The following is a 140,389-nucleotide window of genomic DNA, read 5'->3' on the forward strand; positions in this document are numbered from 1 at the left end:
TTGAGAGGGAATAAAAGCCAGAGAAGGCTGAATCCCAGCAGCCTTCCTTCTGCATCTCGCTTCTATACATGTCTGTTGTTTTATTCATTGCTCTAACTCTTTGCAGCTTCAGTTCTAATTTTCAAACCCTCAAAGTGTTTCTGCTTTAGCACTCTCCTTCAGGCAACAAGATACAGTGTTGTGTGTCTCCCACCAAGCACCAAGGCCCCCAAAAGCCTTGGGTGCTCCCCTAAGCAGCATCTTGCGCTGCTACACTCCTGGGCTAGACTTCTGTGGGAAAAACAGATCCTGTGTGCATTCTCCTCTTGTGACCCAGGGATGGAGGACACCCCAGCTCCAATATTTGGATTGGCAGCAGCTTTTCAAGGTCTCAGGCAAAGGTATGTTGTTATAGGGCTGATGATCGCTTTCCTTAACTCCATCTGCAGGATTCCCACAGAGCTGCAAACATCCCAGCCTGGTTTCCTTTTCATTCTGGGGCTATGCAAGTTCATTGCCCAAAGGTTTCCTTTTTCTCAAATGGGAATATCCACCTTCAACATGCACTGTGGCTATTTTCAAGGAAGTCACTGAGAGAGGTAGCCAGGACATGCTCCCTGAGCACAAGCTTTTCCTTGTTGCCAACTTGCAGTCACCAATGGAACTGCAGTGCTCCTTTTGCGCTGCAGTGAATAGAGTTTGTTTTGGGGATTCAAGACTGAGCCTCCCCCTGGCCCTTTCTGTTGTGGTCTCTTGTCGCTGGGCTTGCACACCTCAACAAAGACACACTCATAGCAGTCACTACTTGTGCTCACTGAGCTGCTGTCCAGCTCTCCTTAAAGCAGCTGATTTTTCTACACTTAGGCAACTTGACAATTTCAGCATGGGCAAAATACAGGAGGGAAATGGACAGGTGATGATATCATGTCAAGTCCCTCTACCCATAAAGAGTGAATGAACAAAGCATGACAATCCCACAAAGCATTACGTCTGGAAGTGCCCACCCATGGACTCCAGCATGGTACCACCACTGTCATTCTCTGTCTTCAAAACTGTCTCCAAAATCCACTTTCCTTGCTGTGTTTCCTCCCCTCTTTTTCCTTTGCTCATGGGTTCTGGGAGGTCATCTAGTCCAACCCCCTGCACAATGCAGGCAACTGCTTTAGCATCCCTGACAAGTGTTTATCCCGACTCTGCTTGAAAACCTCCAGCAAGAGACAGTCCACAATTGAAAAAGGCAGACTGTTCTAGTACCGAACAGTGTTCACTGTTAGAAAATGTTTCCTCCTGCCCAACTTCAGTTTACTTCCCTGTAGTTTCATCCCACTGGTTCTGGTCTTACCCTTGGGAGCCACACAGGGCAAGTCCTCCCATTTTTCTGTGCAACAGCCTGCCAGACCATTGAAGAAGACTATCATATCCCCCTTAGGACCCAATCCTAACAGGTTGTGGTGCTTTTGTAACTCATGTTCCGGTGCCGCAGCAACCTTCCCAGCATTGTAAAATGCAACATGCGGTTGTGCTCAACTGGGCTACTGCTGAAAACCACCAATGGGTGATGGGAGCTGCATGACAGAAATCTTCAAAGATGCTCTGGAACTGGTAAATTGGTATGAGGGGGTAGGCACTGGGTTGGCAGAACCGGGCAGGGAGGGGGATGATTGGGGCAGGGGTGGAGTGGAGAAGGGGGTATCAAGGGCGGTAAGAAGGCAGGAAAGGTTCTGCCACTATCCTATCCCCCTTCCAGGCCTTAATCCACATACCCAGGTCTACTCAAAGTTGCGCCAACCAAAAACCAGTGCAGTTCTAAGTAGACCTATTGAAGGAGTGGAGGTTTATCCCGAGGAAGCCTCTGGAACTACCCCCTCCCAGCAGGATACAACACACACTCCTCTAGCAAGACAGCATCAGGGGATTTAGTTAGGACTGGACTGCTAGTTTTTTCTTTTCCAGGCAAAACATACGCAGCTCCTTTAACCATTTCTCATGCAACTGGGTTTCCAGACCCTGCACCGTCTTACAGTGAAATCCTATGCATGTATACTTAGAAGTAAGTCCCACAGTGTTCAAAGGGGCTGATTCCCAGCAAGGTGCATATAGGATTACAGCTGTAGTTGCCTTCCTATAAACTGCTCCACTTGATCAAAGACTTTCTTAATATATGATGCCCAGAACTGGATGCAGTTTTCCAAGTAAGTTCTGACGAGTGCAGAACAGGGTGGAATTGTGACATCTCTTGACCAGGATTCTGTGCCTCTCTGAATGCAGCCCGTCATTGCATTGTCACCTCCCTCAGAGCCAAAAGTTTTGATTGCAGGCACCTTGGGGCAAGGACTCTGTCAAGAGCTATGCGTATTGATGGTGCTAAATCAATAACTGGCTGTATACATAAATATATGCTGGTTAGTCCATTTCACACCTGAGGTCAGGTAGCATTTCTTAATTCCCACACTCTTCACAGATTGACAGCTCAGGGGCTTCCCTGGGAAGGTGGCTGTCAAGAGCTGCTGCAATCTTGAGGCAAAATCCTGAGGAGTGGGAGAACAGGCAGGTGTGTCTGTGCCACTATCAGCGTTTTGGCACAGATTGTGGAAGGAATGAGTCAGAAAGGTGTCTATCACTATTCTTTCCATTGGAACGGAATCAGGCTCCGTGCAGAACCATGCCCATTGGTGATGACATACTCCTGGGCTGTATCTCCTGAAATATAAGGCTGTTGGACAGGAGCACTGGTTTTGGACAGAGACACGCTCAACAATGATCGGGGTCCTCTTGGCTGTTCTGGCATTGGCCTCTGGGGGTACGGTTTAGATGTATGATAAGTAAAGAACGTGCCTTTGTGTATTATGGAATTTATTATCCAGGATATGGGGATGGTCATAGAACATTTTTAAAAGATTAGACAAATTTATGGAAGAAGCGAGACCAGTCGATGATTAGCGAACATGTGCAGATGTTATGTGAGTGTCTGAGACCCAGGGGTAAATAACATGGGTGGTCTCAGGGGCAACTCTCTGCCCCCCTCTTACAATCCTAGACCTTTGATCTGATTCAGCAAAGCAACCTGTGTGTTTGCATTAATGGCCAAGGTAGTTCGGTAGTTCAGTTCATTCTGATTGATGCCGGGTTAAGAGTATGGAATATGCAGGCTCAAATCAGATGTGTCATTAATTCCGTCTCTGTTCCTGTGTCCTGCTCGAGTGAGTACCTATCTGGTTGTCCTGTTTCATGTGCTTTTATTTTTCTTTATTCTCATGCATGATCTGTTCCCTGCTATTTGGCAGGACAAACGTGCCTTCACTGCTTTAGACCAGGGGTGCCCAAACCCCGGCCCTGGGGCCACATGCGGCCCTCGAGGCTTCTCAATGCGGCCCTCAGGGAGCCCCCAGTTTCCAATGAGCCTCTGGCCCTCCGGAGATCTGCTGGAGCCCGCACTGGCCCGAAGCAACTGCTCTCAGCATGAGGACGACAGTTTGACCTCTCATGTGAGCTGTGGGATGAGTTCTCCCTCCACTGCTTGCTGTTTCATGTCTGTGATGCATCAGAGACAGCAAAGGAAAGTTCATCCTTGCTTTGTGCAAGGCCTTTTATAGGCATTGAGCTATTGCAAGACCTTCATTCATTCATATAAGTTCATCTTTAATATATTCATTTATGTAAACTTATGCAAATTTACTCAAATTTTAAATGTAAATTAATTCTTTTTTTCCCTCCGGCCCCCCGACACAGTGTCAGAGAGATGATGTGGCCCTCCAGCCAAAAACTTTGGACACCCCTGCTTTAGACAATTGCAACCCCCATCATTTCAGTCGTCTCTGTACTTAAATGCTGATGTAACTCATAGCTGACCATTGATTCAGGATTGGAGAGCTAGCAAGGAACTTGAGACTAAATGCAAAGTGACTGAAATATCATGCATTTAATGAATGAATGAATGAAAGAGAACCACTTTTACAGGGTGAAAAATGAAACTGAGACAGAGAAACAAATATGCTTGTAATGTCACATCTGGTTTGGCCTGAGACACAAGCTGCAAAAGGACAGAAACCAGCAGTTCCTATATAATACATACAAATTATCTTTGTATGCATCAATTTTTATTGCTCTAGTGTTTTACTAGTACGTTGTTACCAGTCTTGAACACTTAGTGGAAAGGCAAGATATAAATTCTAATAAATAAATAAAGGACACCATATCTACAAAAAACTTGATCATTTATTGTTTTTTCCACTGAGCATCTGCTATTTCATCTTGTTTTGACCGCTCTGCATATCCAACTCACTGAGACTCTAAAAAAAAACCCCCCAAAAACCTGTTCCTTTTAACCCTGCCTCCACCACTTGATTCTAGTGACATACAGTGCCCACCAGTCATCAAAGACCATTAACAGCTGGAAAAGGTCCTTGGGAGAGGGTGCCATTTTGTGTAGCCAAGGAGCATGCCTGCTTGCCTGCAAAAATATATCTGTGGTCACATGTAGGAAACCAAGCATGTGGCTCACTCTACGGCCATTGGTCTGCTATGAAGACTCCTAAAACAATGTGCTCCTTGCAGCTTTCAGTTGTGGGGTCCCAGTCTATGCCCCCGCAGTATCCAGAGTTGTTGGAGGAGAGGATGCCAAACCTAACAGCTGGCCCTGGCAGGTAAGTGGCTTTCTTACTACTGCTCTCAGATGAATGGTCTGCTTCCCCAGCACAGGCACGAGTTCTCTGTTTTGTCTTGCTAGCTGAGAGCCCAACCCTATGCATGTCTACTCAGAATTAAGTCCCACTATAGTCAGTGGGGCCTACTCCCATTTAAGTGTGGATAGGATTGCAGTCTTGAGTCCTTTAGCTTAGGGAGGGGAACCTGGTTTCTCATACTGACAATTTTCAAACGTCTAATGTCACCCGCTGCGCGCATGCAACATATTGGGGTTTAAAATGAGCGAGCGAGCCTAGACAATTTTAGCACCTTGGCAGTGTGCCACGGGATGAAAAAGGTTGAAAATGGCTGCTGTAGGCACACAGCATGTGGCTTGCATCTCCTTTCCAGGCCTCCCTCCAGTACTCTTCCAGTGGCAGTTGGCGTCACACGTGTGGAGGGACCCTTATCGCAACCAACTGGGTCATGACGGCCGCTCACTGCATCAGGTAGGTCCTGCCTGGGCCACAAACAAAATGCTGCTGTGGCAGTTCTGTCCCCCTCTAGAACTCTCTTCTTCTAAGACAGGACAATAGATGGCACAAGAGCTTCCAGTCATTGCCAAGCCAATATTTCTTTCCCATACACTGCTGTAGCCATAGAATGTTTTGGAGTCACAGTGAACTCACCTTCTCCCTTGGACCCCTTTTGTTTCTGTTGCATCTGGGCATGCACCTCTCAGCAAAGATGAAACAGTACACAGAGCTATGTGGACTGGAGCAAATTTGGTGCTTAATTGCTGCGATTGCAGGAGCTTGGATGGCAATGCAGATGATTTGCCTGCAGAAACCTGTGTGTGGATTGCACTGCCTGCCTGGTCACCCTCTGCTTTCTCCCTTTCTCCAGTTCTTCTCGAACCTATCGTGTGTACCTCGGCAAGAACAACCTCGCAGTCAGTGAGTCGGGATCAGTAGCTATTGCGCCAGAGAAGATCATCGTTCATCCCAAGTGGGACTCCAGCAGGGTTTCCAATGGGTAATGTGAGAGCTCCTTCTTGAGCAAAATACGAGAAACTAAAGTGGCCAACTGACCAGGCAGGGAAGCCTCTTTATAAAACTCTAGGCTACATATCAGAAATGTCTGGATGAAAGTTCACAACATTCTGAGCAAATGTCAGGTGCATGCTGAGTGCGCATGCCTGAGCTTTGTGCCCTATACACGGGCACGAGCAATCGAGTTGTTGATTCAGACTCAACACGCAGTTTCCAAAGCCGGTGCGTGCAGGGCTGACCTGTCCATGAGGCCGATTGAGACAGGTGCTTCAGACTTGGCAAAGGTGGTCACCTCTTCTGCCCACCCACTTCTGCTATGCCTCCGCTTGGAGCAGAAGAGAACATGCACAGAAGACATCGAGCCCACCGCTCTTCCTCTGCCAAATGTGACAACTGCATCCACTTCTCCTCCTCTCCCCAAGAGAGGGACAGTGATGCTGGTAAACCAGGCAGCTAGCACACAGCTCTTCACTTTTCCGATCGGTCTTTCTTCTCTCCCTGTTAAACCAGGAACGACATTGCACTGATCAAACTTTCCACGCACGTCACTCTGAGCGACAAGATTCAGCCCGCGTGTCTCCCACCAGCCAACAGCATCTTGGCAAACAACTTTGCTTGTTATGTAACAGGCTGGGGAAGGCTGATCAGTAAGTATGCTTTGCTGATTTCTCGTGGCGATTCTGGCAGCTGGCCCATTCATGAGACTGATGCAATCACTTCTGGCCATGGATTAGTGGAGACGTAGGAGGGAAGCCTGCCTCCACTCCCATTTCATACATTTGAAAAAGGAGTTGGGAACAGAGCAGAAGAGGAAGTGTGGAGTAGAAGAGAGTGGAAGGCATTCCAAGCATTCTCCATTTACTTCCCCCCCCTCCACACTTCCTCTTTCACTTCCTTTTCAAGTCCAGGGAGTGGAGGAAGGAACAGCAGCGGTCGAAGCACCAGCAGGTTATGGGACATCACATTCGGGGCACCATCTGTCAAGCTGGGAAGGCTCAAGCCAGCCTTGCTCTTGAACCCAAATCTTAGGCTGAAAACCAGAAAGTGGTAACCCAACAAGCTGCTGCACAAATGTTCTCTTTGTGGGAGGGGATGTTGATTATTGGTACTGAAAAGTTTTCCACTTTTCCTGTAACTGCACCATGAAACAGCTGACAATCACTCAATTCATAGACTCTGGTCCTTCTGCTGTCACCAGAAGTCTCTTTTAAGAGGTTTTGAGACAGAGGACCCAAGGACTCAGCTCTGTTTCTAGTGCAAAAATGGCCTGCCAGTGGATTTGGTTATCATGGCTCCCATTACGGGTCCACACCTCTGAGCCCAGAAGGGGGAGGTGTCATGTCCAGGGCCCACCCAATACCATCCACTGTGTCAAGAATAAAGTCTTTAGTCAAACATTCAGACAAGGCAGGCGTCCTTAATCAAGAACTGAAAGGTCAAAATTCTCTCACTCTCAAGGCTCCCTTGTTGGTTCTGTTCCATCATAAGCCCTCTTGCTTTTGGTACTTCCCAGCCAATGGTCCTTTGCCAGATATCCTGCAGCAAGGCCGTCTCCTCGTGGTGAATCACGCCACCTGCTCCCAGTCTTCTTGGTGGGGCAGCACCGTGAAAACCAACATGGTCTGTGCGGGTGGAGATGGTGTAATTTCCAGCTGCAATGTAAGTACCAGCAGGCTTAAGCGTGAAAGAAGTCCAATTTTACAAGTGGACTAAGTGATGCTAAGGAAACAGATGCACAGTGAATAATTTATAACCTGATCTTGTTCACCACAAGGTGTGGCAATGGCCACTGTGATGACTGTGCACCTCTTGCTCTCCCCTTCGGTTTCCCTTAAGGAAAGTCTCAATGCAAGATTCAGCACTGCTTTGAAATCAGCAGCAATGCAGAAAGGCCTCCTGGCCAGGCAGAGGGATGGTTTGGGCACTGTGTGTTTTCATTATGTGAGCAGGTTTCTCAAAAGCATCTAGAGGACCACTGTGAGAAGCAGTTTACCAAATTAAAGGGATCCTCACTCTGATGCTGCAGGGCTTCTCTTTTGTTCTATTTGTAGCCCAATCCCATCCTGCACTGGAACAGGCAGGCTAGCTGGCCTGTGCTGTGTCCAGCACAGAGTTGAGGCTGACTGCAATACAATCCGGGTCAAGGGGAATCAACTCCCCTTCTCCTGGGTAACATGGCAGCAGACCAAATGGGAAGAGGTAGGGCAGATTTGAGCAGCCCGGCACTAAGGCTGGGCTGCCCAAGAAGTGGGGGTGGTGGTGTTAGAATTCGGCATAAGTTCTAGTTCCTGACTCCACCCCCCCTTCTGGGCCCAGCCCACCCCACCCATAAACCCACATGCCCCCTGCCCTCCCTCCCCCTGCTCTGGAACGCCCCTGCAATGTCTCTCCACATCCTCCCCAGGCCCCCCATGCTGTCAGCCCACCACTGGCACATACTTACCCTCCACTGGTATTACTGGGGCCGCATTCAGCCTTCAGAGGCTGTCGCAAGTCCCCTGCCCCAGCCTCTTGACTCACCCTATGGCCCTTTTGCAACATGGGGAGGCCAGTGCAGGGGACATGCAACAGCCTCGGGTGCTCTTTGGATTGCTCCCACAGCTTTTCAAAATTCTGTCCCATCAACAGTAAAACATCGAAACCAATTTGAAATGTAAAGTGCTTTCTACAAGGGAGTGTTTTGTACCCAATTTATTTTGAGAAATGACTTGTACAGTAAAAATGGAGGCCAAAATCCTTTTCTCCCAGCAGATGATCATCAGAGATACACTGCATCAGGAGTGGAATTAATACACCTGCATTAATTCCACTACCAAACCTAATTCCCATTGATCATGCTCTCCCATGCCATACATTTGTCTGATCCTGCTTTAAAGTCATCTGCAGCCATGACAACTTGTGGCACAGGGGAATATGGCTTTCTTGAAGACAGTACAGCAGCAGCACCACTTTCGCTGGGTGCTATCACTGCCATCCAAACTGAGGGGTCAGGGGTTAGTTTGGCCAGGGCTTGCTTAGTGACATTGTTGAAACACAATCTTGGTGTAGGAGGATTTCCTGGTCAAACCAGCCAGACTTAAATCCCTGAGTATCCTGGTCGTCCCCCATTCATCACAGTCAAAAAAATTTCCAGTACTTGGGTATCCAGGGGCATTTCCTTCCAAAGCAAAATCAAATTCTGTTTGATTGCTTACAGGGGGACTCGGGTGGTCCACTCAACTGCAAAGTTAACGGCAAGTGGGAGGTTCATGGCGTGGTCAGCTTTGGCTCCTCTCTTGGCTGCAACTACTACCGCAAGCCTTCCGTTTTCACTCGGGTCTCCGCTTTCAACGACTGGATTGCTCAGGTATGCAATACATCTTGTGCCACCTGGACAGTGCTTGCTACTTAAAATGGATGAGGCACAAGAGCATACTTATAGATACCAAATCTTTGGAAGGGCAGAAGAGATGGGAAGAGCTCTCCTTTTCAGCAGGTGCTTCTGAAATTCTCATCCAACATTGGCTTTGAATTCTGAAGTTTAAAAATATCTGCTATGTTTCTAAAGAAGAATGGATTACAAACATCCATGGCCCCGAAACTAATCTGTTTTGTGAGCGAGATGAAATCTGACATCTTCACCACCTTTTCTTTCTTCTTTCTCTGTAGACGATGGCAACGTATTAATTGAAGATGTACCCAAAACACTGAGAAGCTGCTCTTGACATTACCTGAATAGAATCAGTTTGTGAAACTGTAAACAAGAATTGTAAATAAAGCAGCCAGGAATTATCCCAGGAATTATTCAGAGGCATTGTGCTGTCTCTTCACTGGTTCACTAGACTGGAGAACTAGCAACTTCTTGTAAAGAAACCAAAAGGTGAAATTACCAAGATGTGGAATTCTGCACTTTTCAGATTCTATTCATTTCCACCCTTGAGCAGATTGGAAGAACCCATATAGGTCCTGCTATAAAGTTTAAAGAAATAACCACAAGACAGAATATGTGTAAATATGAGAAGATTTAATATTACAAAACATCAATAGAAAATAGGCAAAACACATTCCCCCTCTCCAACAAAACACTGGATTTTTAATTTTTTTTTTTTAATGCAGATGCCTGTCTACACTGGAAAACTTATGCAGGATTAATTATTATGGCTTCCTGGACCTGGTTTTGCACACTGTAGTTTTAGGAAGGAGGAGATGGGCACCTCTAAGGTGTGATGTAGGCACTCTTGCCCTTTTTATAATTCCTTAAGGCAGAAGAGGTGGCAGAGAAAGAAAGGTCTGAAAATGAAATCAGATTCAAATTGCTTTAAATATGTAGTACCAATGAAATCCCAGCAATGTAATAAAGAACACTGGGACTGAAACTTGAGAGTCTACAGACCATTTCTCATGAAGGGATGCTTAAGCTGCTGGTGGACAGCGAGAGGCAGAGAGCAGGTACCAGCTGCAGAGAAACTCTCAGGCACCATTTTTGGGATTGATGTGAGACTTTTCCATGTACCCCAAGATAGCACAGATTAGGAAACTTGCACTTCAAGAATTCCAGTGGAGGAAGAGAGGAGTCTCGTCAAGTGGGGTGGGTGGATTTTGTTACTGTGACAAGACAGCAAATTCATCTGATCCACTTAGGTAGCATCCCAAACTCTGGACATCTTTGTCAGATCCATCCCTGCATCCAAGCCGAGCCCTCCGAGGTCAGGTGTTCATTTGGCAACAAAGAAGAAGCGCTTACGGAGAAAGTTAAAGCAGCCTGGCATCTGCTTGTACTTCCCTTTGGTAGAAACAGTGTATGACACCTGTGGGGGGGGGCAGAAAAGACCGTGCCATGAAGCTGTGCTCTCACACACAGACAGTGGATGCATCTTGCACCTGGCCAACTACTTTTTGTAAATAAGCTCAACTGATGTAATGCAACTGCCACTTGCCACTGGGGGTTTCGCTCTGGTTGTCAGATGGCCACCTTCCTGGCACTGTCTGGTTGTTGGAGTGACCTCCAGATCACTCCCCTCTTAGAAGGCCCACAACGTATTAAAAGTATAATAAGACACTATAGAAATAAATTCAATAATTAACTGATAACCCTCCTAATCCCTACATCAACCAGCATACAGCACCAGAAAAGATCCCAGGAGATGAAGAAGGTGCCACAATTAGTCAGTCAACAAATACCTGAACTCAAGCCATTCAAGGGCTTTAAAGTCAAAGCCCACACCTTGAAATAGACCAGCAACAAGTGCGGTGAGCAACAATGAGCAGGTAGGACTAGGAGAGACACTTCCCTGCCTGAAGCCCTGGAAAGCCACTGCCAGTCAGTGCAGGCAATTTTGAGTTGGATCAAGGATCAGACTCAGCAGAAGGGAGCTTCCTAAGCAACATGAGGGCTCTGAGCTTGGGTATGAAGTAGGAAAAAGCAGGACAGTGCAAGATACAACCAGGAAATGAGCCTGCCAATGATCCCTTGAGGCACTGGGAAGGTGTGTGGGGTGTGTGCGATAGAGACAAAGTTTACCCTCAGCAGCATGTTCTGCAGGTCTTCAGAATGGGCATGCTTCTCCAGCACCTGGTCCAGGGTTTCGACATACCAGGAGCCACTCTCCTTATCCCTCCAGGACACAAAACCTAAGATGAAGAAAAGGCTCTGAGAAAGCAGCCAGGCCTGTGCAGATTGCTACAAATCAAGCAAGAGCCCAGGAAACCTCAGAATGGGACACAAAGATGAGTTGTCCAAGAACTTCAGCCCTCATGTTGCAATAAAAGCATCCGATGGCTCTCCTGGCTGGAAATGACTGCTTGACAGATCTGACTGCGGACATTTCCGAAGCCAAAAAAGATCGGCCCAAGACAGCTCACTAATGTTGCCCCCACCCTGATCTGGAGGGGGTCAGAACAGAAGAGGGAGAAGAGAGAATGCCCTCTCACCCACATTTCTGCTTCATTCTCCTCTTCCTGCTTCATCCTGCTTCACCCCTCTTCCTTTTCAAAATCAGGAAGCGGGAGGAGGAGCTGCGAAAGCGTGTGGATGGAGAACGGAGCCTACTCCCAACCTGCTGCCTGAACCCAACCAGAATAAGATTTCCAGGGGATGCTAGGGGCTTCAGTACCCTGCAGAGTTTCCATGTCCCTAGTGTGATGGACCACGTGTGGGTTAGTTTTGAACCTGAGAGCGGCTGTCAATCCAAAGAATTGCTTCCCCAGCAGAAGCGGTGTGGCTGGGTCACCTCCTCACCCTGCTGTTGCTCACCTGGAAAAGTTGAATATGACACCAAGATGTCGCTAGGGGTGGGCAAGCTGGCGACAGCATCTGTCTCATCTGAGGTGCCCCCTGCAGTCTGGAAGGGAGTTGCATCCGGCTCTAGAGTACTTCCAGAAGGTTTACCAGTAGAAGAATCAGAATCCACTTCAAACCCCCGGTCCTTTTGCTCTACAAAAGCAAACACACACACTCAAATGTATGCATGAACCACAAAAGCAGCACAACTGCACCTTTCTTGTTGCTGGAAGATGAGAGGACTCGGGTAAATTTATCCTCTAATTTCCTTTTCCTCCTCCCACAGTGCAAGAGCTCATTTATCCTTAAATCACAGCATGGCCCATTCCAGTCGAACTCTAATCCCTGCTCCTGAACACTTTCAAGCATTTATCATTAATCCAACATACTTCCAAGGAAATGTATTGGGAATTTTAGCTCTGTCAGCATTAAAATAAGCGTGGTTGTCTGAGAAGGGGCGGGGGTCATTCAGAGACCAAAACACACTTCATACTCTCAAAAGGAAAGTGAATTTGCAAGTGTGCAAGTCTTCTGCTGTAGCTTTGTCACTTGCAAATAAATGCTTATCAAGGTACTTGAAAACTTAACGAAGTCAGCAAAGTGAGCTTTTGGTTCATTCCTAAACATCAATATTTTTAATTGAAGAAAGAAATGCATTTACAAAAGATAGCAGGAGAGAAGGCAACAAGAATGACAGCAATAGATACAAGTTAGTGTTTTTACAGGGCATGTGATTGTCATTCCAAAACATCAAGAATAAAGCAGACAATATATTTATTGTTTGTTTTTCTTTTCAACATATATAATTTGTTAAATTTTATCATTGAAAAAAGTGATTCAGACCCTAAACATCTTAAACGCACATTTTCTTAATTTGCACAATGTACACGTACTGCTGAATTCAGCTTTGTTCCAGACAAGAATATATAAGGACGAGGTACACAAAATACTGGCTTTGGGGGTAGGGGGGGCCTGGAGCTTTATGGGGCCATGCTCACCTCCTCCACAAGCCTGAATGAAGAAGAGCTTGGGTTTCCCCCTTAGGCTAGGGCAGTGGTATCCATTGAAGTAGCTGACAATTCTTTCCACTGGAATGGGCCTCCCGTCTGTTCCGTAGATTCCACCAGGGAACTGGATGTGGCTGTTCTATAAGAAGAAAGGCAGCAATGCCACTCAAGTGACAGTGGGTGTCAAGAGGCAAAGGGTTCTTCTGCCAACACTATCCTTCTTCTATATTGTCCTCCAGTGCTGTCTAGGAGGGTCAGTCAGGAGAGGGGAACACTCTGCCCTCTGCTCTCCAGACTTCCTGCTGTGGAAGCTAGGGAACAGGTTGGAGGGTGTTGGAAGGAGAGGTAGGAGAAGGTAGCATCCCCAGCAAGTGGAAAGGCAGATGCCACCATACGTCCTCTCGGTGAGCGCAATCCCAGGAGTGCACTGTTGGGAATGCCTGAATTCATGTTTAAATCATGAATACAACATTTTGGTAGAGGATGAAGGTTCCACAATTAATCAGTCAACAAATTTTTAAGCATGTTTCACTATCTGTAATACAATTTCATCAAACTGCCAGTTTAGAAAAGAGGCATTCCCTCCTTGCATGAGACAAAGAGAGAGGAGGGAATGTCTCTTCTAAGACTGTACCTGCTGCAGTCCATGCGTATAAGGAGGGCGCATTTTCTTGAGCACACTGGGATTTCTCCCATGCAACTATATGCAGAGTACATTGATGAATCAACTAAAGAGGTCTTCACCACACAGCAGCCCTGTTAGTGATATGTCAGTCACATACTTAACGGTTCACAGAATGATAGGATCAAGAGAGACGGGTCCCTGCCCCAAGGAATTCCCAATCTCAGTAGGAAAAAATGAAGCCACAGATCCATGTACCTGACAGCCATGGGAAAGAATAACCACTAGGCAGCAGTCCAAGGAGGTGTGATCCCGCCTTGCCAGGCTCTGCAACTCCCGGATAATTTCCTACAGACATTTGTAAAGATCTTGGGTTATAAAACATCCTCCTTAAGACCCGTCACCCCTTCATTCTTACTCAACCAACCCCAAATGTCAGCAACATGTGACTGAAAGAAACAAACACTTGAAGCCTGCTTCACCCTCCTCGACCTGTCCAACTCCTGTCTGTTTATGTAGGAAGGAGCTGTGGGGTTGAGATTCTCACCACAATGCGTCATTCCTCTGGGAATTCTCAATCACAAGCGAGATCTCCAAGGTATAGAAAACTGGACCAAATACAGTTGGCTTCCTCAAGAGGAAAAAGTGACCAGAAGATTGGACACATGCACAGCTTTGGGGGATGCTTAGACAATCACTGTGTACAATTCTCCCATCCAAATTCCCCCCAGAATTTGGATTGGGGTAGGGGTTGAGACTCTCAACCCCTACCCCAATCCAAATGCTGCCATTTGAATAATGGCACACATACATGCAGAGATTTGCTGCCTTGGGAAAACTTATTCTTATCTGTGCAGAAGGGAGATTTCAGGTGCTGGTATTGCTGGGCAGGTGCAATGAGCCCAGGGACCCCCAACTGCTCCCTCTCATGTTGCTGTGCTGCTCCGAATCGGCCAAAACCTCCTGGCACTATCGTCACTCCAGGAGGAGTGACAATTTTAAGACAAATATTTTGAACATTTTTAAAAACTGAAAAATGGAATGTAAACTTTCCCACCTAACTACAAAATGTATACGAGGGTGCACATTTACTCAGAAATAAATCCCACTGTGTGCAACAGGACTTACTCCCAAGTATATTTGCATAACATTGCAGCCTTAATATAACATGAGCCATATGCTATCTTCACAGGCCATCTTTGGGAAAGACAATGGGCTAAATGAGTAGATGTGCCCTTAGGCACATTTATCAATTTGCCACCAGCCGAGCCTGATGCTTCTCAACAACAGTCCTTTGAAAAATTTTTCAAAGGCAGTGTCTGAGTGTTCCAGCTGATGATATCAACAGCTCTTGCTGCAGGAGACATCCCAGAGCTCCACTCCACTACCTAACCTCTGACTATACCCCAGTGCAGCTGCAGGTCCTGCAAGGTCACAGGTCAGCTCCATATTCCAGGATGCATTTCTCTGACTAACCTCAGCCTTAAGATCTCTCCGAGTCAAGACTTCAAAGTGCAACGATCTGAAGCGCCTCTCCAGTCTCTTGCAATCTATGTCGGACCCAGTGCGGGTAGACAGGCCCGAGTTTTTGCTGAACATCACATTGTTGATGATCAGGCAGCAACCGCATGGGTCTGTTTTCATGGTATAAACCTGTCAATCCGTGAAAAAAAAATCAGATTTAAACAAGTCTGCTTATTAAGAAAACCCAAAAAGAGAGAAAACCAATGACCAGAATTTAAATTATGCAATTCATTCAACTAGGTTCAGGTTGGAAAAGGGAGAAAACACAACTGAAAGAGAAAATGAGAAACAGGAAATGACACAATTATGGTATGGATAGAGTAAATGGAGATTTAAATGGAGTAAATGGAGTAAATGGAGTTTTTCACATTTTTTGAACCACCCTTCTTCTAAGGAGCTCAGCATGGTGTACATGGTTCCTTCCCTTCACAACAACCCTGTGAGACAGGCGACAGTGACTGGTCCAAGGGCACCCAGGAAGCCTTGTGGTTGAGCAGGGATTTGAACCTGGATTTTAGACCTGAATCGCAGGTCTAAGTCCCACACCAGGACGACGACACCATTTTTCCCCCCTTGGGACATCCAATAAAACTGAGGTTTGGGGCAGACAAAAGGAACTTGCTCATCACATCAACACACAACAACTTTAGGGAATCCTCCAGATGTGGTGACGGCCACTAGCTTAGATTAGAAAAATTCAGGGAGGAGGAAGAGGTCTAGTACTGACTTGAAGCCTTGATGGCTAAATGGAACCTCCATGGTCAGAGTACACCTCTGAATTAGAGGTCACAACCGGTGCTTAGAAGGGCTGTTGTCTTCAGATCCTACTTGCACTGTTCCTGTAGACATGCTCCTGGCCACTGTGGGAGGCAGGATGCTAGCCTTAATTTGACCTAATCTAGCAGGACTGTACTTAGATTACAAACATGCCAGTAAGACCTGAGTTATTTAAGGTCAGTTTGACAAGGTGGGGCATGCGAAGAATAAGTGGCTTTCATATATTTAACAGCATAATCAAAAGTAAATCCCGTGAGACTGAGGCTGAAATCCTATACACACTTTCTTGGGGTAAGTGTGAACACAGGGAACTGAACACAGTGAGACTTACTTCTGAGTTCAATTGCCTAGGATTACACTGTCACTTCTGACAAAGTGTGCATAGGATTGCAGTGGGGGAAAACTGATTGATGAAGCCCCAGAATTTCAAGCATGGCACACTGGTTTGGGTGTGAACTCAGGGATGCGTATTAAGACAACAAACTTACCATTTCTGGGTCCCTCTGAGATGCTTCCTCACCAGAGCCTAGAAAACAATGTGAGAAGCAAAAAGGAGGTGCCAGTTCAGGCACAGTGTTTAATTCAATGGAGTTAAGACTCCAATTCTGTGACATGCAGAGGGGTATCAATCCATCTCCACCAAGCATGCATGTTTTTATCATCTTACTGTTTCCTGCTGCCTCTTGTTATAAGATACTTTAAGCATTTTTAATGGAAAGGCAGGGCACATATTTTAAAGAGGGCAATCCTATCCACAAAGCTGACTCACATCAGGTGGGAGATGTGCAGATTTCTTACCCCGAGTGGCGACAACATCATGGGCTGGTCCTGAGAATCTCTCATTCACCACTTGGGCTGGAGGAGGCAAATATTCAGAAGTCCCAACACCTGTAAGAATAAAAGGCCGCTATTTTTCAGCAAGATTTCTGAAACCTCCAGTTTGTGAAGCCAAGACCCCACATGCACTGCTGGGTGCCTAACTCAGGCGCTGGGGCTCAGTACTCAAGGATGCATTACCCTCTGTCAAGTACAATTTGTTATGTAATGCGTTACTATTGCCAAACCAATAGTATTTTTGACAAATGCAGGATCAAATTAGGTTAGGTACCCTGATTGCTACTCATTAACAAAACAAACATCAAATGTCAACCCACACATACATTATTGGGCATTTTGTTTGCAAGTATGGTTAGCAGCCTTCAGTCTCGAAAGACTATGGTATAAGCCTACAGCACCCAGTATTCCCAGGCGGTCTCCCATCCAAGTACTAACCAGGCCTGACCCTGCTTAGCTTCCGATATCAGACAAGATCGGGCATGTGCAGGGTAACAGTTTGCAAGTATATGCAATGCTCATCAAAGAACTGACACATTACTACTCTAAAACATTAAAACTGGACCCCGACATTCCAATTTGTTGGACATATTTTGACTGCAAAGGTTGAAAAATGGCAGACACTCTTGCTCTTCCCTTTTCAATTTTAGCATTTTTGGATGATCCAACTGACTGCCTCATTCCCCTTGTTGCCTAGGTGGTCCCTTCCAGATCACCTGATCATGCCACCTCTCTCAAACCCCTCCTGAAACCCCATTTTGGTCTCCTTCCTTTAGTACTACCATAACCAAGCCTAAGTACATGTCAATGAATTGATTGGTTGGACTTCTTTATACCTCACTCAGGACCCCAAAATATCCAATTTTCCAGTGCCGCAGTGCTTATGGCGTATGCACTGCATCTTGTGGTGGGGCAGCAGTCACAGAGGCCTCCTTAACGCATGGGAACATTTGTTCTCTTACCCCAGGGCTGCATTGTGGTTGCACCGGTGCTGGAAAGTTGGACAGGATTGGGCTGTCAAATGTTAAAAAATATCAATGCATTTTTCAGGACTGACATAACAAACACCTGGACAAGTTTAAAAAAATCAGCAAATCAAAAATGGATAATAGCAGAAAAAACCATTTCAACCCAAAGAACTAAAAGCCGTCTGAAACAGAAGTCTCTGAGGGCTTTCACAATTCACTTAATGTGTTGAAAAGCTTACTTGATCTCTTTCGGGAGAGAGCTGTACAAATGTTACATATTCCTTCCCTGTTGGCTGTAGCTTCCACCATACGCCCCTACCTCTGTCTGTCTACCCAGCATTGAAATCCAGATTGGAAACGCCTTAGATTTGGACCAAAGACTCAGACCCTGAGACAGTATATTAGACCAGTGTAGTCACAGTGATAGCACTATATTATAAATCAGTGGTTTTCAACGTTTTTCATCTCAACAAATACTGACAGGGTGCAAAAATGGTCAAGGCACATCATTCGCTTTTTGATAAGTGATAAGAAGCACCATGCTGCTGGTGGGGGACTCACATCCCCCAATGACCCTACTAATAAATGACCCTCCTCCAAATTCCAGCAGCACACCTGCAAACCATTCATGGCACATCAAAGTACCCTGGCACACTGCTTGAAAATTGCTGTTATAGATGCTTGCAGACAATATGCCCAGTCATTTAATGCAGGGATTCTCAAACTGTGGGTTGTTACCCAGTTTCAGGTGGGTCCTGAGTTGGGCCCTCCCACCTGCCCTTGCATCTGGTCAGCTCCACACTGGAGCCCTCTAGATGCAATTGGAGGCAGCCCTGGGTCTCTGCAGGCCTCCAGAAGCAGCCAGAAAGTCACTTCCGGTTTACTTCTGGGTTCATGAACCAGAAGCAACTTATTGCCAGAGAAGGAAGTAGACTACAGCATCCTCCTTGGCCAAAGAACAGGTGGGTCGTGACGGGGAGAACTTTGAGAACCCCTGATTTAATGTATTAGGGCTCAATCCTATCCAGTTTTCCAGCACCGGTGCAGCTGTGCCAATGGGGCATGCACGACATCCTGTGATAGGGAGGTAGTCACAGAGGCCTCCTTAAGGTATGGGAACATTTGTTCCCTTACCTTGGTATTGTATTGCCGCTGCACCGGTGCTGGAAAATTGGATACGATTGGGCCCTTAGATGTTTGGGCCTTTGCGTTTTCCCCTCTTTTTTGTACAACAGTTTCAAAATTTCAAGTACATTTTTTCTTCCATATGCGTGCATACTCCATATAAGAGGAAGTGAAAACCAGGATGTCCAAAGATCACATGGAAAAAGACCTTCATTGAAGATCTAATGGTCATCAACCCATCATGGGATCAAGCCAAGGCTGCTGCAATTGACTGAGTATGATGGAAAGCGCCTACTGCCCAAAGTGCCAAATGGCGTGGGAGGATCTATGTGCACAGGTGAGCCTGAGGGGTCTTGCAAGATCTGCGCATAGCCCAACCAGTACATACCTGGGTTGCGCTGTCCAGGATGCACATGGACTTCCACTGGTCTTATGTCAGCTGGATGCAACTGTGGCTGATCACAGCCCCCATGCAGCAATGCTGCCAGGTCGTTCTGTCCAGTTTCTTGGAGGCACCAAATGAAAGCAGGGAATGCTCGTTTTCCTCGGGTCTGCAGGTCTGTGACCAGCTGTCTAGCCTGGTCTCTCCGAGTCCCTGCTCTCTGGAGACAACAAACAAACAAAACTATTCCTTTTTGGGCTCTCTCGAAAGCGCAGGGGGAAAGCAAGATTCCTCATGCCTTTGTGTTTTAAAATCCAAGCACACACATATTGGGGAAGAAAGTGAGAAAAAGGTGAATTAACAATGGCATATCTAGAGTAGTCTTCAGAGTAGCCTCACCCAGAACAAACAGCCATCGTCTTCAGCTGAGGAGCTGGCCACACCTATATTTCACAGTGGTTCACAGTCACTTTCATTGGTAGCACTAATTTGAGTTCCTTGCCCCAATCACCATCACTGAGAACTGCACTGTCCTCTTGCTTGACACCATACACTGGGACCAGCGGCATCTCTTCTCTTTCAGCCACTGCTTGGTACCTTGCCTCACTGGTACACGGAGGGCCAGTCAAGCCCTCCTGGCACCTGCAGCAGCAAACCAAATGCCACCTGGTTTTACTTGGTGGGACATGGGCCTCCAACCACCCCTCACCGGTTCCCTGAATTTGAAATGGAAGAAGGAACAAAACTGAAGTGTGAAGGAGTCCTCCGCATTCCTTCTGTTTGCTGGATTTGAATTCAGAAAATGGGAACAGAGTGGGAGAGGCAGGAGGGACATGAAAAGAGGGCATTTAGCACACTGCCTCCAGTACAAGGAGTCGGACTCTTTCCTGCTGTCGTGTCATGGTCCTTGGCACTGCCTGCAGATTTGCTCGGTTGGATTCACCTGCTTTCACAAAGGCTGGGTATAAATATATAGTATTGAGCAACATAAGAAAAGTTTGCAGCAACCCTATTCCTCATCCTCCAGGGACCTGGGGAAGGGGTTTGTTACTGGCAGTGCTTTTAAGAAGCCAATATTTTTCAAGGGGACTTTAACCAAGTAGATACTTCACATCTGCCTCTCTAGGAGACTGAGAAGTTTGCCTAGGGACACCATGTCTAGGGCTGGCCCTCACCTTTCCGAAGAGCTACCTGAGAAGAGCATGTAGCTCACTTTGCATTATTAAGGCTACAATCCTCTGCAGGGTTGCCATGGGAGTAATTCCGACTGGTGGGACCTACTTGTAAACACAGAGCTTAACAACACTCTAATATACCTTTCATATTTACAGAACTATTTTAAATCCTTAAAATTTTTTTTGATACATTTTGTTTTGAACCTACTTCTAAGAGTTTTGGGATGAAAGGAACCAGATCTTCTAAGGAGTCTCTAAAGCAGAAATAAGAGATGAAGAAATTTAAAGTTTGCTATTATCATAGCCTGAATGGGATGAGGTCCACACATGTGTGTGTTTGTGTGTGAGATCACTAGGGGCCCCATAGTAAGGGAACAAATGTTCCCATACCTTAAGGAGGCATCTGTGACTGCCGTCCCACCACAAGATGCAGTGCATGCCCCATTGGCACAGCTGCACCTGCACAGGAAATTGTAAAGGATTAAGCCCTAAGGCTGCAATTCTAGCCACACTTACCTGGGAATAAGACCCACTGGCAACGCTAAGGGGGTGCAGGAGGTGGGGGCCGCACCAGGTGACGCGCCGGGGGGGTGACGTGCCCTGGAGGGAGGACGCACTAACTTCGCGGCTTCAGGAGCTACCCCATCATGCCATACGCCGTTGGATGCGGAATGTCCAGCGGAGTGCAATGTAAAAAACAGAATTGAAATAGCTCCTTTCCTTCAAAGGTTATGGCCAAAAAACCAGAAGACAAAAATGAATGGATCCCTTTGGAAAGTGAGCTGTATCGTGCATTTACTCGTGAGTAGGCAAACTTGCCTTAGTGCATTAAAAGGGCAGGTGGAGAGGAATCCAAAAACACAAGAATGGTCCCGATCCAATGAATGCAGCTCCCAAAAACACAAAAAGGAGAAGGAGGTCCCTGCCTCTCTCCCAGTTGAACCTCTCTCCTATTGAACCGGAAACGAAGCCACGTGGCCGCATTTACTCCCGAGTAGGCATACTTGCCATAGTCCATTGGAAAGGGCAGGCTGAGAGGACTCCAAGGACATCAGAATGGTAATGATCCAATGAATGCAGCCCCCAAAAACACAAAAGGGAGAAGGTCCCTCCCTCCCAGCCCTAAGGAAAGCGAAGCAGCTTAATGGTCATGTTTGCTTGCGAGTAGGCAGACGTGCCTTGGCTGCTGGTCAGGCCAGGCAAAGGAGAATGTGAGGACACCAGGATGGTCCCAATTCAATGGAGCTGGAGCACAAATGCTGTCAGCTGACAGAGCCTTGTTGACAGAGGTATTCCCTTAAATGCACTATAATATAGATCGTCCGATACAATTGTAGAGCATAAATTATGGCTAAACTAATGATGCTATGCCAACAATAGCGGCATTTTTGAAATCCTTGCAACAAAATCAGTAAAGAAACATCAAAATATGTAGATAAATATGAAATTGTTCAAATTTTGCTATCCAATTTTATTTTCAATGCCCTTACAGTGATTAGAAGTGCCAGCTTAGAAGGGAGGCATTCCCTCCTGCATGAGAGAGAGAGAGAGAGAGAGAGAGAGAGAGAGAGGAGGGAATGCCTCTTTTAAGATGGTGCCTGCTGCAGCCCATGCATGTGAGAAGGCAGCATTTTCTTCAGGGGATTTGGGTTTGCACACAACTATGTGGAAAGTACATTGATGAATTAAAGAAGTCTTCCCCACATGACAGCCCTGTCACTGACATGGTGTTGGTCACGTATGTGATAGTTCACAGAATGATATAATCAAGAGAGGCGGGACCCTGCCCCAAAGAATTCTCAATCTCAGTGGAAAAATAAAGCCACAGATCCATGCTCCTGACAGCCATGGGAAAGAATGGCCACTAGGCAGCAGTTCAGCAAGCTAAGACATAAGAGATAAGAACAGCCTCACTGGATCAGGCCATAGGCCCATCTAGTCCAGCTTCCTGTATCTCACAGCGGCCCACCAAATGCCCCAGGGAGCACATCAGACAACAGACACAACCTGCTTCCCAGTGCCCTCCCCTGCACCTGGCATTCTGACATAGCCCATTTCTAAAATCAGGAGGTTGCACATACACATCATGGCTTATGACCCGTAATGGATTTTTCCTCCAGAAACTTGTCCAATCCCCTTGGCACCTGTCCAGACCAGATGCCATCACCACATCCTGTGGCAAGGAGTTCCACAGACCAACAACACGCTGAGTAAAGAAGTATTTTCTTTTGTCTGTTCTAACTCTCCCAACACTCAATTTTAGCGGATGTCCCCTGGTTCTGGTGTTATGTGAGAGTGTAAAGAGCATCTCCCTATCCACTCAGTCCATCCCCTGCATAATTTTGTATGTCTCAATCAAGTCCCCCCTCAGGCGTCTCTTTTCTAGGCTGAAGAGCCCCAAAAGCCGTAGCCTTCCCTCATAAGGAAGGTGCCCCAGCCGAGTAATCATCCTAGTTGCTCTCTTTTCCACCTTTTCCATTTCCACTATGCCTTTTTTGAGATGCGGCGACTAGAACTGGACACAATACTCCAGGTGTGGCCTTACCATCTATTTATAAGGGTCTTGTAAGACCCTTCGACTATAATGGGATTGACTTTTGAGTAGACGTGGCTAGGATGAGCCCAATCCTAGGCATGTCTACTCAGAAGTAAATCCCACTGTAGTGAATGGGTCTTGCTCCCAGGTAAGCATGGAGAGGATCGCAGCCTTAGTTCCTGCACTTTGCCAACAGGAGAGGGCAGCCCCATCCAGAACAAAGCCCCACCTGGATCTCCTCGGTCATGTCCTGGCTGAAGATTCCCTGCTGCACCAGCAGATCCCAGAGTGGCTCCACTCGCATCTCCTGCACCAGGCGCAGCCGGTTGCGCTGCAACACCCGCCGCTGCTCCTCCTCCATCGCCCCACCAGGGCAAGGTAGGAGCAGGGAACACCCCCAGCGCTGCTTCTTCCGGGCTCAGAGAGAGAGACGCCCCCTTGGGCCCCGCCTCTGACGTCACAGCCCATAAAAGGGCATCTGGGCAATCTTTTCCAGGGAGCCAGTCCTATGGGGGCTGGGGATAAGAATAGGCCCTCAGTTTGGCTGTACTTGTTGTAAGAGGCGACTAAACAGCCACCGGGTAGATGGGACTCGTCAGCCTGGGAAGGCAGCTCATCTGAGAGAAGGAAAACTCTGATCCCAAACCTCCACTGCCTTGTGGCTACATCCAGTTATGGAAAAGGCTTCAGGAGTCAACCTCGAGGCAAAATCCGGAGCCGGAGTCCCTGAGGCAGTTCATGGCTGAACACAGTCACGTTCTGGCAACTCCTGTGACGCCGCTGGAACCAACATATTGGCCTCTGCCTTTCCATTGGACCATTTCAGCGACGTGGAGAGGGGGGATTTGCTGCATGGGTAACAGCCTATCCTCCATACCTACTTTACCCAGGCTTCGCGCACTGGACAGGACACTTTGTTCCAGAACCACCATTCAGAGCGTGACACCATAGTCTTCTGAGACTGAAGGATGCCAACAACAAGTCCTATTGAGCACAAGGGACTTGACTTCTGAGCAGACTTGCCTAGGATTGCGCTCTCAGAGCCCAATCCTATGCATGTCTACTCAGAAGTAAGTTCCATTAGAGTCAATGGTACTTACTCCCAGGAAAGTGTGGATAGGATGGGGCTGTCAGTCTTTCCCATCTGCAGTACAGGGACAATAATCCCTATGGAGCTCCCAAGCTTTTCAAAAAGACAACAGCCAAACAAAAACTTGGTACTGACTGACAGCCCAAGCCTAGGCATGTCTACTCAGAAGTAAGTCACATTTTAGTCAATGGGGCTTACTCCCAGGGAAGTGTGGATAGGATGGCAGCCCTAGAGCCCAATTCTATGCATGTCTACTCAGAAGTAAGTCACATATTATAGTCAATGGGACTTACTCTCAGGGAAGTGTGGATAGGATGGCAGCCCTAGAGCCCAATCCTATTCATAACTACTCAGAAGTAAGTCACATTATAATCAATGGGGCTTACTCTCAAGGATGTGTGGGTAGCATGGCCGTCTAAGTGCTTCTTAGCATGTCAAACTTGCTCATAAATTCTAGCCCAGTAGTTTCATGCTGAAGGCTCCTTTAGAATTATTTTGCAGAATAATGATGACTTCTAGGTCAGGCTGACCAAAAGAAAAAGTGTGTGACTTGACTTGGGGGGATTGCTGTCCCCCCTGCTTGGGGGTATGTGAGGAGATTCAGGGCCCAGTCCTATCCAAGTTTCCAGCACTGATGTGGCCATGCCAATGAGGCATCCACTGCAGTGGTGGGGTGGTCACAGAGGCCTCCTCAAGGTAAGGGAATGTTTGTTCCTTCACCTAGGGGCTGCACTGTTGCTGGAAATCTGGATAGGACTGGGCCCTGAGGCATCTTGTGGGCCCCTGTGAGATGCAAGAGGCTGGACTAGATGGACCCTTGGCCTGATCCAGCTCTTGGGGCTCTTCTTATACATTCCTGCTAAACATTCTGGCGCTAACTCTTAGTCTTGTGTTGTTATGCATGTGTCATTAGTCTGTGGAACTCCTTGCCACAGGATGTAGCGATGACTTCATGTGTGCTCCCCGAGGTGTCTGGCGGGCCCCTGTGAGATGCAGGAGGCTGCACTAGATGGGCCCTTGGCCTGATCCAGCCCTTGGGGCTCTCCTTATGAAATCAAGCTGCCCCGATCAGCTTGCCTAGGGTGGCCTTTTCAGTCCATGCGCATGAAGTAACTGCAGGGTCTTCCTTTTATACCCCCCTCCACTTCCTCCATGAATCCCTCTGGAGACTGTAAGCTCCTTGGGGCAGAGCCCTGCCCGCCATCCTTGAGCCACCAGAGACTAATCCAGGACACTATTGGGGTGGAAGGGGTGTGTGAGCCTTCTGGGCGAGGAGGGCTGCACACACCAGTCCAGGGCACAGGGGTCTTGGTGCTCCCTCAGGCACCTGGGGGGCCTTTGTGGGATGCAGAAGGCTGCACTGGATGCACTGCCCTTTGACCTGAACCAGCAGGGCTCTTCTGATGCACCAACCCAGAAGCACTCATTGAGTGTGATTCTTGTTGTTGGCATCCTTCAGTCTCGGAAGACCATGGTGTCACGCTCTGAATGGTGGTTTTGGAACAGAGTGTCCTCTCCAGTGCGCGAAGCCTGTTCGTTCCACCACCCGCAGCTCGGATTGAACCCCCTTTTCGAAACTACCTTCGAGTCGGCTCAGGTACCGCGCATGCGCAAACCGCCTCCTGAGGTGGCCAGCCCCTTTTTTCCCACAAGGCACCGCGGGCCGAGGAGCCGCTCTGGCCCGGCAGAAGCGTGAGCTCTATGGTTTCCCCCCACCCCGCGACGGGAGGTGGGATCTCGAGTCGGAGCGGAAGTAATCGTTCGCTGCGCCGTCTCTATGGTGACGGTGGGCAGAGGCGGGGCTGCTGAGCCGGAAGTGGGGACCGGGGAGACAGGAGCCGAGGGTGGGTATTGCGGCTCCCCCCTCCCTAACAGCCCCCCCTTAGGTGCCCCCTCCTTCCCCATGGCGTGGGGGGAGCGTTGTGTGAGAGACCCCATGAGTCACGTGACTGGGGAGTGACACCTACCCCCCGCCCTGCTTCTCCTGTGTGGGTTGAGAGAGGGGGTGAAGTGGGGGAGGGGGGTGAAGTCCTGTGAGGGAGGGGCTATGGGGTCCCTGGGGGAGGGGCAATACGGAGGTGACAGCTCAGGAGAGGAGGGTGGGAAGGGGCTTCCTGGGTGGGGGTTACTGGAAGGGGAGGGGCTTCCTGGGTGGGGGTGACAGGTTGTGCGGTCCTTGTCTGCATGCATGTGCAAGCGTGTGCATATGTGTGCGTGTTCACGCCAGGGACCCAAGCACCCACAACCCACAGCGGTGGCGCTTCTCGAAGGACTCCAGCGGGGAGGCTCTGCCTCACCCGCCTCCCCACCCACCACAGGTCACTGGTTCACACTCATGTGCCTGTGGAGCTCTGTGCTGGGCAGTGCACAGGCGCCCCTCGCGACAGAGAGGACTCGCCACTGTGGTAATTGAGTGGAACCTCCATGGGCAGGGGCAGTCTACCTCTGAGAGCCAGGTAGGTGGCAGGGAACAGCTGCTGATGCCTTCATGCCTTGCCTGATCATGGAAACAAATGGCCAACCACCATCACACCATCACAAGCCTGCTGCTGGCTGAGGAGGAGGATTAGTGTTCTTATTAGGGCACAGTCCTAACCAACTTTCCAGCACTGACGTAAGGTCAATGCAACTCTAAGGTGGGAACAAACATTGCCTGACCTTGAGGAGCCCTTCTTGACTGCCCCCCCAACTGCACATGCTCCACTGGCACAGCTGGAAAATTGGTTAGGATTGTGCCGTTAGTGTTGTTATTAGTGGTTTTCTGTGCCACTTTTCTGCCCATGGCGGCCCTTCAGGACGTCTTGTGGTAAAAACAAAGTACAGAAGTGAAATGACTTGAAAATGAAATGACTAAAAACCGCAGTAGAAGGTTTGTTTGTGTTTATGTTCCTGTGTTGTTCACTCTGTGGTCTCAACAACAAAACAGTCAGTTTAAGGGCTCAATCCCTATCCAACTTTCAGCACCAGTACAGCCGCAATGCAGCACCAAATGTTCCTATACCTCGAGGAGGTCTCTGTGACTACCTCCCCACCACAGGATGCGGTGTTGCACCAGCACTGGGAAATTGGATAGGATTTGACCCTAAGTTGGGCAGCTGGGGAGGGGGGTGGCGAGGAACAGCTTTGTGGTTGAAATATTATCTAAGGCGTTCATGGCCGGTGCTATTAGTGTTGTGTTAAGAAGTGTTTGGGCTTGTTGGCCATGGTCTATGAAGATTTTCGCCTAACATTTCGCTCACAACTGTGGTGGGCATTTTCAGAGGTTTAGAGGTGAGAACCACAGGCTGTTTGTCTCAGAGCAACGGACAATAACTGTCCACTTGTTCTTGTTCACTGTGTGTTCCTTAAAGGAATATACACTTTCTTGGTTTGTGGTTGTGTATGATCCTGATGTATTGATCGGTCTGATACTGCAAAGCAATTCTTCTGTGCTTATGCGATCTGCTGCTATTGGTGCATTGTATTTCTGTGGCATGAAAGTAAAAAAAATGCTGCATGTTTTTAAAAAAAGGTTTGGCAAATGTTGTGGAGGATGGAATTCTTAAATCTGATGAGAGATGTAGATAGGCCTTTCATGTACAGAGGAGATATGCCTCTAAGTATCAAATCCTATGGATAAACAATAAGGGAAGTTAGTATCTTCTTTGTGCCATGCTTGTGGGCTTATCTGAGGAATCTGGCCGGCTGCTATTGGGGAGATCAGATGCTGGGCTTTATGGGCCTCTCTCACATTTGGCTCTGCAATTCTTATGGATAAGAAACTGGATTTTTATGTGCAATTTCATATTTCTTTACCTTGATTCTATGCCCAGGATTTTTGACAATAAAAACAAGTGTAAGAGGTCATAATAAAAATACCTATTAATTTTCATAACTAAAAGTAATGCTGAAATGCAGATGTTAGTACCTGAATTGTAGTATTTCAAAAAATTAAAATAAAGAGGCAAAGCTAAGCTGTGGTAGTTTCAAGCCCACCCACACCCCCGTCCCCCGAAATGCGTGTGTATAACTTGGAGAGAACATTTGAGGCTCCCAGAGCAGGTAGAGCCTTCTTCCTACCAGTAGATCAGTCGTTCCCTATACTTTTTCACTTTTGTACCCCTTAGCAGCCCATTTCCGTAAATTGTACCCCAATATGAGCAAAATGTTTGTAATTTATATACAGGTTGAGATTCATTATTCGCGTGGGTTCCATTCCAAGCACTCATGTGGATGGCAAAAAACGCACTATAGCAAATCAATTTAAAAAATAAAGTTTCTTTGCTCAGGTGATTTAAAAACAACCTTGCTGACCTTTGTGATGTAAGTTAAGAGTCATTAAGAAGACAATCCATCAGTCCGTTCTCCTCCAAGAGCTTAGAAAGGCGCTTCACTCAGTCCTTCCCTTCACTAATGCAAAGTGATCACCTTTCTTTCACATACTGGGGGGGAGGGGGGTCGCCTGGAGAGAAAAGTATTGCTGGATTGTCGGCCAGCTGCCCCCCCCCCTCTTATTAAGGAGGCTATTAAGGACTGTTCAGTTTTTTAAACTGATTTTAAAGGGATGCATTTTTCCCCTTCTGCAGGGATCAGCACATTCAATTTCATTTGCAGGGGCCATTCATGTTGAGTCAAATCTGTGTATAAAAAATCTGTATATAAATAGGCTGGACCTGTAGTTGCTATTATTTGAAATTTGTGTTTTCAACTACTGATCCATATCTGATAATATACAAATGGATGTCCAGAAACTAATTGCTGGGACTTTCACAGCCAGCTAGATGTCTTCCTTCCTGTCTTGCTAGCCCAACAATGCATTCTAATACCTGCCTGCCTTTTCCCACCGTTATACAATTCTTTTCAAGTAACCCTGAAGGTCCTGGCAAGTACCCCTGGGGGTACACGTATCCCAGGTTGGGAACCATTGCACTAAATGATTTAGATCAGCAACTTCCTATCTTTCTCATCTCACAGCACACTGATGAAATGCTGGGAGGGATTTAGTTATTTGATTTTTTTTTCTGTAACTGCTTTGTGAACTTTTTTTTGTTGAAAAGCTGTATATTAATACTGTTGTTAATAATAATAATAAAATTGTCAAGATGCACATCAGTTTTTTTGCTGTTTGACAAGGCACACCATGTTGGTGGAAGGTTCACATCCTCTAACAGCCCTACTAATAAATGATACTCCGCCAAACTCCCACAGCACACCTTCATTCATGGCACACCAATGTGCTGCAGCACACTGGTCGAAAAGCACCGGGGGCTTATTATTTGGCAATACGTAGCCCTTTTTCAGTGATTGTTAGGGCAGTGTACAGTTAAGGAAACTAAAATATCCATAAATTATAGCAGTTACAATTAAACAAGCTAACAAAATCCAGAGAGCAAGCAGTAGAATAGCATTTTAACTACGAAAACTTTGCTTGGAGAGATTTGTCATCTTGTTTCCAAAGGCCAGTCTTTTGGTTCATCATAGGGCCCTCGAGGACTTGTGTTAGCTTTGTGGAAGTGACTGTTCCCTAGTTTGAGTGGGATGATAGGGCAAGTGGGGAAGTGCTGCTGCTGTGTTAATGATTTTGCTTCGTGCGTGTGTGGGGATCTTTTTTGAAGATACGCCTTTCTGATCCTCTTGTAAGTCCAGCACCAGATTAGTACCCCAATCTACAAATGCTTCCATGCAGCAGCAGGCTGTGTACAAGGCTCTCTGGAACAGATGTTTGGTGCAGGGTTGGAGGCCCCAGAAGGTAGCTTAAGTTTAAAGTGAAAGGTGAGAGTTGCACATAAGAAGATTTGAGTTGAGTTGGCATCCTTCAGTCTCAGAAGACTACGGTATCGCGCTCTGAATGGTGGTTCTGGAACAGAGTGTCCTCTCCAGAGCACGAAGCCTGGGTAAAGTAGGTATGGAGGATAGGCTGTTACCCATGCAGCAAATCACCCCTCTCCACATCGCTGAAATGGTCCAATGGAAAGGCAGAGGCCAATACGGTTGGTTCCAGCGGCGTCGCAGGAGTTGCCAGAACGTGACTGTGTTCAGCCATGAACTGCCTCAGGGACTCCGGCTCCGGATTTTGCCTCGAGGTTGACTCCTGAAGCCTTTCCCATAACTGGATGTAGCCACAAGGCAGTGGAGGTTTGGGATCAGAGTTTTTCTTCTCTCAGATGAGCTGCCTTCCCAGGCTGACGAGTCCCGTCTACCTGGTGGCTGTTTAGTCGCCTCTTACGACAGGTACAGCCAAACTGAGGGCCTATTCTTATCCCCCAGCCCCCAGGGGTAAGATCTGAGTATGGGTTTCAGATCATGCTATTCACCAGACAACTGGCAAGATAAGAGAAAGAAAACAATCCTTTTTCTACAAGGCCCCTTGTGCTTTGTGTCAGGGTAGCGTAGTAGCGACTATACTATTAGACTTACACAGGAGAGCCCTGGGTTCAAATCCCTGCTCAGCCATTAGGCTTACCTGGTGCCTTGGGGCCAGTCATTCAGTAACCAGAGCAGAACAACATTTGAGGAGGAAGATGTACCCTATACCCTGAGCACCCTAGAAAAAAATGTTCTTTGATGTTTTTTTCCTTATAGTGAGAAGAGATAATTTGCCACTATTTTTTTGAAAATTAATTTTAAAATACTGTAATTCAGATGTATGTAGAGTAAAGCTTTCTGAGCTTCTGAATTGTATCTGAATTGCATTGCAGATTCAGGTTTGAAATCTGACAGACTATCCATGTGTATGCACCCCCTCCCCCAGCTCGTGCTTAATTTGGAAGATGCTGAGGTGAATTTCTTGTTTCTTCTCATGTCAGGGACTGATTTGTTATATTTTGTTTAATTAACTCCATTCTGAAAGTCAATTTGTTTTAAAGCTTGTTTTCTGAAGAATCTGGAGAAGTTCCTTGGAAAATTTCAGTGGAAAAGTAAGCAACAGCAGACATTATCTGTGTCTGAAAATGTATTGATTTCATTACGGTGGTAATTTTTATTAAACCAGTGTATTTGGAACAGTCTTTATTTTTCAACAGAAAAATATAGGCTGTCTCACATCACATATTTTTTCTGTTGAAGGTTTTCTATATCTAAAACTATCCATTTTTTTAGATTTGGAAAATGTTCAAGAGAAAAATATAGGCTGCTGCACATCACTGATTTGTTGATGCACTTGTAGAGGTGCCGTGCTCTCCTCATCTACTACTTGGGTAATTATTTTATTTAATGCTGGAAATGATGATACATCCAAGCTTCTGGCTAGAAGCCCTATTTAGCTTGCTTATAGTTTCAAGGAAGACATGATCTGGACCCCTCCAAACAATTGTATGGTAGGACCAAAGCAGCTTTGGTTGCATGATAGCAGTGTTCCTGGGGATTGTGGGTAAAGAAGAGAGGGGGAAAAAAGGAAAGCAGTTGGTCAGCTTGTGAGTGAGGGAAGTCTGTGACCACTGAGCAAGGGTGAAGCAACCAGACACTGACCTGAGACTTCTGTACCCCCAGTCCTCATTTTCCTCCTTTGTGTTTTGTACCTGTAAAAACTTTTCAATACAGGTTCTCCACAGGAAGTGAAATGGAAATGAAAAGATTAAGTGTGTCCCTGGTGGTGGTCCTGTTCCTTGTCCTGGTCCTGCAGATCTTATCTGCTGTCGATTTTGACCCTTATCGGATTCTGGGAGTCAGCCGGACAGCCAGCCAAGCAGACATCAAGAAAGCGTATAAGAAGCTTGCCCGGGAATGGTAAGTGAATCAAGGCAGAACTTGAAAGTGTGTGGTTCAATTATCTAGGTACTGGCCAACTGTTGTCTGCTAGGCCTCCCAGTTGTTTATTGCCAAGTCATGTGCAGCTGTAGATGCCAGGTGAAGCTTTGCTGACATCCCCTTTTGTGTCATTTTAGCCTCTGTTGTCAGTGCAGTACCAGTGTTGCACTGTTGCTGACAGCCTTGTGCGATCAGGCTTCTGACTTGGTTTTGTTTTATTTGCATTCCAGGCATCCTGACAAAAACAAGGACCCAGGAGCAGAGGATAAGTTCATACAAATCAGCAAGGCTTATGAGGTATTAAGCCTTCTTTCCAAACTATGTTTGAGGATTTGTGTTTTGAAGTTGGGAAGATTCCTGTTCAGGAAGAGAGGAACAGATGAGAGGGCAGGAGAATTCAGGCTCGTTCTCTGTTTCGTGGGTCCTCGTTGGGTTTATCCCCTTTTCCTGTACAAATAAAAGAAGTGGGAGGAGGCGGAGCTTGAGAGGCAATTGCCCACTACCAACCTGGTGCCTGAGGCAGACCGCCTCAGTTGGCTGCATGGATCGGCCAGCCCTGCTGGTTCATTTACTTACCTTATGACTAGATATCCTTTTTACTGTCACAACCCTTTAGAGTCTTTAAATACTTCCAACTAGTGAGAATCTGGGAGATGCAGAGTGAGGAACATTGAGCCATTTGGAAGGGGAACTCTGAAGTAGCCCTTGGGTTGATCCCCACTTCTCCAGTTTCTTCCAACTTGTTCCTGAAATGATTGCATTCCATGTTTGTTTGAGATCTAGTCCCAAAACTGTCCCTTACTTTTTACTGAGAGTGTGTCAGATTGCAGCCTAAGGACCAAACTCGATAAAGTGGCAGGAGATTTGTTATTTGGCAAGAGATTCAAGATTCCTGGGTTTTCTTTTTCTTTTTAAGTTAAAAGCAGCTATGCAAGTGACAGTGGGTGCAGAGGCTGACCAGGGGAGTGGGTGGTTAAACCTTTCCTCCAACATCACTTAACTAATCTTCACCATTTCTCAGAACTGTTATTTGCCCCACAGGGGATAAACAGGTGGGAAGTTTCTGCTGTGCTGGAAGTAACAGCCCTCAAAGACCGTTAGAGTTTTCGTGATGATTGCTATTTATTGGTGGGCCTTGGAAAATTGTTATTTATAAAGCACCTGAAATCAACTGGAGCTGCACAAATGTTAAAACCCTTCCTGTGGGCTTATGAAGGAGAGAGGGGAGGAGGACCAATTGGGAAAAGCCAGGAGGAACAAATGTGTTCTAAGGAGGCATTTGACTGTAATAATAGAGAAAGAAACTTAGACATCAGGTAGAGTAGCATTCCTGTGTAGAGCAGTTACAACAGAATTTTTTCATAATGCATAAGAAGAGCCCTGCGGGATCAGGCCCAAGGTAAACATCTAGTTTGTCATCTTGTTTCCCATGGTGGACAAATAGATGCCTCTGTGAGGCCCTTAAGCAGGGCACGAAGGCAATAAGTTCAGATATTGTACCTGAATGTTTGAAAGCTATACAGGCAATGTTCCAACTAAGTTGCATGTGCTGCTGAAATTGGAGTTCCACACAGCTTGAGTCAGGGTGCTCTGGAGCTTGGCAATGACATTACCAAGCACTCTGGAGCTCTCCCCCCCCCCCCCCCCGCAGCCTCTCCACAGCTCCACATGCTCCTTGTAAAAATTACAAAGAACTTTGTATACTGGTAGTTTAGATGTTTTTCTGCAGTTTTTTTTAAATAAAAGATGCAATAGGATTTATTGTGGAGGGTCTAGCATAGAACCCTCCTCTTGTTATGACCTTAAAAAATGAAAATGAGTCAGAAAGAGTAGAAATATGCTTCTGGGTGACCCTGGCCCCATCCAGAGTCTTTACTGACATTGTAAGGGATTAAAAGTTTCCTGTTTGCCTTGAAACAGATCCTTTCCAATGAGGAAAAGAGGCTAAATTTTGATCGGTACGGCGACGTGGGTGAAAACCAAGGTTATCCTCAACAGCAGCCACATCAGCACCGCCCGTTTCACCACTTCCATGAAAGCTTTTATTTCGACGAGTCCTTCTTTCACTTCCCCTTTAACTCCGATCGTCGAGACTCCTCTGACGAGAAGTACTTGTTGCACTTCTCTCACTATGTCCAAGAGATTGTGCCTGATAGTTTCAAAAAGCCCTACCTCATTAAAATCACTTCAGACTGGTGCTTCAGCTGTATCCACATTGAGCCTGTATGGAAGGAGGTGGTTCAGGAGCTCGAAGGGCTGGGTAAGCACTGCAAGAGTGGTGTTGACTTAATTGCAGGGCTTGGGGCAGGAATCAATACACTGATTATCATACTGTCCTCTAAAACTGAGCTTCCATTTTGATAAGTTTTGAACCGAAATAGGGCCACCCAGAATGAGGTAGGCACTGTTTAGGAATACAAAAGTATATTGGCTTGTAAATTAAAAAGGAAAAAAATATATATTTACCCATAGCCCAGCAAGGAACTATGAGCTTCCAGGACCTGTAGAATGTTGGGGGCAGTTCAATTGCAGAATGTTGAGGAAGTCACTTGGGATTAAAAAAAAGGGAAATTAAGGGAGGTAAGAGAGAAGGGATTGCCTTGCACCCATTTCCTAACAGCTTACAGTAGAATTGTAGTAACCCTACAAGGGACCTTCAGGCATGGACTCCAACCCCCAGTCAGTGAAGCCTGTCCACAATTACAGCACCCCTAATAGATAGCTGTCCAAACTCTTCTTAAAGTCCTCCAACGACGGAGAGTCTTCCACCTTCTGAGGCAGACTGCTCCACTGCTGAACACTTTGTACCATCAGGAAGTGTTTAATCAAAATCTCTCTCGCTGTAATTTAAATCCCTATGTCCTGGTCCTACCTTCCAGAGCAACTGAAAACAAATCTGCTTCAACTTCTGCATGCCAGTTATTTTTAGATGGCTAACATGCCTCCTCTTTACTTTGTTCTCCAAACTAAGCATGCTCAAGTTGTTCAGCCTCTCCTCATTGGAGATGGTCTCTACCCCCCTCACCACCAGGCAGCCCAATCCTAACCTGTGCTGGAACAGGCAGGCCAACTGTCCTGTGTTGTATCCACAGCAGGTTAGGAAGTGGCTGTGGTGCACCTTGGAGTAAGGGGATTTTTATCCCCTTGCCCTGTGTTGTGTGCAAGCCACCCCTATGGGGCTACTCAGATCTGTGCCAGCACAAATCTGAGCAGCCCAGTGTAAAACTGGGCTGGTCAGGAGGGGGGTTAGGATCCAGGCCAGACCCATCCCCTTCCCAGGCCTGGATGACTTGGAAAGTCCGCCCGTTAGGACTCATTTTCTAGTCGAGTTAAAGGGGCCGCAGTCCTGTGACTCATCAAGCCACAATGAATTTGCCCATCTCTCCTGCATACATTGCAGCTATGGTTAAGCCTCTTTCCTAAGGCCTCTGGATTCCATAATCTTGTTGCAACCTTCTGATTTTTGAGACTCCCTGAAGTTGTGTTACAGCTTAGAAAAGAGGTTCAGATTTAGCTTTGTCCTTCATTTGTGGTCTTGTTTTCCTCCTTCAGGCGTGGGAATTGGTGTTGTTCATGCTGGGTACGAGAGGCGTCTGGCACACCACCTTGGAGCGCACAGCACTCCATCCATTCTGGGACTCATCAATGGAAAAATAACCTTTTTCCACAATGCAGTGGTTCGGGAAAATCTGCGGCAGTTTGTTGAGAGCCTTCTTCCAGGGAACCTTGTCGAGAAGGTAAGGAGCACCTCTTGCTTGTTCTGAAGTGCTTTGCTAATTTGATGGCTTTTGAATGTTTGGGAATTGCTCGGTTCTCCCTTCTCGTCCCTTTTTATCCTCACAGTAACTCGTTAAGGTTGTGGCTAACCCAGATGGCCTCCCCAGGAGCTTCCTGGCTTAAAAAAAAAATCTAAATGCCAGGGTTCTGGAATGTTTACCTTAATTTGCATGAAGTGTTAGGAACCCTGTGCTTGGGGCTGAACAACATATTATTGTGGGAGATCTGTGGCTGCTGTTCTGACTCTGTGTGTTTAAATGCAGACTGTGGGGTTGAGTGCTCAAAAAACAAATTCTGATCAGAAATGTACCATGGGGCAAAGGGTCATTTACCCTTCTCCTGCCCCCCCCCTTCTCTCACACACATTCACAGCTTGGCCAGCTGGTAGCTTAGATCAGGAAAATGGCTTGGGAGAAAGTGTTCATTGCCATCAGGTCATGTGCCCCTTTTAGGATATCAGTGGCAGCTCCCTCCCCATTCCAGTGCTGCATTTAGTAAAAAGCAAAAGCTGGATCTTCCAGAGTATTATGTCATTTTTGTGTCACTTTTGAAATGTCTGTTTAGCTGTCCAAAGCAGCCAGCCTATTTCGCTTAAGCCATTTCTGCCCAATGTTTCATATATGCAACAGGGATCAAATGTGTACATTTGTGGGCTGGGCATAAATGGGTTATTGTCTTAAGACTGATATTCCTTTTTTATGTTGAAGATTACAGATAAAAACTATGTCCGATTCCTGTCAAACTGGAAAAAAGAGAATAAGCCCCACGTTCTCCTGTTTGATCACATGCCCCTTGTGCCACTGTTGTACAAGGTAAAGTGTCTCTTCTTTGTCTCTTCTCTGTCAGTAAGAAAAATGCTGACACCTTTAGTTGGGAGGAAGCATCTGTCTTTGGGCCTCCTCTCTGCAGCCCTCGGAGTGGGCAAGATGTTCCAAAGCACTTTTGGGGGGCTTCCACACTTGTGGGCAGGGCCTTAGCTTAGTGGTAAGATGCCTAATTTGCATGCAGAAGGTTCTGGGTTAAATCCCCAGCAGCATCTCCAGTTATAAAGATCTGGAAGCTAAGGTCTCTGAAGAGCCACCCTAATGGACTAGATTGGGTTGTTGAACATGAGGCTTCTCATCCAACCCACATGAAATTGGTGTGTTCCAACAACACCCTTTCAGCAACACATGCTGAGGCTCTGGGAGGGAGCGATGGAAGGAAGCCTCAGAAGGAATGCTGCTTAGAAAAGGGCAGACCGAGAGGGATGAGAATGGGAGATGATGTTGCAGCACTCAGAGAGCCCAACTATCACATGCTTCCTTCCATTGAGGCATCACTTTGTGGACCACCTCTCAGCTGCTGAGTTGTGAAGTGACGCCTTGGCAGATGTGGCCCTGGTGAAAGGGTGGCCCATATGGGAATTGGGCTCTCTCATATCTTGAAAATACGATCAGAATTTGCATATGTTCCTTTCTGTCATTTGCAGCTAGTTCCTTTTGCATGAGTTCCTACATGAGAAAAAGTGGTTTTCTTGCTTAATGATATCACTTCCTGTTTAATAATGTAACTTCTAGCCCTCAGCAGTTGCCATGAATGTCATTTGGTGCACGATATGAAAGGAGTTTGAAACTCCTGGGCTAGATGGATCCATGTGTTCTTAGTGTGAACAGAGAAACTCCGAGGCAGAATTGAGCTTGTTTCCCAATTGATAGGTAGTATCTTGGTGGCAGTGGGGGAGGGGAGAGGAGAGGAGAGGAGAGGGGTAGACCCCATGCAACAGAAGAGGGAGGCAATCTGTGTCTGGGAAGCAGAAGCAAAGCTGGCTTGGTGAAAATGGGACCAGGGGAGGGTTTTAGGGTGATACCAAATGGGAGTGGAAGATGGAATTGAAGAAGCCCCCTTGGGTATCCTTCGGGGAGAAAGGCAGTATACAAATCGAATAAACAATAATAAGTGGGTTTTGGTTGTGGCTTGAAGTAGATGACCTGAAGAGTCACATTGGAGTGCTAAGGGGACAAGCTAATTTGCATCCTGTAATTGTCTGTGATTTGCATATCACTCCTTCAGAGTTGAGAGTGTCAGCCCACATCCCACCTTAGCTTTTCTCTCAAGAACTGCATGCAACTGGCAGGTGCAACTCCTCACATTCCACCTGTTTGTCCTTGGGCAGGGCTGACTGAAGCCTGAGTGCAAAGCGCACTGCCCTAGTATTAAGACAGTTCTGTGGTGCCTGACTCTCTCTCTCTCTCTCTCTCTCTCTCTTGCCTTCCCTTCCCTTCCAGCTGACCGCTTTTGCATATAGAGATTATTTGTCTTTTGGATATGTGTTTGTTGGACTCCGTGGGACCGAAGAACTGTCCAGCCAGTATAACATCAATGTCTACACACCCACCATGATGGTGTTCAAAGAGCACATTGATAAGCCTGCTGATGTCATCCAGGTATGGCTCTGTGTCTGTCGCCTGTGGCTGCAGTGGAGGCTGAGCTTAATAAGTGTAGTAGTAGTACTACTACCCACTGGGTAGATGGGGCTCATCAGCCTGGGAAGGCAGCTCATCTGAGAGAAGGAAAACTCTGATCCCAAACCTCCACTGCCTTGTGGCTACATCCAGTTATGGAAAAGGCTTCAGGAGTCAACCTTGAGGCAAAATCCGGAGCCGGAGTCCCTGAGGCAGTTCATGGCTGAACACAGTCACGTTCTGGCAACTCCTGCGACGCCGCTGGAACCAGTCGTATTGGCCTCTGCCTTTCCATTGGACCATTTCAGTGACGTGGAGAGGGGGGATTTGCTGCATGGGTAACAGCCTATCCTCCATACCTACTTTACCCAGGCTTTGCACACTGGAGAGGACACTGTTCCAGAACCACCATTCAGAGCGTGACACCATAGTCTTCTGAGACTGAAGGATGCCAACAACAACAGTAGTAGTAGTAGTAGTAGTAATAGAAATGGGGCTTAAATGGCCCTTTGCAGAGTAAAGTGAGCCTTACTCCCAATAAGTTGTTCCACTGATTTATATTAATGTTTCATTTATGTTACTGATTAAATAGTGCCTAGTGCTGTATTTAGAATGGAAAAGTAGGGCCTCGCCTGGAAGTCTGTGAGCCTGGAAGACAAGTGAGGAAGGGAAGGCTTCTACAAAGAGGTCTCTCTCTTCAAGAGACCCCACTTTTAAGTGGAGAACAACTGTCCCAGTTTGCATCTCTGCACAGTATCTTTTCTTGCTTGAGCTTCCTTTTATATTCAGGACTGAGAACCATTTGGTTTTGTTTATCTTGCTACTTCAAAGTAGTTTAACAGTTTTGTTGAAAAGTACAATATAAATATTTTAGATAAAGCCTGGGCCTTTTCAATGCCTGAGAAAAAGGATTGACAGCCCTCCCTTCAGGCTCAGCTGATGTTTTCCACTCTCCTTCCAGGCCCGGGGCATGAAAAAGCAACTTATTGATGACTTCCTCTCCCAGAACAAGTTCCTCATGGCCTCCAGACTCACCAGCCAGAAGCTTTTTCAGGAGCTGTGCCCTGCCAAGAAGTCTCACCGGCAGCGCAAGTGAGCCGTGCAGTAGTTCTTTTCTGTTGTGCTGTTTGCCTTCTTCTGCAACACTTGACTTGTAGGAATTAGTTCTGATCAAATGGAAGTGCTCCCCTTACTTAACAGCCCAGTTGCAGGGCCTAGTTTTTTTCATTGTCAGTTCAAGAAATCCTTTGGGGGGATTGATTATGGGTCTCAGGACTGAGACTGAGAGGCATCAGGCCCATGCTGTCCATGAGGTTAACTGAGGTGGCTGCTGCCAGTGGTTGATTGGCAAGGGCATTTGCCTTGGTCTGTGCACCTGCCTCTTCTGCTCCTCCTCCACTGTGGTGAATGGAGGGAAAGACCAGAAAATAGAAAAACCACCTTCTGTCATTCCTCCAGTCACATCTCTGAGCGTGATCTTCCCAAATATGTAAGCTGTAATTCTCTTTCCTTGTGGCATTCCAGGTACTGTGTGGTTTTGATTACCATTGAAGGCGACAAGTTTGCAGAGGAATACGAAGCCTTTGTGGCCTTTGCTCTGGCCAACACGAGAGACGCCCTGAGATTTGTGCACATCTACAGCAACCGTCAGTGGGAGTTCACACAAATGTTGCAGACGGATGACGAGCGATTTCGGGGGAAGCCAGCAGTGAGTGTTCTGGCCAAACTGAGTCTTGTTGGCTCTCATTTTTAAAATGCGTAGTCACCTCACCCCATGTTTTCTGGGTAGGTAGCAGCAGTTTCCTCAGCCATTACTGTACCAGATAGAGAAATCCTGTAGGCAAGGCCAATGAGTCTCCTGTTGCAGATGGTGCCTGCACGTGTATGGTTACCAGGGAGAGAAGAGTCCAAGAGCTGGTTTGGAATGTGTTCTAGAGAGGGTGACAAGCCCAAGATACCATCTCATCTTCTTGGTCATGTGACTCTGGATTCCTGCAGCTTGAAGTTTCAGGCATGGGAATCTGTGAGCAGCCTCTGAACCTGAGTAACCATCAGACCTGCTGATGTTCCCCTTTGATTTGCAGCGTCTGTTAAAGAATTTACCCATGGCCACTTGGGCAAACCTTCCCTTTCACTCTTGTGCAGGTGACCATCTTGGAGAGGCGCAACAATGCCGGGCGAATTGCCTACAAATCCCTGGAAGATCCCTGGAGTGGCAGCTTCGAAGACAACTTCATCCTTCTGGATCTTTTGGACCAGCTAAGGACAAACCCTGGTCTTCTCTCCTCTGATGCCGTCCTGCCAGACTTGAATGATGAACTTGCTCCCGTAAGCATGGTTGCTGGTGTGTGTATGTGGTCGGGGGTGGGCTCTTTGTGTTCAGCATCAAACATTTCCAGCATTTGCAACCATGAATAGTAGACTCCCAACTCGGTCTGAAGTACATTAACCCAGAAGTTGCTGGGCAGACCTTAATTTGCATAATTAAGATTCATGGACAACAACTTTTGTTGATCAGGGCTGTCCATCGGTAAGGGGCAGCTGCAGATGAGGGGGCACCACCTGTTTCCATCTCTCCACTCGCCTCTGATAGCCTCTGTTGATAATCTCATTTTACAGGGGGACAACTAGCTATAGTGCAGGGTACTTGCTCCATTCCATCTAATGAATCCACAGTTGGGGTGAAATTAGAGCCAGAGTTTCCTGAAACTGGGTGCAGCTACCTCTGTGTTGCCCACATCAACTCCTTGAGGGCAGCTACTCAGTCCTAGTTCCTTCCATCCTGTACGCCAAGGCATTTTTTGCAGCCAAGAGCACGGAGAGAGAGAGTTGCTTTGCTGCTGGGTCTTCATGGCTGTAATCCTGTCCTTTCTCTTCTGGCACAATTGCAGGTATTCTTCCTTCGATGGATCTATTCTGCCATGGACTATATCTCGGACTGCTGGGACAGCCTCTTCCATAGCAATTGGTGCGAATCCTGTCATCAGAATGACTCTGAGTGATATTCTTCAATTGGGTATTTTGCACATTGGGTATAAAAGCCAGAAATGGTCCCTAATATTTAAGTGGCTTGCGCTATGTCCTTCTGTGCAGGTTAGAATAGAGTCCTCTGCAGAATAAAGGCAAGCATGTTTTACCTGGAGAAATCTCCGAAGTTAAGTATGTCAGAATTGCCTTGCCGGATCAGACCAAGGCGCCAGCATTTTCTTTCCAAACCATTCAGTTTTGGTTTTGTAACATTGACCATGTCTCAGGAAATGTATTTGAGGCAAAAGCAGAGGTTCTTTGGACGGTGGGAGAAATTGGCTGGTTGGTGTGGAGTCATACGAACTAGGATTGAGAGGATTCCTCCCAGTCCTTTGTTCTAGTTCACCCTGACCTTCTTTCCGCTCCTCCTGAATTCTGCTGCAACTAGAATGTCTATAATTTCAGAGTTGGCACATGTGCGCTTTGCAATAGTTTTCAGTTCCTCTGCTTCTCTTCTCTCCCCCCCCCCCATTACAATGTCCATGCTGCTTCCCTGCTATCAAACAGTATTTGCTACTAAAGAGTATTTCGCAGACCCTGCTTTTGTAAGCATACCTCCACTTGCTTCTCGTTTCCTCTGCTGGAATCCAGAAACGTTTGAGTTAGGGATGAGCCAGCTCAGGTCCCTCCTTGCTGTCGGCCAGGAAAAGATAGAGATCAGATAGTATGATGACGTCCTTATAGCCGAGAGAGAAAACAGCTTCCCAGCCAGAAGTGCGCGTTCTCTGTCTTTCTTCAGCCATTCAGAGGAGAGCCCACCATCTGCTTACTGAGAAAGCAAGGGAAAAGGTTGGTGGTTCCATCACCCTGGTAAAATAAGATAAGGAACTATGTAGGTAGAAAATGTGCAGGCATTTAATGTTGTTTTTGGTGTTTGTCTTCATGTTGGGGCACAATCCTAGAATGCAGATGGGCTGATGCAAGTCCCTTGTGCTGGCCTGGGAGTGTTGCAAAAGTGCCATAAAGCACTTTTGTGTCACTTGTTGGGGAGATAGGCCAGCACATGGATGTGCGCTGGCCTCCCCGTGCTGCCCCAGGCCCCAGGGAGAGGGTGAGTTGTGTCGGGAGAGGGTGAGTTGTGTTGGCTGAGCTCAGCCGTCGCAGGGGTCTGGGGGGGAGTGGAGGAAGCAGGAGGAAGGCATTCCTAGGCAGCGGGAGGGCAGGTGTTCCAGAGGGCAGACGGACGGAGAGCAGCAGGCAGGGCCAGGATACGACAGTTATATCAGATCCTAGCCCCATTTCCGCGTGGCACAGAGCGGCCTCCGGCTGCTCCATTCTGCTAGGTTCTGCGCCATCTTGTTAGGTGGCGCAGATCTGAGCAGATCCATTGGGGCCGCTGCAGCACGACACAGAGTAAGGGGAAAGGCTTCCCCTTGCCTCAGGCTGTGCTGCTTTTGGCCCCAAACTTGCTCTGGATGCAGCGCAGGGCTATTGCCCTGCCTGCATCCAGCGCGAGTTAGGATTGCGCCCTTAGAAGCTTACATTGAATTTCACCGCAGCAGCCATGAGTTAAAACTTTTGTGTGACATTCTGCAGTGTCTCAGTGCCATCTGCTGGCAGCCAGTATTACTGCAGGTTAATTAAAATCATTTTACTGCCATAATGAATTCTCCATACTCTTTTTTTTCTTCCTTCTTGTTCATTTTGTTATCCCCTGTATCTTTTATGAGAGTTTTAATGAATCTTTTACAGCTTAACTTTAAGTCTGCTTGTTCCCTAGTACAGGAAGTCTTGTCTTCTCACTCTGCAGGCATTACTGCGAGAGTGATCTTGATAGAGACCCCTGAAGTTCAGTATTGTTCTGGGGGGGGGGGGGGTTGCTCAGAGAGAGCCTTTGGTTAACTGCTGCCACCAGCACAGGGAGAAGAAGGGAGCAAGCATGTTAACTGCTAGGTGCTATTACCCTGGATCAGTGTGTGGTTGCTGACAGCCCCTCCTTCAACCCTGATAGCAATCTTGATGTTATTACGTCAAGATTCTTTTTGTGAAGTGTTCATTGACTTGCACTTGTGTTCTTGTGCATTGGTAAACACCACACATAAAGAATCATAAAGATAAAACCATATGTGCACACCAAGCCTTCTTTTTTGTTTTTGTTTTGTTTTTTCAGTGCAGATGTATACATTAGTGATGTAGGGGTGTAGGTTTGAAACATGCAAATTAATCAAGGGAAATCAGGCAGGCCTAGCCCCCCCACTCTCCTCCTCAGCTCCTTCTCCATCCTGTTCCCCTCTTCCTTTTTGAATCCAGGGAAGAGGAGGAGCAGTGGTGGCAAGCGAATGAAGGCAGGAGTGCCCTTCCCCCCAGTTCACTGCCTGAATCAGCTTCGCGGATGGGCCACCCCCAAAAGGCAGTGAGTTCTAGCTTGGCACTGACCTTCAGGTGTGACTTCTCTTTGCAGGCGGGAAATGATGCCCCTCTTATCCCTGATTTTCTCAGCCCTCTTCATCCTCTTTGGTACTGTTATTGTTCAGGCTTTTAGGTAAGTAGCTCCTAGATATTCACATTCTGTTTTGCATTTTCACTCCTGATCAGCAACCTAATATGATGATGATGTTTTAACTGCTGTTTTTCAGTGATTCAGGCGATGAGAGAGATTCACCTCCTGCTAAGAAAGATGACAATCCACCAAAGAGCGAGAAGAATGACACTGGCTTCACGAAAGACAACAGGTTCTTCTGAATCATTCCTTCTGCAGTTGTTGGGTCATAACTTTAGCCCACTGCCCTCTGGGGTCTTCTGGGCAGAGCCACGGTCTAGGCAGGCATCAGGCACATGCATCATGGGATGCCTCAGTCAGAGATCCAGTAGTAGTCTGCCTTGAACCCAGCTCTTCATGGTCTTCCCAGCCTCTGCTCCCAGAGGGTTGGACTCCCTGGCACTGGAAATGTGCCCAGGGTTGAACCCTGGATTGTGTTTGTCCATGGTGTACAACCAATTGAGGCAAGGGCTTTGGAAGGTCAGCAACTGTGGCTTTGCCTAAAGGTGTTTAAATCCTTTTCACCCCAACATGCCTGGCAACAGAGCAGCTAATGGCCTTAAGTCACATTAGGGAGAAACTGAAGCTGGTTTGGGAGCACCACTGGACTGAATGCAATGTAGATACCTAGGAGAGAAATGGGGTTAAAGCAAAAAATCCTGGCCAGCTTCTGCAGGAGAAAGCGACTGAATTGCAAAATAATGGACTGTAGGAAGGTGGGAATGTCCTTGGTTTCAGGACTGTTCTGAAGCCCACAAATAGTCCTTGGATGTGTACTAGAAAGTTACAGGTCTTTGTTTGCTGCCATTTTACTGCTGCCCCTTCTGGTGGCTCTCATCCCTGACCTTTGGACCTCTTCTCCCCCCCCCCCTCCAAAAATGACTGTCCCTGGTTCTTTCAGGATTCCTAAGAAGGGCTTTGTGGAGGTGACGGAACTAACAGATATCACCTACATGAGCAACCTGGTGCGCCTAAGGCCTGGACACATGAATGTGGTGCTGATCCTTTCAAACCCCACCAAAACAATCCTGCTTCAGAAATTTGCTCTGGAGGTCTACACTTTCACCTGGTGGGTATGGGGAGTTTCTCTGCCAGTGGTGACTTCTGGTGGTTTGTCCTGCTGCAGAAAAGTAATAATTGTTGTCTTTCAGCATATGGAAGAAGAGTGTCTTGCCTGGTGGGATACTGAACTCACAGAGTTGCATTTCACACTCCTTACTCCACTAGCAGATGCCTGACTCCTTGGCCACTCCACAGAATTGCTCTCCATATGCTGTTGTTGTTTTGTTTTTTTTCCTGGGCAATCTGCTTATAGTCTTGAGTTGGCATCACAACCTCTGTTGATCTCAAAATAGGAAACTAAGCAGAAATACTGATGTGAAGAAACTCAAAGGCAAAAGCAGTTGGTTGTTAATAATGAAATCCTATAACCATTGAAAGGAAAAACAGCTAGAAGAGAGCAAACTGCTGCAATAACGAGACCTCAGTAGAAATCATATGATGGACTTGTCAGCTTGTGCTCCCCCCCCCCCAAGTTCTTCCAGCCAACCATTACTTCCCCTCAAGAAGTGAGCAGTAATGGAACCTGGTGCACGTTCCACAGCTGTGGTGCCATAATGAAAAAGGCTATGCATTATGTACTACCCGTCGTAACTCAAACGAGAGGGGTACGTGGCTTCCAGTGCCACCTGAGTACCTGGGGAGATAGGTGGTCATTGAGGAATCCCAGCCACAGACTTTAAAGGTCAAAAATGACCCTCTGAATTGGAAATGTATTTGTTGCCAGCAGAGGTGGAACAAGACTGGAGTTGAATACTCTGTTTAGTGAGTTCCAGTTAGTGTTTTGGAAACCAGTTGGAACTTCCAGCATTCTTCCAAGGCAACTTCAGGTAGAGGGCAGTGCAGGAGTCTCATGGGGGTGTTGCTACAGCAAGAATGGCAGTGGCTGATCATCTTGAAGTGCTGCTTTGCCCCAAGACAAAATCCAGCTCCTGGGAGAGAAGCAGCTGGTATTGCAGGTGTGGAATGCTCCTTTGAGTATGGAGTCAGGCTCCCTTTCCAGCTCCTTGCCCTTCTGTGGCTGGTAAAAGTGTTGGAAGTCCCTGGGTATGGCGGCTACTCTATTTTCATTTGCTGTGGATCAGAATCCAGTCGCTTTGGGAAAGGGCTACCTCTCAGCGGTAGAGTCCTTGCTTGACCTGCAGAAAGTCGAGCTTCCATGCTTGGCACCCACAGGTAGGGCAGGGAAATAAGACCCATTCTTCCTGGAACCCTAGACCCAGTGCCAAGTGGCATGGACCATACAAACCAGGTGAACCTGTTGTGTGTGGCTTCTAGTGTGGCTCCTATAGGTCGCCTTCGCAGGCCAAATGCAGGAAACTGGGGAAGTTCATGTGGGTATTCTCTGCCTTCAGAACAAATCCCTGCATTAAATTAACCGGGGTCCTTATTTCTGGACTGCAACATACAAGTTTTGGAGCCCCATAATGCTCACCTCTGACACAAGGCCAGCAGTACCATTTCCAAATGCTTCTTTGCCAACTCAGATTTTTATCCAAACCTGGGAAGAATTCCACTCCTTCTCCCCATTTTAACCTGGCTGCTGCTCTGGCAAAGGTAGAAAGTGGTATGGAGGGGCATCTCTGTCATAGGTGCCTGACATGCTCTAACACAGTGTGCTAGGCATGTAGATGTGAAGAACGTAGTTTTTCCAAGAGTGGCTGGGTGGTGAGGGGTGGGGGAGAGTAGGGATTGGTTCCAACAGGGTATGTTTGTGATTTAAGGGATTGGACGCCAGTTGGAGATGCAATGGGCTCTGAATCGACTTGGATTAACAGCCAGTCTTCATCCAGCAGATCTGGTCTAAACCTGGGGGCAGTTCCCCATTATTATTCTGGATGAGGAGAGATGCTAAATGGACCCTTTTATTCTGTTCCCCCCAGGAGCAACTGCCTCCACTTCTCCTTCCTAAACCTGGACAAACACCGTGAGTGGCTTGAGTATGTGCTGGAGTTTGCACAGGACGTTGCCCCCATCCCAAACCAGTACGACAAGCACTTTCTGGAGCGTGACTACACAGGCTATGTCTTGGCCCTGAACGGCCACAAAAAATACTTCTGTCTCTTCAAGCCTCACAAATTGGAGGATGGCGAGGACATCCTGGGGGGATCCTGTGAGGATTCAGACCTGGGAGAGGCCCGAGGGAAGACCTCCTGCAGCCCGCAGGTCCGGTTGGTGAAAAGCAAACTCAACAATCTGTCCTTGTGGATGGAGCGACTCTCAGAAGGCTCCTTAAAAAGGTTTTATATCCCCTCGTGGCCTGCACTAGACTGAACCAAGGGCTTGGAGATAGAATCGATGGCTGCAGACTCTGAAAGAGGACAACCGCAAGCATCTCTCTCCTGGGACCTTGCATCGTGTCAGATAGGCGGTAGCTTTCTAGATAAATTCTCCTAGGCCCAGTGAACTTAGAAGCATCTTTCCCACATATTTGACCTAGGAGCGATGGAAAATGCACTGATATTGACTCTTGTACCAAATGGTTTGAATGTTCAGAAGCTGTACAATCGGAGATGGATTGTAGCTGTTGCCCCCTCGCCCCCAGCCTCTTGCTTTCCCAACTTGCTCCAGTTCTGCCTCTGGAGTTTCTTTGCTGCTGATGAGGACCTTGGGCCTTTCCGCTGTGGGAACTCTTGTATACCAATCTTTTTAAACAACAACGGATGGTTTTGTGTTTGGCTTAAATGCAGTTTAGGCCACTCTGCCTTCTTCCCATGCATGTTACAGGGCAAAGCGCTCTCTGCAACTTTGGGAGTCCTTGGTTTTGTCCCTGCAGTAAGCAGTCTAGGATGTATCTCCCTTTTGTACCACATGCGTGATGGAATGGGCAAGGGGGAGAGCTATTAAACCTTTTGTGCACCCTCCCTGGTAGAGCCATTGAGGGGGAGGAGGGGCGGTTCAACCAAACCAAAACTGTCCTATGAAATGGTGAGCTGTTTAAACTGTAGGTTCCTTCCAATGCCTTCCTGCTGCTTGCGGCCTGATTTTTCTTTTTGAAGATATATATTTTAGAGCCATATCCTCCAGCCATGCCCATAGGCTGTAGATATATCAAGTGCTTTGAGCCAAGAACCATGTGAAAGGCGACTGAATTGTGAGACACCCTCCAGGCATCTCTGCTTGAAGCAGCCACAGTACATCTTAGAGCAGTCATTAAGGGTGTTTCTTTGTATCAAGGAACTTAAATTGTCTCTTAATGATTGTATCTCCCAAGTTTAGGGTGGGGTTAAGTTGCTTTCAATACTACTGTATCACCCAGTTGTCTGTTATACTTGAGTTTCCTTTGGGCAAATCTCTCTCTCTCTCTCTCTCTCTCTCTCTCTCTCTCTCTCTCTCTCTGTCTCTCTCTGTTAAGTTGTTAGTTTCAGCCTCTCTGAAACTGGTCTCTATTCTGATGTTTGTTTACACAGTTGCAAGGCTGCCTCTCCACTGTCCCCTTACCTCTCTGTTCCCTTGCAAAGCTCACTATTCAGTATGATCCAAAAATGTCTCTGGTTGGCTTTATACTTTCAGCTGATCTATATGTAATATCCAGGCTGAGGTTGTGGAATTCTTGATTGTTGTGCTTCAGACTGTGGTGTGTGCATCCCTTAGGTAGCAACCTGGTACATTATATGGGAGATTCAAGGCCAGCCCAGCACCTACTGATGCCTAAGACAGCCAAGTTAAATGCTGCCCCCATACCTGGTAGCACTCAACCAGCCACCTCACCACCTCTTACTCCCTGGATTTGAAAAGGAGGAGGAGGAGAATGGAGCAGAAGAGGAATTGTGGTGGAGACAAGAGTCTGGCGCTCTAGCCCACTCCCCTTCTCTCTTCCACACTTCCTGTCTTCCTTTTCAAATCCAGGGAGTAGGAGGGAGAGAAGTAGTGAAGGTAGGCAAATAGTGTAGGTGACTCCTCTGCCCCTCTCCTGAAGTGCTATGCTCAAGGTTGTGAATATGACACCCCGCACTTTGGTCTGAAGCAGTGCAATTCAGGATTTGACTATTTCTCATGTATAGAAGTGCTCTTGGCAATATACTGTCCAGTACCCTCTGAATAGTGCAATGGGGGATGGTTTATGTATACAGTGTGGTTGTACATATAACACACAGCTCTCAGTTGCTCTGCAGTTGGTTAAGTTGTACCAGCCATCTCTGCAGACCTGGTTTGTGTCCTTGGCCTTTTCAGATGTGACTTGCTTGGAGCTCCCTTTGATTGGAAGCCAGCTGTGATATGCTGGTCAGTGGGTGATCCTCACTTTACAGAGCAGGGTGGTCAGTTCCTGTGCAAGACATCTGTGCTGTGGCCATTTTGTTACTAGATCCTTTGGGGTCACTTTTTGACCAAGTGCTCCAGAGCAGCTGTCTGTGACAGCATCAAGCCTCTGCATGTGTGAGTCAGGCAGACCCCATTAGAACTGTCCCAAATTTAAAGCAAGGGGTCTTGAATGAAGCTGAGCCTCAGGGAAGCATTTTGAAGCATGGTGGTATGGTGCAAGCAATACCCAGCCATTTGGGTCCATAAGGATCCCCTTGAATGCAATAAGAGAAGGCCCAGATAAGGGAGCGATGACTGAGCCAGCTCAGCACACCGGAGCAGAGCAAAGCTGGCCCTGTTGTTGCCTTGTAGCCTTTGGGCAAATGGACTCGTGTGCCTCAGCAAAGTGGTTTGAAAGCAGGTAGACTGTGCTCACAGAGCCATTGGCACTCCTTAATTATGTGGTTTTGGGGATAAATGGCACTGCCATAATGATGAGATACTGCCAGGTTCTAGTCATATTGAAAGTTTCAGCTGTCCTTGGTTGTAAAAGGGACACAATACGCTTCGTGTCACCCTCCAGCTAGGGGAACCTTCAGGACTGGAGGGAAGCATTCAGGCAGAGGCTTGAAAAACCAGTGTGGAAAATGCACTTGCATATCTTGCGAAGGTTCAGTCCTGAAGCTAGAGTGCAATTCTGTGACCAGGCTGGGGTCTTTCTGCCATTCCTGTCTGGGGTGCTGAATACAGAGGGCCAGAATGTCCTGGGAACAGCAGCTGGGGCATCCAAGATGGAGGGTGGTCTCTGGTGGCACTGCTCCTCGTGGAGGGGCGGGGTTGGTGCGTCATCTCACTTTTGCCACACAGCTTTTGTTGTGGAAGAAGCAGGTGCTTCGTCTCATAGGTATCCCTAAAGTAGAAGAAAATGGGTATTGAAGAATGTCCACACTAGGCCCCTGATTTAATATGTAGAGTCATCTGTGGAGTGGAAGTGAGCACTCCAGCCCTTCCGGCATGCAAACAGGTGCCTCCGGAAGCAGTGCACACGCTGGGCCTGCTTTCCTTTTGCCAAAAGATGTGTCCTTCCTCCTCATTCAGGGGTCCGTTAATTCCCCTGATGGAGATTTCCTGTCCCGACCTTCAGCAGAAAGGGAACACACCTGCTGCCTGTGAGCCTCCTTATTTAGACTCCCAGATCCCGAAGCTCGACCTCTTTAAAGGGGTTTTTAGTGCTGTGTCTGATTCCTCACCCGTGGTTCATTTCTTCCCCTTGGACCTCCATTGTGGTGTTCCCAGCAGTCCCCTCGTGGTGGCCGTCTTGTCTTTCTGTGTTCTAGAAGACATTTGTCAGGAAGTAGCACTAATACTAATCCAACCCAGGTGGGGGATTGGGTTGAAACGGAGGCTGAATATTTTGCACTTTTGATACTTGGGGGCAGGGCGGGGGGGGGAGAATAAATAATTTATTGGGCAAATTGTCTTAACTTTTTTTTGTATTTGTGATTTTGGGTTGGATTTTTTTGTTTGTTTTATTTTGTTTTGCTTGGACTCTTCCAGATTCGCAGTTGAAATAAACTATTTTAATGTGTGATCAGCAGGTGGTTTGGTGTTTTGAAATGAGTCTCTGTTGATGTAGCATGTGGGGCTTGGTGGAACCCCCACATTGCTGCTGCTGCTGCTTTCCGATTTCCAGATACCCTCAAAGTCACATTCAGCCGCTCTCTACACAGTCATGCATTGAAAAGCCATCAACTGCCTTCCTGGATGTTTTACTCTCCTCCCCCCCCCCCCCCCCACACACACCAGCTTCACACAACTCATAATTCATTTATGGAATTCACTGCCACAAGATACAGTGATGGTCAAGAGATGACCATCAATGGTTATTAGCCAGGGTAGCAAAATAGGCCCAGCTCCTACATGAGGCTGGCTGAGATGGTTGCCTCAGGCAGTGGAGCAGGAGACACCTACCTTCCATTTGCTCCTGCTGTATGAATGGGGAAAGCAGGAGGGTAACAGAGTAGAAGAGGCAAGCATCTGGCTTGCTTTTGTAGTGTTCATTTGCTTTATCCTTGAGCAGAACACACTAACTTAGTGTGATCTGATGCATGTCTACACAGCAGTGAGCCCCATGAGAATGTAGGATTGCAGCCTTAGCAAGTAAAAGGAACAAGACAAGTGCCTAATGTTTAACTCTTTAATGGTCATGTTGCTACAGTTCTTTCACAACAACTAAGATCCTGAATCAGCACCTCCATCCAGCTAGTTCCATTTGTCCAACTGGGCTTAGTAGCATTTCTCCAACACCACTGAGAAGAGTTTCAAAAGTTGTCTGCAGCATGCAAAGAGGGGAGTGGAAGCCTGCTGTTTGCAAAGAAAGGGCAACGCTTACTCCAGGGTTCAACTGGAGACACTAGCCTCTTGCTCTGCTCCTGACACTTCCTCTTCTGCTCCTTCAGGAAACTGCCTTCTCTTGAGTCAGACTGCTGGTCCAACAAGCTCAATATCATCTACTCTTACTAGCAGTGACTCTCCAGGGTTTCAGAGAAGGGCTTTTCCTCTCTCCAATTTTCCAGATTCATGGAGTTGAAGTGGCAGAGGTGACATCTTGTGTGTTGTAGGGAGACACACACACACACACACACGCATCTGGCACACTGCTTTGGATGTTGTGTCTGGCTGACCCCATATCCATAAGTCAGAGGTTGTACATCTCTGAACACCTGATACTGGGGACAAAAACACAAGAGAGGGCTACTGCTTTCATTTGGTGGCTTCCCTAAAACCTCTGTTTAGGAAGTGGGATGCTGAACTGGATCCAACAGATCTCTAGCTATGTTCTTAACCAGTGCTCTGAATAAATTTAGACAACATAAGCAAGCTAATTGCTTTGTCTGCAAAATACGTCATTCTTGGTTGAGGACTGGGCCTTACGTACGGAGCAACTGTGTCCATGCTTGATGCTAGATTTATCTTCTGTTCCCCCCTCCCCTCTTGATATGGCCCCCGGTGGCACTCCACTCAAACCTGCTCTGGTTTCGAAGCTCTCAGACAGCTGCTGTGGATTTTTCTCTGCAGTAATGAAAACTAGCAACTTCTGTTTCTACAAATTGAGATTTCAGATCTGTGGTGCAATGAGAGGCCTCTGCGATCGTCTGCGTGAAACAAACTTCACTAGAATGGCTTAGGTTGTCTTTACTCGAGGGAGAACGCACAGCATTTCAAACAGCAGGTTTGCTCCTAGCAGAGCTGTGTTACCTGTTGGCAAAAGGAGTGAAAACATCCTATAAACGACCAATAAACTGATGAGTGTATTTGCCTCGCTGTTAATAGACGCATGTTTGAAAATACCAATCTCTCCAGCTTTGGTTTAAGCAGGCACCGGCAATGAGTTGGTTCGGTGCAAGACCTAGCCATTGGGAGGGTGAGAGCTGGGAGAGTGCGGAGCTTGGAAAACCTGGGTTCAGATCTCATTCAGTCATTGTCAATGTTACAGCTTGTAAAAAAAAAAAAAAGAGGGCCCAAAGTAACTTGCTCCTTGGGACTGCTTTCTAACTGTGTAAGGCTTTTCAGCCCAGAATGGATCTAGTATGGACGCTTCCTAATGTCTCATCCAGATGCTCCTCGGATTTCAGAATTACTGGCTCTTACTTCCAAATAGGAACAAATTTATTAAGAATTGTCCATTGTTTCAAGTTTGTACGGAGCTCTGAGTGTGTGTGGTTTGTTTCAGTCTCATGGCTGGTGTCTGTACAGGTAAGACACATCCACTTCTTACACAAAGATCAGGCTCGAGCTTTAAGGTACATTTTTGTGTGGTGTTTTGCCAGTGTGCAGGAGTATGTGTGCATTAATAAAGCACTGCAGAAAAAGAACCTTAATGTCTGGTTAGTAAAACACTGCAAAGAAACCATCTTGATTAAGGGGGTGTGGGATACATCATAGCTTGAAATTCCAGAACAATAAGACTCATAGGTCTAAGCAAAGACTCCCAATCATTTGTGAAACAAGCACCCTCTGAGTTTGCTCAACTGGTGAATAGCTACTGCATTGTCCATGTACCCACCTGAAGCATCATATATCGGAGCCACTTCAACAAGGTCACCTCCAACAATATTAAGTCCTTGGCAGCCCCGAATGATCTCCAAAGCCTGTGAGAGAGCAAGAAAGGGCAAGTGGGAACCTCCAGCATTCTCCTACTGGCTTAAATGAGTAGAAGGAATATTTATTTTCCAGGAAATTTTTCCACCTTGGTGACTCGAATGGCCTGGAGATGATGCAAACACTGGGGAGCAAAAATGACCAATGGCGTTGCATGGGTTATCAGATCATAAGAATAGCCAATGAGATGCTTTCAAGAAGGCCCCAGAGCCTTCCCTAGCAGTGGTATTGAGGGGCATCTTGCCTCTAAATATGAGACTCCATTTTACCAACATAGTTAATAACCGCCATGGAGACTTAACTTTGCAAATAAGCCTAGAGCTGTTACCTCCTCTTGCAGCAGTGAGTTCCATAAGTTAGCCGCATATGGTGTGAAGCAGGTTGGGGTTTTGTTGTTTTTTTTCTGTCCTGAATCTATTACTAGTCACTTTCACTGAATGATGCTGAGGTGGAGAGGAGGAAAAGGTTTCTGGGTCTCCTCTTCCATGCCATGCATAATTCTAACAACTTCTATTGTTTCTCCATTCAGTTATCTGGATTCGAAACTACACAGCCCCCAGTGCTTGAGTCTTTTTTTTCACAGAGAAGGGGGCTGCAAACCTTTGTGCATTTTGATTGTTCTTTTCCATAGCTGGGCAATGAGCCTGGCAAGGTGGTCTCACCGTGCCACAATCCAAGGTCAATCAACTCTTACAAGCACTGTAGCAAATGCTTGGTTCCAACGTCCTACACCCATACAATTTGTTTACTTTGCATGCGTCTTACCTGAGCTGGGGTGAGGCCAGCGATCTCGGGTGTGCCAGTGCCAGGGGCGTAGGCAGGATCAATTCCGTCAATATCAAAGCTGATATAAATAGGCTTCTCCCCCATCTGCTTTCTCACCTCTGCCATCAAAGGGACCAGGGACTTCAGCCAGCAATCTTCTGCTAGGACCACTCGGAAACCCTGTTGGAATGGGAAACCGAAAGCCTAGGTTTTTGAACGGGGAATCCCAGGAATCCCCTGATTAGTACAGCCATCTCCCAGACCAGTCTGAGACCTCCCTGCACGCGCCAAATGGGTGTACCCTTTGTGTAGCACTTCCTAGGACAAATGGTGCTCTCCCTTACTGGCACACCAGCTGCCTCTCCCAATCCTTGGAATTGAAAAGGAAGTGGGGATTGTAAAGAAGAGGAAGTGTGGAGGAGATGAGAACTGTGGTACATCTAGTATGTACACAGTTCTCATCTCCTCTTGCCCACCCTCTTCTGTGCTTTCCCCGATGTTTCCCTCTTCCTTTTTGAAGTGGGAAGTGTAGTTCTGGAGGTCAGTGGACAGACCAGGGCATGTGCTCCCCTGAGATAACCACCTCATTTGGCCTCAAGAATAAGCCGGCTCAGTATACATCCCCTCATTATATTTCTTTTCTTTTTAAGCTTATTTCCTCAGCTCACCTTTTGCAGTGTCTGAGCCCGAGTACGAAATACCTTGCCTTGGACATCTATTCTGCTCCCACCCTGTCCTTTAAAATCGATAAATACAATCAAAGGCTGAATATACCTTTCTCTGGTTTTATTTTCCTTAAGAGTCTCATGCAATTTTTGTGTCTGCTTCAGTTGGAAGCAGGGACTTGTGTATTTTGGCTTTCTTTACATTTTAAAATAGCAAGATTCTAATCTTTATGGCTGTAAATAAAGGCCTAAAAGTGGTAGGCAGCACTTAATGAAATCTCAGAAGCCAGTGAGGGAGCTGAATGAGGCCTCCTGTAGGTGGGGCTCCAGTGCCCCATAGCTAAACAAAATCAGGGCAAAAGAGGCATACAAAATAAATAAGCCACTGTTCAGATTTCCACTGCTGAATTCAATGGCACCAAAATTGGGCTGTTTGGATGCAGAATTGTAGCATTTGTGCAAAATTGGATCCTGTTTATTTATTTTTCACATTTTTATACCACCCTTCCTCCAAGGAGCTCAGGGGGTGTACATAGTCCCTCCTCTCCTTTTGGCCTCAACAATCTTGTGAGGTAGGTGAGGCTGAGAGATTCTCAGCCAAGGTAACCAACATTCTAGTCCAGTGATTTTCAACCTTTTTTTTAATCTCAAGGCACACTAACAAGGCACTAAAATTGACAAGGCACACCGCACTGATAGCAGGGGTTCACATCTCCCAGTGTCCCTACTAACAAATGATCCTCCCCAAAACTCCCGCGGCACACCTGCAGACCACCCATGGCACACCAGTGTGCCACAGCACAGTGGTTGAAAATGGCTGTTCTAGTCCAAGGTAACCCAGGAAATTTCATGGCTGAGTGGGGATCTAAGTACAGCTCCTGAACCACAGTACAGATTACTACAGAACCGTCTTTGTGCAGCCCTGGTGACTTGAGACACACAACAGTGAACAAATATTAATAAGGTTATTTAAGTGGTTTTACCTGGTCCCGGCAGTACTCGTAAGGGCCTAGAGAGTAGGAGGAGCCTCGGATTCCAATCTGAACGACCCGCTTGCAGTCCAGGAGCCCCTCCTCCACACAGCGCCGGAACGGGGTCCCATGATAGATTTTCTCCCCCAATGCTTGATCTCCTGTGTCCGTGTGAGCATCCACGTGCACTAGTCCCAGGGGGCCGTATCTGATTGAGAAAGAGGAGAGGCCACATGCACCAACTGTGCAATCTGTGATTAGGCTCAAAGTCCTTTAATTTCTCAAGTAACATGCCACAGAAGTGTGGTTGAGAGGGGTGGAGAGTTGAGTGCAGTGCCAGGACGTCTGTAGTTAGAAGGGGGCAGTAGGAGAGTGCTTTATTCAAAGGATCTTAACTGAAGAATCAGGCACAGCAGGAGGAAAACTGAGACATTTGTATAAGGGCATAAATGCCAGTCTGTCTATCCCCAGACACTGATGGATAGGAGAGGACGTATGGAATGGGTAGCTAAGAGGGTGGATAGAAGGACGAGACTGGATCAGAGAGGCAAGTGAGGGCTTGCTTCCTGCAATTCACAGGATGAGAACCTCCAGGAGACACAGGTTAGGGAAGAGGGACTGACTTCTGAGTAAGCATATGTACAATAATCTACCTTTTGTATATTATAAATATACAATTTTGTAAATACTAATATTTATTTGGGATTTTTTTTGTTCCAACCTCTCAATTTTTGTACATTTTTTTCATTGCAATCTGTTCCAAGAGTTTAGGATGAAATAGCTTTGTCTTTTAATGTCCTTTAATAGCTTTGTCTATTAATGTCTTTTAATACAGCAATGGGGGTGGGGAGGTGGGAATAGATTAGGACCAGGAAGGGGGCTGTATCGGTGGCCACAGCACACATCAATTTCCTAACCCCCTTCCCAGCCTCGATCCCCCAACCTGGGTCCATGTGGACTTGTAGAGCATGCACATTTCTGACTAGACCTAGTGGGCTGGCAAGGGCTTACTCCAGGGTAAGGGAACAAATTTTCCCATGCCTTGAGGAGGCCTCCAGAGGCCAAAACCCCCCCACAGGATACAGTGGATGCCACGCTGGCACAGCTGTATCAGATTGGGCTGTCATGTAGCTAGAAAAGTATTGGTGGTCAGCCACCTATCACAGAAACTGTCTCAGCTGCCTGTGCTAAGCAGGGGTTGGACTAGATGACCTCAAATACCCCTCCAAATGTTCTACAATGCATACTGTGGCTTTGAAAGTGTGTTCTGGGGAACTCCGGGCTTCACTGGAAACGTATTTTGTTCCTCATCTTGAATTGAAGGAAGCATCGCTGCTGGTCTTTGAATGTGGCTTGGAGGCAGGATTAAACCCTATTCAGTGTGGTTTAATGTTAAACTTATTAACTTTGGTAACCAAGCGCCGAGCTGCCGGACCCCTAGTCCTTGGCGCAAACTGCTTGCTGTCACAGGCTTTTCCTGTCCAGACTCACTTTTCTGCAATGGCCTGCAGGATGGGGTACGTTATCGTGTGATCTCCACCTACAAGGACAGAAAGGCAAGACAATACAACAGTAAGGGAGTACACTAGTTTGTCTTTCATCCAGCAAGTAGATGGTGGTTTGAATAACGATGGCTACAATCCTAGACACACTTTCCTGGCCCAAGGGCTACGCGGTACCTCCAGTTTCAGGGTCAGTCTGCCTCCCAACATCAATCGCAGGGGAGCAAGGGAGAGAGAGGGGTCTGCCTTTCTCTCCCGCTTGTGGCCTTCCCAGGTGGCAGTTGGCAGGCCACTGTGGGGAAACAGGATGCTGAGCTAGATGGACCCTCTTGGGCCTGATCCAGCGGGGCTCTTCTTATGTTCTTTAAGTTTCCCGGCAGTGGCTTTTCTTCCTCACCTCTAGTCAATGGCTCTTCCTCCCAAGGTCCCCTACCTTATTGCAGGGAACTCTTATGTACAGGGGAGGGTGGAAAAAGGTGGTGCCACGAGACAGCTGCAACATCACTGTCTCCTCTCCACACCCCCACCCACATTCAGCTTGGAGTTGAGCATGTCCATACTTTTAGCCCAAGTTCCCCAAAGTCCCAGCTGTCAGGGCCACATCACTCAGCCTTGGTCTTATGGCAGGTTCAGAGCAAGTCATTGACAGAACAGCCATTGGCAGTCCATCCTCATTACACGTACTCTGGTTCCCGCAGATTTGCTAATTGGCAGGGAACAAGACTGTGACCTACATCATGCCATCCGCCGCCTGTTCTCAGCTATCCATGGCCATTCTGAAGCTATCCACAGCCATCCTGCAGCTCTTCCTTGTGGTTATTTTGCAGTGGCCATTTTGAAGCCATGAGCAGCCATTTAAATAAAGCCCCTGCAGCCATTCTGAAGTCAACCACATCATTCTGAAGCTATCAGCTGCTGCCACTCCTGATCAGTTTAGCTACCTCTCCCCCAACCCCACTGGTCCCACAGAATCAATGATTCAGTATCTGCTGATTTGATATCTGCTGAGTTTCCCAGGAACCTAAAATGTACTCAGCTGGATGCAGCCGATGAGCTGCAGTTTGGACACCTTCAGCCCCCCATTCTTCTTGTCCACACTCCATCCTCTGTTCCATCCCCATCTTCCTTCTCAAATCCAGGGGGGCGAGGGGCAAGCAGGCAGATGAATGGAGGCAAGCCCTCCCCCCCCCCCGTTATCCTCATGGAGGCTGACCCTGCAGGCAACCTCCTCTGCCCTGCACACAGCCATCTTAGATTGCCCGTCTGCACCTTACCCAGAGTCAGGGGCGTGCAGCCCTCGGCCACGATCCTTTGGAAGGCTTCTCGGATTTGCCGACAGCTGTCCTTCAGATTATACAGGTTGACGTTCACATCACCGATGTCGGCGACCACAAGGGAACTATAAGGATCGGCACCTGTACTTGGGTTATACCTTCTCACCATCGCAGACTCGGCCCGAATGTGGCGAGGACCAAACCTGAAAGAGAGAGCCTGTGGGACACCCGATTCTTGGATACATCTGGGATGAATGCCCTGTGTGTGTGTGTGTGTCCCAATTCTTTGCCTTTTTTCTGTTTTTGGACACTGTTTACGGCACAATTGCAAACCTCCTGGGCCGGTGCAAGGGACTTGTCCCAGCGCCGGCGCTGTTAGGATTGTGCCCTAAGGCTGCAATCCTAGTATACACCGTTACCTGGGAGTATGTTTCATAATACTAGTAGGGCTTAATTTGAAGTAGACATGCCTAGGAGTTTACTGGAAGCTACCAAACCTACACGGAAGCAAATAAACAAGGAAAAGGTCGAAGGTTGAGTCTGCTTAGCCCCATCCCATAATAAAGGTTTTACCATTTAACTGTTACTGGCCATGATACTACAAATACTGTACAAGACAGTCAGTTGGCCGCACTGAAGTGGCTTCCTTTTCAAGATATTCCAAGTGTAGTGTTTTATATTATATAGGATGCTTGTGGCTGATAGAGATTTTAGAGGGTTAACTTATCTTCTCTAGTTTAAGAAAAATAACTGAAATTGGAGCCAAGAGAATGACTGTTGTTCCTCTCAAAAACAGGATAGGAGAGTCATTATATCAAAGTGACCTAAAGAGATCATGATTGGCAGAACATGTAGATCATAACTTTCCCAAAGGGAAAATTCCAGGATCTTGTATAACCCTTGGTGTGGGCCAGGAACATTCTGAGATGCAGGGCAGAATGACCTCCTAATTAGAGCTGGGACCATGCACCAAACCTGTCATAATATGCCCAATAAGGAGGTGGAAATGACATACAGTGTCACATGGGTAACTTGTTTATCTCACATTATTTAATGTTATTTTCTGGGTGTGGTTCTTTGAGAAACAAGAACAGAAATGAAGAGTGAACATTTGTATCCAAACTGAATCAATTGGCTTGTGTGTAACTTACTATTGTAGAAATAAAGCCTCCAAACCCTTTTAAAAGGTCTGTGACTGTTTGGCATTGCGTTAGTGAAAAGAATCTGAAAATCTTTCCAACATGGCTTGACTGTTCTTCGTGTCTCATAGACTTTGCTGTATTTTCTATACATGTATTTTATATTTAATGCCATATTTAGCACATGGCAATGCCAAATGGCCAGTGCCCCAATGGCACCAAGTCCCAATCCAGAATGAGAACATACTGGCCAAATCCTCTTCCGAGTAACAGAAGACACACCATGTTTTACTGCACCAAAAGGCTGAAATAATTTAGTCTGCAAAGTACCATCAGTAAAACAATCCACAGTTACAAAGTCTAACAAGAGTGAAATTGAGAATAATCTCCATGTCCAAAGATTAATATTTCAAAGTAGCTCTTGAGTGGAACGTCACCTCTTCTTCATGCTCTCAGATGAGAGAGGGCTCTTCCAACCTGGCATGATGCCTGCCACACGCTTAGGAGCAATGCCTCTATCTGTGTCTTCGTTTGGCCTCGGTGCCCCCACTTCTGGATCACACACTCCATCCCGCACCAAGCTCCACCGCTCCTTCTCCTCTTCCCAGATTTGCAAAGAGGAAAATGGAGAGAATGAGAGGGTAGAGTGGTGAGTTAGAGCTTCACAGACACTCTAGCCCTCTGCTCTCCTCTCCTTTCTGCTCCATTTTCCTCTTTGAATCCAGGGATGAGGAGCAGAAGAGGCCAGGAAATACCCCTGCAAACAGTGCAAACGTACCTAGAGGGGACAGGGGGTGAACTGCACCAGGTGACATCCTTGGGGGGTGATACCACACCCATGTGATACTATCATGTGGCAGTTGCAATCATCATGTAGTGATAATCAGCTCCCAGATTTCTCAGTCTTAGAGATGGCCACCAAAATGACAGACTGCTGCTTTTGCTCTCCTCCCTCTTCAGCTCTGTCCCACTCCTCCTTTTCCAATCCAATGGGGGAAGCACAGCGGAAGGAATTGAGTGGATGGAAGTGGGAACCCAGGCCAATCCGCTGCCTCAGCTGAATGGATGGTCTGGCCCTGTTTGGATAGGTGTTTCAGAAACATCCCTGGCCCCTGCAGAGATCCTCCAAAGACTACTGCTTCATTTCAATGCTTAGATTCTCAGCTGAGCCTGGGTCTCCCAATCTGTCTAGTCTTCATCCTAATTAAACTCCCCCCCCCCCACTTACCTGGCACCAGGACGGTTGGAGGTCCCCGTGTCAAGAGGAACCCCAACAAAGGCAGCATCTAGACCTTCTGCTGTGGCCTGGATGGGAAGCCTGAACATAGTACAAACCCCAACTGGCCTGGCCACAAACTCCGCACTGGGTGGGGTGTTGAAGCTGGTGTTGGAGAAGAAGCGGCAAGGAGTACATCTCCCAGAGCAGAAACCTTGTAAGAAAGAGCCATGCTGAGCCCTGGGTGGGAAGCCAAGGCAGGCCGAGGCAGCTGCAGTTGGAACCTGGTGGCTAGCATTGCTGTGGCTGAGCTGAGTGCAAAGCCTGCCTGCAGGGGCTCTTCCAGAGAACAGAGGCATGCCGAGGGAGAGGCTGTTTCTGCAAGCCATTGCCCAAAATAGGGGTTTGCACCCAAAGAAACGGAGGCTCTCCATTCTGCAAGCCCAAAACGCTGTGCACTGCAACTCCCTCTGGGCTATTTTAAGGCACGGTCTGTCTGCAGGGAAACACCCTGCCTGCTGGTCCTGCCCCCACCTCCCCTGGCAGGATCAAAGGGCAGAGTGAATACACAAACACCTTCAGGAACCCTCCAGAGCTAAGAATTCACACTTTCAACACAGAAGCACTGTGTGTGTGCCTTTTATGATTTTGCAACCATCTGCCACAGGGGCTGCTCCCTGCAGCCCTGCAAGCAGTCATGGTTGCTGGCCCGAACACGCAGCCCTTCTAGGCTGGCAGTTTGCTCTATTGTCCCTGAGCTGGGGGGGGGGGGGAGTGCAGCAATGTTGGTCACAGTAAAGAAAGGTTTGGGAGGATACCTTGGCCACGTTGGATCAGATGAGTATCCTGCTTCCCGCACTGGTCAGCCAATGAGCAAGCCTACAAACTAGGCAACAAGCTGATAGCTGCCCCTGCTGTTGACCCCACTCCAGCAACTCCGGAGATCCCATTTCACCCTCACAGCTGTTCATGAACCTATTCTCCTCCATCACTTTGTCTAACCCTCCTTGAAAGCCAGTGGCCAGAATCATACCTTGTGGCAGAAAGTTCTGGACTTGAGCATTATCTGAAGCGGCTCTTTGTTTTGGGCAGGAGGTCTGGTCTACAGGGTAGAGCCTCCGTCTGCCTGAAGATAACATCCACAAGGTCACCAGTTCGAGGCCACCGGCACCGTGCGACCTTGAAGCAGCTGGCAAGCTGCAGCTGAGCTATTCCATCTGCTCCAAGCGTGGGAGGATGGAGGCCAGAATGTGAAGCCAGATCGGAATGAAACACCTGAATGTTGTGGTTCTTGAAAGAAAGAACCTTCTTTCAAATTGTAAAAATCCCTATTTAATAAGGGATTTATTTAATCCTTAATTAAATCCCTTATTAAATTAATTTAATTAATTTATTTAATTTACATAAGCCTGCCTATGTAAACCTTGACTTCCGACGGGCGGACTTCCCTCAAATGAGGAGGCTGGTTAGGAGGAGGTTGAAAGGGAGGGTAAAAAGAGTCCAGTCTCTCCAGAGTGCTTGGAGTCTGTTTAAAACAACAGTAATAGAGGCCCAGCAGAGGTGTATACCGCAAAGAAAGAAGGGTTCCACTAAATCCAGGAGAGTGCCCGCATGGCTAACCAGCCAAGTTAGAGAGGCTGTGAAGGGCAAGGAAGCTTCCTTCCGTAAATGGAAGTCTTGCCCTAATGAAGAGAATAAAAAGGAACATAAACTGTGGCAAAAGAAATGTAAGAAGGTGATAGGGGAGGCCAAGCGAGACTATGAGGAACGCATGGCCAGCAACATTAAGGGGAATAATAAAAGCTTCTTCAAATATGTTAGAAGCAGGAAACCCGCCAGAGAAGCGGTTGGCCCTCTGGATGGTGAGGGAGGGAAAGGGGAGATAAAAGGAGACTTAGAGATGGCAGAGAAATTAAATGAGTTCTTTGCATCTGTCTTCACGGCAGAAGACCTCGGGCAGATACCGCTGCCCGAACGGCCCCTCCTAACCGAGGAGTTAAGTCAGATAGAGGTTAAAAGAGAAGATGTTTCAGACCTCATTGATAAATTAAAGATCAATAAGTCACCGGGCCCTGATGGCATACACCCAAGGGTTATTAAGGAATTGAAGAATGAAGTTGCAGATCTCTTGACTAAGGTATGCAACTTGTCCCTCAAAACAGCCACGGTACCAGAAGATTGGAGGATAGCAAATGTCACGCCTATTTTTAAAAAGGGAAAGAGGGGGGACCCGGGAAACTATAGGCCGGTCAGCCTAACATCCATACCGGGTAAGATGGTGGAATGCCTCATCAAAGATAGGATCTCAAAACACATAGACGAACAGGCCTTGCTGAGGGAGAGTCAGCATGGCTTCTGTAAGGGTAAGTCTTGCCTCACGAACCTTATAGAATTCTTTGAAAAGGTCAACAGGCATGTGGATGCGGGAGAACCCGTGGACATTATATATCTGGACTTTCAGAAGGCGTTTGACACGGTCCCTCACCAAAGGCTACTGAAAAAACTCCACAGTCAGGGAATTAGAGGACAGGTCCTCTCGTGGATTGAGAACTGGTTGGAGGCCAGGAAGCAGAGAGTGGGTGTCAATGGGCAATTTTCACAATGGAGAGAGGTGAAAAGCGGTGTGCCCCAAGGATCTGTCCTGGGACCGGTGCTTTTCAACCTCTTCATAAATGACCTGGAGACAGGGTTGAGCAGTGAAGTGGCTAAGTTTGCAGACGACACCAAACTTTTCCGAGTGGTAAAGACCAGAAGTGATTGTGAGGAGCTCCAGAAGGATCTCTCCAGACTGGCAGAATGGGCAGCAAAATGGCAGATGCGCTTCAATGTCAGTAAGTGTAAAGTCATGCACATTGGGGCAAAAAATCAAAACTTTAGATATAGGCTGATGGGTTCTGAGCTGTCTGTGACAGATCAGGAGAGAGATCTTGGGGTGGTGGTGGACAGGTCGATGAAAGTGTCGACCCAATGTGCGGCGGCAGTGAAGAAGGCCAATTCTATGCTTGGGATCATTAGGAAGGGTATTGAGAACAAAACGGCTAATATTATAATGCCGTTGTACAAATCGATGGTAAGGCCACACCTGGAGTATTGTGTCCAGTTCTGGTCGCCACATCTCAAAAAAGACATAGTGGAAATGGAAAAGGTGCAAAAGAGAGCGACTAAGCTGATTACGGGGCTGGGGCACCTTCCTTATGAGGAAAGGCTACGGCGTTTGGGCCTCTTCAGCCTAGAAAAGAGACGCTTGAGGGGGGACATGATTGAGACATACAAAATTATGCAGGGGATGGACAGAGTGGATAGGGAGATGCTCTTTACACTCTCACATAATACCAGAACCAGGGGACATCCACTAAAATTGAGTGTTGGGCGGGTTAGGACAGACAAAAGAAAATATTTCTTTACTCAGCGCGTGGTCAGTCTGTGGAACTCCTTGCCACAGGATGTGGTGCTGGCGTCTAGCCTAGACGCCTTTAAAAGGGGATTGGACGAGTTTCTGGAGGAAAAATCCATTATGGGGTACAAGCCATGATGTGTATGCGCAACCTCCTGATTTTAGGAATGGGTTAAGTCAGAATGCCAGATGTAGGGGAGAGCACCAGGACGAGGTCTCTTGTTATCTGGTGTGCTCCCTGGGGCATTTGGTGGGCCGCTGTGAGATACAGGAAGCTGGACTAGATGGGCCTATGGCCTGATCCAGTGGGGCTGTTCTTATGTTCTTATGTTCTTAAACCGCCTTGAATAAAGTCTTGAATAAAGACCAAGAAAGGCAGTATATAAATACCTGTTATTACGAGTTTATTGCTACGCTTATTGCTTATTATTATCGTATTATTGCTACGCTCCTGGAAAGTCTGGCCTGCTCTCCACCTAAGTGGTGGAAAACTGCAGCTCCCATCACCATTAACACTGCAAGCGTCTCAGTCTCTGCCCCATTGTTAGAACATAAGAACATAAGAACAGCCCCACTGGATCAGGCCATAGGCCCATCTAGTCCAGCTTCCTGTATCTCACAGCGGCCCACCAAATGCCCCAGGGAGCACACCAGATAACAAGAGACCTCATCCTGGTGCTCTCCCCTACATCTGGCATTCTGACTTAACCCATTTCTAAAATCAGGAGGTTGCGCATACACATCATGGCTTGTACCCCATAATGGATTTTTCCTCCAGAAACTCGTCCAATCCCCTTTTAAAGGCGTCTAGGCTAGACGCCAGCACCACATCCTGTGGCAAGGAGTTCCACAGACCAACCACGCGCTGAGTAAAGAAATATTTTCTTTTGTCTGTCCTAACCCGCCCAACACTCAATTTTAGTGGATGTCCCCTGGTTCTGGTATTATGTGAGAGTGTAAAGAGCATCTCCCTATCCACTCTGTCCATCCCCTGCATAATTTTGTATGTCTCAATCATGTCCCCCCTCAAGCATCTCTTTTCTAGGCTGAAGAGGCCCAAACGCCGTAGCCTTTCCTCATAAGGAAGGTGCCCCAGCCCCGTAATCATCTTAGTCGCTCTCTTTTGCACCTTTTCCATTTCCACTATGTCTTTTTTGAGATGCGGCGACCAGAACTGGACACAATACTCCAGGTGTGGCCTTACCATCGATTTGTACAACGGCATTATAATACTAACCGTTTTGTTCTCAATACCCTTCCTAATGATCCCAAGCATAGAATTGGCCTTCTTCACTGCCACCACATATTGGGTCGACACTTTCATCGACCTGTCCACCACCACCCCAAGATCTCTCTCCTGATCTGTCACAGACATCTCAGAACCCATCAGCCTATATCTAAAGTTTTGATTTTTTGCCCCAATGTGCATGACTTTACACTTACTGACATTGAAGCGCATCTGCCATTTTGCTGCCCATTCTGGAGAGATCCTTCTGGAGCTCCTCACAATCACTTCTGGTCTTTACCACTCGGAAAAGTTTGGTGTCGTCTGCAAACTTTGCCACTTCACTGCTCAAACCTGTCTCCAGGTCATTTATGAAGAGGTTAAAAAGCACCGGTCCCAGGACAGATCCTTGGGGCACACCGCTTTTCACCTCTCTCCATTGTGAAAATTGCCCATTGACACCCACTCTCTGCTTCCTGGCCTCCAACCAGTTCTCAATCCACGAGAGGACCTGTCCTCTAATTCCCTGACTGTGGAGTTTTTTCAGTAGCCTTTGGTGAGGGACTGTGTCAAACGCCTTCTGAAAGTCCAGATATATAATGTCCACGGGTTCTCCTGCATCCGCATGCCTGTTGACCTTTTCAAAGAATTCTATAAGGTTTGTGAGGCAAGACTTAAGCCATGCTGACTCTCCCTCAGCAAGGCCTGTTCGTCCTTGTTGGCGAAACATGGCTGTCGTACCCTCCTGCAGGGCTGTAGCCCTTGCACAAACAGCACCACTAGTTCTGAAGGGGCGTTGTGATAATCTCAAAGGTGGCTCTCAACCTCAGAAGCTGCCTTCCAATGAATCTGACCCTTGGTCCTTCTGGCTCAGGATTTCTGCAATGACTGGCAACAGCTCTCTGGCATTATAGGCAGAGAAGGGTCTCTGCTGACATGGAGCTAATCTATGGCTGGCTTTATTTGCATTTTCCTGGACAATCAGGAGAGGAAATATCCCTGTTGACATTGAAGGATGGTGGACTACTGTTTAACCAAGACCAGCTAGACAAAGGCTGTCTATACTCTGTGCTAAAACAAACCATCTAAACTGTGGATGAGTAAACTTAATCAAAACCATTCCCTTGTCTGTGTCCTTTAGCTGGTCATCGGAAGGGGCAGAGCACTGAAACCTGCCCTAATCTGCTAGAAATTCTTCATAGTGAATTCATTTTCCAACCTACTTTGTTAACCTTAAAGGTTCTTTAAAAATGAAAGGGAGGTTTCAGAAGCAGAATTATGTGGTCAGTAGTAAAATCTACAATTGAAACAGCCTTCTGAACTCTCGGAGAGCCCCTGGCCCCAACACACGTATGCACACACATATGTGCACTCAACTTGTGAGGGGTAATGCTCCCTTCAGCATGCCCCAGAATCTGCCCTCCCGCAATGCCATAATGGTACCAAGTCACAGTCCAGAATGAGAACACACAGGCCAAATCCTCTTCAGAGTGACAGAACACACACCAAGTTTTATTGCACCAAAAGGCTGAAATAGTTAACTTTGCAAAGTACTGTCAATAAAACAATTCACAGCTACAAAGTCTAACAAAAGTGAAACTGGAAATACTCTCCACGTCCAAAGACTAATATTTCAAAGTAGCTCTTGAGTGGAACGTCACCTCTTCTTCATGATCTCAGATGAGAGAGGGCTCTTTCAACCTGGCATGATGCCTGCCACACGCTTAGGAGCAACGCCTCTGCCTGTGTCTTTCTCTGGCCTCTTCTCGTCTTCCCAGTGCCATTTCAAGACCACCCAGCACCTGACACAGTGTACAGAATGCCTCCATTCATCCTCCTTACCTAGTGGTTGGTGCACCAACCTCCACTGCTCCTTCTCCTCTCACTCCCTGAATTGCAAAGAAAAAGAACGGAGTGAAGGTGCAGAGAAGAGTGGTGAACTACAGCCTCACAGGCATTCTATCCCATCATTCCCTTCTGCTCCATTTCCCTCTCTGAGCCCAGGGACAAGGAGTAAACGAGGCCAGGGAATACCTCTGCCAATAGGCCACTTGAGCCAGCCCTAGGCCTGTCTTCCTGTAGCCTCTGCAAATCAGTGAAGTGGCAATGAACTGTGCAACATCCCACCAATGCGATACAAATGATCATGCAGTAGTTGCAGTCATCACACAGTGAAAATCAGCTCCCAAATAGTAGAAACAGCCACCAAAATGGCAGATCACAGTTTTTGCTCCTTCCTAGAATCAGCTGTGTGCAGTACTCTGGGATTTCCACTGTACCTCTGTTTCTTTTTCATTATTTAAAGGTGTTTTGAAAGTCCTCTGGCACAGAAATCTGCATGTAAAAATATATATATATTTAAAAACAGAATTATCTGTTTAATGAGGGGAGGGATATGCACCAAGTAGTTCATTTTCGGGGGCAGAGACAAACCATTCATAGTCTGTAACTCCAGAACATTCTTCTGTTGCTCTCTGTCATTCGGCAGTTCACACATGTAAAGAAGTAGCCATGAATGTGTGAAGAGACAGGTTGGGTTCCTTACTCATGAGGAGACTACAAAGGCTTCAGCCTCTTGCTGTAAGAAAGCCATCTCCAGATGGCTGATCCATTGCAGACATGTGTTGGGGATCAGATCTAATGGCTGGGAATGCTGGAATGCATTCCCAGTTCAAGAGGAACTCCAGAGGAATTCCCAATTCCTCCTCCAGCTCAAGAAGCATGCTGGAACTCTCACAACCAGCAGATCTACCCATGAATGAACAGATCTGCTGGCTGGGAGCCCGTCCAAGAATCCTTGCAAGATCTGTTCAGACAGTGTGGGAATGCAATCCTCCTCTTTAGAAAGGAACTAAACCTGGAAGCAGAGCATTGATCAAATACAGCTCTGGTGCAGTACAAAGAGCACTGATTTTCAGGAGAGCACCCCAAGGAAAATGCTGATGCAAATGCACCCTAAGTTAAGAGACAGAGAAAATTCAGAACTCTAAGATACAAAATATTTGTTTTCCTAGTCTAAAATATTTTTAAAACATTAAATCACACCTATGCCTTTGTATTATCACCACTCCCTCTCCACAGGTAACCTAAAGTGCCTTAAGCTTCAGCCGAATACTTGGAAGGGGACAAGAGTGACCAGTGTCAATGCAGCACAATGAGACACACCAGCCCTTCTTTTTAACGGAGGCTGGATGCAGCAACTACACCTATTCCAATCCGCAGTGGAACTTACCAAACCCCACCAACTTTGTATACCTACACTGCTTTGAGTATTTTTAGGTTTGCAAAGAAAAGGAGTCAGGCTCTCACAGCCAGTTAAGTGCATTTAGTGAAACATCATAGGAAATGGCAGCAAAGACCATGAGCAGATCCACAGCCAGTCAAGATGTGCTTCTCCAAGAGCAGAGCAGGGCAGTCGCCTCCCAGAGATCTTCGTATTCCAAGTTTGCCAAGAAGCATCTCTTGAGCTTCATTTCGACCCGGCTTCCGTCTCCTAATCGATCCGTCAGTAAGGTGGCAGCTGATTGGTGAAGAAGCCAGCCAACCACCTTGCCAGGCTTCAGGTCCTTTGCATCCAGAATGTTTTCACCCCAGAGGCTCAGATGAAGAACATTGGCTGCTACTCGGGAGGAGAGTCTCTGAAAGGGAAGAGGAATTGGGAAATTCACAGACCTGCCTGAATCACTGAGGGCCCAATCTTCTCCAACTTTCCAGCACCGGAGCAATGTCAATGCAGCCCTGAAGTAAGGGAACAAATGTTCCTATGCCCTAAGGAGGCCTCTGTGACTACTTCTCCATCACAGGAAGCAATGCATACCCCATTGGCACAGCAGCACCGGCACTGAAAAATTGGATAGGGTTGGGCCCTAAGCCTCTGGTCTCTGCTTGCAAACATCTTTAAGGGCTTTCTAGAAAGCAGTGGCATAGCTAAGGGGGGAGGGGGTACATTGCCCCGGCTATCACACCTTGAGGTGGTGTCTTAAAGGCCTTTGAAAAGCCTCTTTCAGTTTTTGGTGAAAACCAGTAGTGTCTTTTGAAGGCCTCTAAGGCACTGTTTGGAGAGTGTTAAAAAATGGGGGGAGGGTAATTATGGGGCATGTTAAAAATTTCTGTGCCCCTTGGGTGCCAGATACCAGATACATCACTGATAGAAAACACACAAGCCAAGGACCAAGAGTCCAAGATAAGCCTGTTCAGTTGTAGCTCAATCCTAACTTGTGCTGGAACAGGCAGGCCAGTGGGCCTGTGTTGTATCCAGCGCAGGGTTTGGGCGCTTAGTGCCTCAGCCCGGGACAAGAGGAATCGCTTCCCCTTACCCCAGGAAGAGCCACTGCGGCCCCAATGGGTCTACTTGGATCTGCGCCACCTCCAGAGGTAGCACAAATTCGAGCAGCCCGGGACTGACCCAAGCTGCCCAGGAACAGAGTTAGGATCCAGCATAACCGCTGGATCCTGGTCCTGCCTCCCACTTCCCACCTGCCCACCCCTGGGAACACCCACCCTCCCCCTGCCCCAGAATGCCTCCCTCCCTTCTGTCTCCTCCCTGCCCTTCTCAGACCCTTGTGTAGCCTGAGCTCAGCCAGCGCGAACTCACCTTCCCCAGGGCCCGTGACGGCCTTCATGGGCAATAGGCTGAACTTCAGTGCCTTCATTTCAGTGGCAGTGTTTTCAGTGCCTTCATTTCCCCCCTCTAAAATTTAAATGGTGTAGGTCAGTGTTTCTCAAACTGTGGGACAGGACCCACTAGGTGGGTCGCGAGCCAATTTCAGGTGGGTCACAAAGCACCTAGCTAACTGCCTCCAGAGTGGCGCGAAAGTGTTTTATGGCACTTTCGCGACACTCTTGGGCTGGTGCAAGAGGCTGGCGCCAGCCTAACATCATGTTAGGATTGCGCCCTTAGTCAGATAATCACCTACAACCCTATTTCGCCTACTCCTGCCTTCTGTGATGGGGTTGGTGTGTGTCTGTTTCTCAGTGATTTCCCTCAGAGCTTGCAAGGCTCTCTCTGGGTGGTTTGCTTGTCTTTCACTCTTCTAGCCTTCTGGTGGCAGACAGTGATTTATTCTTTAAATTCCAAAAGGCATCTGGAAAAATGGTGACTTAAATACTTCAGGTCAAATAATCCATAAAGCCAATAGAGGAGGTCACCTCAGGCTGGAGGTTGGGAGGGGCTGTGCCCACTGCTCCTTCTCCAATCACTAGATTTTAAAAGGTGGACCAGGGTGTCCACCCTCCTGTCCTGCACACTCCCTCTTCTGCTCAGTTTCACTGCCAGGTAAAAGGGGTGGCATTTGATGCCAGCTGCCCCTACCAAATGCCTGCTGTTGCTTTACATTCATCACTGATTTCTGCCATTTATGGCCTTAAGTCACCTTCCTTCTGCTTTTGTGTTTTTATGGGACATTGGACTATTAGCATTGTATACTTAATGAATGATGCTTTTGTCACTTGTTTTTGCTGGTTTTGCCAGCTGCTTTGGGTGACCTATGGTGGTGTGGAAGGTTGGACAGAAGTGCTTTTCATTAATTTAATAAAGAAAGGACTGGTTCCCACAGTTATATCTGCCACTCGACAACTGCCCCATCCAAGTGGCAACCTGTTTCATGCAAACGGCGAATCCCAAGAGCTTAGACAAAATGTTCATGTCATTTCACATAGTTCACATGTGAACCACAGACTGGTTCACATAGTTCAGCTTCTGCTTATCAGGTGTGCAGGGTGGAATCAAAGGCAAGCATTATCTGAGAGCTCAAAACATTCTGGTACATTATGCAAACTGTGGCAGGGAGAGAATTGGCTACTCTGCCCTGAAACTTGAAAAAGTTTGTGAAGTCAACTTTGCTCTCTCTGAAGTTGAGAATGAGCCAGCTGTACTAACTAAGGAAGATTTTGGTGACAGCGTATTCTTATATCAACTGAAATTGGTCGAAGGAAAGTGACTGCCTAGTTTATATTAACTAGATTCTAATGTACAAGAAGTTCCTGAAGTTGAAGGTCAGCCTATTGCCCATGAAGTTACACAAGGACTAAAGTCTGGGTTGGCACGACCATCACTGTGAAAGGGCTCATGGACATGAGATCAATTCTCACCTTGCTGGGATCTCGCCGAAGCAGCATCTCAACCAATTTTTTCACTTCCAGGGGCAACATCTCAGGCAAGGGTGGCAGCTCCTCATCTTGGTAGCTCCTGCTTTCCAGACCAGCTTCACCTTTGTAGAAAGGGTTGCACATGCCAAAGATCTCGTATGCAATTGCTCCAACTGCCCATGTGTCTGTTTTGGTGTAATCTATCACAACTCCTGGGCCAGGGGTAGCCGTGACTACCTGTGGAAGGAAAGACCAGGAAGGAGAACAGATTTCTGACATTACACTCATTTCCTTTCAGTGCAGAACTGCCTGCCATGGCTTCAATAGCAAACCAGACACTAACCCGGAGGAGGTTTCTTTCACAAGGCTGAGATGGATATGCCCCATGAATGTGGGGTAGAAAACCTTCCATAAAGGACAATTTTCCACAACCAAAATTTTCCATTACTAAATATGCCTTAGGTTTATCGCAGTCTTCAGTAACGTAAAAACTGATACAATATTAGTCAAACTGGACTATTTCAAAGTGGTCATTAATGTATTCAAGTGACCCACCTTGAAAGCATATACAGATATAATTATTAAACTAACAATGTTTTTGGTGCCTTCATTTCCCCGATCTAAAATTTAAGTGGTGTACGTCCGTGTTTCTCAAACTCTGGGTCAGGACCCACTAGGTGGGTCGCAAGCTGATTTCAGGTGGGTTGCAAAGCACCTAGCTCACCTGCCACTGAAAATACAGAGCTGAAAATACTGGGTCCAGAGCTGCTTGGCAGGGTGGTCTCCCGGCAGGAGAGAGGCATGGTGTGCTTTGCCCTGAATAGGTGGGAAGATGGGATGCTGGAATGGGGGGAGGGTTGTGTGGTTGGAGAAGGATTAAAGTCTGTGTTCTCCCTTGACTTCTAAGTTTGAATTCAGAGTGATGCAAAATAACACCAGGAGTGTGCTCTGTAATGCTGCCTTTGGCTGACTGTTACTTAAGTTTGAATCCCAAATTGATGATGTTGCTTCTGGTCATGACATCACTTCCAGGTAAATGACATCACTTCTGGTGGGTTCCAACAGATTGTCATTCTAAAAAGTGGGTCCCAGTGCTAAAAAGTTTGAGAACCACTGGTGTAGGTGAAGCTTATTATCATGTCTTAAAATATTTAAAAATTAAGCTTTGTATTTTTTTAATATAAAATTTAAACCAAATTAAGTGTGCTTTGTTGAATCTCTTTCTCTAAAATATTTTGGTTCGGCTGCTCTTGGCTACTAGAACAAACTTCTGAGATGTTTACACAGCATAAAAAAGCACACTATTAAGGGTCAGGATTACCGAATATCAGCCAAACATGAAAAACTGGATTCAAATTAATTTGGGGCCCTGAAAAATTTTCCCTTTCAAATTTTTCCAAAAAATTCACCACAGTGCCAGAGACCCAGAGGATATTGGGGCCTAAGAAATCCAAAGTCCCCAGCAGAATGTGATGAACGCTTGTATAGCAAGAGTCCCATGGTCCAATGCCTGGCAGCCAAACTGCTTAAGTGGCTTACTAGAGCCTCTAGGGAACCACCTTGCCATAATTACTCAATTCACCCAGATGATGTGGCTGCCATTATTCCTCCTCCTCTTCCCATTCCCAGGATTCCAAAAGGATGAGGGGAATGGGGCAGAAGATGAAGCACAGAGGAGAGTAGTTTTTGGAAGTTTTTCTGCTCCACATTCATGGGGCACATCCATCTCAACCTTGTGTCAGTACCCTCCTCCAGGTTAGTGTCTCAGTCGCTAGTGAAGCACGACATTCAGAGGCAAGAGTATGGGATACTTCAGCCCACTACTTTCTTCTACTTCATTCCCCATTTCCTTATCAAGTCCAGAGAGTGTGATAAAGAGTGTGAGAAGAGGGTAGGCACAGGTGGTCACATTCTGCCTATCCATCACCTAGGGGAACCACCCCAGTGGGCCTCATGTATGGGCGGACCCTGGCAAGGTTCAACTTCCAAGAATCCAGTGCCCAAGAATCTATCTCTGAATCTTATCCCATGAGAGCTTCTGCCCTAATCCGATTTATTTCCGTTGGCCTTTGTTGCTCTATTAGGAAAAGAAACAAACCCTACCCAATTTCTTGATGCCTATATATGGGGCACAGCATGTTAAGATGACTGTTACTTTAAAAAGTCTAAGGAGACCAAGAATTACCTCTGGTGCCATTAGGCAGCTGTTGCCACCACGATCCACATACCAGCTGGTAAAAGGGAGTTTCAAGCCAATTTTTTCATCAGCCAAACAGCAGCCAAAATCTGTGATCACCAGCCATGGGCACCCAGCTGCAAACAATGGGAAGGAAGTTGGTAACTAAGCAGGCCTGCCCTGCAGCTAGGAACACAGAATGGAGAGAAGAAGCAACTTCTGGTCTGCAATGTTACACTGGAATCCAGTACCCGGGGGGGGGGGGGGGAAGAGATGTCCCTTGTGTAAGCCCTGAAATGGAATACAAAAGGGATTTGATATGGCTTGCAAGGAAGACCTCCCCAGAGGATTTGCTATTAGTCATGTAATTCTAAGAAAATTCATTTTAACTGCACCAGAATATGTTGCTGAAACCACGCAAGCTTCCAAATTACACACAATTCTTCCACAAGCCATTTCAGTTCGAAACAGATTTCTTGTTTTTCTTTCTCCTATGTTGGTCCCCAAAGAAAGAAAAATAAAACATAGGGTAAATCCAACTGTACTGTTAGGTGCTTAGTGATCAATGGTAAGGCATAGGTGCTAAGATCATTAGACCAACTGTGGAGCCTGGCAACTCTCCTTCACTTTAATAGGAAAGCCTCTTCATGTACATAACATAAAACTGGCTTGGTTCAGTCAACTAGTACAGCCCTGCCTTTATGATCTTTTTAACTTGCATGTCCATGGCAAAGGTTTAACCTAATGTATGTACTGCCAGTGCCAGTGTGGTCAGCACTTGTTCCTGGCAGAACAATGGGCTAGGAGGAAAACACTGGCACTCGTTGCGTTTCGCTCAAACTGTCCAGTGATCAAGTCCATCAATCCAACCAGGATAGAAAGAAAGTTTAGAGGCTGAGCAGACTCTCCAGAGCTGCAAACATGAATCTTTTCCAGGCCTACATGGATTTGCCAGGGATTGTACCTGCCATCTCCTGCTTACAAGCAGGCACTGAGCTCATGGGTGTTTCTGCTACACCTATAAAGCTCTTTTCTACTGAGTAAGTCCATGCTGCTCAGTATGGCCAGCTCAGTATGAGTTACTGGCAATAACTCTCCAGAGGCTCAGAGGTCTTTCCCAAATGTACCTGAGGATGCCACAAGGGACTGAACCTGCATGCCAAGCAGGCACTCTGCCACTGAGCTACAGCTTGTGCACTTGTGTGCTTCCCAGAAAGGCAAAAACCTGCTTCATTGGGGGGGGGGGGGCTTTCACTGAGACAAAGCAACATCCAGATAAAATCTACCCCGCAGCCACAGGGCTGATCTGATTTGGGCAGCCGTTGCAACTGCTATTGAAATCCAGGGCTGTTGGTGTTTGCTGCACTCTTAGCTGGCTTGGTTCCAGCTAAGAAAATATGCCCCAGTGGCTGTTTGGAGGGGAAATGGAGCCAACACAACCACTTCTGTCCATCTTTCACAGGGCTGTTAATTATTCGGCCCTGAATGCTCTTAGTGCCTGCCTGCTTGACTCCAAGTGGGTAGAACGATCACTCCAGCAATTAACAACTTGGTTCCTGCGGCTGACAGTCGAAAGTGGCACAGCCAAGGCACGTTCGGCTTCAACAGACCATTTCCTGGCCTGGTTATCACTTAATGCTTAACAATCCTGAAGTGCTGAGTTACTAGGCAATTTGTGCTCCAGACACCGCAGCTGTGCAGCCAAGCAGGCTACAGATGGCAGAGGGCAAGGCACTGGAGAAAATCCATCAACACCTTTGCAAAGCAGGGGTGAAGTTCGAGGTCAGCCATTGTGGGCTAACCCACATTCATGGTGTCTTGATTTAATTCTTACAATTTGGAAGCTAGAATGATCTCTGAAAGTTGCCTTCGTTCCTGAGGCAGGTTCAGTCATACCCCCACACTGCCAGGGTTGGCTCAACACTTGTGCTGGGAGCTTGAGACAAAAAGGAAGCTGCCGCAAGTCACAACGGAGCCACAGTAATTCATGCCCCACCATGATTCAGATGGGGCTGCTATAATGCAGTAGCTCTACCCAAGGCTGCACTGAGAAAGAGCATCCAGAAACAGCTATTGGTGCAGAATGCATCTGGGGCCAGGAATTGGAGCATGCAACACTGGCTGTCCCACAACTGCACTGGCTCACAGACAGTTCCAAATGCTAGTTTAACCTGTAAAGGCCTAAAGAACCCAAGTGGACCCAGAATAACCTTAGGGGATACCTTTCTCACAAAAAGATCTGCTTTGGGTGCCCCTGCTGTCCTCAGGTGGGCAGCTACTCAAGACAGGGCCTTCTTCATGTTGTGGTCTCCTCTTCTATGGATGTTTTCCTTGCTCCCAGGGCCAGTGCCAGGTTGTGCCAAGTCCAGCACCAATCAATGGGTTCTTAATGGGCACATGCAGGGTCCTTCCATGCCCTAGTTTCCTGCTGGCTCTCCTCCTCCTATTATTAGTCCAATGGGCTCGTCACTTCATTATTATAAAAGTATTTGTCTTTTATGAACTAGCTGGTTTCCCTCCTCCTTCCATCTGTATCATGCCTCGTAGGAAGCAAGTTATTATTTTGAGCTGTCAACTGGCCCTCTGCTATGGCAGAAAGACAGCATGCTATAAATTACAAAACCACCAACAAATGAAACAAAGAAAATTCAATTTATTTAAATGTATATGAATAATCAAGCAAGGTTTCCTCCACTGTATGACACCCCTAACAGCAATGCCTCAGTATCATATATGCCATACAGATCTAGCAGCAGCTGATATGCAAGTGACCTGGGCAGCTACATTTCATGCTTCTGATTTTAGGACCAAAGAAAGAACTCTTAAGAGCATCAGAAGAGCCCTGGATGCATGGGGTCCAGGATTCTGCTCCCCACTGTGGCCAACCAGTTGCCTCCAGGAAGCCTATGAGTACGGCACGAAGAAAGCAGCCCTCCCTCACCGTTGCTCCTGAGCAGCTGGGATTCAGACATATACTACCACTGAACCTAAAAGTTTCATTCAGTCACAGACCTCTCCCCCTCCTCCATAAATGTGCCTAATTCTTCTCTTTGAGCAAAAGGAGTACATCTGTGATCAACTTGCAGAAGCAAGTTGTTCAAGGTAATTCTGCACTGAGCAAATTTAAGAAGAGATCCCTTTGGTCTGCCCAGAATCTGCTGCCTGTCAGTCCCACACAGGATGATAGCATTATTCCTACAGAGTGCACTTCCCACAATTGCTTCTCTGTAATTTTAAGTCACTCACACGGACTTCATGCCCAGCTAAGGGTCACCAATAGTCCATGCTACATACCTGAATCAAACTCAACAAGGATGTTGTCTGACTTTAAATCCCTGTGAGCTACTCCGTGTCGAATGAGATGGTCAACCCCTTCCAGTAACTGCAGGATCATCATGGTACCCAAGTGGGCATCAGGGATCCTCTCACTGAGGTACTGACGCAGAGTACATGGATAACTGAATGGGACAAGCAAGAAGAAACAAGCAGGTCATGGTGGATACCCAACTGGCTCCAGAGGTAACAAACAGCTCTGACTGATAGCAGAAACTTGGTCTCTCTTTCTCTCCCCCCTCCTCATCTCTGGCTGCAATTCCTGTACTCTAACATCCAAGATCAGAAACAATCACAAGGAGTTGGCTTTCCCATGCATACTACATTCTGTGGAGCTGATTTTTAAGAATCACAGCTTTCCTAATTTTATTTTCTTCATTTTCTCTATCACACTTCTCATTCTCAAGGCTTAAAAACATGAAGATAGTAAACTGTTAAAGGTTCCAATGTATTTGTGATGTACCTCTTATTTCCTGTGAGTTTCCTTATCTTGTGTCCTATGGTTATATTCCCCTATACCTGAATGCCCACAACTATTCCTCACTTATTGAAGTTTCTTCTTTTAACTTCTACAAAAGTTCCAGTACTCAATCTAGAATAAAACACAACCATGTTTGTTGTGCTACATTGATTATCTATTTATACCCTTGGATAAAAAAAATGCAAGTAGTAAATACCTTCAGCCACTGGAACAGATGTTTTAAGCTACTGTATTGATTTAGAACTTCAGGATCTGAAGTGGTTTTCTGCAGAATAACAGCAGCTTTTGATTAGCAAGAACAAGTACCTGAAGGGAGGTCTGTCATCACTCCAAGGCACCACACAGCTCAATGCACTTGAAAGCAGAACAATGATCTTTTTTTTTTAATCACGAGGACAAGAACCTTGTAGGCATATAGAAAACGAACTTCCACAATCTCACTCAACTTACTTCTTCATCACCAGGAAGAGTGTGCGGCTGTGCCCAATTCCGGAGGGATTCAGTGTGGCGGGCAGAACATCTGGGTAGTCCACTGTTGCACCAGGGAGCAGTGGGACTTGAGATGTGAATGCTCGGATCACCTGGACAATATTTGGGTGAGGCTTCAGTATCTTCTTCCCAAAGACAGCTCTCCTGTGTCAAGACAAGTCATTACCAGCACTGATATTGCTGCTCTCGTAGTTACAATTTGCATGCAGTCTTTGTGATGTTTATTCATGTAACAATTTTGTGAAGCAGGCCACAGTATTGCCAGTTTTAATAAAGGAAACAATAAAGTGTTTGAGTTGGCTGAAAGGCATAAAATGAGCCAGATTTGAATTCAGTCCAGATCTTCTATAATTTCTGGTAATTTTTCTGTCCTTTCCGTGAGAGCAATTTTCAGGATCCAGGAGTCAGTGGCCTGGGTCATGCATAAGGACCAAACAATAGTGAGGCTGTTGGGAACAAGCCAGCTCACATCTTCTTTTTTCCACCCTTCCCCTCTTACAAGTATCAGTTCCCTGCATTAATTTATACCCTGATTTTTGGCCAGGCTTGAATTCAGGCAGCCCAATCCTAAGTCTTGGGGCCTCCATGAAGAGCAGTGGCACTGAAATGGCCACTGCTGATTCTGTGGGGCAGGGGTAGCTGTTCCCTGACCCTGTGTTGAGCTCTGTAGCTGGCAAGGGGTCTCCTCAGATCTGCGCCTGCTATTGAATTCAACTGTGCATGCTCAGCAAACAAAACCAAAAAACCAAAAACAATAGTTTAAATTTTGTAGATTACACCTGCCATTCCATTTACTAAACACATGCTTGAGAATGAGTGCAAGATAGAAGAATTAAACTGCTGTTCCCTCAGCTCCAGGCTATATTCTTTTTTCAGCTTCTAGTACCAGAAAGTTGGGGTTTTTTTTTTAAACTTACAGCATGCTTTGTTGAGTTTGTTTTTCAAATTCTAGGTGCTAGAATTTTGAAAAGTGATCTTGAAGCTAGAAAAGATGGGTGTACCTATGCTTTGTCATTTCCGCCTATTTTCTATCCAAAGAATGCAGGAACATGTAAGGAACATGGTGGCCTCCATACAATTGATTTCAATGATGGGGCACAATTTTGTTGTTTTTTTAATGAACTGCGATGGTAGTATGCTAGCAGCATTCTAGAAATGGTACTTCCACCTATTTTCTAGCTAAAAATGAATGCAGCCTGAGTCCAATCCTATACATGTCTACTCCGAAGCAAATCCCATTAGAGTCTATGGGGCTTACTCCCAGGAAAGTGTGGATAGGTTTGGACAGTCAGTTCCCATCTGCCTCTTGTAATTTTTAAAGGGGCAGTACATATTTTTCAGAAGTAATGGATTTTCAAGATAATTTTGAGTATTCATGATTTTAGTTTTAGCTGAAATGTAACCTTGATTAATGTAACCCTGATGTAAGATGCAGGCTGACTGTACAAGATAATTTCCCACTGACCTGCTGCAGCCTGGTTTGAGCAAACCAGAGTTTGCCACTACCCACCAATCAGACAAACTACACATTTGCAATTGTGCAAATCATAGTCAGCCTCTCAACCAGGATTGCAGCCCCACCTCAACTTCCAGCACTATGAACTGAGCCACTGTTTAGAAAATGCCTAGAAAATGTTCCTAGTTTTTTTTTTAATTTTTAAAGAATCCTTAGCTCTAAAGTTGAAATCCACTCTCATTTTTCAGGGAAGGTTGCTAGGCCTTATGTATTCAAGCAAGCCATCTTGTGAAAATGGGAAGCCTCATTTAAATCAAGTATGCACAAGTTTTTTTAATTCAGTTTTCAAATGATGATAACTTTCAAGTTTCGTTTACTTTTGCAGAATGTCTTGTTAATCACTATGATGCTTATATAGGCAGAAGCAAGATACATAAGACTTTTAATAAAGACTAATAGTAGTTATTGTTATTTAAACAGTGTCATCACTATAGATGGAGCCTTGTTTACAAACAAAAAAGGCTTAGGGGCAGCACAAAACATCCCAAGTCTTGGGGGAATCAGGCCCCCACCCTCAAGGATATTTCAATGGGGAAAACAGGTGAGGGATAGATACTGCCATCAGAATGCATGTAGCTTTACAAAATGTAAGGGAACAAGTCCCTGCCCTGAGAAGCTTACCCCCTAAAAGCAATTTGCTTACAGCTGGGAGTGTATGTTGCTCTGCTAGCTGGTCGTCCAAGTTCTGTCATTGCCATTTGGCAAGAATGAAATAGAGAGCAGTCAGAATTTTTCCTGCCAAGCGTGAGCAGCTGCCTCCTAGTTTGCAAAATGAGTGAAGTGGTAAAAGGAGCCTCATTGTCTTGAAATGGCAACACTCCCAATCTGTCATTTTCAAGCTGGCCTAAAGAATCATCATGGGAAATTCACAAAAACCATCTTCATTTGCCAATGCAGCATTTTGTGGAACTTTTGCAGCTTCATATGGTGGAGGCTGCATCAGCCTGTGGGCTCCACTGCTCAAACTGTTAGCTGATCTTGTTGGAGTCATATGGCTATTTTGGGAAACACACACACACACAGATTTCAAGGTAATCATTTGCATTTCCTTGGTGCATTTTTTTCCCAGTGCAGAGCACAAAACATTTTGGACCCAAGTCTATCCAAGTTTCCAGCACCAATGCAGCGCTGAGTAAAATGGAACAAATGTTCCCTTACCATAAGGTGGCTTTGGTGACTGATTCCCCCACCACATGATGCGCACATCCCATTGGTACAGCTGCATCAGCACTGTATATTTGGATAGAACTGGGCCCTTTGTGTTACATATAAAGTTAACCACAGTGAATAAATCCTACCTGGTACAAGCAACCGCTCCAAATTCTCCAGAGAAGGCAGAGCCACTGGCTGGAACAAGTTCCTGGGACATAGTGGTAAGGATGGCTTCACTTGAAGAACCAGCCTGCAAGAACATTACACTCTGTTTATTTTTCAAACTTATACTCTACCTCTCCATTAAAATCTTACAAGATGGCTTACAATAATATTAAAAACAATAAAAAATTCAACTGTGGCCAATAAACAACAAACACTGAGTAAAATAAATAAAATAAACCATGGAACCACAATAAGACCAGTGGCAGAAGACCAACAAAATGACTGCATGTTCAGAACCCAGGGCAAATAGAAAAGTTTTTATCTGTTGTCTGAACCTAGTCAAAAGTCTCAAGAGAACAACTCCACACCAAGAATTCCAAAGCTGAGTCCACTACAGAACCGGCACCTCCTCCAGGGGAAGAATCATAGCTCAGTGGGAGGGAATGTGCTGTGAATGGGAAAAACCCTTGCCTGAGATGCAAGAGAGCCCTGACCAAACAACACAGACAATACCGGCCTAGATGGTTTGACTGGCAGCTTCCCATGTTTCTCTCTATTTCGGGAGGGACCATAGCTGGGCGGCAGAATGACACTTTGCACGAAAAACTGTAATAAATACTGAATATTTGGACAGCGCTTCAGAGTGTGCAAAGTACTGCATGACCTCAATGGAATCCTTTCAACAACCTTGCAGGGCAGTGTTTCTCAAACTGTGGGTCGTGAGCAAATTTCAGGTGAGCCCCCATTCATTTCAAAGTGTATTTTACTTTTTAATAGATTTGATGTTACTATGGTATGTGGCTGCATTTGGGGAAATGTTACCAATCTGTACTTTTAACAGGCTACTAGGTATATGCTTTTAACAATGACAGTCAATGGGGCTTACTCCTGGGCTAGTGTGGATAAGATTGCAGCCTTTGGGATGTTTGGGGAATTTCTAAAAACATATCAATAATTGCTTGGGAGGGTTAAGAGGGTTCTTCTTTATTTCAAATAAATTTTTAAACTTATTTTAATTGTAACTTTAATTTACTTAATTAATTTCAATTTGATTTTTCATAAAGGGGGTGTTAAATATTTTCCTCCCTGGTGGTGTCACTTCTGGTCATGACAACACTTCTGGGTTAATGACCTCACTTTTGGTGGGTCCCAATAGACTGCCTATCTAATAAGTGGGTCCCGGTGCTAAAAGGTTTGAGAACCACTGCTGCAAGGTAAGTTGCAGCAAAGCCTAAGAAAGTCATCTCAGAAGCAAATACCATTTTGCTCAATCAGACTTAATTCCAGGATTGCAGCAAGTATTATTAGCTCCATTTTGCAGATGGAATGACTGAGGTTGAAGGTTTGCCTAAGGCCACCTCGTGAGAATTCACAACAGAAGAAACATTCAAAGTCAGTGCATACAACACAGAGTTACATGGACCAAGGGTCTGACTCAGTAGGCAGTAGTTGCATGTGGTAATTTGCGTGGCTGCCACCTCCCTAAAACCCAGTGGCAGCCAAACAAATGATCATATCCACTGGTAATGACAGCAGCCAAGGATACTAATGAATAGGGAACAATGTGGTCCTTTAGAAACATCTGAATTCTAGCTGTTAAGGACTTGATAAGGTTAAACAAAAAAAGAGCACACTGAAATGTGCTTGAAAGTGAACAAAGTGAAGCACAGCTTGTGAAGCTATATTTAAAACTGATAAAAGTGTTCCTTCTTGGACTGGTTCAGAAAAGACTGGGTCGACTGAACAAGCTGATCAAGGCTCTCTAAAGTGCTCACGTCAGAACAACAATAAAAATATTTTATGCATCATCACATTTGATACTTATCTTACTTACAAAAACAAATAAATTAACTGTTATTGTGAAACAATAACACTGACTTTCAAAACACTTGTAATGAATAACAGAATCATGGGCAGGCCTGTGCAACAGCTGTTCTTGCAGATGACCTTGCGGTCGGAGGGGCCTACAGTTCTAGCTGGTGGCTGGCAGGAGAAGCTGCTAGCTCTGCTGCTAGGTTAGTCCAGATTGCTGCAAAGTGGGGGGAGGGGGGTATGGAGGGAGGTAGCTCTCGCTTCTGCACTTGCCAACAAGGGACATCACAATGACATTTTGGAAAGGTAAGCTACTAGTGCAGCATTCTTGGCTGCCTGGAATATTTGACTGACTCTGACCTACATAATAATTTCCTTGGGTTCCAACTGAAGCCAACCTGACTAGATGTTACCCAAGAACAGATTCAACTTTGACAAAGATGTGCTGCTCAGTGTACTGGAGGGAAACTTTTACGTAATTGAGTAAAATATGCCAAAAGGGCTGCCTACATTCTACAACAAAAAATTACAGGACAGGGGTGGGAGTGTAATCTTCAGGAGAGAACTGGCATGAGTCACGTGATCAAGGAACAGGAAAAAACCATGAAGCCTTAGAATGAAATGCAAAACATGGGACATAATCTGACATAATCACAGTTACCATAATCACAGTGGAGCAAAATCACAGACTCTGAAATCAAATGAAACAAGAAAACATAGAAACAGGCAGGCCACAAGTCCACAGACAGCCAAACAGAAACATGTGCCACCACAGCAACACAATTATATGCACAGATGGACAATAACAATATTTAACTTTTGTAAAAAGTTTTTATGAGTGAGCAAAGCGCTGCACATCAGCTATCCAGCTGTAATTCTTGCAGTCCCCTAGTGTGGGAAGGAAGGATTCTTATGCCCAGACTATAGGTGGAGAAGACTAAGGTTAAGGAGGCGAGGTTTGCCTTAAGACCACTTAATTGAACCAGAGAAGTCCTGAGCCCACAGCTCAACCTCTTAGCTACTACACCATACTAAATGCGTGCATACATAAGGATTTACACAATTAATGCCATGTATGGCTTGGTCCTCTCTCTCTGTTGCAGCATTAAAAACCAGAGATATCCTAGTAATGACAATTAGCTGCCATGGGGTGAGTATAACACATACATTAATTGTTTGCTCTGCTTGATTGCTCATTAATGATCTGAGGGATTCCCTCCAGTCTCTTCAAACAACCTAATTAAAACCAAATAAAATCTGAAGTGAACAATTTTGCTCATATTTCCCAGGAAGAAGAGCCAAGCCTGGATCCTCACCGAAATATTCCACATCATCTTGATCGCCAAAGGAAAGCGAGCTCTCCAGCCACCAGTTTGGGAAGGGTCTTCCTCCACAGCCTGGATATCCGGACTGGCATAATTACTGCAACCTTCAGCTTTGAGCTCCTGGCTTGCTTTGCAACTGATAGCAAAAAGAGCTGCTGCTTCATACACAGCAGCACTGCAGCCTTTACCAATGGACTGACCAATGAAGTACTCATCCAGTGTGAAGCCTCGCTGTCGGAACAAGCCCAAGGGATTTTTCTGGGGCTTGTTCCTCTGGATAAATATTGTCTGAAAAAAGAAAGAAAATACAAAAATATTACACAGGCAAGAACTGTGGTTTTTGTATTGATGGGGATAAACCAACGCCACAGCAAGATCTGTATTGGCAACCGTCAGTCTCGAAAGACTATGGTATCGTGCTCAGAAAGATGGTTCTGGCACAGCATCTAGTGTGGCTGAAAAGGCCAATCCGGGAGTGACAATCCCTTCCACACCGGGAGCAAGTGCAGTCTGTCCCTGGTCTGTCTCCCTGGCTATGGGCCTTCCTTCTTTGCCTCAGACTGTTGGCAAAGTGTCTCTTCAAACTGGGAAAGGCCATGCTGCACAGCCTGCCTCCAAGCAGGCCGCTCAGAGGCCAGGGTTTCCCACTTGTTGAGGTCCATTCCTAAGGCCTTCAGATCCCTCTTGCAGATGTCCTTGTATCGCAGCTGTGGTCTACCTGTAGGGCGCTTTCCTTGCACGAGTTCTCCATAGAGGAAATCCTTTGGGATCCGGCCATCATCCATTCTCACAACATGACCAAGCCAACGCAGGCATCTCTGTTTCAGCAGTGCATACATGCTAGGGATTCCAGCTTGTTCCAGGACTGTGTTGTTTGGAACTTTGTCCTGCCAGGTGATGCCGAGGATGCATCAGAGGCAGCGCATGTGGAATGCGTTCAGTTTTCTCTTCTGTTGTGAGCGAAGAGTCCATGACTCGCTGCAGTACAGAAGTGTACTCAGGACGCAAGCTCTGTAGACCTGGATCTTGGTATGTTCCGTCAGCTTCTTGTTGGACCAGACTCTCTTTGTGAGTCTGGAAAACGTGGTAGCTGCTTTACCGATGCGTTTGTTTAGCTCGGTATCGAAAGAGTGTCGGAGATCGTTGAGCCAGGGTACACAAAGTCATGGACAACCTCCAGTTCATGCGCAGAGATTGTAATGCAGGGAGGTGAGTCCGCATCCTGAACCATGACCTGTGTTTTCTTAAGGCTGATCGTCAGTCCAAAATCTTGACAGGCCTTGCTAAAGCTCATGGATCGTTTTAGCACAGCAAGATGATGCTCAGTTAACACTGTGTGACACATTCCACAGATGGGCATTTCAAAGGAGTGATTGGCCATCAATAAAGAAGAGTTGTGTGGGATCAGATAAATAATAAATAAAGCATTCTCTTTACAACTGAGTCCAAAGAAATGCTTCTCAGAAGCATACAAGCAATAGCCCTCTCCTGTTGTTGCTCCCTCAGGGGTATGCTACTATCATTCATGGGAGTTCCATCCAACTGTTCTCAGTAGATATGAGGCTAGATGCAACATGACAAACACCAATAAGAGGGTAGACAGGAGGGCTTTTTAGAGTGTGTGAAAAGCATGCTTTGGAGCTCTTCCCGCCGAGCTGAGCCTCCTACGATGTTTGTTTGTCGTGTCACATCACTCATCTCACTGCCAGGTGGCAGATGTCTAGGGGTCCCACAAGTACCACCAGGCATCAGCTCAAGTATCACTAGTGGTACCTGTAACGCTAGTTGAGAAACATTGGTATAGTGCCAGGGATGTGCAGTGGGTGGAGAAGCAGGTGAGGTAGAGCCTCCCCACAGGAGTCCTTTAGAAAGTGCCGCTGCTGTGTGAGGTGAGAAAAAGCCTCCTTACCGCAGTCCTTTGAAAACCACACCTCGCTGTGTGAGGTGAGGCAGGTGTGTGAGATGAGGCAGGTGAGGCAGAGCCTCTCCACCAGAGTCCTTCAAAAAGCACCGCTGCCTGGTGAGGTGAGGTGCGTGAGATGAGGCAGGTAAGGCAGAGCCTCCCCACTGAAGTCCTTTGAAAAGTGCTGCTGCCGAGTCAGGTGAAATAGGTGTTGAGGTAAGGTATATGAGGCAGGTGAAGCAGAGCCTCCCCGCCGGAGCCCTTTGAAAAGCGCCACTGCTGTTTGAGGTGAGGCAGAGCCTCCCCTCTGGAGTCCTTTGAAAAGCACTGCCACCACAGTGTGCTTGAGCGCCTCACATGGCGGTGGTGGCACTTTTTGACGAACTCCAGTGGGGAGGCTCTGCCTCACCTCACACCTGCCTCACCTTACAGGGCGGTGCTTTTCAAAGGGCTCTGGTGCGGAGGCTCTGCCTCACCTGCCTCCCCACCCACTGCACAGCACTATCCCTATGGATGACGCTGCACTAGAGGAGAGGGCAGGTCCCTCCCAACCGAGGATGCTCAGAGGGATGCAGGCGCAACCCAGGCCCTGCAGCAGTTGCCATGGCGACGCGGCCCGCACCTGGATGTCCTTGCAGGCCTCGGCCGCCTGCCTCTGCTCGGCCAGTGCGGGCTCCAGCAGCGCCAGCCCAAGGCTGAGGGCGACGCCGAGGCGGCGGGGGCCTGCGGGCAGCCGGCTGGCCGCCTGCCGGAAGAGCAGCAGCCCCGGCGCCGAAGGGCCTCTGCGCAGGCCCAGCCGGGCCGCGGCCTCGCGCAAGAAGCCCGAGCGGGGCTGCGGCGGTGCCTGCGGGCGGAGGAGGGCGGCGGGAGGCGCCGGGGGGGCGGCGGGCGACGCGCCCCCTCCCAGCCAGCGCCACAGCAGCCCCCGCCCCAGCCGCAGCCCGCGGCCCAGCGCCTGCCGCAGCGCCATCGCCTCCCTCGCCAGGCCCGGCCGCCTCTCTGCGCGCTCCGCCCGGCTCGGCCTGCGGTGACGGCGCTGGTGGCTGTGACGCCGGGGCGGGGCGGGGCGGAAGCCGGTCAAGCGTCTCCCGGAGGGCCTGGCAGCTCCCGGGACAGGGCGGCCCTGAGCATGTGCAGAGCGCCTCCCACCCTCCTAAGCCTCAGTAGTTTTCGTTTCTAAGGAGGAGGCGGTGTGCCCGGCGCACGAGGGGCCTTCAGTCCTCTCTGTCTGTCTCCTTCCTTCATCAGACAGGTGATTGATGAAGGAAGGAAGGAGAAATCAATCTGTCTGTCTGTCTCCTTCCTTCCTTCCTCAGACAGACAGACAGGCTGGTTGATTGATTGATTGAGAAAGGAAGGATGTAGATGGACAGAAAGACAGACTGATTGTCTCCCTCCTTCCTTCCTCAGACAATCAGTCTGTCTTTCTGACCATCTACATCCTTCCTTTCTCAATCAGTCAATTAATCAACCAGCCTATCTGTGTTTCTGGTGAAGGAAGGGACTGTCTGTCTGTCTGTGATGGAGGAAGGAGACAATTTGTCTGTCTGTCTCCTTCATCAATCAACTAACCCATCAGTCTGCCTCCTTCATCTGTCTGTCTGTCCATCTGATGTCTGGAGACTATCTACCTGCCTCCTTCCTTCCTTCCTTCATCAACCAACCCACCAACCTGTCTGTCACATTTTTATACTGCCTTCAAGGAGCTCAGAGCAGTGTATATAGTTTGTTCTCTTTGTGTCTCACCACAACCCTGTGAGGTAGGCTAGGCTGAGAGTGACTGGTCCACGGTCACCTAGGAGGCCTAAGTCCAACACCAGAACCACTACATGTTCCTGACCCTCGTTTCTCCTCCACCAGGGCACTCAGGGTGGCACACATGGCTCCTTTTAACCGCCCAGTCAAGAACCCAGTTAATCCACACAAGTCCTTGTATTAAATGTTCAAATAATTGATGGTGAGGTCACATCAGGATTACTGCATCCAGGTCTGATCGCCACACCTCAAAATGGATAAAGTGGAACTAGAAAAGGTGCAGAAGAGAGTGACCAATATGATTACTGGGCATTGCAGGGGCACCTCCCTTACAAGGAAAGGCTACAGCGTTTGGGGCTCTTCAGTCTAGAAAAGAGGTGCCTGAGGGGGGACATGATTGAGACATACAAAATTATGCAGGGGATGGAAAAGAGTGGATACAGGGATGTTATTTTTCCTCTCACACAACATCAGAACCAGGGGACACCTGCTTACATTGAATGGTGTGAGAGTCAAGACACAAAAGAAAATATTTCTTTACCTAGCGTGTCATTAGTTTTTTTAAAATCTATTATAATAAAAGAAAAAGAAAACACAAGAAAATGAAAATAGAAACAAACGACATTGAAAAATACATAAATGATACAGAAAAACCTCTAATAGTGTAGCACAGGCAAAGTCAAATATTCTAATTGCCTACAGTTTTTATACCTTAATAATCTAAATTTCCACCCATATATACGTTATCCCTCCAACAGCCCTTCTTATCTTCTCATTATAAATATTTCACTTCAAATTGTAATTTCAGATTATGTTCTCTATTGTTCTCTATTCCTTACAATCTAATCTTCAAATCCACAACTCATTCTCAGCATGTCATTAGTCTGTGGAACTCCTTGCCACAGGATGTGATGTTGTCTTGCCTAGGTGCCTTTAAAAGGGGATTGGACAAATTTCTGGAGGAAAAGTTCATCTTGTAACAGGTTACAAGCTATGATGGGTATGTGCAACCTCCTGATTTTAGATGTGGGCTGTCTCTGAATGCCAGATAGAAGGGGGTGGCACCAGGATGCAACTGTCTTGTGTGCTCCCTGAGGCATCTGGTGGTCTACTGTGAGATACATGCTGCATTATGTATCTCATAATAGGAAGGAAGGAGGAAGCTGGGAGGAAGCTGGATTAGATGGGCCTTTGGCCTGATCCAGCAGGGATCTTCTTCTGTTCTAATGTTCTTATTATAGTAAAGGAACAGACAAAGTTGGGTAAAATTGGTAAATTTGGAAGTCCTTCTTGTATATTGTCTTGATGTCTATGCAACAACTGTTTAAAATAAGGAACTATTATTATCCCCATACTGCAGATGACGAAGACTGAGGCTGCAAGGAAGAGACTTGCCTGGAGTCATGGAGTGAGTTCATGACAGAGGCAACATTCGAACCCGTCCTGATTTGTGCATAGCCTCTCCACTATACCAGCTCTGGATACTCAATGTAGAAAAATAACAAATGCAAAATCAATGATGGCGTAATGAGAATTTTATATTAAAATGTTATCAAACAAATGACTGGGGATTAGAGAAAAAGTTAGGAAGAATTAACAGACCATCTTGCCTCTGCCATGGGCTCTAGTACAGTAGTGATAGATAGATACTTTATTAACGGTCATCCGACCAGCTACTCACAAAACAGCACAACAAAATACACAAAATTAAAACCAACATCCCTTTACACATATATACGTAAAATCATCGATTTATACTCTCAATTTTCTTTCTTATCAACTGTGCAGCATGGCAGAAATGGGCCACCCTGAGCGATATATCAGAATTTACATCAGATAGCAGAAAAGCAAGCTGCTCCTCCACCTGCATCCCCGTTACAGCGCCAAAAATCGGGGAAATAAATTTAGATCTCAAATCATCATAATTTGGACATTGCAGAATAATGTGGGCAGTTGTCTCCACCACATTATAATGGCAGGGGCACAGTCTCTCTAAATAAGGAGGCCTTGCATAACGTCCCAAAAGAACTGCTGATAAGAGTGCATTACACCTGGCTTTAGTAAAAGCAATCCTGAATTTTGGAATAACGATATTATAAAAATATCTGGCAGGAGAAAGCATAAGAGCTTGATCCCCAAGAAAAACATATGCAGAAAGTGGCTCTTGCAGATCTCATTTCAAGATCCACCAACCTCTGACGCAAAATTTCTTTTGCGTCTCCCGGGCTAGTGCAGTAGTGTCAAACTCATTTGACTGACTTGCTCTGGAGCAGCCTCACTGAAGTAAATACAAATATTCTAGAGCAGTGGTTCTCACACATTTACTCCCAGTCTCACACCAGGACCCACTTTTTAGAATGAGAATCGGTTGGGACCCACAGGAAGTGATATCTTGACTGCAAGTGACATCATCAAGCAGGAAAATTTTTCACAATCCTAGGCTGCAATCCTATCCACACTTACCCAGGAGCAAGTCCCATTGACTATCATTATTAAAAGAATATACATAATAGCTTGTTAAAAGTACAGGTCTGTAACATTTCCCCCAATGCAGTCACATACCATGGTAGCATCAAGTCTATTATATTAAAAATAAAATACTGAAATGAATGAGGACCCACCTGAAATTGGCTCATGATCCACCAAGTGGGTCCTGTCCCACAGTTTGAGAAACACTGTTCTAGACAGAGCGGATGTGTTTGGCACTATTGCCCTAATCCACAGAGTTAAGCCACTGAAAATGAATGTATTCATAAACCTGTGTTGGCCTGTTTAGCCACAAAATATGGATGGGGGGGGGGAAGAGCAGTGGGAGACAAAAGGCCTGGCTAACCCAATACCTGCAGATTCGAAACTTTCTAATTGGCTGGATTGTCAAATTCCAAGAACTTTGATGAGGGCGGGGAGAAGTAGAAAGAGAAGCCAGGCCAGCTGCCTCAACAGCTAAGCTTCTTTTCCGCCGAGACAATGGGGGTGAGAATGTCTCTGGGCTTTGTGGGCTTCCTTTTGACACAAGTGTTTCTCACATAAGCCAGAGAAACAACAAAAGCATGCTCACTTTTCTTGATTACCTTAAGTTCCTCTCTTCTCCACCCATTCCCAGTCCTCTCGCCAGCACTATCCTGTTGTGTTTCTTTCGCTAGCCCAGACACGACCCGCCCACCTCCTGAAGACTGACAAGTCAGCAATAGCCCCACGGCCTCATTTGCACACTTCTGTCTGACTGCAGGTGCAACAGCAAAACCCCAACCTTTGGCTGTGGGCCCAAGGAAGAGCTGAGCTGAAGCTGGTTGCTCCTAGTAGCCATGTGGCCAGTAGGGAAAACCAGAGAGGACATGGGGGAAAGAAGGCAGAGGTGGAGCTGCTAGCAACAGCCACACACAGGGAAGACACACACTGTGCAAGCAGGCAGAGTGAGCGAGGCTGGCTGCTCTGGTATTCTCATTGTGTGCAAGCAAAGGAGGTTGCTGCTGCTGGGTGGGAAGGCAAAGCAAGAAAGAGAAGGAGGCTGGATCCTCCCCCCCTTGGCCCCGTTCTGCCCACTTCCCACCCACGTCCTGCCCCCAAAATACGGCTAGATGGTGCAGGAAGAGGCCAGCCAGCCAGCCATGCAGCGCTGAGGTGTGGCACTGACTGGTGCTGGCTCAGCGCTGGCGCTCCCTTCTTCCCTGGTGCTGTAAGTGTGCCGTACATCACATTTATGACACCTAGCACTGGCGCTGGAGCTCAGGGCAGGTGCTGAAAGCCCATAGGATTGGGCCCTTAGCAAGTTCTAGGGTCCTATACATGCTTAGCACAGTGATTAAATCCAGCTTTAGAAATGCTCCACCACTTTTTACACACTGGAAACAGGGCTAGCCCAAGATCTCCCGGTGACTTTTGCTTCTTCTCCCCCTTCCCCTGAATTAAAAATGAAAGATGGAAACAGAGCAGAAGAGAAAGTGGGGAGGAGAGTGGTGGGTAGAGTGTTTCTCTTTACACTTCCTCTACCACTCCCCTCTTCCTTTTAGAATCCAGGAAGTGGAAGGAGTGTAGGAGGAAGAGTAGGAGGTGGGTGAATGGAGGCAGGTGCCCTTGTCAGGACTAAGGTGGCATGTTGGCAATGCAAATGTGGGAATGTGTAACCTCCATTCTGGGGGGTTGGTTAAGGGAAAGTTTTTGCAAGCTGGTTCCTAGGCAGCTGATGGATTCCCACCATTGCCATTTATATCAGTACTGGTGGAATTGCTTCCAGGATAGATCCTATGGTGAACTGGAAGATATTCTAAATGAATCGTATTTGAACACAATCACTGAATTTGAAATAAAGATTTCTGAAATAATTACACTTGAAATAAATCCCTGATGCCAGAAGGACAGGCTCTGGATGGTGGCTTCCTGTCCTCTCATCCTCTTCAGGACTCCCTCAGATCTTCTTGTCCAAAGGAGTGGGGCAGCAGCTCCTCCAACGTCTTCAGTATGTACGTCCCATCTGCCTTGGTCAAATAGAGGTCCCAGTGTTTGCCGAACTAGAAAAAGAGTCAAAAATGCTCTGAGAAAATGGTCTTAAAATCATACACAGAATCTCAGATGTGAGAATGTGAGGAGAGTCTTGTTTGATCAGATCAGAGTCCAGTGTACTCTACTGTTCTGTTTCCATCAGTGGGCAGCCAGTCTCTAGGACATTTGCAGGGGGAGAAAGAAGATGATGTACCCACTCCTTGTGTTCTGTCCCTACCATCCAGGACAGAGTGAGATTCCATAAAGCTCAGAAGAGAAAGACTTGCACTGACTAAGGAATGACTAACTACTCAAACTAATTAGACTTCAACTAAACTACATGTAGAAGATGGTTACATTTACATGTAGGCCATGAGAGAGAAACTTCCTTGATACTCTAAGGGCCCAATCCTATCCAACTCTCCAGCATTGATGCAGCCGTACCAACAGGACATGTGCTACATCCTGTGGTGGTGATAGTGGTGGCAGTCACTGAGTCCTCATCAAGGTAAGGGAAAGTGTGTCCCATTACCTTAGGGTTGCACTGAGGCTGTATTGGTGCTGGAATGTTGGATAGGATTGGGTGCTAAGGCTGCAATCCTATTTACCTGGGAGTAAGTCCAATTGAACTCAGTGAATAACTGTGTATAGGATTGTACCTTCGAACAGATTGCACCTTAGAATAGTAGGTCTTGGGGCTAACCAAAAGAGAGATACCCCTGAACTTAATGCATTGTGAGGCTCAGGACCGAGTGTGAGATGTAGGTGTTGTTGAGCTAATAGGAAACAGCAATCATAGTGCTGCCCAGTTCACTCTGGGACATAGCCAGAACGTTAACTGGAAGCAAGAACTGCCCTGTTTCCTGTTAACCTTCAGGAAAGTCTCCTCCCTCTAGCTCGCAGGCTCCCTGCCTGCATGTCACATTCCTGTGTTAAGCAAGAAAATAAAAGAAAGTACAGAAAAACAAAGGTAATGGCTGCGGGGAGGGGGGGGGGAATATTTTGTACAGTGCTTTATATAGGGTTCCCCCATATCTATGGTTTCTGTATCCCCAGGGATGGGGACTGGAACACAAGCCCTATGGGGGGATGCCTGTATATTTAATTGACCAGCTTCCAAGGAAGTCTAACACTATTTGATTTCAAATGAGAGAACTAGTAAAAAGGAAGCTGAAAGGAAAATCAGGAGAGTTAAATCTCTCCAGAGCACATGAGGGTGATTTAAAACCACAATAACAGAAGCACAGTTAGAATGTCTTCCACTAAGTAGGAAAGGCCCACTCGGGAGTTTGGAATGACTCACTGGTGGAGCCAAGAAAGCTATCAAAAGCAAGAAGGCTTCCAAGTCTTGGCCAATTGAGGAAGACAAGGAAAAGAAACTCTTGCAAACATCAGCTGACGGTAAGGGCTGTGAAGAAAGAATATGAGCTAAAAATGTCCATGCAAACAGTAAACGCTTCTTTAAATATATCAAAAGCAGGAAACCCGCCTGGGGGGCAGAGGGGAAGAGGAAACATGAAGAGTGCTGAGTTAGAACATTGGAGAGTGGAAGGAGCAGAGGCTGGTGCAACACTGGCTAAAGGGGGGCAACATTTGGTATGCCAAGAGGTCTCATACTGGCCCTGATTGGTCTTAGGGGTAACCAGCAAGGTGCCCATGTTTGCAGATGACACCCAACTCTTTTAGGTTGGTAAAAGTCAAAAGAGATTGTGAAGGGCTCAGAAGAACCTCTCCAAACTGAGTGACGGGCATCCATTCAAATGGAAAATGTGGTTCAGTATCAATAAGTGTAAAGGGATGCACATTAGGGCAAAATGTCTGAACTTCATATATACACTGATGGCGTCTGAGCTCACGGGAAGGATAGAGTGGATAGAGAGATGCTCTTTTCCCTCTCACACAACACCAGAACCAGGGGACACCTACTAAAAATGAGTGTTGGGAGAGTTGAGACAGACAAAAGAAAATATTTCTTTATTCAGCGTGTAGTTAGTCTGCGGAACTCCTTGCCGCAGGATGTGGTAATGGCATCTGGCCTAAATGCCTTGAAAAGGGGATTGGACAAATTTCTGGAGGAAAAGTCTATCATGGGTTACAAGCTATGATGTGTAGGGCAACCTCCTGATTTTAGAAATGGGCTTTGTCAGAATGCCATATGCAAGGGAGGGCACCAAGAATACAGGTCTCTTATTGTCTTGTGTCCTCCCTGGGGCATTTGGTGGGCCACTGTGAGATACAGGAAGCTGGACTAGATGGGCCTTTGGCCTGATCCAGCAGGGCTCTTCTTTTGTTCTCTCAGTGACAAGCCAAGAAGGAGATCTTGTGACTGTGGTGGAGCTCAATGAAAACTGGTATGTGTGTGAGACAGCTGTGAAGATTGCAAGTTCCATGCTAGGAGTCATCAGGAAAGGGATAGAGAAGGAGACTGCTTATAGTATCATGCCCCTATACAAATCTATGGTGCAACCACCTTTGGAATAGTGTGACCGGTTCTGGTCACCAAACTTCAGGAAGGATATTGTAGAGTTGGGGAAAAAAATGCAGAAGAAGCCTGCTAAAATGTTCAGAAGACTGGAGCACCTTTTTTTTTGAAGAAAGGCTACAGCTTTTGAGACTTTTTCGTTTGGAACATAAAGTGATTGAGGGAGGACACGACTGAGACTTATTAAATGATGCATAATTACGGAGAATGGGCAGAGAGAAATTTTTCTCCTCTCACAATATAGAATCAGGCATCAACAAATTAAACTGCTTGGGGGGGATAATTAATTCACCAACTAATTGGTGGAATTCATTGCCACAGATTCACAGAGGACAGGTCCACCAATGGTGACCTCCCAATTCAGAGCCAGCATGCCTCTGAATACCAGTTACAGGGAAGTAATAGCAGGAGAGGGTTATTTGCCTTCAACTCCTATTTGTCGGCTTCCCAGAGGCATCTGGTGGATGGCTACAGGAAGCAGGACACTTGTCTAGATGGGTCTTTGACCCGTCTCAGCAAGATTCTTCTTATATAGAATATGTAGCTTAGTTCCAAATGAAGGACATCTGTTAAACTGTAACCATTTGGGAAGTGCTGAAAGTTGGTTAAACTTTAACAACTCCTGTGCTACGCTTAAAAACCTAAAAAACTAGTCCTACGGGATGAGACTGAAATTGGGTCTACCAAGCTCAGCCTCTTGTTTCCAACAATCCAATACTTCTGGAAAGGCTACAATCAGCAAAGGCCTCCCCCTTATTTGTCCCCAGAACCTGGAACCACCTTCCCCGCAGAGCAATGTAGTGTTGCCCCACCTTCTGCGAGGCCCAGCAGCAAGAGCCGTCCAATGTCCTGGACCCAGATTCCCAGATATAGCGGAACTCAATGCAAATAGGAGGGGGCAGAGGGGAGGATCGGTCTACTGTGTCCCCCCCTTCCAAACTTGCAATGTTTACTATGATGTGGAAGGAAAGCAGCTTTTCCACATGGAGCCCCATGCAGGAGAGCCATGATAGGCTTTCCTGGATGCCTTGGCATCCTGTACAAAGAGTACCTGTACATCCAGAAGGGCTGAAAGAAAGAATGAACACATGCTGTTTACCTCTCTGAGCACTTGCCGGCAAGCTCCGCAGGGCGTGGCATATGATTCTCTGTTGTTGCTGTTGGGGTATAATAACAAGGCAGAGTTCAAGAGTCTCCCATACAGTGCAGGAGTCTGTCTACAGAATATGCTAATGTGCTGCATGATTAAAGTCAAAAGAGGACTTGTGGTGCTGTGCGCTTCCCAGATTCCTTTGATGATGACTATGCAATTCATAGACCCCCTTGAATTAGTCAGGGCAGGAGGAAAGGTTCTGTGGCTGCCTTCCCAATGGTGCTACGAGGATCATATCCCTGTGTGCCTTGCAATTTGCTGTTAGTGAAAGGTACCACTATGTGCTCTCAACCCAGGCTTTCATTGAAGACCACAGGGGCCCCCCCCCCCCAATTTGCTATAGTAGGAATGTAGATTGGAATCTATCAAATATCCATGGTTTTTGATGCCTCTTTGGGAGGAAATGTTATTAAAAGGATCTGCTCCTAATTAGGATTCTTCTATGTGACTATTTGAAGCTGTGATTGATTCATCTATTTCCCCCAATTGAATACCATAAGGGAGAAAAGTGAATTCAGTATAGATGACATTACTGGGTGATCTTCTGTATGGTCACAGCATTGGCCCATCTAGCCTGATATTGTCTACTTCAACTGGCAGGCAGCTCTCCAAGGTCCAGGAGAAGCCAAGAGGGCCTTCCCAGGGCTAATCTGTCTATGAGGTCACTGGAGGGGTGGCCTCAGACAGTAGCACATCTCCTTCCATCCACTTCTGCTGTTTCTCCTCCTCACTACCTAGATACAAAGTAGAGGAGGTGGAAGTGGAAGAGGAAGTATGGGGGTGAGAAGAGTGATTGTTAGAGATTCTTCCACATTTCTTCTTCCACTATCCTCCTTTTCTCTTTGAATCCTGGAAACGGGAGGAGGTGGAACAGTGGTGGCAGGTGCGCCTTTTAGTAAAAGGGTGACATTGTGACATTTGGTATGCCACCTCATGAGCTGGGACATCTTAGGCCGACCCTGACCCTCCCTGACTGTTTAATAGTCATTCTTTTGGGGGTGCTCAACATTAGTTATGTTAATTCATCTTAATTGACATATGAATAATAAATGTATTTTGAATTATTAGTTGTTCAGATTCCTTCAGAGCTTATTTAACTGAAAAGTAATCAATACTTTCATTAACAACAACAACAACAACAACAACAACAACAATCATTATGGTCTGGGATTGGCTGTAAATTATGTCACCCTGGATTTTAAGGACAGGAGGTTTGGACCAGGAATCAGTGACAAGGGCACTCCTCTATTGCCATATAGACTATCCTTGGATTATGGGAGGAAAACAACAAACCCCACTTCCTGACTCCTTCTCCACCAAATCATGACTTCCTACACCCTTAGAAAAACAGCTAAAGCAGTGACCACATGGGGCTGGCCAACCCATGATATCTACTGTACTTGCGCCAACCTGGGAGTGTTGCAAATGTGCTGTAAGGCACTTTTGCACTTTCTTTTGAGTTGGGGAGGCTGGTGACCAGACACACATCAGTCTCTGCTCCAGAACCCCACCGGTGACAGAAAAATTCATACTGGTCAAGTCAGGCCGGCCACGTCAGGCCTGCACAGTGGTCTGGGGGAGTGGGGGGAGGGAGGGCGGAACAGGTGTGTTCCAGGGTGGGGAGAGGGAGGGCCAGGATAGGCCCAGGAGGGGGGTGTTGCCAGGATCCGGCACTTAGGCTAGATCCTAATCCCACTTCCAGACAACCCCGTGAAATGTTGGATTGCTTGGATCCGTGCAACTCTTTAGGTGGCACAAATCCAAGTCGCCCATTGGGACTGCTGCCACATTACCTGGGGTAAGGGAAATTAATTCCCCTTGCCCCAGGCTGAGCAGCAGCCAGCCCCAACCCTGCACTGGATACAGCACAGGCCTACCAACAGGCCTGCGTATTCCAACACAGGTTAGGATTGGGCTGAGATGATTGCCTCAGGTGGTGGATTGTCAGAGGACATCCCTCTCTGAACCAAAAGCACCTCTGTCTTATCCGGATTTAATTTCAGCTTGTTCGCCCACATCCAGCCCCCAACCACCTCCAGACAGCGATCCAGGACCCCAAGCCGACCCAGAAGGACACCATGGTCGATGGTGTCGAATGCCGCCAAGAGGTCCAGAAGGACTAACAGGGACGCACTCCCCCTGTCCATTCCCCGGCGGAGGTCATCCACCAAGGCAACCAAGGCAGTCTCCGTCCCGAACCCCAGCTTGAAGCCTGATTGGAATGGGTCCAGATAATCCGTTTCCTCCAGTACCCTCTGAAGCTGGGACGCCACCACCCGCTCAATCACCTTGCCCAGAAATGGGATATTCGAGACTGGCCGAAAGTTATTTAAATTAGTGGGATCCAGGGAGGGCTTCTTCAGGAGGGGGCGAACCATCGCCTGCTTCAAGGCTGGCGGGAGCACCCCCTCCCTCAGAGATGAGTTCACCACCCTCCCCGTCCACTCGGCCAGCCCTTCCCGGGCAGCCCTAATTAGCCATGCTGGGCAAGGGTCGAGCGGGCGAGCAGCAGGTCTCACACTCCAGAGAATCCTGTCCACATCCTCAGGCTCTACAAGCTGAAAAGAATCCCAAATAGCAGGATAGACAGGTTCCCCAGGGACACCTCTAGATATGCCCACAGCGGCATCCAAGTCATGCCAAATCTGATCGACCTTCTCTGCAAAGTGTTTTGCGAACTCGTCACAGCGAGCCTCCGTGTGCTCCTCCCCACCAATGGGGGGGCAGATAAAAAAGGCTACCAACCACACGAAAGAGCTCAGCTGGACGGTTCTCTGCAGATGCAATGGTGGCAGAGAGGTATGACCTTTTAGTTGCCACCACCGCCTTAGAATAAGCTCTTAATTGGGCCCTAGCCCGTGTACAGTCAGGTTCGGTAGTAGTAGGAAGTGCTGCTGGGTAGGGGAGGGAACACCTCAGATGCCAGGAGGGCTGGGTAAACTTGTCAGCACAAAAGGCAAGGAGGCTGCTGCCCCTGTCTGCACCCTGCTGTACTTCAAGTACTATCAAGGGAATAGAAGTCATACCCACCAGCTAATGGCCATGGCCCGAAATTGCTTATGCCCCTCCGACACGGCCTTCTGGATGGCTGCACGCTCAGCACAGATGCCCAGTGGGTAACTTGCATTTTCAATGTTGCAACCTGAAGAGAGTGCAAAGCTAGTGAAAGGTCTTGCTGGGAAGAGGGGGGAATAGGAATATTTATAGGGGAAGGACTGATGGGTGGGACTCCTTTCCCAGCCATCGATTCTCTTCTGCAATGTCTTCCCCCAGCCTCCCCCTCCAACAGGCTGGGTTTCTGCTGAGGGTAAAAGTAGCTGCAAACATGGGTTTCTGCATCTGTGGCAAGCATGTGAGTGAGAACCCTCCTCTCACTTCAAGTTTCCCAGGTCTGAGGGGTGATTTCCAGGCAGGTGTAAAACTCTTTGCCTCACCTCATCTGAAGTGATGATCATATCACTGAGTGATGAAGCTCTGGACAAAGCCAGGTGGAGAGTGGTGGAAAGGATTTCCTCACTTACCAGAGAAGATCTTCCCATCGCAGGTCAGGAGTGCAGCTCCGACTGGGTAGTTGCTGTAGGGGCAGTATGCAAACTTCTTTGCTTCTCTGGACACATCCACAAGGCGCTGAATCTGCTCAGGTCCAACCACAGAACTGGCCCCGGCAGGCTGCTGTTGGCTGTGAGCCATTGCCATAACTTGGGTGGTCTCCGGCTGGGTTCGGCAACTGACGTACACTAAGGGAAGAGGAGAAGGGACACGCACTCCCTTCCAGTTTCCGTTTGAATGGGTGGCAACACACCTGAGAAGGGTGGAGACTTCCCTGTTAAAAACCCCATAGACTATGAGCTGGATTGTGCATAGCTACAGTTGTGCAAGGGCCCACCAGGCTCTGTCGGTCTATGCCAAAGAATTTCTACGTGAAGACTTTTGATCTTTGCTCTTCAGCTGGTTGAACTGTCTGTCTCTGGTCAGGCTGTTGTGCAGCGAGACCTGAACTGACCTCCCTTTTCAACTGTTCCCGGCGGGGGGGGGGGGAACACCCACCAATATTTCCCTGCGCCAGGAGCGCTAGACGGCTTGCATGTCAGTTTCCTCCGCTGCTCTGCCACTCCCTCCTCAGCCTCTTTGTCCTTCTCTGCTCTGCAAAGATCTAAGTTAAGTCATTGTCAGCTAGAGAACAGAATCGTGGTAGGTTGAACAGTAGCTGGGGGCATGTCTGTTGCCAGTAAGGGCTGACCTGAATGCTGTGTCATGCCTTAGTCTGCCACTACCCAGTGCCTCTGTAGTTGTTTCAACAATTCACGCTGTTTTCACACAGAGGCATGGCATCACAGAGTACAGACTCAATCTCCTGTTTTCCTCTTTCAAAAAATAAAATGTTAGAATTCAGGTCATGTGCTGTGCAGGCCAAAGAAATGTGAGGAAGTGAAGGAAAAGTAGGAGAAAGAGAGAGAGAGAGAGAGAGAGAGAGAGAGAGGTCAATAGCTGTTCTGGCAATGCTGGCCAGCCCAATACCTCCTGGCACCTTAAATGGTGTGTCCCTTGCATTACACTCTGCCATATCAAATGCCAGTCTTCATGTTTGCTATTCCTCCTCCTCCCATTCCCTGGATTCGAAAGGACCAGGGGATCAGAGTGGAAAAGGAAGTGCAGAGGAGAGGAGAGTCTCTCTGCTTTAACCCACCCCTCCCTTCTCCTCTCCTCCACTTTCCTCTTCTGCTCTATTCACCTCTCCCTTTCTGAAACCAGGGTGTGGGAGGAGGTGACAAATGCCCCCCCCATACGTTGTCTGAGGTGACCATTTCAACCAGCCTCATGGATGTGTTGGCCCTGAAGACTGGAAACAAGGTACCAACGCAAGGGCACTGGTAACAGTACCAGTGCTAGGGACCTGCAGGGCAGTGGCCCCAGGACCTACCACTCTTCTCCATACCAAGTCAGACCATACTCTGTTAGAACAGACAAAAGAAAATATTTCTTTACTCAGCGTGTGGTTGGTCTGTGGAACTCCTTGCCACAGGATGTGGTGATGGCATCTGGCCTGGACACCTTTAAAAGGGGATTGGACAAGTTTCTGGAGGAAAAATCAATTACGGGTTACAAGCCATGATGTATATCTGCAACCTCCTGATTTTAGAAATGGGCTATGTCAGAATGCCAGATGCAAGGGAGGGCACCAGGATGAGGTCTTTTGTTATCTGGTGTGCTCCCTGGGGCATTTGGTGGGCCGCTGTGAGATACAGGAAGCTGGACTAGATGGGCCTATGGCCTGATCCAGTAGGGCTGTTCTTATGTTGTTATATGAGGATAAGACCATGCCCAGAATTCACCCAGTGAATCCATAATGCTGCTTCCAGAAAGTCTACAAACAACTGAAAGAGGCACTTTAGGTGGTGGCTTTCTGACATTGAGTGGGGGGGGGGGGAAGAGCAATGATCTCTGTTCCAATCTCAGTACAGCATCTTTTTCAGTGACCGTTTGAGGTTATCTGGGTGTTTCTTTTTCGGATTGTGAGCCCTTTTGGGATGTCTGAATTCATTTTGCTATGTAAAGCACTTGGCAACTCTTTTGTGGACAAGCAGTATATAAATATTTGTAAACAGAATAGTCATCTGAACAGAGTTAACCACAGTAAGAGCCAAATCCTGGGTGTGTCTACTCAGAAGTATGTCCCATATAAGTCAATGGGGCTTACTCCCAGGAAAGTGTGGATAGGATTGTAGCCTAAGGCCTCACTTTCACAGTTATTTGAGAACAGCAGACTGTAGATACCGATTCTGGCCTGAGTGTTGTTGGCACATAACAGCTTCAGAGAAACAGGGTATTTTCCAAACAGGACTACCGGGATTAGGACAAGTGGAAATGTAGCAAGTCTCCTCCTTCCGGCTCATTCTGATGTAATGTGATTTACACATTGACTCATCTTTTGGTATGTGGTTAGTTCCTGTCCTTGTGGTTAGTTGTCAGTTGTCACCGATCAACTGGTTATAAAATCATGTCTGTTGTTAATTCATTTTTACACCAAGGCCAGCTTGTCCATGAGGTCGACTGAAGTACAGGTGACATTGCTTAGCAATGTTCCGATAAGTGACAGACCATATATACCACGGTCCGTCATTGATCCTGGCTGCCCCAACCCAAAGTCTCCAAAGGCTTTTCTGAGCCCTGCAGAGGCCGTGTGCATCCATCAACAGCCGCTATGGAACTCAGAATGACTCAGAAAGAAAAACCTTCTGGTTTCCAGTTCCCCCTTGGCTTGGTGCTTCAAGCAGATGAGGCCACTTAATGATGGCATCACTTAACGACAGGGATACGTTAAGGGATCGGAGATCCCTGTCATTATGCAACACTCACCAGTAGTCTCCTTGGGCAGTGGCTTCACAGGAGCACCCACAGTCACTGGCCGTCCTCCTCCTGCTTTTAGCTTCTCAGCTCCATGGAAGCAGGCACTAGAACGAAAGAGGAAGTGTAGAGGAGGGAGTGGTGCGCAGGGCTGGTCCAAGACCTCCTAACACCTAAGGCAGTGTTCCAAATGCTGTCCCTGCCCTTACTGGGAGATACAACAGCCTCTGCTCCTCCCAGGGGACGCAAGTGGGGGAGGCAAAGGTGGGTACCACCTCAACAACCGGCTGACTGAGGCTGGCCCTGGTGGTGAGCTAGAGTGATGGTCAGAAAGGTGTAGACTTAGGAGTTTTCCTAAGATCTCATCATCCCTCCTCCTGTTGATATTTTTGGAACCCTAAAACTATGATTGCAGTCCTAGCATCCTATAGTTTATCTTTTTTCCTGTAAGTCTCTGTCCCTGATAGCCCCGTCCCTGTCTTGTTCCCTGTGGTTTATTGCACCTGCTTCTCTGACCTTTTCGATCACTGTCCCCAAAAGTCTAGTTTTGTCCAGGACCCTGAACCAAACTCTGATCAGAAATCCTTTGCTCTTTGTCCATCTCCTCTTCACCTATACCGAATCAATGATTCTTGAAGTGTGAGAGAGTCCTTTACGCAAATGCCCCATGTCACATTCTACTTTGTGCTCTAATTTAAAACAATAAGAACAACAGAAGTAGAAAATGTGGCTGGACCACCAGATGGCGGACATGGCTAACTTTTGGTTTACAGATTCAGCATTGTGAGCAACATACAGGAGGCACCTTTGGGGGGGAAGTAGATACTGATTCCCTCATCCCACATGTGGCTACAGTGCAGTCTGTGACTGGCTAAGATAGAAATGTGGAGCATGGGTAGCATGTCTTAAAGCCCAATCCTATGCCTGTCTACTCAGAAGTAAGCCCCATTATATTCAATGGGGCTTACCTCCAGGAAAGTGTGGCTAGGATTACAGCCTTAGGGCTCAATCCTATCCAACTTTCTAGTACTGCTACAGCTGTGATGCAGCCCTGAGGTAAGGGAACAAATATTCCCTTACCTTAAGGAGGCCACCGTGAGTGTACCCCCCCCATTGCAGGATACAGCACACGCCCCACTGGCACGGTTGCATCAGCGCTGGAAAGTTGGATAGGATTGGGCCCTGAGTGTCAGATTCACAACTTTGGTATCTCCAAATGTGATTATTCTGCATGTGGTTCCATTGATGATACCTGACTCTGTTCCAGTAACAATACATCAAGGCAGACAAGCAGAGATGGATGCAGCATTAAGAACAGCTATTTGCTTTTATAGAATGTGGGCTTGCCTGTCAGTGAGGCCAACTGAGGTGACTGCCTGAGGAAGCAGATTGGTGAGGGTTTTCACCTCTGCTAGCATGCCTAACTCCACTATTCTTCCTCCTCCCACTCCCTGGATTTTGGAAGGAAGAGGTGAACAGACTGGAGGAGGAAATGTGGAGCAGAATGCTCAGCTAGAGCCTTGAGCATCTCTGACTTACATAAAGTCTCTGACACTCTAGCCCACCACTCACCTCTCATCCACACTTCTTCTTCTGCTCTGTACCCCTTTTCCTTTTCAAATCCAGGGGGCAGGAGGAGGAGCAACAGAAGCAGCAGCTCATGTGCTGCCAGACCGGGGGGGGGGGGTGTTCAGCATTTGGTACAGCACACAAGAAAACTGGAACACACAGTGGCCCATTCAGATTGGGTTGTTACTTATCTTACAGGTTATGGAAGGACATCATCAAAATAATGCATGTGAAGTGCTTTGCAGACCCAGAAAGCACTGGGCAAATGTAAGGGGGATGATGATGGTCAGTGATCATGTACAGGCATTTAGATGCATGGGCATTAGAACTGATAGGTAACCGCGCACATGCGGAGACTTAACTTCTAAAGATGCTGGGAATTGAGCTGATCTGAACCCTGAAGAATGACTCTTGCAACTCACACTACAGATTTTAAAAAGGCATCCCCCAAAAGGTGAAAATAGAGGTAACATACGTATATAACTATAGAGAGAGACCAGAAAATATTCTCCCTGAGAAACTGGGATGGTTGGAGAATTTACTTGTACAGATTAATGGAAATGCTGACACATGCTTCGGGGTGCATTTGCTGCACATGCCAATAGCCCTTTCTGGATCAAGAGTCATTTCATTTGGCCAAGTGAACAAAAGTGTCCTTCACTATCCAGCCAGGTTTGGATCCCTTCCATGACAGCACTCACTCAGCCAGCTACTTCTTGGACTTGGATATGGGATGCACCCTGCAGGTAGAAGGACATTTGGGCAAAGGACACAAGCTGAGGCATCGCCAGGGAGAGAGGACAGGGGCACTGGAGCTGCTAAGAAAGGAGGCCCACTGTCAATTCTGCTTGCGTCCACCTTTCTTCAGAGGATGCATTTTGCAGAGGACTGATAACTGTTCAAGTCTGTGTCATTGTGGGGAGGAGGCTGTTGTTTTTGTGATGGGAGGCAGACTTTGCTTTTCAGGCCAACGGAACAGGATGACTTTCCTGACTTGAAGTCGCTACAGATCTGCCAATTTTCTCATTTGCAGTGGAAAGAGTTTTGCATCTGACTGGTCCCCTGGCTTTTCTCCCACTGAAAAACTGATTTTGCCTTCCTCCTTCTTGTCTTCATTGAGCGTTCACTAAGAGCGTTTGGGGCAGTTATGTTTGGCTTTCAAAGAACTCAATTCGCTCAACTGAAGCAAAGCAGCTCAACGTCGGCAAGATCTCAGTGTGTTTGCCAAGTAATCTGAATTGCTTGGCAAAAGGTGAGCTTGCCAGATAATTCTATGGGATAGTTGAGACCTGAGGACTTGCACACGGATGACGCAAACACTGGTGTTATGTGGCTATATCGCAATTCAGATCCACCAAAGTGGTGGGCAGGCCAATTCTGCTGCAACAGGCAGGCTGACTATAGGAGGTGGCTGCAGCAGTGGACCTAGAGCTGAGCAAAAGGGGCAAATGCCCCGGGCGCTGGGTCCGCACGCCTCTAGGACTGTGCAGGGAACCTCAATGAGGCTCCTGTCGCAGTCAGAAACTGCACTTCCGGTTTTCTGGAAGTGTGGTTTAAGACTGCGGGGAAGCCTCAGAAGGTCCTACAGTCGCACGAGGTTCTGTTGTGCTTTGGAGGTGGGGGGAGGCTTTGCGTGTGGGGGGCAGCATCTTGGGGGGACGGCTTTGTGGACCTTTGGCCTGGGAGTGGGGGGGGCTGAGTTCACCACTTGGTGGCTGTGGCACAACTCAGAGTAAATTTATCACCACCTGTCATGAGTCAACCACATCTGTGGAGCTACTTGGCTAATTTGAGCACCCTGTGTAAGGCTGACTGGGCCAGGGACGGTGGTTAGGATCCAGCCTAAGTTGCTGAGTCCAGTCTGAGCCCTGGTCCATCCACTGGCCTGCCCTCCACGCCCCAAAACGGCCCTGTCCCACCCTCCTGCCACCCTCTCCAACCCCCCTCACCAGCCTCCTTAGGCCGGTGCAAACTCACCAGATCTGTAGCTGGATCTGGCACCGGGAGGCTGGCACGTGTCTTCGCACTGGCCTGCTTGGTTCACAAGGAGGTGCAAACATGCTCACAAGGGACTTGTGCCGGCCCATCTCCCTCTCTGGATTGTGTCCTCCGTTAACTTCTGATTAATACTCCCAGGTTTTCATCTGAAAGCATGAAGGAATGAAATTTGTTCCTCGGGGGAAAAAGACAAGCACTTTACATTAATGCAACAATAAAACTCTGCAGGATGTTTTGCAGAGGGTAGTCTGTTTTGACATTTTGACGGGGTAGCCCCAAGTTCTCCTGGCACCTGAGGCAATACCCAAATGCCACCCACTCTCATGGCATTATGCTCACCACCACTGGTTCTCCTTCTGCTTCCTTGATTTGAAGAGGAGGAAACAGGAAACAGATCAGGGAGGTGACAAGGAGGGACAGGGTTGTAATCATGGGGGACTTCAATTATCCTCATATTGACTGGGTCAATTTGTGTTCTGGTCACGATAAGGAAACCGGATTTCTTGACGTGCTAAATGACTGTGGCTTAGATCAGCTAGTCACGGAGCCCACCAGAGGACAAGTGACTCTGGATTTAATTTTGTCTGGTACGCAGGACCTGGTTAGAGATGTAAACGTTACTGAGCCATTGGGGAACAGTGATCATGCTGCGATCCGTTTTGACGTGCACGTTGGGGGAAGAATACCAGGCAAATCTCTAACAAAAACCCTTGACTTCCGACGGGCGGACTTCCCTCAAATGAGGAGGCTGGTTAGAAGGAGGTTGAAAGGGAGGGTAAAAAGAGTCCAGTCTCTCCAGAGTGCATGGAGGCTGCTTAAAACAACAGTAATAGAGGCCCAGCAGAGGTGTATACCGCAAAGAAAGAAGGGTTCCACTAAATCCAGGAGAGTGCCCGCATGGCTAACCAGCCAAGTTAGAGAGGCTGTGAAGGGCAAGGAAGCTTCCTTCCGTAAATGGAAGTCTTGCCCTAATGAAGAGAATAAAAAGGAACATAAACTGTGGCAAAAGAAATGTAAGAAGGTGATAGGGGAGGCCAAGCGAGACTATGAGGAACGCATGGCCAGCAACATTAAGGGGAATAATAAAAGCTTCTTCAAATATGTTAGAAGCAGGAAACCCGCCAGAGAAGCGGTTGGCCCTCTGGATGGTGAGGGAGGGAAAGGGGAGATAAAAGGAGACTTAGAGATGGCAGAGAAATTAAATGAGTTCTTTGCATCTGTCTTCACGGCAGAAGACCTCGGGCAGATACCGCTGCCCAAACGGCCCCTCCTAACCGAGGAGTTAAGTCAGATAGAGGTTAAAAGAGAAGATGTTTCAGACCTCATTGATAAATTAAAGATCAATAAGTCACCGGGCCCTGATGGCATCCACCCAAGGGTTATTAAGGAATTGAAGAATGAAGTTGCAGATCTCTTGACTAAGGTATGCAACTTGTCCCTCAAAACGGCCACAGTGCCAGAAGATTGGAGGATAGCAAATGTCACGCCTATTTTTAAAAAGGGAAAGAGGGGGGACCCGGGAAACTATAGGCCGGTCAGCCTAACATCCATACCGGGTAAGATGGTGGAATGCCTCATCAAAGATAGGATCTCAAAACACATAGACGAACAGGCCTTGCTGAGGGAGAATCAGCATGGCTTCTGTAAGGGTAAGTCTTGCCTCACAAACCTTATAGAATTCTTTGAAAAGGTCAACAGGCATGTGGATGCGGGAGAACTCGTGGACATTATATATCTGGACTTTCAGAAGGCGTTTGACACGGTCCCTCACCAAAGGCTACTGAAAAAACTCCACAGTCAGGGAATTAGAGGACAGGTCCTCTCGTGGATTGAGAACTGGTTGGAGGCCAGGAAGCAGAGAGTGGGTGTCAATGGGCAATTTTCACAATGGAGAGAGGTGAAAAGCGGTGTGCCCCAAGGATCTGTCCTGGGACCGGTGCTTTTCAACCTCTTCATAAATGACCTGGAGACAGGGTTGAGCAGTGAAGTGGCAAAGTTTGCAGACGACACCAAACTTTTCCGAGTGGTAAAGACCAGAAGTGATTGTGAGGAGCTCCAGAAGGATCTCTCCAGACTGGCAGAATGGGCAGCAAAATGGCAGATGCGCTTCAATGTCAGCAAGTGTAAAGTCATGCACATTGGGGCAAAAAATCAAAACTTTAGATATAGGCTGATGGGTTCTGAGCTGTCTGTGACAGATCAGGAGAGAGATCTTGGGGTGGTGGTGGACAGGTCGATGAAAGTGTCGACCCAATGTGCGGCGGCAGTGAAGAAGGCCAATTCTATGCTTGGGATCATTAGGAAGGGTATTGAGAACAAAACGGTTAGTATTATAATGCCGTTTTACAAATCTATGGTAAGGCCACACCTGGAGTATTGTGTCCAGTTCTGGTCGCCACATCTCAAAAAAGACATAGTGGAAATGGAAAAGGTGCAAAAGAGAGCGACTAAGATGATTACGGGGCTGGGGCACCTTCCTTATAAGGAAAGGCTACGGCGTTTGGGCCTCTTCAGCCTAGAAAAGAGACGCTTGAGGGGGGACATGATTGAGACATACAAAATTATGCAGGGGATGGACAGAGTGGATAGGGAGATGCTCTTTACACTCTCACATAATACCAGAACCAGGGGACATCCACTAAAATTGAGTGTTGGGCGGGTTAGGACAGACAAAAGAAAATATTTCTTTACTCAGCGCGTGGTCGGTCTGTGGAACTCCTTGCCACAGGATGTGGTGCTGGCGTCTAGCCTAGACGCCTTTAAAAGGGGATTGGACGAGTTTCTGGAGGAAAAATCCATTATGGGGTACAAGCCATGATGTGTATGCGCAACCTCCTGATTTTAGGAATGGGTTAAGTCAGAATGCCAGATGTAGGGGAGAGCACCAGGATGAGGTCTCTTGTTATCTGGTGTGCTCCCTGGGGCATTTGGTGGGCCGCTGTGAGATACAGGAAGCTGGACTAGATGGGCCTATGGCCTGATCCAGTGGGGCTGTTCTTATGTTCTTATGAGGAGAGGAATGGAGTAGAACAGGAAGTGTGGAGGAGAGTGGTGGGCTAGAGCAGTGAGTCACTCTAGCCCGCCACTCTTCTCTCTCCTCTCCTCTCCTCCATACTTCAGTTGAATTCTTCCCCTCCTTTTTGAATGAGTTCAGGGAGTAAGAGGAAGAAGTGGTAGAGGCATGAGAAAAGAAGTAAATAGACACTGCCCGTTCGCTGCCTGAAGCAACTCTCTCAGTTGGCTGTATGGATGGACTGATCCTGAATTTTTGCTATACTTTCTGCATTTTGTAATTTCTGGCATCACCACAGCTGTGTACATTTATAGCCAGGCATCTCCCCCATCCTTAGCTGCAACATCCTGAGCCTGAGTTACCAAAGGAATCCATCCTGCTGACACCCAATCAATGCAATAGATCAGAGTTTCTCAAACTGTGGATCGGGATCCATTTGGTGGGTCTGACCCCATTTCTGGAGGGTCCTGCAGGCCCTCCAATGATGGAAGCATCAGATGACTGATTGTCTCAAGTCCCTGAGGCGATTCAGAAATCAGACAGCGGCTAACTGCCCTGCAAAGAGCTGAGCTCCTGCAGTTTGCAAGCTTGTGTAAATACAGGGAAAACAATGTTTGTGTGTATTTTTTCTGGTGTGCTTTCCCGCCCCCCCAACTCCATCAATGACAGGTATTGGCTGTAGGTGAAGGCTGGGTCACTAACTAAGGGGGCGATACAACACTTCCAGCACCAGCCCAACGCCAGTACTGAGCATCACAAATATGCCATAAAGCATGTCTGTGACACGGCACCAGGCGGGCACTGGTGCTGGGTCAGCATGAGCCCGAGTTGAGTCAGTGCCGTTCAGCGGCCAGTCAGATGCTGCCTGGCATACTGTGTGAGTGCTGGGTGGCAGAGTGGTAAGTTGGGTGGGGGGAGGCATTGGGATGGGAGCGGGTGGATGGAAAGGTGGGGCAGAGGGGGGGGAGTATGGCAGGGCTCCACTAGGTCCAGAGTCTCGGGGATCCAGAGCCTCTGCTCCACTAGATCCAGAGCCCCTATTTAGCCAGAGCAAAGTAGCCCCATTGTGGGGGCTCTTCCGTTATCCAGGGGAAGGGGACAAATGTCCCCTTCTCCAGAGGAGCTGCTGGCAGCTGCTTGGCATCCACTGGATGCAGCAGCAGCCATTTTGGCAGCCCTGGCTGTCGGGCAATGTAGGTTTAGGCTGCCCATCTCTCAAGCCTTGAGGCTATTCATTAAGGCTGCCTTATTATGAGAAATGGATCGAGGTTTTTGCATATGAATAAATATTTGCAAATAAATAAATAAATAAATATTATTTCTTTCTAAATCACCCTTTTTAAAGTCTTGCAAAGCTAGGTGGGTCCTAAAAGAGAGTTGTTTTAAAAAGTGGGTCCTGGTGCTAAAACATTTGGGAAACACTGTAATGGGTTACGTGATGGATAGCTGCTCTGTTGCTACAAGCTGCCATACATAAGAACAGAACCCTCATATATGGAAGGCACATCTCTCTGAATCTTGGATGTTGGGGAGAGGCAATGTGATGTAGTGGTTTGAGTGGTGGACTAGGGGAGACCCAGCTTCAAATTCCCAGTTGCCAATATTCTTCTGTAGGCTACTGAAGTACTCACCAGATCTCTCAGATCTGACAGATTGCAATCCTAGACACACGTTCCTGGGAGCAAGCCCCATTGAACACAGTGGGACTTTCAGTAGGACTGCGCTGTCCATCAAACGTACCTCACAGGATTGTCATAATACAAGCATGGCAAGGAGGGAATGCGTGTCATGCATTGAGACAGCCTTATAGCTGTTGGCATCCTTTAGTCTCGGAAGACTATGGTATCGCGCTCTGAATGGTGGCTCTGGAACAGAGTGTCCTCTCCAGTGCGCGAAGCCTGGGTAAAGTAGGTATGGAGGACAGGCTGCTACCCATGCAGCAAATCCCCCCTCTCCACGTCACTGAAATGGTCCAATGGAAAGGCAGAGGCCAATACGGTTGGTTCCAGTGGCGTCGCAGGAGTTGCCAGAACGTGACTGTGCTCAGCCATGAACTGCCTCAGGGACTCCGGCTCCTGATTTTGCCTCAAGGTTGATTCCTGAAGCCTTTTCCTTAACTGGATGTAGCCACAAGGCAGTGGAGGTTTGGGATCAGAGTTTTCCTTCTCTCAGATGAGCTGCCTTCCCAGGCCGATGAGCCCGTTTAGTTGCCTCTTACAAGTACAGCCAAACTGAGGGCCTATTCTTATAGGAATCAGGAATAGTCATAAAATGTCTGCTGCCCTGAATTCCTGATATCAGTAGCTGCCCGTATATTGTCAGGCTTTTGGTCTAGTCAGCTCAACATTCTCTGCTGTTGAAAGAAAAAGTGACTCGTTGGAAAGCTTAATGTGGGATTTCTCTAGGGAAAATTGGGACCCAGCATTTGAGTCAACCCAGAATCTGACCTCCGCAGGCAGCGAGTTCCACAGACCCATAATTTGCACATTGTTGTATGTGAAATAAGATTTCTGCTCCCCTTACGGCTCTTTCCAGACTCCAAGGATTGATGTGATCTCCCATCTTTGTGGAGCATCTGAGAACAGACGCCATGGAGCTCAGAGTTCCTTTCTCTTGGGGGCCGCATCCGTTCTCCACAGCATCAAGTGGGTTAGCTGGGTTGCATGCAAAGATGCAGGAGCCTTTTCTCCAAACCTCCCAGGACTCAAAGCCACTCGCAGCACTGATCTCAGAAGCAGCTTCCAGAGACTTGCAACTCTCTCCACCTCTCCAAAGATTTGAGATCTGATGCGTTTAATAGTTTGTTCTGCAATTGACAAATGCTGACTGAAAGTAGCTCCATCCAGGACAGAGGAGTCCACTGCTCTGGAGAGAGCAGGCCCTGCCCCTTTTTTCATACTGCGCTGCTGGAGGTTTACAGAAGGGAAAGGGGGTTTAAATACCCTTTGGAAGCCTCCTGCTCTGTGCCCCTCTCACTGGATACAACCTGAACCTATTTTGGCATCAGTGGGGGTGAGGGTGGAGGAGAGAATTGGGGTGTGAGAATTGCTGCTACGTGCAACCCTGCGGATATAAGCTAATTAAGGATGTCATCAGGATGGAAGAATGTGGTCTGGAATAGCCTTGTTTTAGTGTGCAGCTGTGTGACTTGGTGGCTGGCTGGCTTTAGGAGGAGCATTGATGTGCCTGGTCTTGGCCCAGGATTAAGGGAAATCAGATTGTGGAAGGACAGGGGATGTTGCTCAAGGAGGGATAATGGGGAGAGCGAAAGGGAAATGTTCTCATGCTGAGGGAATGTCTGGGACCGGGGCTGCACCATCATTATAGTACAGGAGGAACATAGAGATGGCACTCAGTGTGTGTCCATGGGGGGGGGGGGATACAAATACAGGCAGGAGGTGATACAGGGAAACAAACGTGGTTCCATTCAGTGGGGGCGATATAGACAGGAGGTCACACAAGTGGAATTTTCATTTTTCTTCCAGGGTGTGACAGTCAGAGGCTTGACCAGGGTTCCCCAGGAGCTTAGCCTGTGGCTTAGAAAGGCAGTGTCCTGTTGTCTATTCTGCATGTAGGACAAGTTCTGTGAAACGGCTCATCACACCAGGCTGGCATCCATATATGTTGGCACATACAGCTGGGTACTTGCGTGACCTGGCAATAACATTTATATTGCCATTTATAAGGATGTGGTATAGGCATTATTAAAAACAAATAATAATAAAAGGTTGATCCATCACAGGTGCTTCCATCGTCTCCTCTCCCAGCTGAGCTCTGGCTGACCATCTGCACCACTGCTGGCAGGAAGAGGCTGAAGCACCACAGGGACTCAGTCTTGGCGTGCCAATGGGGGTTTTTCAAGGTCTGCCCTTCTCTGGGTGACACTGATGTGGTGGCACCAGACCTCCCAGAGTGGCTGTGCCCAGCTGCCCCCAACCTGCTCCCACTTGGACAGAGAGGTTCACAGGGCTCTGGGGAGGCCAGTACCTTCCCCTCACTCCTACTGGCTCTTAGAAGCTGCCCCTCCCCAATCCCACATTGTATTGAAGGTGGCTGCCCCCTCCTCCCACGCTTGAATGCCAGTCACGACAGAACGGAAAGATCAAGAACACAAAATGTATTGAAAATTAGCTTAAATTGAATTCCATGTGCCATTTTGGGTACGTACAGTTAGGCTGCCTGCTGACATTTCCAAAACTTCTGTGCTATTACAGGAAAGTCATCCTGACCAGCTGTGATCTTTTAATGGAAATCTCTGTGTTTTCCTTCAGGACCCTCCGCTTCGTATGGAGATGGCATTTGTCCCATCAGAATGGGCAAGGGAAAACCTCAGAAAACAGAATAGTGAGATATCTGAGCATATGCAGAGAAATATCCAGTTCCTCTCACCTTAATTTCTCTTATTATTTGGGAGCAGAGACTGTTTTCAATGTGCAGGGTTCAGTGTCCTTGTATAAGGTCACTGTGCATACCATGGAGGAACGGGCTGTTCTGGATCCAGGCCAAAAGTCTCTGCTCAGGGAAGTCAAGGTGGATGATTCTGGGATTGTGTCCCCCTTGGGTAAGAGTTAAGTTCACACTGAAGCTCTTTCCACACTCCAAGCATGTGGGTGGGTTGCGGAGGGGAGGAAGGAGGAACCAGACAAGAAGAGGCCTGGGAGACGTAAGACAAAGTATTTCTATTTAGTCCAAGGAGAGTTAAGGGGCATGTCAGACCAGAAAACCTAGGTTAGTCTCCGGCATACTTTAGTGCCACCAAGATCTCTGTTTTCTGTGGTGAGATGCAAATCCTGTTGGTTTCTCTGATGGTAAGAAAAAACTCAAAGTTTGGAGAAGAAGCCTGTTTCAAAGCTGTTTCATTGGGCCTGTGCACAAAGCATCTAACAACATGATCAACAGAGAACAAGCATATCCAAGCCATTGGATTAGACCAGCAGAGACCCCTCCGACTAGTATTTCTAACTTTTAAAGCCAGCAGAACACAAAACACATTTGGACCTCATTCTTCCTTTTAGTCACAAACAACATTTCCCTTATGAACAAAACTGTTGCACTGTTTAGTGTTTTGGATACAGTTGGACTTTGTACCTTGAACACTCATGTCGTAATTTAATAGTGAAGTGCTTAATAAGAATGAGTACCTTATAAACTTACTTCATTTTGCTCTATCACCGCCCTCAACCTGCCTCCTGCTCATCACACCCTGCACCACCCCTCAGCTCCACCACCTTCAGCCCCCTTACATGTTTTCTCCCGTGTGGGTTCAGTGATGTGTGACCAGGTTTGAGCTCTGACTGAAACACTTGCCACTCTCCAAGCATTTGTATGGTTTTTCCCGTGTGGGTTTTTCAATGTACAGTAAGGTTTCCACTCTTAGTGAAGCTCTTTCCACACTGCAAGCATTTGTATGGTTTCTCCACTGTGTGGGTTCTTTGATGCAGAGTAAGACTTGATTTCACACTGAAGTTAAGAACATAAGAACATAAGAAGAGCCCTGCTGGATCAGGCCAAAGGCCCATCTAGTCCAGCTTCCTGTATCTCACAGTGGCCCACCAAATGCCCCAGGGAGCACACAAGTCCCATGAGCAGACAGCCCAATCCTATGGGCCCCAATCAGTAGTGTAACAAGAGGGAGTGCAAAGCATTAAGTTTTGCAGAGAGCTTCACCGCACCACGCAAGTGACCCCTCTTCCTCCCCTTCAGAGCCACTCTGGGGTGCCAGAACAAGATGGAGGCAACAAGATGGAAGTTCCTTCCACAGTGCAAGCATTTATAGGGTTTCTCCCCAGTGTGGGTTCTTTGATGCACAGTAAGTTTTCCACTCACAGTGAAGCTCTTTCCACACTCCAAGTATTTGTAGGGTTTTTCCCGTGTGGGTTCTTTGATGCACAGTAAGGCTTCGACTCTCAGTAAAGCTCTTTCCACACTCCAAGCATTAGTCAGGTTTCTCCCGTGTGGATTCTTTGATGCATAGTAAAGCTTACACTTCTAGTGAAGCTCTTTCGATACTCCAAGCATTTGTATGGTTTCTCCCCTGTGTGTGTTCTTCCATGCATGGTTAGGCTTGAGTTGACACTGAAGCTCTTGCCACACTCCCAGCATTTATATGGCTTTGCCCCTGTGTGGGTTGTCTGATATGTTGAAATATTTGATTTAAACCTCCTGATGGTCTGTGCTTCTTGTAGACAAGTTCCCCTCCTCTTTCTAGTGCCTTTGTCTGATTCAAAAGGGATGACACTGAAATCCTCCTGCTGGTGAGCTAGAGATATTTCTCCATTTCTCTCCCTTTTCCCCCTCCTGCTTCTCTGATTTTTCTTCATGCACAAAAATCTGTCTTGTGCAGGTCTTTAAAAGAGAGGTAAGATGTGTGCTTGAGCTGAAACTCTTTCTCCACTCCCAGCATCGATGTGATTTCTTCCCTATCTGGATTGTGTTGTGTTTGTTACAGGAGGATTTACAGCTAATTGTTTCCCCATTCAAAGGATGCTTTTCGCCCCTCTTTCCCTTGTAGTGTTCCTGTGGGATTGGAAATTCATGGAAGTCGTAACCCTGAGGAACAACAGAACTGCTCCTCCAGACAGGAGCTGGGCTTCTTTCCTGCCTCCCTGATCCATCTTGTTCAGTAACACAGGTGTCTCCTTTTTTGCTCCTTTTCTCATGGGACAAATGCCAGCCCTGCATAAAGCTTGGGGGCCTGAAGGAAAATGCCGTGGACCTTCATGGAGTGAGCACAGCGACAATATCAGTGGCCCAAGGTGGGAGGCAGGACAGATTGCCTGTGATTCAAAATCGGTCTAGGCAACATTGGAAGACTTTTGGAATGTTGAATGTCACAAAGACCTCATTGTTTGGGGAAGAAAAGCAGGCTGCTGGAGCTCTTTTCAAGGAAATCTGGCGCTCCTTTGGGTCATCCTGAAGCTGTAGGAGGCTGGCAGATGTGATTATTCCAGATTTTTCTATCCTGGGTATTTCAGTATGCAGTTGTTTTCTACTGTATCTTTACTAAGCTTTCAAATGCTGGATTTTATCATCTTTCTAATACATTAGGCCGTTATGGAGATTTTTCTGTACACGTGTCAGTATTCACGAACAATATTTATATGTGATCTGCCCCTTACCTGAGCAGGCTGCCCAGATTCTGTTTCTGCTCCATGCGGAAGAGGAGACTGTCTGGAACGTGACACCGAAGCCGTTCCTCTCCCTGTGCTGGAGACAAACGTGATGGAAGACTTTGGTCAACAAGATGCCTCACCCCACAGGGATTCTGCCGGCAACCGCCCCAAACCCAGAGCCCCTTGCCCAGTCCCGCTACTCCCAGGAAGAAAGTAGATGCAAGCACCCAGGGAACTCTTGAGAGAATATGTATTCACTCACGGAAAGTACAACTGACAGGGATTCTGCCCTCCACACCCTAATAACCTCAGAGGGGAGAGCCCCCCCTCTCCTCCAGCAAGGCTCTGCTTCTCTAAGGCAGGCCAAGGGTATCCACAGCAGGCAGGTCTCGAAGGCAGCCAGAGCCAAAGGACCAGCAGCAGAGCCAAGCCGAGCAGGGGGAGCAGGTTGCTTCCAAAGGCCTGGGCTTTGCACATGGTTCGCAGGCTTTGCACAAGGCCCTCTGTAGGCCTCAGGTCTCCACTCAGGCCTGCCCTTTCTTACTCTACAGGCTTCCACAGTCTTGGGGGGAAGTCAAGCAGGGGCCAAAGCAAGAGCTCCGAAGTCACTGTGGAGGGTGAAGCCCCCAAACCACACTTGACCCTCTGAGTGTCACTCCTTGAGCCTCTTCCGATCCTCCCTCTCTGATCCAAAAGGCCCGACTGAGGGGAGCCCCACATGGCCGGATTCCTTTTCTCCCCCCCTTCCCTCCTGCCCCCTTCTCTCTTCCTCCCCACCTGTCCAGCCGCGTCCCTCCTCTCCAGGAAAGCCCCTGCAAAAGGAGGTTCTGCTCAGCCTTTCCAGGCCCACCAGTGGAGGCTTCCCTCCTTCCAGGCCTTCCCTCCGCTGCCTTCTCTGCCTCGCTTCCATCCTCCTACTGCCTTCCCACCTCCAAGCCCAGTCTGTGAGAGTGCAACTTGGTGTGATGGAAAAACCCCTGGGGTGGGACGGACTGGGAATGACTGGCGAGGAGCAGGCGAGACCCACAGAATCCGGAGGACGTTTGGGGAAGATTTGGTGCTTATGCAGAGACAGAAGAGGACAGTATCCAGCAGGCAGCAAACTCATGGACTACGTGTTTCAGCCCCTGTCTCGGTCCCCCATCTGTCTCTCCACACCCAACTGCCAACTGCCCTTGTCTTTTGCACATGGCACCATGAAGTTGTCTCCTGTTCCTGAGGCTGCCAGGTCCCTCTCTGGTTCAAGTACCCATTAACTCTTGCAGCTCTGAAGCATTCTAAAGCTTTCCCCACATGAGCATCTCATAAGATGGGGGCTTTTCAGTGCCAGGTAACCTCCCGGAACTGGGATCATGAGAGCTGATGGGATCCATGACCCTGTTTTGGAGATGCAGGGGGTGGAGGGGGGTTGGGTGCTGAGGGGCTCACCCTGCTTGGTCCTCCTCAGTCCCTTCCTGGAAAGAGATCAACTCTCTGTTGCAAAAATCTCTTGCCCCCAGGAGACGTTGCCTTGTGGAGAGAGTGTCCCAGAAAGGAAAGCGCCAAATCCCGACAAGCAGTTAAAAGATAATTAACAGTTTTTACTTAAAATAATACTGGGTAAAAGTGTGAGGAGGGGTAGGAATATGGAATCAGAAGGATAAGGTAAGTACACCAACAATCTCACACCACCTGCATTCACCTAGGGCTGATTCAAGCCAGCCAGCAGCAGAGAATCTGTCTCAGGCAGTGGCTTAGCTAGAGGTGGGCAAAGCACTAAGTTTTGCAGGGAGCCTCATCGCAGCATGCAAGCGGCCTCATGATCCAGGCATACGCCTCTGTAAAGCTCCCACCGCCCAGAATGACTCTGAAGGGGGGGTGGGAGGGGTCGCTTACACGCTGCGGTGAGGCTCCCTGCAAAACTTAGTGCTTTGCCCCCCCCAGCTACACCACAGGTCTCAGGTCTCGGGGGCTAGATGCAGCCCGCAACAAGCCTCTATCCAGCCCATGGCAAGCCTCTGGACCCCTGAGAGCCTCTGGCCTGCTCATCCGAATGTGACCAGAACTGTGCTCCAGTTGCGTCTGCCGGGTGTTCTGAGAATGCGTCTTCTTAGAATGCCTTCTAAAGGCCTAAGAACATCACTTCCTGGTTCTCCTGAAAAACCAGAAGTGATGTTTTTGGAATGCCTGAAGGTCTCAGGCTGTCTGACAGCCCAATCCTATCCACACTTTCCTGGGAGTAAGTCCCATTGACTCGAATGGGACTTACTTCTGAGTAGACATGCATACTGGGGATGCATGGGGATACTGGGCTGGGGATAAGAATAGGCTCTCAGTCTGGCTGTACTTGTCGTAAGAGGCGACTAAACAGCCACCGGGTAGGTGGGACTCGTCAGCCTGGGAAGGCAGCTCATCTGAGAGAAGGAAAACTCTGGTCCCAAACCTCCACTGCCTTGTGGCTACATCCAGTTATGGGAAAGGCTTCAGGAGTCAACCTCGAGGCAAAATCCGGAGCCGGAGTCCCTGAGGCAGTTCATGGCTGAACACAGTCACGTTCTGGCAACTCCTGCGACGCCGCTGGAACCAACATATTGGCCTCTGCCTTTCCATTGGACCATTTCAGTGATGTGGAAAAGGGGGATTTGCTGCATGGGTAACAGCCCATCCTCTACACCTACTTTACCCAGGCTTTGCGCACTGGAGAGGACACTCTGTTCCAAAACCACCATTCAGAGTGCGATACCATAGTCTTCCAAGACTGAAGGATGCCAACATGGCAGACATGCATAGGATTGGGCTGTCAGGCTTTCAAATGTAAATTTTGTATTTAAAATTTATATTTAATTTATATTTAAAATATTTAAAATTTATTTATTTTTCCGGCCCTCGACACCCTGCCAGATATTTGATGTGACCCTCTGGCCTAAAAGTTTAGAGACCCCTGCTTTATCACAGTGTTTATAGATCTCCCCAATATACGCATAAAAGCCGAATATGAAGAACCAAGAGCTTTCCCGTCAGCTCTGATTTGCTTTGCTTCTCTGTGCAGTGGATTTATTGATCCAGTAACCCACAGCCAATATTTTGCTTAGAGTCATAAAAAAAGACTCTTCCTAAATTAAGTGGGACCTGGAAATTTTCACAGCACAGGGAGGCGCACGGAGACTTGTCAGAGCTCCTTAGCGTTTAATGACTGTTTGCAGTGAGAGGAATGTTAAATATAAGGGTTTTTTTTTCCTCGAGTCCCAGTGCCTCAGTCAATCATTTTCCTTTCCAGGTTGCGATGCCTACCCACGCAGGCTGCATGGTTCCCATAAGGGAGAATTCCTCTGGCCCAGTGAAACTCATGGCTAAGGGTGCTTCTACAACAGGACGTTGGAATGCTGCTGTGACATTGCTCTCAGGTGGGCCCAGAAGTGAAAACAGCAGTATCCACCTGCTCACACTGGGTCTCGCTGCCACCTGAGGTATGCTCAGTAGGGACACAGGGCAGGGTCTTGTCAGTGGCAGGCCTCTGCAAACCAAATACAAGGAGTGGTCAGCACAGCCTGAAGAATACAGGAAGATGCATAAGATGAAATAGCTGATGTAGGGTTTCATGTCATTGGTTAATACCATTGGATCAATTATCTGAAAATGTTCATTTAACAATGCAAAACAAAAAATCTCCCATGAAGCTCCCTGGGTCATCTTGGACCAGTCACTATCTCTCAGCCTCATGTACTTCCCTGGCCCTCAGGAAGGCTTCTAAAGGCATTAAGACATCACTTCCGGTTTCCTCCGTGAAATGAGAAGTAATTTTTTTTGCCTTCCAAGGCCTTTACAGGTCTTGGGGGGGGGGGGGTCAGGGAGGCAGCATGCTGCCTCAGACCTCCTCTAAGTGAAAGGCCTTGGATGGCACAGGGGGGATACTGCAGGGTTGGGGTGCACGGCAGTGCAATGCCACCACCCCAGCCTTACGTCCAGGGTATTTGTCCCCCTTCTCCACCCTCAGGTATGCCACTGCTCCCAGGCTCTACCAGCCTGAACAGTGGAGAGTCTCCTGTCTCTCCACTGAAATCTTAAAGGGGTGGAGTGAGAGCAGCTTGGAGAGCTTCTTGAGAAATGCCTCCATCTTTGTTTACCAACAATGCAATGTTCTCATCTCTGCTCATAGATACATACAGGTGGTGGGTGCTAGAACAGCTGTGGTAGGATGCTCTTACTACCAGTAAGTAAGCTCCCCCTAGGCAGTAGCAGTAGCAGCTGCAGCTTGGAGTACTTACTGACAGATGCCATCTTTTTCTTAACCAGAGCCTCAGGAGTCTATTGTGAGTCCTTTGATGGCCCTTGGCCAGTGCCTCAGTTGCCTGACGCAGCCCCTTGCTTCTGGTTCAGGGTCACTTAGCTGGCATGCCCAGGCTCTGGTCTGATGATAGGACCTCGGTTGGGGTCAGTGCTGGCCCCTACCTTCTGCCCAGCCCTTCCCTACTAGAATTAGGTTGCAAACCATTGCTCAGTGTGGGAATCATGACAGTGGTGGGTTGGCAGCAACATCATCTGGATTCTCTGTAAAATGGCAGCCAATGCACAGAAGCAATCCCAGACAAAATGGCCAGCACGGAAGCAATTTAAGACAGCACTCCTATCAGTACTGGTGACAGGGTACTAGAGGTCCTGAGGCAATGCCCTGCATTGGGCCTCCCCACTGTGTGCCTTGTCTGTTCCCTGTTGGTACATTGGGTGCTATGACTGCAGCCAGTACTGGGGGTTCAGTAGTCATTCTGGCCAGGTGGGCCATCTCATGGGCGTGGGGCCCCAGTGCCCAACTTGGCCAATTCCTGATGCCATCCCAGAATCCTCTGCACACTTCTATGGGAGTCAGTCTCACTCAGCACAGGGGGACTTGTTTGCTTCTGAGTAAACATGCACAGGACCACACAGTGATTCTCAGCAAGGAGAGCCCTTCCCTGGTTTCAGCAACATAGCAACTTGCTGTTTCAGCTGTGCCGATGTCATTTTAGCAGGGATTTTAGGAATTGGGGGGGGGGGGGGAGCGACAGGAATTGGGGCCAGATCTCTTGGGTGTTGGGAGGGCAAGGTTCATCTTTCTTCTGTGTCCACCTCCAGGTTTCTACACAGCACAGTACGCAGTATTGAGAAAGTGGACCCTATCACTTTGGAGGTTGTGAATGAGAATGTGTACTTTGGCAGCCTACAGCAAGATTCATGCCACACAACAAACAGTGAGAGACAGGGCCCTCCTCAGGACCAGGCTCTCATGCCATTGACCCATAGGATGTGCCAAGAAAGTTGAGATGCATAGCCTGCAAAGGACAGGCTCTCTCCCTCTCTCTGTCTCTCCATTCCAGTTTGGAGGAAGCTGAGAACACAAGGTGAAGTGAAGTCAATCAGTCACTGGGGTCCTGGCTTATCTTTGTGAATAACAGTCTGTTCTTGCTGGGATGTGGGTTGTCATGGTGATGGAAAGAAGAGCTAGGATTCCAAAGCACCAGGGGAAGGGAAAAGTCCATGAATCGCTGACCCAAGGGAGTTACTTTTCCGCAGGTGCTTTGGGGAACAGAAGGCAAATGCGGGATGAGACCCTGTGATCCATGGCTCCTGCTCTATCTTCAGCTCTTTCCATTGATCGGTGAGTCGCTTGCCCCAAATGGCCACCGTATACCTTACTGGAACTGCTCAGCCCTCCCAAAGCTCTGAGCCACTTTGAAAATGGTGGCCGACAAACAGGGGAAATGGGTGACTCTTGGTCAACGTTTGACGACCTCACTGATCCTTAATTGGCAGAAGCTGGAGACACTCAAACCAGGTTTGAGTTGAGCCAGGACAGTCCCTCATTTCTGGCCCATGTCCCTGGAAAATTCACCACGCTATCCTCTTGCCTTTTGAGAATGCCTGGTTAAAATTTTGTTATCCTGCTTTTCTCAAATTGTCCTGCTTCCAGGTTCAGCCCCCTCCTCAGAGGCTATCAAAATTAAATCCCTGAAAGTCGGATGTGCATGTCTCTTCTAGCGTTCATGTTTGCCAGTTCATGTGTGTGACCACTGAGGCATTATGCAGGTCACAGCTGCTGAGGTCTATTTTAAACTGTTGATGACAGACTGTAGAACAATTGTGTTTTTTCTAGTATTGAGTCAAGGGAACAGCCACCCCTCATCTTGGCATGCAAATCAGTGCAGGACAGGCCATTTGCAGAGAAAATGAATAAAGCATGCAATAGATCAGTGTATCTCAAACTGTGGATCGGAACCCGATTTCTGTTGGATCCCACAGAGCCTCCAGTGAAAACAGGTGTGATGGAAAGATCTGATAACTCGTTGCCTCAAGCCCAGAGGCCGTCCAAAAATGAGATCACTGCTAACTTCCCTGCAAAGAGCTCAGCTCCTGCAGTTTGCAAGATAGCTGGGCTCCTGCTGTTTGCAAGATCATGCAAATATAGGAAGATAAATGTTGAAGCATCTTGTTGTGGTGTTCCCCCCCCCCCAAGCCAGTCAATGACAGGTAGTGATGGCAGGTGAAGGCTGGGTCATGTAACTAAACCCCTCAAGCCTTTGAGGTTATTCATTAGGGCTTCCCTCATTACAAGAAATGGATCAAGTTTTTGCAAATAAATTAATAAAATATTTCCTGTAAATAAATAAAAATATTATTTCTTTCTAGATCACTTTTTTTTTTTTTAGTCTGGTAAAGCTAGGTGGGTTCTGGGTGTCATTTTAAAAAGTGGGTCCTGGTACTAAAAAGTTTGAGAACCACTGTGATGGAACTGAGGGCCCAGTCCTATCCAACTTTCCAGCACTAATGCAGCCATTACAATGGGGTGTGTGCTGCATCCTGTGGTGATGGGGGCAGTCATGGAGGCCTCCTCAAGGTAAGGGAATGTTTGTTCCCTTACCACAGGGCTGCATTGAGACTGCATTGGTGCTAGAAAGTTGGGTAGGATTGGGCCCTGAGTCTCCCAACCTGGGCAGTGATGGGCAATGCTTATTGCAGTGTGTATGAGAAGCCAGATCTTAGGACCAGGTTCCTCTTTTGAAATGATGGCTGCTACGAAATGGTTTAGATTTCAGAGTTGTGTTTGCTGACTGCAGAATTTTGAACTTGTGGATACAGAATTTGCACAATCCCAGAAGCAAGTTCTATCTGAACAGTATTCTTCTTTTGGATTTAAGTCTTTCCCAGGGCTGCATGAGTCCTCTGCAATCAGAATAATGTATGCAAAGAGAGTATATCAGTGTGCATTTGTTGAGCACAACATGGGACGTTTATGTGTTCTTTAGAAGAAGCATGGCTTGCTGTTCCAGCATAGCAGAAGCTACTTGCAGAAAATTAAGACTATATACGTAGATAAATACAAAAGTTGAGAATACAGCTGTATTAGAGAATACGGAATACAATCTAAAGCTGTCCTCTTGTTAAAGGGAGAGCTGCATGGACCAGCTCAAAAGCTGCAAACCCTGACTATGTTCCCTGGAACAATACGGACGAAAGACTCTCCCATACCAGTGACGAAAGTGAACAGGTGCGGTCAGGTATGGAGACGGATGTACGGTTTTAGAGGTGATGGGGAGAACAGCTACCAGAAATGATAAACTCTGCAGTCTTTCTGGATTGTGTTTTCAAGGAAGGCCTATTCAGTCTATACAGACAGCCTCCCTCCTAGTCATGACATCACTTCCTGGGTGGGTCCTGACAGTTTCTCATTCTAAAAAGTGGGTCCTTGTGCTAAATATATGGGAACCACTGCTCTACACTGACTGGCAGCAGCTCTCCAAGGTTTCAGACAGTTATTTTTTTCCCCACCTGGGACTGCACTTAGGACTTTCTAGATGCAAAACAGGAGCTCTTCCAGTCTGCTACAGCCTCTCCCTAGCAAGCTGTTATTGCTTGACTATAGCAAGGGGGTTGGACTAGCTGATCTCTCCAAATCCTTTGCAGCTCCTATCATTCTATGACTTATTGCCAGGATTCAAGTAATTAAAATCCCCGTGAAAAACAATTAGAGTCTCAGTTGCTCATCCCTCAGCTGCCTCTGGAGAAATCATGCCTTTAGTTACATGAATAATCTATGACCCCTACCCTGCTAATGTCAGGGAGAAAATGATAACAGACTATCAGATCAATTAGAATCTATCCTCAGGGAGTCATCCGCCATCCTTCCTTCTTGTCCACTTTGCTGGGGAGTGTTTGAGGATGGTTCATACTAAGAAGACCAGATCAGCAGCCTACTGGCACTTCTCTCTCCTCCATCTGCAGTACATGGGGTGAAGGACGACAACATGGTCAGGGCGAATCGCTAAACAGAAAGATGCTCCAGCTGTATCCGTTTATGAGCTTGAACTGTATGTCTTCAGCAGGGACTGTTGTGATTTTCTGATTCCTGTTGATGGTTAATGGCTGAAGTCTTCCTGGTGCCTGACCTGGTGGTGTGCCAGCCACTGTCCTTCCATTGCTTCAAAAAGGAAGAGAGGAACAGAATGGCAGAACAAGTGTGGAGAAGAGGCCATTCTCTTCCCTTCCATACTCCAGTGACAAGACCATTCCATCCTGGACAACTGTCAAATGCAGTCAAACGCATCCCAGCAGTGGACATTTGTGTTCCTTCTTTTTGCGTCCCAGATATTTGTGTTCCAATATGTATATTTATATTAAATGTATTTTTTATTTTTAAAAGGCAAAGTTAGGGTAGAGGGTTAGGGCTGGAATAAAAGGCTTAGGATATATAAAATGGGGCTTGTTGCCTTTATATAGTTATAGTGGGATGCAAATAACTGGGATGCAAAAATACCCAGACACGAGTGTCCAGGGATGCTAATGACTGGGACGTGTTTGACGAAGACACAATCATTCAAGATGTAAATACCCTTGTACTTTGTTTTTCCACTCCATTGCTCTCTTCTGTTGTGAAACTGGGAAGAGGCGGGTACTTCATCTATCTGCCATCTAAGATGACCTTCTCAGTGAATCTAATGGATTGTTCAACCCTCTAGGACAGGGGTGTCGAACTAATTTCATTCAGCAGGCTGAGTAGCATTCATGATGCCTGCTGAGGGCTGGAAGTGATGTCATTAAACAGGAACTGATGTCATTTAGTAGTTGATGGCCCAAAATAAACACTTTTTATCACTTGGGGATTCATCGCAAAAGAGAACATGCAGATCTTGATCATATTTTCAAGATAGGGAAAAGTCCAATTATCACACAGGCTGCCTTTTCAGCAGTGCCACTACTGCTGATGAATCACTTTGCAGCTCATCAGCTGAGAGGAGCTGATGGTGGTGCTGAGAGAGCCCAATTATCATGGGAGTTGGATAAAAAGCTTCCACGGGCTAGATCTGGCCCACAGGCCTTATGTTTGACACCCCTGCTCTCAAACCTGTACCACCAGATTGGAGGTGGAATTCTGCCACTTTTATGTACCTCCCACCGAAGAGAGACTCCCTGCAAGCAGCAAAAAAACACAGCAGGAAAGATTCCAAGTCCAACCTGTTATTCAAGGTTACTACTTGCACAGAGTCTTTTTAGCTGCTGAGCATTCAAAAAATGCCTCCCCCCACCCAGCTGTAACATGAAGTGGTGTGTTCCATTGGAGCTCCTCAGAACTTGTCCATCTTACTCCTCCCTCCTTCCTCTGCTATATTACACCCTGAGACTTGTGACAAAGGGTTGCAAAATTGGAAGAACCCCTACCCCCATCCTGAGATTCAGGAAGCAAGCCCTGAAGATGTCACAAGGCAGGCCCAGTGATGTCACCTTGTTGTGTACTTTGAATGGCCAAAAAAAATCTGGTGCCAAGATGGTACCCAGCAGCAAAGGGAAAGGAGGAAATCCTGGTTTCATTAAAGAGGAATTTCCCCCCATTTTTCCAGTGGGAAAAATGTCAATATCTGCTTTTTCAGACAAAGGGTGAAATCATTTTTCAAGTAGTGTTTTTAAATAAAACGAATAGAGCCAGAAATATTGCTGCAAGACTCCTGCTACCACATCAGCCACACCTCTGCCTCCCAGGCCAAAGTGGAGTGTTGCCACAGAAGTGCACATTGGATTTTGAATGGAAGGGAGAGGCAGTAGAGATGTCCCTCCAAAATTTCAGTCCCTCTAAACGCTCTGTGGCTCCTGAGGGCAGGACTAGAACGAATGGGTTGGCACTTTAGGAAAGCAGATTTAGGGTAGACCTGAGGAAGAATGTCCTAACTGTGGGATCTAGCTGACACTGGAACTATCTGCCTCAAGAGATAGTGGTCATCTCTTATGGGGAGTTTTCAAGAAGAAGCTGAAAGGCCACCTGTCAGAGATGCTGTAGCAGCTGCCTGCACTTAGCAAGGGGCTGGACTAGATGATCCCCAAGTTCTCTTCCAACCATCATATGCAATTATTCTATAAGAAATGCTGGAACAGCTGGGGTGCCCCCCCCATAACCTGAATCTCAGGCCGAAAACCAGAAACCATACTGGTTACACTCCCCCTTTCCCCCTGACAATGAGGAATTACAAATCAAGAACCAAAAATCATGTTATGTGTTATTTAAAAAATTTTTTTTAATGATTTTCCCCAACGAAAAAGACACTAAGACAACACTGATCTCCACTTAAGGGAACATTAATGTGATGGATGCTCTTCCTTCTTGCCCTTGGCAACATCTAGTCACTTTTCCTTGAAATTGGTATGCAGAATTTATTTTTAGATCACAAGTCTGCGATGCTTGAAAACAAGGACTTAAAGTGATTGTGCAGGTAGCTTCTACGTTAGGGGCCTTTGGTGTTTGTGCTGAGCTGTTGCATTTCTGCATTTAGCTAGAAGCAGGATTAAAATGGGGTTGCCACACTCAACAGGTGGACTGCTACAATCCCATGCAATGCTTGCCTGGGAGCAAGCCCATAGGGAGACTTGTGAGTAAACATGCGTAGGAGTACTTTGTTAATGTGCTAACAGTGTCCATTCCTGCAAACTCAGAATGAAGACCTGTTCAGCAAAGACTCTCCCTACGATGGCTATCAGAGCTGTGACTAGGGTGGAGGCTGAGGGGCACTGGCCTTGGGTGCTCCACCAAGAGGGGGTGCACGACTGCCCCCAAGTTCTGGACACGTACATTGTGGCTGCTTCACATGCCCCGTTCCGTCTCCTCTGGAGGTGCGCCCCCTCCTCTAGGGAGAAACCGGAAGTGACTGCTTTCAAGCCACAAGCAGCATGAAGGCAGTCATCTCTGGAGGAGAGGGCGCTGGCTGCTTTGCACACTCCACTTCTTCTCCTCTGAGGGCTCCCAGTGGAGCAGCTGCAGCGTGCATGATGTCACTGCCCCGGGGGTCATGACAGTCAGTTACGCCCCTGGCATCTATCAATATTTGCTTCCCACTCAGTGTTGCTGCTAAGTTGCCCCTTAATTAGATTTCTGTTCCCTGCAAGGAGGGCATGGAGTGGTTCCAGACCAGTATTTTCATCCCCAGTAGAAATATGACATCCTGCCTGGTGAAAAGTCACTGGGCAGGGTCAGCACAATTCTCAAGCCATTTGAAGTGGGTGCCTGAAGTGGTGAATTGCTAGGGGTGTATGCCTCTGTTGCCCCCCACCACCACCACCACCACAACTTTGTGGCTGAGATTCTTGGTTTTCACTGTGTCCATGAAATCAAATTAACGGCACACTTCATGTAACAGTACAGTAGCTGAGGCAGCAATTAAGAAGCATTTCACGACGCAAGTATTATTTTATATTTATAATTTCAGCAGATTTTGAATCAAAGGAAAAAGTAAGGTATTGAGGTTTCTGAGACCCCGTAGGAATTGCCACTGAAGGTTGATACATCCCATAATAGTTGTCCCTGGTACCTCAACCAATAATCCTTAATTCAATGTATAACATTCAGCCGGCTTCATTCTCAACTATATCTCATTGTTTTATTTTGTTTTTAGTGAAAATCAGGACTTTCCTTGTTCAAATCTCGCCTCTATCCCCATGAGATTCTGGCATGAATTCTCACTAGGTGGCCTCTGGCAAGCTACCTCCCCTCAGCCTCAGTCTTCCCATCTGAAACATGGGGATAATAATCCCTACAGCAATATTATTATTACAAATTACATCAAGATAATATATGTGAAGTGCTTTGCACACTTCAAAAAGTGCTAAATGCATCATCATCATCATCATCATCATCATCATCATCATCATCATCTTCAATCATTATTAACAACAACAGCTGAGGTCCATTTTACCTACCAGAACCACATTATTAAAGTACAAGCATATGGGGATCAAAACTGTAAGAATAGCAGAAGAGATTAAAAAAAGAACTATAGAACTGTTCAAAATACAATTTTAGACTAATAAAAACATGACCAAAACAAAACAGTAGTAAAACTCAGCAATATGATTTCAGTAATAAAAAGTCCACTGCAGTAAAAACTTGCTGGAACAAGCAGATCTTTCATTACCTCTGGAATGCCAATGGAATTTTTTGTTTTGTTTTTAAGTGAGAAAATCATATATAAGCAGCAAAGCATTGCTGAGGAAGGGGAAAGAGGGACTTGATTGCTTTGCATGATTACTTTTCTTTTCTAAACAAGCACACATAGTGAACAAAACATGACTAAAGAGTCTGATGGCCAGGAGCTGCCAGGAAGTGGGTAGTTAAAGGGCCAACACCAGGGTAAATCTCATTGTGTCTTTGCTAGGGCACAGTGGTGGCACCAGAAAAAAATATTGGGGGGGCACAGAAGGTGCAAGGATCCCCCCCAGACCTGGGAGAGCAAGCTTTGGCTTGCATGACTGCTGAAGCAGATAATGATGCATTTCATAGTCCCATCCTAAACAGATTTTCTCTGAAGCAAGAGTGATTGATTTGGACAGAGATAAAACTTCTCTCTTCCACTCCAGTTCTATCACCAGCAGATGGCAGTGAGTCAAGGGAAAACTGCTCTCTCTTTTCCCCTGTCGCAGTTGAAATACATAAATTCTTCATAAACAAGAGGAAAGGCCTCCTGGTTCCCGAGGCAGTGCGCAAAATGTCACCATCTTAGCCGGCGATGCACCAGCCACTGCCTCCACTTCTCCTGCTCCCTGGATCTGAAGAGGGGCTGTGGAGAAGAATCATGGGCATCTGAAGCTCTAGTCTATCACTCTTCTGCCTTCCTCTAGTCTTTTACCACTCCATTCCCTTCTTCTTTTTCAAATTCAGGGAACAGGCAGATGAGGTGCTGGGGAGCAGTAGCATACCAAGGTCATTTGGTACCCACAGCCCATAAATTTTTGACACCCACCTATGACTACAACATTATTTCTAGTATTCACAACATGAAGTGAATAATAATAATAATAATAATAATATTAATAATAATAATAATAATAATAATAATAATAATAATAATAATAATAATAATAATAATAATAATAATAATAATAATAATAGTAATGGCCAGAGAAAAAGCACAGGCAGTGAACATTTCATTTATTGAACTTTGTATATACAGTATATATAATATTTAGGGGTGCTCAATAGGTGGATCGCGATCTACCGGTAGATCGTGAGGCAAAATGAGTAGATCGCGGAGCCCTGTCTCTCCAGACTGTTAATATGTCAGTTTCGTCTAGTGACTAGACAAAACTGACATATTTAGCTGACACTAAACTGACACTGAAACTGACACTTTAGCTGCTCTTCAGGCATGCAGCAACAAAACTGAGGAAACTGACTAGACTCTAGTCAGTTTCATCAGTTTCCTGGCGCTGCATGCAGGAAGAGCAGGAGCTAAAGTGGGTGGCAGCGGGAGGGGGAGCTGGGCTGCACTGGACTGAGGCGCTTCCTGGGGCTCTGTAGCGGAAGGGGGGAGGGGCGGGAGTTCGAGTTGGAGTCGCTCTGATGGCGGTTGCCGCGGGAGGCCCCGAGTGACCCTCCCCTTCCCTTCCAGTCAGGTCCGGCCCAGCCCAGCCCAGCCATGCCCAGCCCAGCCGCCCCTGTAGGAGCCCAGAGGTAAGTGCTGTGGCTGCTGCCGCTCTCGGTTGGAGCTGACAGGTGAGACGATCCCCCTGGCCCCACCCGCCGCTGCAGGAGGAGAGCCTGTGGGAGCAGTGTCTCCCCCACCTGCCGCCTGCATGCGCAGCCCTTCTCCATGGAAATGGGGAAGCCCCCCGCCCCTTCCGAGGAGGACCTGCAACGCCTCCCTCTCCCTGCTGGTCTCGGGGCGCAGCCACAAAGAGTTTGGGGGGGCGGGGAGTGGGGAGCTCCTCCCCCCCCGTAGTGCAGCAAGGCTGTTCATGTGCCTCTTGGGGGGACCTGTGGCTGCCCCAGTATGTGGGGTGGGGAGAGAGGAGAGGCCTCCCGTGTGCTTCCTGAAGCATCTGGTGGGCCACTGTGGGGCACAGGAAGCTGGACTTGGTGGGCCTCCTCTGACCTGGTCCAGCAGGGGCTCTATACATCAAAGGGGATATCTGTCAGATGCTTCCTTCCCCCCTGGTAGATCTCCGGGCCTTGCTGGGTTTCAAAGTAGTTCTTGAGCCAAAAAAGTGTGAGCACCCCTGTAATATATATACTAACTTTGTAAGTTTGTATACTTATTTGTATATTTATATATAACTTTGTATGTATAATCATACCACCTGAAATACTTGTACATTTAAAAGAAATAAGTTTTCTTCTTGAAAAAGAAGTTTAAACATCTTGAGGAAGCCTCTCAGGTATCTCCCTGCAGCCTGGCACCTAGGGCTGCCCGTTCATTCACCCCCCATTCACCCTCTTTGTATGCCACTACTGGAGAGACAGATGAAAGTGAGCAGAGGAAGGTACCCTCTTCCTCTGGGATGGGGACTGACTGGTGCCACACTTGCATCTACATTCAAAAAAATCACCAGAAACCACAACTTAAAAAGGTGGGTGAATAACATAGATAACACTGGATTAGAGCAGGTTGGCATAGAGGTCCCCTGGATTCCTTGCCACAACTAATGGCTTAAGACAGGGGTGTCAATCATAAGGCCCAGGGGCCGGATGCAACCCATGGAAGCTTTTTATGCAGCCCTTGGGTTCTCAGCTGCTGAGCAGTGCTGAGGTGTTCCTGCTGAAAGGGAAGCCCACATGAAAATTGGACTTTCCCATATCTTGAAAATATGATCAAGATTTGCGTATTTTCTCTTCTGTCATTTGCAGCTAAGTAGTTCCTAAGTGAGAAAAAGTGCTTATTTTTGGTTATGACCTGTTTAAATGACATCTCTTCCTACCTAATGACATCACTTCCGCCCCTCAGCAAGCTCTCTGTATGAAACGAGTTTGACACCCCTGGCTTAAGATCTTTGGGAAGAACCTTGAATATCTATGTTGCAATGGACAATACGCAGTTGTCTGTGTTCCGTTGATTCTCGTGTGGTGCTCCTATGAGATCTGTAAGATCTTCCAAGACAAGTTTGGCTCACTTGTCTAAAGAACTGGTGCAGGCCCAACATGTGGTGCGTTGCCACCTCCCAGTCCTCGATTCTTGTCCTGTGACAGTTCTTTCTGCAGATGGAGAGAGTGACTCCCAGCGCATCATTGGAGGTCATATTGTTGCACCCCAGACGTCCAAGTACCTGGTGTCTCTGAAGAGGAACACGGGCTATCATTTCTGTGGGGGGGCACTGGTCAGCCGGAGCTGGGTCCTGACCGCAGCACACTGCAAAACTGGGTAAGGAACCAGGGGACCTTCCAGAATGCCTGGGGTCTAGCTAGGTTCTTCTGCCATCTTGGAAGGATGAATGGGATGGTGAGGAACCCAACCCTGCCTAACGCCCCATACAGCGATGCAGCCGTGTCAACAGGCTTTCTGGATGCAAAGGCCTCCTTGAGATATGGGAACATTTGTTCTTTTGCCCCACAGTAAGCCCTTGCCAACCCACTGAGTCTACTTGGATCTGTGCCAGCTACATAGCTATATATATTGCTAGCACAAATCTGAGTGGACCCAGGAAGGCGGATTGAGGCCAGGAAGGGGGATAGGATATCGGCAGTGCTGCTGCAGCCAATAGCTCCCTGCCCTTGATCTGCCCTCCTCCCCACCCCAGTCTCCTCCCCACCCCTTCCCTTCTTCACCTGCTCCCTATGCCGACACTGGGGATCTTTCCCTGTCACTGGGTATTGGGGATCCTTCCCTGTCAACTGGTTTGTGGACCTGGCTGTTTGCAGCAGTGACCAGGCCACACTGAATGGCTTGTCGCCTTTTGTGACTGCCATAAAGTATCCTATGGTGTTGGAACACTAGTTCGGGCAGCTTAAGGCCTATTAGGATGGGACCACAAGGCTACAATCCTATACACACTTCCCTGGGAGTAAGCCCCATTGAATCCATTGTATCCAGTGTATTTGGTCACCCTGCATGGTTACAAATGGTGCTTGTCTAGTTTCTTATGGCCAATCCACACTTCCTTTTCTAGGGACTCCTTACAGTCTGTTAGTATTATGACAGAGCAATTGTATTAGCAAGGCACTTTCTCTGTTGCCTCTTCTGTTTTTAAAAAAAAGAAGTAAAGGGAATAAATTAACCACTGGCTGTCAAGGTTTTGAAAAGGAGGTTACTACAGCACCCAGTTTTAGGAACTCCTGAGATATGTCAACTCTTATTGCTGTGGCAGACCCAGAATACTGAGAGTGTTCACGTGCTCTCACCTTTTCTCTGACTTATCCTTCAGAATCAATCAGATGCTGATCGTAGCTGGGGAATATTCGCTCTCCACTTTTGAAGGCACAGAGCAGGTGTTCCGGCCGGCTCGCATGGTGGTCCACCCAGACTACAGTGTCACGTCGAAAAATGCTGACATCATGCTGATTAAGGTAACTGAACTTTCCATTCTTGGGGAAGGAGAGCAGGGGGCTCAGGGCTTGAAGGAAGGGTCGGAGCTGGGGTCAGTGAGGGCATGCCTTTGGCATCATTTCCATTGAAAGGCATAAAAGAGAACAGAGAATGCTGCTGCCTACTGAGTCTGACTCTTGCTGTGTCTAGCTTAATACCATCTGCGGTGATTGGCAGCAGCCACCCAGATGGCTGTAAAACTAGTCCAAGTAGTCCTAGGCATCAAGATTTGTACCTAGGACCTTCTGTCTTGCCAAGCAAGGGATCCCACGACTGAACTATGGTTTGCCACCTTTTGTGTGGATCCAGACCTGGACCTGTGGCAGTGGCTGCCTCCACCACCACCCCCTCTCCCCCAAAGCAGAGAAGAGCCAAAGAGGAAGCCTGGGAAGGAGAAGGGTGGCCTGGATGGGTCCAAGAGCTCCTGGAACCTGGCAGTGCACTGATGCCGTTTGACCTTCCCTGGCAGCACACTAGCAGCTGTCTCTGCCAGTCCTCCTCCCGCCTCTCCTCAAAAAGAAAGAGGAAAATGGAGTGGAAGAGGAAGTGTGGAGGAGAGCAGAATGCTGAGCTAAATCATTCTGCTCTACTTGTGTCTTCCAGGCAGAGGAGGTGCCCTTGCCTGTAGCAATTGCCTCCATCACTTCCAAGGATGGGCTGCTCCTGACGGTGGTGGTGATCTAGAAAAGGGGTGTGAAGCTCATTTCATACAGCAGGCCAAATAGCATTCCTGGTGCCTGCTGAGGGCCAGAAGTGAAATCATGAAGCAGGAAGTGATGTCACTAAGTGGATGATGGCCAGAAATAAGCACTCATAATAGAAAGAGAATAACATAATAGAAACTCCCCGGCCCCTGGGGGATGACACAGGAGTGGAGGGGCAGAAAAGGAGATTGTGGAAGCAGGGATGGGGCTAATGGACGATTGCAGAGAGAGAGAGGGAGCAGGGGTGGAAACTCATAATAGAAGAGAAATACACACAAATTTTGATAATTTAGAAACTCAATAATTTAGATAATTATCTAACTTTAGAAAATTAGAAAATTATCTAATTTTCTAACATAATAGAAACTCATAATAGAAGAGATCTATTCTATGCTTGGGATCATTAGGAAGGGTATTGAGAACAAAACGGCTAGTATTATAATGCTGTTGTACAAATCTATGGTAAGGCCACACCTGGAGTATTGTGTCCAGTTCTGGTCGCCGCATCTCAAAAAAGAACATAGTGGAAATGGGAAAGGTGCAAAAGAGAGCGACTAAGATGATTACGGGGCTGGGGCACCTTCCTTATGAGGAAAGGCTACGGCGTTTGGGCCTCTTCAGCCTAGAAAAGAGACGCCTGAGGGGGGACATGATTGAGATACACAAAATTATGCAGGGGATGGACAGAGTGGATAGGGAGATGCTCTTTACACTCTCACATAATACCAGAACCAGGGGACATCCACTAAAATTGAGTGTTGGGCGGGTTAGGACAGACAAAAGAAAACATTTCTTTACTCAGCGTGTGGTTGGTCTGTGGAACTCCTTGCCACGGGATGTGGTGATGGCGACTGGCCTGGACACCTTTAAAAGGGAATTGGACAAGTTTCTGGAGGAAAAATCCATTATGTACAAGCCATGATGTGTATGCGCAACCTCCTGATTTTAGAAATGGGTTATGTCAGAATGCCAGATGCAAGGGAGGGCACCAGGATGAGGTCTCTTGTTATCTGGTGTGCTCCCTGGGGCATTTGGTGGACCGCTGTGAGATACAGGAAGCTGGACTAGATGGGCCTATGGCCTGATCCAGTGGGGCTGTTCTTATGTTCTTATGTTCTTAAGAGAAAAACACACAAATTTTGAACATATTTTCAAGATACGTGGGAGCCCAATTATCACACAGGCTGCCCTTTCAGCAGTGCCGCTTCTGCAGACGCCACTCTTGGATACAGCAGATCACTCATGACCCACCCTGCCTGCCTTGGCATCTCTCCACAGCTGAACAGGCCGGTGGCTTACAGCGCCTTTGTCTCCATCGTGCCTCTCCCCAAGCAAGGAGCGTCTGTAAGGGATGGCCGCTTCTGCCAAGTCTCCGGCTGGGGCTATACCACTCCCATCGGGGGAAGGACCTCGGACACCCTGCGCAGTGTGCATCTGCCCATCATTTCAACATGGAAGTGCAACAGCTCAGCCTCCTATTCTGGATACATCACCAAGAATATGATCTGCGCCGGGTTCAGCACCGGGGGGAAAGATGCATGCCAGGTATCAGCCAGCCTCTTTCATTTAGCAGAGAAAATACTTTAAGTCTAAAGCATTTGTAGAGGATGAATTCTTGCCAGGGCTGGTCTAAGATCTCCCAGTACCTGAGGTGGTGCACCAAGAGCTACCCCATTCTTATCCAGAGTAGGGACTGCTGTTCCTACTCCTCCTATCACTCTCTGGGTTTTAAAAGGAAGAGGGGAATAGATCCGAAGAGGAATTGTGTAGGAAAAGAGCATGGGGGGGGACGACACAGCATCAGGGACACTCTCCGCCACACCTTCCTCTTCTGCAATGTTCCATTTTTCCATTTTGAATCCAGGTGTGTGTGTGGTGGAAGAGGGACACGCGTGGGCAGTGCAGACACGCAATGCCTGGCAGTTAGTGATAACCTCCCATTCCAGGTCATAAAAAGTAATACAGTTTATTAATGTTGGAAAAAGAGGTCTAAATCAAGCAGAGTCATATAACGAAAGACTCTTTTGTCTGATCATCCCCCCCCCCCAGTTTGCTGCTAAAAATAAAACAGGAGCAGAGGCAGTAAAAGTGTTTCAAAGAAAAAATACTTTCCTTACAGTTTAAAGCATCTACATCTCTTTTGAAGGGCACGTCTTTACCTTTGGACAGGGCATCATAGAGTTATTCCCTAGGCATGGATGCATGAAACTCATAGTATGGCTGGATTCCATGCTGGCTGACAGAGCTCATGGAGTGAGGTCTTGCATGCTGCAAGATGGGGGGGGGGGAGCGAGAGAGCAAGCCAAGCAGGGGCACATCCCACAGGTCAAAGAGGTCAAGAGTAAAACTGTGAAAAAGGCAGACTCTGAGTCATCTGCCTCCTGGACAGTCTCACCCCAGTGTCCTGTGGGGTGGCATTGCACCTACTTCCAAACAATTAAAAGCCCAGATAAATAAGCAAATGAAAGAAACAGGAAGGGGATGCAGATGATCAAAAACCACATGGCATAGATCAAAAAGAAAGCAGGGCTGTCCCCACAAAAGGGGTTGGCAATTTTGGCACAGAGCTGAAAAGGCTAGCAGAGAACTAAACAAAACAGATAACCAGATATTACTCACCTGTAGTTACTTGCATTGCCTGAAAGAAAAGGGGGAAGGGGTCTGGCTCCTGCGCTCCTTTGAGGAGTAGGTGAGCTCTTTCATTGATGTGGCACCTCACTGAATCAACCAGAAGCGAAATCTAGAGTTTTGTGTGTGCTCTTAAAAATCCTGGGTTTGCTGATGCTGCAGGGTGATCCATTTGGAGGAGTGGAGCCCACCAGAGCTTACCTAGTCCTTACCTTACCTGGCTGCCCAATCAGTGGGCACATGCCAATCTCAGCAGACAGATAGGCCAGCATCTTTTGTATCAGAGAACTCCAGACATGAAAACAGCAGATCTGCATAGTACGTACTTGCCTGGGATGCCAGGAGGTCCTTCTATAACAATACTGGATTCAACATAGGCTTACTGCAGGAAGATGCTTCTGCTACTTTAAGGATGCTGTGACATCACAGAAGTCTATTCAGGGAGGAGTTAGAAAGGTTCAAAAATAGGGGGAAAGAAGCAAAAAAAAAAAAAAGCACAATTTTTTTTTGCCACAGGTGGGATGAGGAGCAGTAGAAGTAAACTGGCAGAGCTGGGTGAGTAATAAGCAACTCCTGCCAATTTAGCACCTGAGTCAGTTGCCTCAGTTGGCTTCATGTACAGGCCAGCCCAGCTTGAAACAGGAAAATCCTTTCAAGAGTATCTTCTGAAAGATGTGTGTTGGGTCTCTGCTTGAAGACCTCCAACGACAGAGAACCAAGCCTTTAGTACTGAGTGTCCCTTAGTTCCATTGCCGAGCTGCTTTTACTGAAGAATTTCTTCCTGATAGTCCACCAAAATCTCCCCTCCTGCAGCTCTGTTGGACTTCTCTAGGCTGAAGCCCATTAGATCAGGATATCTGCAGCATTCTAGGAGATGTTTTGTTGTTAACTTGAGCCGTAATCATTGGCACTCTTTTCTTCCTTCCCTTCCACCAGGGGGACTCTGGTGGGCCGCTGGTCTGTGAAGGACGTGTGTTTGGCATCGTCTCCTGGGGGCACAGCTGTGCTAGTCCCAGGTACCCGGGGGTCTACACGGCAGTTGCTAACTTTCAGAAATGGATTTACAAGACCATCTTCATGAAGTGATTGCTCTTCCCAGTCCTGATGCCCACATCTGATGACCAGATCACTTTTCTGGGCGGGGGGCGGGGCGGGGAGGTCATAGCAGTCTGATTCCGTTGCTCTGGGTTTGTTTCCGTGAATTACCTTTTCCTCTAAATAAGGACAGATAGATGCTGGGGGTGCTTTTTCTGTCTGTGGCCTTGCCCATCCTCTCTTTTGGCCTTCATTTCTCATTAGGTCTCTGCCCATGACAACCTACAGCCCTACCAGGGCCTATCCAAGATCTCCTAGCACCTGACGCTGCAGTCCTTGCAAGACACTGCTCACCACTCCTCCTCTTCCTTCTTCTCTTGCTGCCCGCATTTGAAAAGGAAGACGGGAAGTTAACAGAAGGGGACATGAATCAGACACTCTAGCCCACCACTCTCTTCTCCTCCACACTTCCTCATCCACTCCAATCTGCTCTTCTGATTTGAATCCAGGAAGCAGAAAGAGCAGCATAGGTGGGCAGATGGAGGTGGTAGTGAACTGTGGTTGGGCTGATCCTGAATACTGCCACCCTCTGCCAAACCAAGATCTTCTACTCCCTAAGACAACTCCTGCCATTCTCCTTTGCTGTCTCCTATCCTTGAAACTCTCCCCGCCCCTTGTCTGGAGTGCCTTGGCTTTTCCCCATCAACTGCACTTCCAGCTGTAACTGAGCTTTGGCACATATAAAGGAATCTACCCACAATCTTTGCTCCCTCTCTCTCTTGATGCCCCACTATTGCCTTGGGAGCCAGAACTTGTTTGCTACTATGTAACTTGTACACTAAGGGTGCAGGAGGTCACAAGCAAACTTGTACCCATGTCTAGCTTGGGGTCGTACGTATGTCATCGGGTTTTGCTTGTGCAGTTCCAAGCCCAATAAAATAACCACGAAAGCTTCTTAAGTCCACTGGCGTCAGGTCACTGGCGTCCACCATTCCTCCACCTTCTGCTTCCTGGATTTGAGGAGGTTCATTCCATTTCCTACAGAGACCAGAGTCAGCAGCTCACAAGCAGCCATTGTTCTCCAGTTGTTGCTCTCTAGCAGCCAGTATTCAGCGGCAGACTGCCTCAGTCTTGCCTATAGTCCATCATGAGCATTGCTCAGAGCTACTATTGGCTACATTACCCTTTCAAGAAAGCTGGAATCCTGTCAGTCAGGAACTGGGTAGGGTGAGAAGAGACTGAGTCACCAATCACCTGATTGATTCTAGCTTTCCCAGCAGTGTAAGCTTCTGCATATCTAATCAGAAATAAGAGGCATTGAGTTCACTGGGTCTTACTCTTAGGTAAGTGTGTCTAGGGCTGCAGCTTTAAAGAGTTATACAAGGCACATGCAGTCACACAATTAGATTGGAGGCTTGTAAGGTCAGCGCTTGTCTCAACTTCTGCACCAGGAATGTGGGTTTTTTCAAAGAGAAGCAGCTTGGAAAAGAGCCAACCCCATCATTCAGCAGATCATGTGGGAGTGGGTGGTTGCTGAAAAAGCAGGCAGGCCGGAGCATTAATGGAACCAGATTTGAGCTTCGGGAGCCAGCAAAGTGACAGAAAATGAGACCATTGATTAGCTCAAAAGACAGCGGAGAGGTGGCAAAACACATCTCCCAGGAACAGGATGTTCCTTCAGTCAGATAAGAAAAAGCTGACATTCTCTTCCCTGATGTGCAGGGTTGGCTCAGTCTACTTCCAGACACGATGAAGTTCTATGATCAGGGGGACAACAGCAGATCCAGGGCAGTTGTTTGCCTTTCAGTCAGGCCATCTTAATAACGCTGGAGGAAATTCTGACATGCAGGCCACACCAACCAAAAGCCCTGTTCCTCTGTCACAGACTTGGGAACAAGCAGGCTGAGGTCTCCTCAGAGCGCTGTTTCACACTCTACCTTACCTCACAAGGTTGTTGTGAAGGTAATATGGGGAGAGAAGAGCTCCTTGGAGGGGTGGGACAGAATGTAGTACATGGGATGATTTGCAAAAGGTCTGGTGTCTTCCATCTTTGGTATCTGTGCCTTAGGATGGACCTGCCGTTATTTGGACCTGTTCCAGTCTATACCCTTCTTAAAGGGCAGCACTCCAAATGAGGTCAGGCTAGCGTGGAAGAAAGCACTGTTTCTTGTGACTTGGAAACTGTGGTTCTATTAAAGCAGGTTCTGGTCAACTGCAATCCCAAGATCCTTTCCTCATGTGCTACTGTCAAGCCAAGTGTCCCCCTTTCTACCTGTTTGGTTGCTTTAGTTTTTTGCCTCAATGCAGAACTTTGCACTTGCCTCTGTCAAACTTTATTTCCTCCATCTCAGCCCAAGATTCCCATTCTGTCAAAGTCATTTTAATGTTATGCTTGTCTTGTTAGCGATTTCTCCCACATGAAAAATCAGGCATGGGATGGGAGTGTTCTGGTGAGAATTGGCGACATTCTAGAAATAATCACCTGCACACGCTTAATTAGAGCTAGAGGGGGACAGTGTTTGAATTATAACGCCTTCCAGGTAAAATGCTGTCTGTGCATTAATGGAAGTTATACTCTAGAATGCATCATTGATCCAAAAGTTCACCATCAGGTATATGGTTTTTGCAATCTTAGAGCTTTTGCCCTTTTTTGTGATTGTAAGGGTTTTGCTATTTCCCGTTCATCCTATGTTGCACAGTTGTTCTGAAATGTATCTTCATCACTCATGAAAAAGGAATAAAGTAAAAAGTGACAGCCAAGAACACAGTGGTGTTGGTCAGAGTGCTGCTACTTTATCCTTAGTCTATGAAGCCCTTGGAGTGACCTTGGGCCAGTCACCTTCTCTTAGCATAGCTTATTTTGCAGGACTGCAGTGAGGACAAGTTGAAGAAACAGGACCGTGCTGCCCTACGTGAGGCCTTCAGTGATGGCTTGATGGGGGCCCCTGCCTTCTGTCCACCAGCATCCACAACCTCCTCCTCCTCCCTGAACGAGGGGAACAGAGCAGAAGAGGAAGTGTAGAGGAAAGGAGGGTGTCCCACACTCAAGCCCACTGCTCTCCCTTCCTCTTCTACTCCGTGGAGCAGGAGGAGTGATGAACACTGGCATGGTCCTGGGTTTATTTATTTATTTGTTTGGCGTACGGCATATAATACATGGACTTATATATCAGTAAGACTAGATCAAATGTCAATGTCCAGTTCATGCAGCCATTCAAAGACAGAGTTACCTTCAAAGTAAAAAGACAGACCAAGGGCCAGTATACACCCTCAGTTTGCAGCCAGACACAATGTGGTACATGGTTTGATGGGAGAACCTGCAATCCCACTGAGGGGTAGATACTAGCCCCCATTTAAACATTGAGTCCTGACAAACACCATGTAGGATATGGATCCTATTCAAAGTTTTCCAGTGCTGGCGAGGTAAGTCGAAATGGTCCTGGGTAAGGGGGTAGTATTGGGCATGCTGCCCCAGGCACACTGCCTCAGTCACTGGCAAGGCCCGGGCAGAGCTGTGAGGAGATCCCCACGTGTCCTAAACTTGTTGGGGGAAAGACTGAGCAGAGGCACTCACCAGTAATTTTTGTCCGGGGCGGGGCTGGGTTGATCAAGTCAGTCACTGACAGATCCGTGCTTATTAGAAGATGGCCTAGCCAGGCCACTGCCTGAAGCCTCAGTCCTGGAGACAGGACTAGCTCTCAGTGTGCCACCTGGGGGGTAGTGAATGGGAGATGAGCACCATGGAGGGGGGTCCAGGGCAGGGCTTTGCCCAAGTGCCCATGCTGTGTTTCCAAATCAGGGTTGGCTTTTAGACAAGTGGGGAGATTTTGCCCAATTGGCTCCCATGCACGGTGGGGACCCCGCACTACCCTTCC

General features: G+C 47.4%; 7 protein-coding genes across 7 annotated transcripts; 3 read left to right on the forward strand and 4 right to left on the reverse strand.

Moving 5' to 3' along the window:
- Nucleotides 1-2,736: 2,736 nt before the first annotated feature.
- Nucleotides 2,737-9,045, forward strand: LOC136660289 (chymotrypsin-like elastase family member 2A). The gene is made up of 7 exons (XM_066637415.1): nt 2,737-2,779; nt 4,534-4,622; nt 5,014-5,111; nt 5,509-5,637; nt 6,165-6,301; nt 7,168-7,313; nt 8,851-9,045. The coding sequence occupies exons 1-7, from the start codon at nt 2,737-2,739 to the stop codon at nt 9,043-9,045; spliced, it is 837 nt and encodes a 278-aa protein (XP_066493512.1).
- Nucleotides 9,046-9,638: 593 nt separating this feature from the next.
- Nucleotides 9,639-23,271, reverse strand: CASP9 (caspase 9). Its single transcript, XM_066637416.1, has 10 exons — nt 23,093-23,271; nt 19,159-19,372; nt 16,613-16,731; nt 16,332-16,523; nt 15,019-15,195; nt 13,801-13,890; nt 12,912-13,059; nt 11,887-12,066; nt 11,155-11,264; nt 9,639-10,441 (listed from the first exon to the last, which is right to left on the reverse strand). The coding sequence occupies exons 1-10, from the start codon at nt 23,222-23,224 to the stop codon at nt 10,349-10,351; spliced, it is 1,455 nt and encodes a 484-aa protein (XP_066493513.1). The 5' UTR covers nt 23,225-23,271; the 3' UTR covers nt 9,639-10,348.
- Nucleotides 23,272-25,740: 2,469 nt separating this feature from the next.
- On the forward strand, nt 25,741-47,777 carry DNAJC16 (DnaJ heat shock protein family (Hsp40) member C16). Its single transcript, XM_066637811.1, has 15 exons — nt 25,741-25,797; nt 31,472-31,657; nt 31,909-31,975; nt 33,599-33,938; nt 35,231-35,415; nt 36,163-36,267; nt 37,723-37,881; nt 38,861-38,991; nt 39,424-39,607; nt 40,045-40,227; nt 40,791-40,867; nt 43,328-43,408; nt 43,503-43,598; nt 44,307-44,474; nt 46,348-47,777. The coding sequence occupies exons 2-15, from the start codon at nt 31,491-31,493 to the stop codon at nt 46,736-46,738; spliced, it is 2,334 nt and encodes a 777-aa protein (XP_066493908.1). The 5' UTR covers nt 25,741-25,797; nt 31,472-31,490; the 3' UTR covers nt 46,739-47,777.
- Nucleotides 47,778-51,890: 4,113 nt separating this feature from the next.
- Nucleotides 51,891-60,758, reverse strand: AGMAT (agmatinase (putative)). Its single transcript, XM_066637417.1, has 7 exons — nt 60,412-60,758; nt 58,045-58,247; nt 56,760-56,808; nt 55,281-55,476; nt 53,633-53,812; nt 52,773-52,857; nt 51,891-51,964 (listed from the first exon to the last, which is right to left on the reverse strand). Exons 1-7 carry the CDS (start codon nt 60,756-60,758, stop codon nt 51,891-51,893), a joined length of 1,134 nt encoding a protein of 377 aa, XP_066493514.1.
- Nucleotides 60,759-66,502: 5,744 nt separating this feature from the next.
- Nucleotides 66,503-86,494, reverse strand: PINK1 (PTEN induced kinase 1). Its single transcript, XM_066637735.1, has 8 exons — nt 86,080-86,494; nt 83,546-83,842; nt 80,399-80,502; nt 77,546-77,728; nt 76,576-76,739; nt 73,291-73,418; nt 71,109-71,342; nt 66,503-68,656 (listed from the first exon to the last, which is right to left on the reverse strand). The coding sequence occupies exons 1-8, from the start codon at nt 86,425-86,427 to the stop codon at nt 68,399-68,401; spliced, it is 1,716 nt and encodes a 571-aa protein (XP_066493832.1). The 5' UTR covers nt 86,428-86,494; the 3' UTR covers nt 66,503-68,398.
- Nucleotides 86,495-91,606: 5,112 nt separating this feature from the next.
- CDA (cytidine deaminase) lies at nt 91,607-113,410 on the reverse strand. The gene is made up of 6 exons (XM_066637419.1): nt 113,406-113,410; nt 112,724-112,905; nt 98,848-99,063; nt 98,357-98,468; nt 95,273-95,330; nt 91,607-91,720 (listed from the first exon to the last, which is right to left on the reverse strand). Exons 1-6 carry the CDS (start codon nt 113,408-113,410, stop codon nt 91,607-91,609), a joined length of 687 nt encoding a protein of 228 aa, XP_066493516.1.
- A 15,857-nt stretch (nt 113,411-129,267) lies between these two features.
- Nucleotides 129,268-136,565, forward strand: LOC136660296 (trypsin-3-like). The gene is made up of 5 exons (XM_066637422.1): nt 129,268-129,302; nt 130,705-130,986; nt 131,987-132,128; nt 134,130-134,396; nt 136,416-136,565. Exons 1-5 carry the CDS (start codon nt 129,268-129,270, stop codon nt 136,563-136,565), a joined length of 876 nt encoding a protein of 291 aa, XP_066493519.1.
- The last annotated feature ends 3,824 nt before the right edge of the window (nt 136,566-140,389 follow it).

Source organism: Tiliqua scincoides, chromosome 9 (assembly GCF_035046505.1).
Source record: "Tiliqua scincoides isolate rTilSci1 chromosome 9, rTilSci1.hap2, whole genome shotgun sequence".
Lineage (NCBI taxonomy): Eukaryota > Metazoa > Chordata > Lepidosauria > Squamata > Scincidae > Tiliqua > Tiliqua scincoides.

What these genes read in the sequence shown, in the direction of transcription:
- LOC136660289 (XM_066637415.1), top strand. Translation starts at nt 2,737, where the DNA reads ATGATCGGGGTCCTCTTGGCTGTTCTGGCATTGGCCTCTGGGG. An exon ending in TCTGGCATTGGCCTCTGGGG is followed by an intron (nt 2,780 to 4,533) that starts GTACGGTTTAGA and finishes TGCTCCTTGCAG; the next exon opens with CTTTCAGTTGTGGGGTCCCA. An exon ending in GTGTAATTTCCAGCTGCAAT is followed by an intron (nt 7,314 to 8,850) that starts GTAAGTACCAGC and finishes GATTGCTTACAG; the next exon opens with GGGGACTCGGGTGGTCCACT.
- CASP9 (XM_066637416.1), bottom strand. Translation starts at nt 23,224, where the DNA reads ATGGAGGAGGAGCAGCGGCGGGTGTTGCAGCGCAACCGGCTGCGCCTG. An exon ending in CTCAGAGGGACCCAGAAATG is followed by an intron (nt 15,196 to 16,331) that starts GTAAGTTTGTTG and finishes ACGGATTGACAG; the next exon opens with GTTTATACCATGAAAACAGA. An exon ending in CATTCAGGCTTGTGGAGGAG is followed by an intron (nt 12,067 to 12,911) that starts GTGAGCATGGCC and finishes TTGCTTTTGTAG; the next exon opens with AGCAAAAGGACCGGGGGTTT.
- DNAJC16 (XM_066637811.1), top strand. Translation starts at nt 31,491, where the DNA reads ATGGAAATGAAAAGATTAAGTGTGTCCCTGGTGGTGGTCCTGTTCCTT. An exon ending in AGCCTGCTGATGTCATCCAG is followed by an intron (nt 37,882 to 38,860) that starts GTATGGCTCTGT and finishes CTCTCCTTCCAG; the next exon opens with GCCCGGGGCATGAAAAAGCA. An exon ending in AGCCTCTTCCATAGCAATTG is followed by an intron (nt 40,868 to 43,327) that starts GTGCGAATCCTG and finishes TTCTCTTTGCAG; the next exon opens with GCGGGAAATGATGCCCCTCT.
- AGMAT (XM_066637417.1), bottom strand. Translation starts at nt 60,758, where the DNA reads ATGCCTCTGTTCTCTGGAAGAGCCCCTGCAGGCAGGCTTTGCACTCAG. An exon ending in CTGGCCTCACCCCAGCTCAG is followed by an intron (nt 52,858 to 53,632) that starts GTAAGACGCATG and finishes GCTCTCTCACAG; the next exon opens with GCTTTGGAGATCATTCGGGG. An exon ending in TCCGATATATGATGCTTCAG is followed by an intron (nt 51,965 to 52,772) that starts GTGGGTACATGG and finishes TTTTGCCAACAG; the next exon opens with GTAACACAGCTCTGCTAGGA.
- PINK1 (XM_066637735.1), bottom strand. Translation starts at nt 86,427, where the DNA reads ATGGCGCTGCGGCAGGCGCTGGGCCGCGGGCTGCGGCTGGGGCGGGGG. An exon ending in CTCTTCCTGGTGATGAAGAA is followed by an intron (nt 76,740 to 77,545) that starts GTAAGTTGAGTG and finishes TGTCCCATTCAG; the next exon opens with TTATCCATGTACTCTGCGTC. An exon ending in GCTGCCTAATGGCACCAGAG is followed by an intron (nt 71,343 to 73,290) that starts GTAATTCTTGGT and finishes TTCCTTCCACAG; the next exon opens with GTAGTCACGGCTACCCCTGG.
- CDA (XM_066637419.1), bottom strand. An exon ending in GAACAGCCCGTTCCTCCATG is followed by an intron (nt 99,064 to 112,723) that starts GTATGCACAGTG and finishes CTCTTCCCTTAG; the next exon opens with TGTACGTCAGTTGCCGAACC. An exon ending in CGATGGGAAGATCTTCTCTG is followed by an intron (nt 98,469 to 98,847) that starts GTAAGTGAGGAA and finishes CACTCTCTTCAG; the next exon opens with GTTGCAACATTGAAAATGCA.
- LOC136660296 (XM_066637422.1), top strand. Translation starts at nt 129,268, where the DNA reads ATGCCCAGCCCAGCCGCCCCTGTAGGAGCCCAGAG. An exon ending in CTGACATCATGCTGATTAAG is followed by an intron (nt 132,129 to 134,129) that starts GTAACTGAACTT and finishes ATCTCTCCACAG; the next exon opens with CTGAACAGGCCGGTGGCTTA. An exon ending in GGGGGAAAGATGCATGCCAG is followed by an intron (nt 134,397 to 136,415) that starts GTATCAGCCAGC and finishes CCCTTCCACCAG; the next exon opens with GGGGACTCTGGTGGGCCGCT.